The sequence below is a fragment of the Brassica napus genome, chromosome C5 (genome assembly GCF_020379485.1).
Source record: "Brassica napus cultivar Da-Ae chromosome C5, Da-Ae, whole genome shotgun sequence".
NCBI classification, from domain to species: domain Eukaryota; kingdom Viridiplantae; phylum Streptophyta; class Magnoliopsida; order Brassicales; family Brassicaceae; genus Brassica; species Brassica napus.
The window spans coordinates 21,585,306-21,729,484 of record NC_063448.1 but is presented as its reverse complement, the minus strand read 5'-3'; the positions used below and the strand labels follow the sequence as shown (position 1 = coordinate 21,729,484).

Here is a 144,179-nt window from a genome sequence, read left to right as displayed (position 1 = left end):
TTTTGAAAGAAGCAAAGCGGTCTCCACATTATTCAGGTTAGCACAAATAATAACAGGATATGTGGAATTCGGTCCCAAGAATGCATACCTCAGCCCAGCTGGGAGGGCTTTAAGTTCCACCTTTGGAGCATTCTCCTCACTCCAATCTGGTTGGGAGGATGACGGTTTGACGGTTTTATCGGTGCCTGAGTCTTCAAGGCTGACATAGGCGACATGCTTCTCAATCGGTGAGGCTGAATCCAAAATCTCAGAAAATCCAACCACTTCTTGGTTCATGAACCCGAACTCACTCTCCCTTTGGGTCAATGCGACTTGTAGAGGATCATCAGTGTGCAACTCTTCATCCATTTCCTCCACCAGTTCAGTCAATGTATCAACCCAGAAAGTCTGTCCATCAATAGTCGGATTTTTCAGCACCTTCTCCACATTGTATCTCATCGCCATGTCTCCTAGACGTAAGTCTATATGCCCATTCTGTACATCAATCATGGCTCCAGCAGTAGCTAAAAACGGTCTGCCCAAAATGAGAGGATCTTTAGGTTCCTCTTCCAGCTCCAGAACTACAAAATCGGTAAGCACATATCCCTTTCCAACACCAACAGGGATGTTTTCTAGTACACCGACTGGTCTTCGCACTGATCGGTCAGCAAGGACCAAGGAGATCCTTGTAGGTTTGTAGTTCGTCATGCCTAGCCTCTCAGAGACAGAGAAAGGCATTAGGCTCACTCCTGAACCCAGATCGCAGAGACTCCTCTCAAAGGTAAGTGATCCAATGCGGCATGGTAGAACAAATGCTCCGGGATCTTCACGCTTTTTAGGCATGACATTTTGTAGAACTGCGCTACATTCCTCATTGAGCATCAACACACCACGCTCTAGGCTCATCTTATCGGTAAGAATCTCCTTCATGTACCTTTTAAGAGAAGGTACCATCTTCACCGCTTCAACGAATGGCAATCTCACATGTAACTCCCCAACAAGGTTCTTTAGCTTCTCGTACTCACGTTCTTTGATCTTCTGCCTTGGTCTGGATGGGTATGGAGCCTTAGGAACATAAGCAGGAGGCGCCACATACACCTCTTCAGGTTCAGAGGAATTTGGCTTTGTTGACACGGGATCGGTCGATCCAGATGGACCGGATCGGTCGATCTCCTTCCCCTTGGATCGGTCGATCTGTTCCTGAGATCGGTCGATCTCTTTCTCATTCGATCCCTCAATCGTTTTTCCACTCCTAAGTGTTATAGCATTCACAAACTCCTTGGGATTCGTCTCTGACTTCCCTGGTAGAAATCCAGGTGCTGTTCTGCTGCTGGAGGCGGTTTGAGCAACTTGCTTTTCCAAAACTTTCAAATGGGTGTTCAAAGTTTCAAACTTCCCATTAAGCTCTCCATACATGTTATCCACCTTGGTGTTTATCTCTGCAGTGCTATTCTTCTGACCTTCTAGCACCATTTGCAGCATCTTCTTAATTTCGTTATCCTGAGAAGACTGTGACGAAGAGGCATTCCCTTGATTCTGGTAGTTGTTGTACTGCTGCCTTTGCTGAAATCCTGAGTTGCCCGAGTTGTTCCCCTGATATTGATTTCTGTTCTGATATCCTTGGTTGAACACACTCTGGTTCTGATTCTGGTTCTGCCTGTTTCCTGCCTGAGGGTAGGACTGATGTTGTGGATTCTCCACATTGTTGCTCCGGTAAGACAGATTATTTTGCTGATTTTGACTCCATCCAAGGTTCTGATTGTAGCCTCTGTTGTAGTTTCCTTGACCACCAATGTAGTTCACATCAGCTTGCATATCATCTGAATCATCACCAACAGTTTCTTGTGAGGAACGATAGCCTTGCTCCTCCACAAATTTCACAGATTTCTGATCTCTCTTGAGAAGCATCTCAATCTTGGCATTCAGCTCATCTATCTTCTTGGATTCATAACCAACACCCTTCTGGCTGGTGTCAAACCTTGACTTGCGGTTTGCTTTGCTGGATGACAGGTTGTTCAGCAAGGTGTAAGCTTCTTCAACAGTCTTGGTCATGAAATCACCATTACTTGCTGTGTCCATGGCATCTTGACTCTCTTCATGAACTCCATTATAGAAAATGTTCAGCAAGCTCACATCAGTGTAACCATGGTGAGGGCAGTCCTGTGTGTACTCCTTGAAACGCTCCCAAGCCTCATGAAAGCTTTCTGAATCAAGCTGCTGAAAGCTTCCAATTCTGCTTCTCAGATATGTGGACCTTGACTTGGTGAAGAAATGCTGTAGAAAAGCAGCTCTTGTCTCTTCCCATGTAGTAAGAGATCCTGGAGGGATGGACTTTAACCATCTGATAGCTTTATCAGCTAAGGAAAACGGGAACAACCTGCATTTCAAAGCGCCTTGAGGAACTCCATTATGTCTGCTGGTGTCACAGACTCGCTCAAAATGCTCCAAGTGATACATCGGGTCCTCAGACGGGTTTCCATGAAACGGATTTTTCTCCACCAAATTAATGAGACCAGTCTTGATCTCAAAGTCTCTTCTCTCAATGGGAGGTGGGCGAATCCCAGAACGATCGGCATAGAATGCATCTGGTGTATCATAATGTGCAAGCGTCATCCTAGGCATGCCATAGTCTCCAGCCTGTTGTCTTGCAGCTACACCAGCCTGCTGATTATCACCAGCATTGTTGCCTTCTCGTTCATCTACAGGAATTGGATTTTGCGGGTTGTCCTGAAACTGGTCTTCTTGGTGTTCAGCCATTTCAACCTCTTCAGCGGACTCAAGTCTTTTCTTTTTCACTTGTCTCTCTAGGCGGCCGAGCTCTAACTCCAAAGGTATTAAATTCGATGATCCTTTGCTTCTAGTATGAAATCCGCTCATTCACCTGAAAACACAAACAGAAAGAGAAAGACAGAAACATTAGACAAAATAAAAATGCTATAGTCTTAAACTGATCATTAACTCTAGGGTGACCAAATGGTCCCCGGCAACGGCGCCAAAAACTTGATGTGTCGAGTTTTAACCCGATTATCTAACTGCAAGTGCACAGTAAAGTACGCAGTAGTAATGCGGGATCGAATCCACAGGGACCGATGATCACACGTAGAGTTGCAGACAAGTTAATAGCTACAGCGAACAAAGATATAATTTTGATGGTTTTTATTTAATTTTCTTTAGTGTCACAAAACATAAACAAGCTGTAAAAAGATGATTTAAACGATTTGAAAACTATTTTAAAACAAACGTTGGGCATTGGGAATTCTCAGGGATTTCTTTTTAATCAAGATACAATTAATGGCAGACACAGGGATATATTAAGAACCGTCTAGAACTCAAACACGATATTAGAATTAACCTACTTCCGTAGCGCTAATTCTCTATGTTATAGAAATCTCCACACTAACTTCCGCTGAGTTTCAATTTCTAAACAAGCATTAAGAACAGGTTCAATATGTTCACAAAGCGCAATAACATCAACTTCCGAGGGTTAAGGACACTTTGCTCATCTAAAGTATTTTCGGAAGTTCAAACAATCACTTTCGGTGCATCAAACAATCTGAAATCATGAACTAAGTGATCAATTCAGTTCAAGCAGTAAGAAATCCATTAGATGAAGAACCAAAACGTAATCCCTTAGTCTACACACGTTTTATGAATCAAAACATCAAGAAATCCCCTATGAGAACCCCTAAACCCAACTAGATGACTACTCACACATAACTAAGCAAGTTGCAGACTACTATGATTTTGATGGTTTTTATTTAATTTTCTTTAGTGTCACAAAACATAAACAAGCTGTAAAAAGATGATTTAAACGATTTGAAAACTATTTTAAAACAAACGTTGGGCATTGGGAATTCTCAGGGATTTCTTTTTAATCAAGATACAATTAATGGCAGACACAGGGATATATTAAGAACCGTCTAGAACTCAAACACGATATTAGAATTAACCTACTTCCGTAGCGCTAATTCTCTATGTTATAGAAATCTCCACACTAACTTCCGCTGAATTTCAATTTCTAAACAAGCATTAAGAACAGGTTCAATATGTTCACAAAGCGCAATAACATCAACTTCCGAGGGTTAAGGACACTTTGCTCATCTAAAGTATTTTCGGAAGTTCAAACAATCACTTTCGGTGCATCAAACAATCTGAAATCATGAACTAAGTGATCAATTCAGTTCAAGCAGTAAGAAATCCATTAGATGAAGAACCAAAACGTAATCCCTTAGTCTACACACGTTTTATGAATCAAAACATCAAGAAATCCCCTATGAGAACCCCTAAACCCAACTAGATGACTACTCACACATAACTAAGCAAGAACAACACGATTTTGATGAAGAAAACATGATAAGATTGAATTAAAACAGAGGAAAAGTTCAGAAGATCTTCTCCAAATGGTTTTGAGATGAACTCCTTTACAAATCTTCACAAATCACACAAAACAAGATAAAAACTCTCAAATCTCTCTCAAGAACTTGTAAATCTCCTTCTTGGTCGTCCCTGGTCTTTTCTGAGTCTCAAAAGTCGAGTTCTTCTGTCTATTATTGAGGGGAGTGGGTAAAAAGGAGTGAAAAGCTCGTTTGTGCGTGTGGAGCCCGTAGAGCGTGGGATCGGTCGATCCACATGGACCGGATCGGTCGATCTAGTGCATGAAAGCGTGGGATCGGTCGATCCACATGTACCGGATCGGGCGATCTCACGTCCTGTGCGATCAATACTTCTCATTCGGTCCATTGTTCGGTCCATCTTGCTTCTGAATAAATCCCGAATGCGTTCTTTTCTTGCAAGCTATCTAGTAACCTGCATATTACACTTAAGAACACCAAAACGCATCAAATAGACCAAAACATTAATTAAAACCGACCATTTAATTTTTCCAAAATGAGTTTAAAACCGTTAAAAACACGGAATATCAATTGGTCGCTCGGGTCTTGAAGGGGAGATACTACAAATTAACCTCGCCGCTGAGAGTAAACTCGGCTAGCTGCCCATCTTATGTGTGGACTAGCATTTCTGCTGCAAGGAAGTTGTTATTGCTGGGAATCAGACAGAAGATACACTCAGGTTATGAAGTAAAGGTGTGGGAGGATCCGTGGATCCCAACGATCCCAGCGAGGCCGGCTGTCCATGTGGCACCAGTAATGCATCCTAACATGAGAGTAAGCGATCTCATTGATCAGATAGGGAAGGATTGGGATGTTGGATTATTGGAGAATTATGTAAATCCCGAGGACATACCGCTTATAAGGAGTTTGGCCATAAGTTCATCTCACCGGCGCGATACTTTTTGCTGGAGCTACACAAGGAATGGCCAATACTCGGTTAAATCTGGATATTGGGTGGCCCATAATCTATTGAAGACGGCGGAAGCACATGAGATATTGGAACCGAGTATTACCAAGCTTCAAGCTTTTGCTTGGAAGTTAAAAGCGCCTACGAAAATATGTCATCTTATTTGGCAGTTATTGACTGGGCATGTTGCAGTAACAAGGAATTTAGCAAGACGAAATATGCGATGTGATAACTATTGCCCAAGATGCGGAGATTTGGATGAATTAGTCACACATGCTATCTTTGAATGCCCGCCAGCGCTACAAGCTTGGACCTTATCGACAACCCCAACAAGCCCTGAGGTATTTCCACTACCAAGTGTCTACGCCAATATGGACTACCTATTCTGGAGAAAAAACTCTATTATTGAGCCGGAACAAGACAGAGATCCTTTTCCCTGGATAATTTGGTATATCTGGAAAGCTAGGAATGATAAACTATTCAAGGGGATAGATAGAGATCCTTTGGAGTTAGTCCGCTATGCAGAGAGTGAATGTCAGGCCTGGTTTACTGCGAACGATGTGGCACAACCTATGGTACAAGAGACTAATATAGAGAACCCACAAGTCATAAGCTTGGGTAATATTTGCTTGTTGGATGGATCTTGGACAACATCTGCCAACTTCAGTGGACTTGGATGGGTTTGGATGGACAATACGGGAAATACTCAGCTCATGGGGATGAAGAATATTCCTCGACGTGAATCAGCCTTGCATTCGGAAGTAGAAGCGCTACGGTGGGCAATGGAGAATATGCTACAGCACTCAACATGCCAGCGCTTTGGGACGGATTGTAAGGAGCTGATCACAATGTTAGATGATCCTCATGTGTGGCCTAGCTTTGCGACGGAATTGGAGAGGATAGAGACGCTACGGATATGCTTCCCGGAGTTTAGCATCAATCATGTTCCACGAGCGAGAAATCAATTTTCAGACTTTTTATCTAAGAATGCTAGATCCTTCCATAGGGAGTTACTTTTCATTGGTTGTTCTATTCCGGTCTGGTTACCCAGACCACCTCAAGCCTGAGTAATAGAATGGCCGTTCGATGTCAAAAAAAAAAAAAAAAAAGCTACGGAATTACCTAATATGATTTACATATATACGGGAATTAATGATTATGAATAATAAAGATTTGATAACATTTTTTGCATCCTTCTTCATTTTTGTTTAAATTTATATTATTAAAAAAACTTAAACAATCACATTAACCATATAATAAAAAAATTAGATTTTTTCTTATATGTTATATTTTGAATTTTTTAAAATGACTTTAAATTACAAAAATGAGGAAACCTTTATATGTTATATATTTTTTTTAAACGACTTTAAAATACAAAATGAGGACACCATATATGTTATATTTTTCTTATATGTTAGAATTTTCTTATATGTTATATTTTGAATTTTTTTTAAAAGACTTTAAATTACAAAAATGTAAGTTTTCCTTAAGTATACGACTAAAAACATTAAAATGACATGTATCAATTCGATGGTTGATTTGAAAGCTTTCAAAACCATATGGAAGATAAAAGTCAAAATAATTCAACTGTGAAAACAATACTGTTCACTTTGTTCAAGAATGTGTTAGCTGGAAAAAATAAGGTTTTTATGTCATATTTTGTTTAATGTCCTAGAGAACATTATATTAACCTAAAATATAAGAAGTGTGTATTCTTTCATTAAATAAAAGCTACAGAATTACCTAATATGATTTACATATATATGATAATTAATGATTATGAATAATAAATATTTGATAACAATTTTTGCATCCTTCTTCATTTTTGTTTAATTTTATATTATTAAAAAAATAAACAATCACATTAACCATATAATAAAAAATTAGATTTTTTCTTATATGTTATATTTTGAATTTTTTAAAATGATCTTAAATTACAAAAATGAGGAAACCTTATATGTTATTTGTTTTTAAAAACGACTTTAAAATACAAAAATGAGGACACCTTATATGTTAGATTTTTTCTTATATGTTATATTTTGAATTTTTTAAAACAACTTTAAATTACAAGAATGTAAGTTTTCCTTAAGTATACGACTAAAAACATTAAAATGACATGTATCATTTCGATGGTTGATTTGAAAGCTTTCAAAACCATATGTAAGTTAAAAGTCAAAATAATTCAACTGTGAAAACAATACTATTCACTTTTTCAAAATTGTGTTCGAGGAAAAAAAATAAGGTTTTTATGTCATAATTTGTTTAATGTCCACTAGAGAACATTATATTAACCTAAAATATAAGAAGTGTGTATTTGTTCCCTAAATAAAAGCTACGAAATTACCTAATATGATTTACATATATATGGCAATTAATGATTATGAATAATAAGGATTTGATAACAATTTTTGCATCCTTCTTCATTTTGTTTAATTTTATATTATTAAAAAAAATAAACAATAACATTAACCATATAATAAAAATTAGATTTTTTCTTATATGTAATATTTTGAATTTTTTAAAATGATTTTAAATTACAAAAATGAGGAAACCTTATATGTTATTTTTTTTTAAAAAACGACTTCAAAATACAAAAATGAGGACACCTTATATGTTAGATTTTTCTTATATGTTAGATTTTTTCTTAGATGTTATATTTTGAATTTTTTAAAACGACTTTAAATTACAAAAATGTAAGTTTTCCTTAAGTATACGACTAAAAACATTAAAATCACATGTATCAATTCGATGGTTGATTTGAAAGCTTTCAAAACCATATGGAAGATAAAATTCAAAATAATTCAAATGTGAAAACAATACTGTTCACTTTTTTCAAGAATGTGTTGGAAAAAATAAGGTTTTTATGTTATAATTTGTTTAATGTCCAATCCGATCAACCCATGATGTATTAATTATAGTTTTGTTCCATTATTTTTAATAAAAATTGATCCGATCCATCGGAAAAAAATTATATAATAACAACAAAAAATATTTTATATATATAAATAAAATGATCACATATATAAAAAAAACTATCGATAATATATATATAAATAAACTCACCCTGCGCAAAGCGCAGGTCTTATCCTAGTACAGATTAAGATTGTTCTTGAACATCCACCGTCTTTTATGCCGCTTTGTAATTATTTCATGATTTTATGATTTCTCTTATGGATTTCTCACTATTTTTAATTTTATTGATTATTAATATTGTTGCTTTGGCAGCTCATCAGGTGGTTTTTTAGATCATCAGACATATGGTGATCAGGGTGGAGCTCATAGGAGGTCCAAGGAGACATGCATGTTCCTCTGCGTCGTCCTACAAGAAAATAACTCTGTAATGGAATGCATACAGCTCATGATGGTATTGTGTCATCAGTTAAGTTTGTTTTGATATATATTGGTCTGCTGCAGGTCCCTTACATGCACCATCTCATGATTCTAGATCATCGGATTTTAGAGCTATCAGACTTGAAGTTAGGGGTGTGAGTTTTGGGGGAAAACTTTCTAAAGTGTTTAGAAAGATTCATATGCATTTGGATCTCACCGATTTCAAAGATGGTTCAACGATATAAAGCTGATGCGCGAGAGTTTGTTATACCCAATCATAGGTCTCTTCTCAGCAGCCAGCACGGATGTAGAAGCTACCAACATGCGAGAATACAACAAGCTGGTGGACATCCAAAAGGTAGTTATCTAACCTATCTTAGCGTATATTACAGGTATGTATGTTCGGCTTTGGAACATTCCTCATCATCTCTTCTTCATACGCCAATAATCTCAACTTAAAGACTATTTTCATTGGATTATGGAAATACACACGATTGTTAAGTAGCAAAAGTATATTAGACATAAATATGTGCAGATTTCATAACAGTGTAGCGTATGTCGGACTCATGGGACTCACCTATCTCAGCGTCATGTTCGTATTTAAATTTGTAATCCACATGTAAATGGTACATAGATACATCTCTTTCTCCCTCTCTTTGCAAGTTCAGGTTTGAAATTCAGAGTGAGAGAATATATATATATATATATAACCCTGCCTAAAGGGGTTAGAGTGAGTGGGAAAGATGTGAAGATGATACTCATGCTCATAACTGCTTACCTCAAAGAGTCTCTGCTTCAACTCAAGGCCATTTCCTCTGGCGATCCATCCACCTCCCTCAAGGTTAGTCTTCTTATGCACATCTCTTTATCTTTCTCGCTTTATTGAGCTTAACAAATAGGAGATTGTGGTATCAATGTTCATTCTTGGAAGTGGTGATTTTCGTCTTAGCCAGGTGTGGCTCTTCCCCACTCTCTTGACGTGCAGCATATTAATCTTTGGAATCTTCTAGAAGGGTGAGCTGGCGGAGTGTGGCTGATTATGGGACGACATGGTGAAAGGATATGCAAGCCAAATGGTTGAAAGGCTGACTGATCACGCATAACATTTTGATCGAAGGATTGTTAAAGGAGCCAAGGTTCTTCAAGACATGCTGGAGAATGGCTGTTTCCCTAATAAAATGACGTTTTTTGATAATGTTCAAAGGGTTTCATGACTTAAGGAAAGAAGAGAATAAGATTTAAGTGGTAACCAGTGCCGGCCCTGGACGGAAGCGGAAGAAGCTTGTGCTTCCGGCCGCCGTGAGATTATGTTAATTAGCGGCCACAAATTTAACAAAAGTTCTCTACAGCACTAATGGTTGCGATGCTCTTATGTGGACCAGAGGAAGTAGGTTCAATTCTTCCTCTTTAACTTTTTAAAAAATATTAGAATCAACTAATTTATAGGCCATTTTATTAATATTTGCTTCTGGTCTCATAAATACTGGGACAGGCTCTGGTGGTAACAATGGTGTTCTGAAAGGGAAAACGATAAAGAATCTTGGGAAATATTCTTAACGGTGAACTACAAAGAAATTGCAAAGCTATATTACTTTGAAGCATCCTCCAGGTTTCTTTCTTTAAAGTTAAAAACACTATCAAAATTATAAAATTAAATGTGTTTTCTAATTTATGAACACTTTGTTCATTTCAGATTCAGGAGAAATATTACCTCCTTAGTATATCATGTGTAACATAAAAGATTATATATTTCAATATGACAGTAAAAAATTTGATGTCAAGTTGAAGTCTTTATGACAATATTTCAATAATGCAGCAAAAAATTGATTTCAATAATACTGTTCAGTTATGTTCTCTTTTCAACTGAGCTTATAAGTCCAACTACAATCTATCCAGTACAATTAGTTGTTCACGAAAATACTTTCTTCACTACATTTTCCGCCCATTAAGGCCAAACAAACACTAAAACCTATTGTATGCATTTTACAAAGGGCAATTTAAAATTACAACAGAAAAATACAAAAAAAACAGCCAAAATTGTAAGTACAATCAATTTTTTTAAAACCCCATAAAATAAACCCCAACAATATTAACTAATCTGCCTATACAAAAAAATACACAACACCAACCACTGCAAAAAGTAGAACAGTTCATCGCCGCACTCCAATCAATAACCACAGCAAAAAAAAACATCAACAACTACGTCCACGCCCATGCGTTTGTGTGGGGGATCTGCCCCTAGTAAGAAGAAAAGAAGAGTTTGTTTCTTTTAATGATTGTGAAAGTCATGAACATCCTATGTGGTGCATTTGTGTCTACCATCGTCAATGTTCTTATATACAACAAAATGTTCGGAAATTATATTTAAGAACAAATTAATGCGCGAAAACGAGTAGAACCTGGATAAGAAAAAAAAAACAAATGATGTTACTTTTTTTTTTGATAGTAAATATTGAGTAAGCAACATCTATTTTATTAAAACTAAAAACACACATAAAATCACGAAACTTTTTGCCCAAAAGAAAATCATGAAAATAATTTTATATCGAATATATACAAAACTTTTGTTTTCAATGTCAACAATATCCTTCTTGTTTTTTGTTTGTTTGTTTTTTTTTTTTTTGGTATAGATCTTGTTGGTTCAATATGGTTGATCTTCAGATTTATATTTATGTGAAAACTAGGGACATTTCCCCGCGCAAGCGCGGAGCTGTGGACAGAGTTCTTGTTTCATCTCAATATTTGTTAGGGTTATTGTAGCTGTGGATTTTGCGTTTTGAGTTGATAATTGTTTTTCAAGTATTTTATTGTTATATGGTTAGAGTTGTGATGATGAACTGTGTATGTATTGTTCTCCAGTCATGAAAGACTAAACTGTGTTAGTAATGTGATTGATATAGTTCGTGGTGTTGCTTGTTGTGTCACTAAGACTTATTGTTTGTTTGTCTTTTTAATTTGTTAATTGTACTGTTGAGATTACATAAATTATATTAATGTTGTTGAGAGTACTTTTTGTTTCTGGATATTTTTTCTCCAGTTTAGCTGTGTAAGTTGTGTGTATTAAGTAATAATTTTTTTTATTCTTATTATGTTGGTTATATATTTTTTTTAATTTTAAACTTGTTGTTTTTACCGGACCTTTAAAACAAATACATGAAGACTTGTAAAAATAGCAATAAAATGAGTGACAATTAGTATTTAGGCTTTAATGAATTTTAAACGAATATATGTATTTCTCATAAGAAGACAATAGCATTGGTCTGTTAACATTGAGTATGTAAGCTATTTTCATAAGACAAAAAGAGTGAACAGGTGGAGATGTTGTTGCCGCCTTTGTGTTTGTTGAGATTGTCTCTTGTATCTCATGGTGTGGTTGTGTTTGTTTCTCTTTTATTTGATGGGTAATATGTAAACAAAAATTATTGTTAATTGTATTTATCAGAGTTTATAACTTAGTCTGCTTTTTTGTTTAGGTAATTTCACTGATCTTGGTTGTCTTCTTCGTAAGCATCTGCGAAAGTAAGTTTGTAAATTGTTAAATAGTTGGTCATGTAGTTTGTATTTGTTTAGCTGGTTCAATGTATGTGTCGTTGAGTTTTAGTTGAGTTGATTAGTTTGGTATATTTGTTTTGAAGTTTATTTGTAAGATTAGACAAAAAGAGAGGTGATCATTAACGATTCGTCTTTTTTAAGATTCTAGTTTTTGGTGTTTTGATGGTTTGGGTTATTGTGGTTTCTTTTAAGTTGTAAAATAAAGATTTGTGTAAAATTAGATTGATAAGTAATAGAGATAAATAGACGATCACAAATCTTGGGTAGGAAATATTTTTGATTATTGATGTTAGCACAATATAGACAATAATATAAAGGGAATTATGTGTTAATTATTTCTTACGGATCAATGAGGAGACGGATAACGACTCGAGTTGTTTCTTTGGTGAGGTCAAAGCCCTGGACAGAACAGATTTGCCCAACCATATCTGCAAGTTTAAATATCAGTTATGATATCGAAACATAATATAAACTCAGATGCAATATGATAATATACATGGGAGTTCTAGGTTTGTGTTCGCAATCACTTGGAGATTGTCGAACAGTTTAATCTTGACTGGAGATTGATCTCAGGGGCACCTGTGATGATTTCATCAATAATGGTTAGTGAGATGAAACGAATGAGGAATTAATGATCAGTTATCTTGTACATGCTTGAGCACCTAGCAACCTCAAAACGATCAACTTTCACAATGGAACATGCTTTCAAAGATGGCATGTAATGATTAGCACATCCGACGGGAGTAAAACTATGAATCACGAAATCTGCAAATTATATTATTCAACAAAGAATCAGGAAATCAATTAAAACAATTATGTTAAATAAGTGTGATAGATCGAAGATTAACTTACCTTTTCATCAAAGAAGAGAACCGTGATTCCCACAAACTTCTTGTCTTTCTTGAAGTTCAGGGAATCCCAGAAGCGGAGGAAACCAGAGGCTATGCTCTGACTACTATGACCAAGAAGGAGAGACTCGAAGGTTGAGTGACGGACGCCGGGACGCCAGTTTGAGGAACTGGAGAGGCAGAGAGAAACATTTTCTAGAAGATGGTTAAAGTTAAGAGGAATCAATGAGTTTTGTGGAGATGCAGATTGGGTTCATCAAAGATGAGAATCATATATATAGGGTTTACAGAGGGACTACAAATCAGGAACATGTATGATCAAGCTATTTAAGATGGGAACATGAAGAGTTCACCGGTGAAAAAATAGATTACGAACAGACACACAGCGAAACTCTGTAACTCAAACTTGTTTGAGACAATGATGAAAAGAATTCAAACTCATGTTAAACGACAACAGTTTACAATACGGGAAAACTATAATTATTGCAAACTTGAGATTTTTTTTATATAATGTGTTGAATCTCATTTAAAAATGAAACCCATAATATACTTGGAGGTCCGACCCTCAGACGAAGCCGAAGAAGCAAGGGCTTCCTACCTTCATAAATATATATTATGTTCGGCCATTAATGTACAAAGTATCATTTAACTTAGTGGTACAAATGTTAGTGTTTATATCTCAATAATCTGGATTCAAACCATGGGTTTGACACTTTTTCACACTTTTAAAAAGTGGAATCCACAAAACGCTAACGTGACGCACTGAGGAATGAGCAACAACTATTATAATATAGATTTTGTTTCCTTGAGACCCGGTGCATGTTTGAATGTTTCTAGGTACGCATGGATACATTAATCGGTATTAAATTAGTCAATAATTTATATATTAGTTTGCATATCTTCACACCGGATAACAGACTTTTTTTCCTTATTCTTCTTCTTACTTTCATGTTTTTATTTCCTAGTTTGCATTGTATTACTTTCTAATATCGTCCCTTTTGATCTCTGCTTGGTAGGAATGCGATGGTGGTTATGCATTTTGCGTCATTTATTCCTACGGCGAAGGATAACATTTTTGTGGAAGGTATTAATCGGCGTGAGAGTAGTAGTGAGGAGATAATAATATTGAATCGTATGTCACAAGATCGTATTTGATCAATAATAAGGATAGCAAATATTGCGGTGAAGTAAAAACGTTAATATACATTAGACATGGAATGTGCAACAACACTCTTAGTCTCACCTAAAATCATAAGTTATGTGAAAAGTTTGATGTTATATTTCGGTTCAGGTAATTTATATGGTATTCCGGTAACAGGCGATTTAGGCCCTGGTTCAAACGCTTCGGTTGCGGGTGCAGGAGTTTGCGGAAGCGAATGGTTGCGATTTCAAGCGTTATTAAATGTTTCGTATGACTGGCACAAATGTTTTTGTGATAAAGTGATAAATATAATTTTTGTATTTATTATAATAATATGACAAATTAAACTTTCTAATTTTTTGACTATCATTTTAAATCTTCAACCAGATATTTTATCACAAAAACACTTTTTTGAACGAAAATCACAAAAAACACTCAACCTGGTTTACTTGATCATCAAGTCAAAAAAGTGACTAAAACTGTTCATTTACGGATAAAACCTGATGATGATGATGTGTCAGTTTCTAATAAACACAAAAAAATAAATAAATAAATTATTAAAATAAATAAAATCAGAAAATTAAATAAAAATTAGAAAAATGATTTTTAGACAATTTATAAATATTATTGGTATTTTTTAGTTAATTTTTTTTAAAAAAAATACAAAAGAATTATTTATTTTCTGATTTTATTTCTTTCAATAATTGATTTTTTTATTTTTTTATTATTTTCTATTTATTAGAAACTAACACATCGTCAGTTTTTATCTGTAAATGAACAGTTTCAGTCATTTTTTGTCTTGATAAACAAGTAAGCAAACTGAGTGTTTTTGTGATAAAAACAAAGTTGATTTTGTGATAAAAACAAAGTTGATTTTGTGATAAAAAAAAAGTTGATTTTGGAACAACAAAGTTTTTAGTAACCTAGACATTGACCCAGCAGGGAAATGCTTCAGATAGCGGAAATAGAGTTAATACTATGGGTTGAGGTACAACTGAATATACCTCGGACAACACAACCGGTAGAAGCCAGGAATCTACCATCTATTCCAGGACGATGGTGCTTTACAGATGAATCGTGGAAAGAAAAGGAGCCTTACTGAGGACAAGGTTGTGTAGTACTCTAGAGGGTTTTGATGGATTGATGAGGGAATGAAATGTTAGGGAAACTCTTTCACCTCTTCGTTCGGAGGTGGAAGCACTAATATGGGCAATGGAATGTATGACGAATTTGCGTCAGTTTCAGGTTACGTTCACAACGGATTGTTTTCAGTTGGTGAAGATGGTTTCAGAATGGCCAGCGTTTCAGAAGACGTTAGGAATTTGAAGAAAAAATTCACCCATTCAGAGATCATTCATGTATTTCGGACAGAGAATACAAAGACGGACAATCTAGCATGTAGTGTCAGAAGACAACCGTCGTTCACATAGATCCAAAATTACCAGTTTGATTTACATAATCAGTATGAGTTTGTATACGTTAATGATAAAAAAAATGTTGGATAGAAGGTTTAAAGTGATAGTTAAAAAATTAAACGTGACTTTTGAAGGTTTTTATGCAATTTTCCTCAAAAAAAAACGATACTTTTGTTTTTAATCAACAAAAAAAAACGATTCGAATATGTAGATAGAGCTTTTACTTTCAAACAAGGATACCCTTTCGTACACGCATATGCTATTCACAACATTCCATGGAATCAAACAAAGACAAAATTTAATCAAATTCCCCCAATATATAGAGTTTCAAACATCAGCTTCGCTCCACCTTTTGACCCTTCCTTTTATATAACTTCAAAACCACTCGCAAACCCCAAGTACAGCAATTTATAACGAACAAAATCTATATCAAAAGCAAACGCAAACTGTTTCACAATTGTCTGGTATCAAGAAGCAGCCACTGCACCATTAGTACCACCTGAAACAAAAACAGGATTTGTGTTGTTGTTTCATCTACTTTCTTGGCTTCTTTAATAGATTATGTCAATGAAGAATGCTTACCTTCGGTTCCTTCCTCTTTCTCTTCGTCGATTGTCTTCCAAACAATGTCCTTAAGACCCATGGTCAGGTTCTTGTAAAACTAAAACAAGAAAAAGAAAAGCAAAAGGCATAAGATTATCAACTTCTTCAGAACCAAACCCACGACATTAAGATGCAACTCAAGCCTTGCATATGCATACCTTGTGGAACTCCAAGGTGTCACCCCCTGATTTTCGCATTTCAACCATATAAAGCGATGGAGCAACTTGAAAAACCTGAATTAGCTTGAGATTAGGGTCCAACACAGAGATACATCATACAAAAGGGTGATCAGTCACTGGTCACTAAGAAAGCTAACCTCAGTTGTGACTGCTAACTGGCCCTTGCGGCCTGACTTTTCTCCAAGAAGCTTCATCTGGATGAGTCAAGAAATGGTATAAGGGTGTAATCACGGGTATCTAACGAATAAATACAATTTTCACAGCATATAGATGAATATGTAACGGGAACCCAACCTTGTAGTTATTTTTCTTGACATCAAAGCCCATAGGTGCAGCTGCTGCCTCAATTTTGGTGACTATGTCATTAGCCGGACATTTGGAAGTAAACTGAGTTTTCCGTTTAACAAGCCCCTGAATCCAAATGATATATGCTTTATCACTAAACTAAGAATGACAACTTCCACAAAAAACAAAGGCTTTACTTATTACTTATTAGAAATCTGTACCGTTTGCTTTTCGAAAAGTGAACCAAGATTGAGACCCTGGGATGTTGAGATGAGCTCAAAAGCATTCATAGTTACTGGTGTTTTAGGTCCTTCTCCTCGCCTCTCCACAACTAGGTTCTTAGACTCCTAATATCCAACAAAAACAACAAGCTAAGCAATCATCCAAAGTTCATAAAAATGTAGTTAACTCAGATAAGCCTTACCCCTAGATGATCAAAAATAGCATCAACATCATCAAGGCTGACGTTTGCGTTTTCAAATTTGGGTGCTTTGTACCCTTTTTTGAACCACTCATTTTCAATGACTTCGGCAAGTGTAATCCTCTGTCCAATATACAGATAAAATCAGTGTAAAAACATCAGATATACTCAAACCAATAGAAGCTTTTGCCTCCTCTGACGGCATAGAACAAATGAAACCTTCTCAACAACAAAAAGAGAGAGAAAAATATACCGTTGCTGGATTGGGATCCAGAATCCTTTTGATTAGCTTCTTAGCACTTGCAGAGAACCAGGGAGGGCAGGTAAATTCGGCTTTGAATATCTGTAATCATAAAGACATAAGACTCTTATAGCTTTACCCTACTTGAAACCTTTTTTTACCATAGCATGCGAAATGAATATGCATCAGAGAAAGAAAAAAGCAAAGCAAAGCATAGCACCTTTTTATATAACGAAGTTAAGTTGGAATCTTCAAAAGGTAAATAGCCAGCCATTAAGACAAAGAGAATCACACCACAAGACCACAAATCAGCCTTTGCTCCATCATAACCTTTGTTGTTGATTACCTAGAGAGACAAAAAAATAGATGGCTAAAGAGACCAGGAAAGAATAAGACGTCAAGATTCAAGACACTTGAAAATGTCAATAGATATTACCTCGGGAGCAACATAATTGGGAGTTCCACATGTTGTATGAAGTAAACCATCCTCCTAAAGAAGAAGGGTCACAAAAATCAGCATTGATGATTATAGAAAACTTTATCCTTAAGAGACTATAGTAGCAGTATCATCAAAACAACATGATAGAAGCTCACCCGGACTTGCTGAGGTAGAGCACTTAATCCAAAATCAGACACTTTGAGAGTACCGTTTGCATCCAAGAGCAAATTCTCTGGCTGCAACCAGAAAAAAAAATGCAACATGGTTTATAAAAAATTGAAAGCATATAACTCTTGATACAAATTCAAGACCAGAAAAGAATAAGATTGGGTAACCTTAAGGTCTCTGTGATAAACTCCTCTGCTATGGCAATAGTCCACAGCATTAATAAGCTGCTGGAAGTACTTCCTGGCCTCATCTTCCTTCAACCTCCCACTGCTTGACTATTACACATGACAAATCAAGTCCACTTGTTAACTCGTGATATCATTTATAAACAAACATGTTCAATGGAAAGAGAGAAAGCTTACAATTTTATCGAAAAGCTCTCCACCAGTAACGAATTCCAAAACAAAGTAGATCTTAGTTTTGCTAGCCATCACCTGCAATAAAATAACACTATTAATTATATATACGAGATAGGCCAGGGAGGGACCACTTATTATGTTCCCTAACTTCAAACTAAGCTTTTTCGATTCTAAACATGTAAGCAACCGAGTAAAAGGGAAGAAGAGACAAGAGAGTTAGAGAGCAAAACCTCATACATACGGATGACATTCGGATGCTTGATGAGTTTCATTGTCGAAATCTCACGCTTGATCTGAACAGAAACAGACAAAAAACCGCCCAAGTCAAAACATGTTGGGTAAGGAAGAGAGGAGAGGGATTGGTCTAAACCTGAGCGATCATTTTGGTTTTCAAGACTTTCTCTTTATCAATGACTTTAATGGCGACACTCTCTCCGTTCTCAACATTCCTGGCGAACTTGACCTTAGCGAATGTTCCTTCCCCCAGAGTTTTCCCAAGCTCGTACTTACCCACTCGCGTCCCTGAAGACCCAGAAGTCGTTGTTGAACGCCAAGGTGTTGCTCGAGAAGCCATCATCTCTATCTCTTTCTATCTTCTAGATTCGTTCTTCTTCGATGTTTAAAGACCTTTTCAGGATCGCTTCTTCTTGCATGGCTGCCATACCTGAGATTTCGCAACGCTCATCTTTGTCTCCAGAAGAAGAATCCTAAGACTCCGTGAATCCCCCTAAAACGGAAATTCAACTCTCGTGGGGGCGGGCGGAGGAGAGAATATTCAAATCGGACGACGACCCATCAAAGACGACGAAGTTATCGAATTTGAAGTGAATTGAAAAGTTTCGCAAATTCTCGGCAGCGAGACCAAAAAAAATCCGAAGCCGATTTTGATGCGAAAAAGAGCGAGAGAGAGAGATAGAGAGAAAGGGGGAAGCTTTCTGATTCGATCGGAGGAGGAAGGGAATTTAAAGTTATATTTATAAGGATTTATATTCTTTTTCATTATTTAACGTAGTAATGTTAATGTCAGAATCAATTGTTTATTTTACTCTACAAAAAATAATTGTCTATTTAATTCTTGCTGGTCTGCTTAGACCATTTCCAATGTGTATTTTCTGTTTGTTTTCAATAGATTTTTTTTGTTTAATAATATGTTTATAAATGTTATCTTCTTTTAATATAGAAAGGATATTATTTTTTACTTTTTAATATAGAGAAAAATATACCAATATCTATTTAATAAGAAATATAAGTTAATGGGAGGATAATATCTTTTATAATAATACTTGAAGTCAAATATAGATATAAATTGAAAATTCTCCTTTTGCTACATTTGAAATAAATAATATGATCAATATTTTGTTATTAGGTTTAATCACATATTTAAACCTTGATCTTTCGTCATTTATTATTATTTTTGATTATAGTATTTTTTTTATTCTATCCGTTATGAGTATCATAATATGATTAACCCATGAATCCTTAAAGATTAAGATATACTACAGTTTTAAACTCTGAGATTCCAAACATATATATAAAACTTATAAAAAATTTAAAAAAATTATTTTCTATGTTTCATATTAAGTGTCGGGTTCTACCGGTGACCATTCTGAAAACAAGATAAACGAAAAGGAAATAAATGTAGAAGAATAAAATAGCAGGAATGAAATGGAATAATTGTTTTTTCTCAATTCTAATAAAAAAATAATTTTATTCTTTATTTCTCTACAAAAAAAAGAATAAAAAGGAATGAGAAAAAATTATTTCTTGGGAATGATAATTTTTTAAAGAACGTTGGGGAAATACATTATTCCTCGTTTTAACTCTTAAATTTTATTTCATTATAAATGTTGTTTTACGTTTCTAATGCACAAATTTAATAAAAAATTTAATTTTTACCCTTATTTTAATTTATTAATAAAACTAAACAAAAATTATATTAAATAAGAATAAAACAGAAAATTTGACAATTTCTTAATTCATGTGAAAAAACTTAAACAACATTTTTTATGAAACGCAAGGAAGATATTAAATCTGGAATAACTACTTTGAAAATGTCCACTTGAGCTTTTGATGTTGCGGAAAAGCCGTTAGAAGTATCAAGGAGCCACGAGCCCTAATTCAAGACTATTAATGAATCGCAAAAGGGCAGTATCAGATCAGAAGTTCTTAATTTTTTAACTGGAAAGATATATTTTATTAGATACAAATCATAGGTTGCATGCATCATTTGTACATGTTTAAAGTGCTTTGTCAAGATTTTTATAATTCAATGTGAAATTGTGAGCAGAAAATTCGCAACTAGATGTTGTCCAATTTAGATAGTACGACTGAGTTCATTATGTATACTACTATTATGACAATATAATTTTAATATGAGCTAAATAAAGACTGCAAATTAGAATTTTCAGTCGAAAATGAGTAATAAAGATTACTTTTCATCCACTCTATAAAATATTACTGAGTGTTCTAAAAGAATAGGAAATTCTTCTGTATATTATTAATGAATCATAAGGTTCCTTTATATAGGAATTACAAAATATAAGAAAAAAGAAAGTATCCAAAACTTAATACAACTGGAAATAGGAAAACTATTAAAACAGAGAAAAGGAAAAACTAGTAAGCCTTGGCCGACTAGGAACTTGGCCGCCTCTCATCCATGCGGTTGGGCCTTGGCTCGGCCGATGGGCTTTCTCTTCTGGTCTTGGTTATGGGTCATCTACTTAATGATTTATAACACTCCCCCTTGGATGCCATAACCATATGGGTTTGTAACATGCTTAATGTTGCCTCGTTAAAACTTTTCTAGGAAAACCAAAAACTCAATGTGGAAAAAATGGAAACCATAGATAGGAAAAAGAGTACAACGCATGAAACTCCCCATGATGAATGCATCACCGAAGACCCTTCAATTGGCGCATTCCTATCTGATATGTAAGCTTCTTGAACGTTGAGGTTGGCAGAGACTTGGTGAAAATATCGGCTGAATTATCACTGGACCGAACTTGAACCACTTGAACTTCTTTGGCCTTCTGTAGATCGTGGGTGAAGAAGAATTTGGGCAAGATATGCTTTGTCCTATCTCCTTTGATGTATCCATCGTTGAGCTGAGCTATGCAAGCTGCATTGTCCTCATAGATGGTTGTTGGCTCTTCCTTTCCCACGGCCAAACCACTCTCTACACGGACGTGGCCGGTCATGTTCCTCAACCACACAAGCTCACGGCTTGCTTCATACATTGCTATGATCTCGGCATGATTGGACGATGTGGCCACTAAGGATTTTTTTGTAGAACGCCAGCATATTGCTGCTCCACCATGTATAAAAACATATCCAGTCTGAGATCTAGCATTATGTGGATCAGATAAGTATCCTGCATCAGCATATCCAAACAAAATCTCTCTTGGTCGGTTGGTATAGAAAAAACCGAGATCTTTTGTTCCTTACACGTATTTGAACAGATGTTTTATTCCATTCCAGTGCCTCTGAGTTGGACAAGAGCTAAATCTAGATAATAGATTCACGGCAAAACAAATGTCTGGTCTAGTGTGGCTAGCCAAGTACATTAAAGCTCCAATGGCACTTAAGTAAGGCACTTCCGGTCCGAGCACTTCCTCTTCCGGTTTCTTTGGTCCGAACAGATCCTTCTCTAGGTCTAAGGACCTCATGACCATAGGACTCGACAACGGATGAGCCTGTTCCATATTAAACTTCTTGAGTATCTTTTCTGTATATGCCAACTGATGCACAAGGATTCCATTGTTTACATACTCAAGTTGCAGTCCCAAACAGAACTTAGTTTTTCCTAAGTCTTTCATTTCGAATTCTTTCTTTAGACATTCGACTGTTTGAGAAATCTCTCCAGAGGTTCCTATAATGTTCAGGTCGTCCACATAAACCGACATGATTACAAAGCCTTTGTTGTCGAATTTCTTGATAAAAATACATGGACTTATTGGATTGTTCTTATAACCCTCTTTCACTAGGTACTCTGATAATCTATTGTACCACATTCGACCTGATTGTTTCAAACCGTACAAGGCTTTATTCAGCTTAATACAATGTTGTTCTCGAGAACCTTTCTTATCTTTGATATAGATTTCATTATCCAGTGGTCCGTACAAGTATGCAGTCACTACATCCATTAGGTGTAAATCAAGCTTTTCTTTTATGGCCAGACTGATTAGAAATCATAATGTAGTTGCATCCACCACAGGGGAGTAAGTCTCCTCATAGTCTATTCCTGGTCTCTGTGAGAATCCTTGTGCAACAAGCCGTGCTTTATATCTCACTACTTCTCCTTTCTCATTTCTTTTCCTCACAAAAACTCATTTGTATCCCACTGGTTTGACATCACTCGGTGTCATGATTATAGGGCCAAAAATGCCTCTCTTTCTTAATGATTCTAACTGCACGTTTATAGCTTCTTTCCATTTGATCCAATCTGATCTTTGCATGCATTCATATATGGACGTGGGTTCTAGATCCTTATCTATTTCCATGATCTCAAGTGCTACCTTATATGCAAATATATCATCGACATCGATATCTTTTCTGTTCCATTGTGTTCCAGACATTATATAATTGATCGAGATCTCTTGGTTATCCAGACCTGGTATACCCTGAAATTCATCGTCCCGAACCTCATTATATGGTACCATTGGTCGAACCGGTTCATTCAGTATGGCCGGCCCACTCGGCTCGACCAGTTCGGTCGGCTCGGCCGGTCCATCAATGTCATGGACGGTTTCCTTAATGCTCTCGGGTCCGACACCTCTCTTGGACTTTCGAGGCTGTTTATCTTTGGAACCAATAGGTCTACCACGTTTTAAACGTTGTTTAGACTCTGTAGAAACTTGATCTTGTCCCTTCTGGACATCTATTCTTATAGGTGCATTACAAGCCGGTATGTATGACTTTGTCACTCTATTCGGGTCAGCAAATGAATCTGACAACTGATTAGCTAGCTTTTGTAGATGTATAATCTTTTGGACTTCCATATCACATTCTTTAGTCCGAGGATCTTGCCAAGATATTGATGGTCGAGACCATTCTATTTCTTTTATCAACCGGCTGTTCTCTCCCCCCTAAGGTCGGATATGTGGACTCATCAAAGTGTGAGTCTGCGTATCTGGCCTTAAACAAATCACCCGTGGTTGGCTCAAGATACTTTATAATGGTTGGGGAGTCATATCCAACGTATATTCTCATCCTTCTATGTGGTCCCATTTTAGTTCTCTGTGGTGGAGCAATTGGAACGTAAACGGCACATCCAAATGTTTTGATGTGGGACACGTCTGGCTCATGACCCGTGAGTAACTGGGATGGTGAATATCTATGCTCACTAGATGGCCTGATGCGAATCAGTTCTGCTACATGTAATACTGCATGTCCCCATGCTGATACCGGGAGTTTAGACCTCATGAGTAATGGTCGGGCAATCAGTTGTATGCATTTAATAAAAGATTAGGCCAAGTCGTTCTGTGTATGTACATGTGCCACGGAATGTTCCACACTTACCCCCATGGACATACAATACTCATTAAACGCTTGGGACGTAAATTCACAAGCATTGTCTAGACGTATAGTCTTTAAAGGAAAATCTGAAAAATGTGCTCTCAGTCTTATGATCTGAGCAAGCAGGCGTGTAAATGCCAAATTTCGTGTGGATAGTAGGCAAACATGCGACCATCTGGTCGATGCATCAATCAGGACCATGAAATACCGAAACGTCCCACTAGGTGGGTGTATTGTTCCACATATATTTCCCTGAATCCTTTCCAGAAAATTTATGATTTCCTTATTAACTTTGGCTGGTGATGGCCTAGTTATGAGTTTCCCTTGTGCACATGCTGCACATGTGAGATTATTTGGGACAACTCCTTTGAATGTGTGCCCTTGTGAATTCATTATCAGTTTTGGCATCATACTAGTACCGGGATGGCCAAGCCGGTTATGCCATAGAATGAAATTTTCGCAGGCATTAGCCTCGATCATACTGATCTTTGCATAGTATAAACCAGTAGCTATTGCGGGTACAGTCTTTAGGACCATCTTATTGCCTTGGGTGATCGAAAATATGTTAAGGAATTCTTTATTTCCTTCTTCCCATGTTTCAAGGTGGAAACCGTTTATCCTTATGTCCTTGAAACTCAATAAGCTTCTTTTAGAGCTGGGGGAATATAAAACATTTTTAATCTCTAGAAGAGTGCCTTTAGGCATCAATATATAAGCCTGGCCGTGACCCTCAATCAGGCCGGCCACACCCGCAATAGTATGTATGTTTGCACTTTGCATTATGAGATTGACGAAGTATCTTTTGTCTCTAAGAATTGTGTGACTTGAGCCACTATCCACCACAAGTATACTCATCTCATCATTCATTCTATATATAAGAAGATTTATAATCTCAGAGACTTTTATAAAACTTTAAAGCTTTCATATTATAAATTCAAACACCAAAAATAAAAACACCAAAGCAATCATAAAGTAATCAAATAAAAGTCGAATTAGTCTTTAAGACAATCTGATGTCTCATGATCCATTAGATCATCCTTTTCATGGTCGAAATCATCATCAGCATCATACCCATTGTCGTGAACCATATGAGCTTATGGGTTCTTGTTCTTAAGACTCTCCTGATAGAGTTCACATAGATGCTTAGGGGTTCTGCAATTTTTGGCCCAATGGTTACTCATCCCGCACCTGTGACAAACGGATTTGGTCGAGTAAGACAGCTTGGATATACCGCCTCGACCGCGGCCAAAAATGGCTCTTCCACGGCCATAGCTGGAACCACGACCACAGTTATTGTGGTTTCCATATCCACGGCCATATGTGTAATTGTCACGGCCACCACGTCCTTTGTACCCACCACGGCCTCTGCCGTGTGTTCTTCTCTCATTATAGACGTGGTTGCTTTCTTTGGGATCTTTCTTTTCAACTTTGTGGGCTTCTGGTAATGGTGCTGATCCTGGAGGTCTCATCTCACTGTTCTTCATCAGGAGTTCATTATTAGCCTCGGCCAGAAGTAGGCACGAGATCAGACCAGTATATGTGGCGAATCCTCTCTCTATACTGCTGCTGCAGCAACACATTCGTTGAATGGAACGTAGAGAAGGTCTTATCAAGTAACTCTTTCTCGGTTACTTCTTCACCACACAGTCTCATCATTGAAACTATTTTGAATAATACCAAATTGTATTCATCCACAGACTTATAGTTCATGAATCTGAGATTCTTCCACTCATATGGTGATCATATCTACGCTGTAAAGCGGTCCAAAGGCCTAGTGGATTTTCCATTGTCAGGTACTGATCCTTTAAACCTTCAATGAGGTGATGGCTTATAATACTAATCGCCATGTATCTATTTTTATCATTCTCATTGTTTCCCTCGATGATAGTATCACCGAGTCCCTTTGACCTCAGGTTGATCTTTGTATCTAGCGCCCACTGCAAATAGTTATCTCCAGAGAGATTAAGGGATGTGTAGTCTAGGTTTGAGATTTTCGACATCTGATCACATTATCATTTGAAATTAGGGTTTTATAATGTGATCCTTCGACCATAAGATAAACAAGAACCTCGGCCACAATCAAGCCTTATGCGGCCATAACTCAATCAAAAGAAACGTTCATATGAAAACTACTTGACCATGGTGCGAACAATCCTAATTCATGTTTCTATATGAGACAGAGAGATTAGGCCACACGGCCATATGCTTTTATTAATGCAATCAATTCGAGTTTGTATAATCTATATGCTGTTTGATAATCAAGACGAATGCAATTCATATTCGGATTTAGATGTCATGCAAACAACCTTAGAAAATTCGAATTAGGGTTTTGATTCAAAATAATAAGCAGCCGGTTTTAAGCAATATGAATTCAAGGTTTCAAAGCTTTTAGGATTTTAAATTCGAGATTAGATTATTCAATCAATCTATCAATCCTAAAACCTCAGATCATCAAACATTCAATCAAAATAAGAATAATTAAAACCGGATTCAATCTTTAGGTTTAGGGTTTCGATTCCTGAATTAGGGTTTCTCAAATTCAGATCAGGAACAATCAATAAAAACAATCAATATGTTCTAAGGAATCGATTTCTATAACTAGTTATGAGATTGTCAATTTTAGTTTATAGGTTTTAGGGTTTTGATCAAGGACATGGGATTCCATAATGATGGATTAGGGGTTTTAGGTTCTGATCATTATGTTCTCAGATTTAGTCTTTATACCTTTGTTTTGTAGGTCTGAACCGGACCTCCTAAGATCTGAGACTAGCTGAGACAGATGGACGCAAGACGGCTCCTGTCGGGTCGCATGCCGAGAGCGATCGCGAGTTGATGCTTGTCGCGGATGGTTGCGTCTGGTCGGGGATTTGAACTGAGCTGGGTACAAGCTGAGCTGAGGCTGAGGACGTTGAACACGAACAGGGAACGTCAAGAGGCTGAGCTTGATCGGAGTTGAGACGAGACGGAGGTCGTCTAGGATCGTGGCCGCCGGCTTAGGTTTTTAGGGTTTGGGAGTTTCGATTTTGTCTCAGGGTTTTTGGAGTCCATCGTGATGATAACGTATTGTAAAAGAATGGGGAATTCTTCTGTATATTATTAATGAATCATAAGGTTCCTTTATATAGGAATTACAAAGTATAAGAAAAATGAAAGTATCCAAAACCTAATACAACTGGAAATAGGAAAACTATTAAAACAGAGAAAAGGAAAAACTAGTAAGCCTTGGCCGACTAGAAACTTGGCCGCCACTCATCCATGCGGTTGGGCCTTGGCTCGACCGATGGGTTTTCTCTTCTGGTCTTGGTTATGGGTCATCCACTTAATGATTTATAACACTGAGGACTGCACCCATTGTATAGAGAGATTAGTCAATTTAGAAAATGCTAAAAGTATAGAGTTGCCATTTGCCAACATACTCTAAATTTTGTATTCCTAGTTTAATGTTTTTAAAAGAAAAATTATCTAAATATATTCATCAAACAAACCTTTTATTGTGAACCCAAATCGACTTAAGCGTGTTTTTAAGTTTATAATATTCATCAAAGAGACGAGGGACTGAGTTTTGTATTCATGAAGAAGGAATCAATTTGTTATAATAAGATAACAAAATCATTAGAGGAGACATGAATAATTAAATCTTGAGGATTAATTTGGGTGATAAAAAGTCATCGAGGAAAGAAATGTAGATCCATGAACCTGCCACTTTTTCTCGGAAGGAATTGACTTTGACATTTATAACCAATGCCGGCCCGATGAATTTGAAGGCTGGAAGCTCAACAGAAAATAAAGGCCGCTTATAAATATGTATGAAAAAGTTTTAATTGCATTTGAAGGATGTAGGGTTCGAAGACGTTAACTCTAAGACTCAACCAAACGGCTTAACCATTATGCTATAGACAAATACTATTCAAACGAAGGCCGATAAATTATGTGTTTATTGTCGGCCGGAAGCTCAAGCTTCCACCGCTTGGTATCAGGGCCGCTACTGTTTATAACCCATAATGATGCATCATCAGAGCCGGTGGAAAAAAAATATAAGCTGATTTGGAGAAGGTAATGTTCAAACCTAGGTTGGAAAGTCTATAAACAAGCGCACTGGACCACTAGACAAAAGGGAATATTAATATTTTGTGGCCAAAATGGCTTGATAAATTGTACGGCCGGAAGCAACCGCTTCTTCCGCGTGGTCCAAGGGCCGGCACTGTGCATCATACATAGTTACATACTTCAATCTTTCTTTATATATATATATATAAAACCATAGCTTCGTATTTGAAAACAATCGACTTTCTTATTAGAAGAAGGGTATATTCCCCGCCGGTCACTATTGAAAGTTTGACATCGGAAACAAAATAATTTGTACATGGAGGTTTACAAGTTAGAAAAACAACAATCATGTTCGAGTACTGGAGCCAATGAAAACTTTGCACATGGTTATGTTTTTTAATTAAACCGACTATTAGTGTATTTGTTAGTACTAATTAATGTAGACCCGCACGGTGCATAGGATTAAGTACACAACAAAACAGTATATAATATTAATTTTAAAAATAAAATTTGTTTAGACTAGTTATTATTCTAATACATACATAAGGTAGCATCATTTAAATCGCTGATTATTTTTTGACTAAAATTTTTAAATCACTGATTTCAAGGATCAATATTTCACTTACCATACGCTTTCTCAGGAAAAAGATCGTTGTACTTTAAAAACCTAACAAATATATTGTCTTGATTTTTGACAAAGACAAGTTTTACTATGTCTTGTGTACAAAGACAAGTTTTACTATGTCTTGTGTAAGTATCCAAAAGATTTGGTCTTAGATACCTCCATTCAAAAAACTTAAAGAAGAAGGTGTACACCATTTACAGTGATCAATAGAGTATGAATTCTTACAAAGTAGACATCCAAATCAACTGAACTGGATTCAATACAAAATTACAAATGACAAATTCTAGTAAGGCCTTTTAAACAAAAATATTGATTACATTAACCATAAAGACAACGTATACTAATTATCAATGGTCCTATATCATTAAAAAATTGAGAGAAAAAAAATCCAAGAAATCATATGGGCATAGTCACACAGTTGAGAGCAGATAAGTTTTCCCATTTCATATATTTGTTGCGCTAATCTTCTGATTATATTGTACAGTATTACTTTGTTATGCTAGAACACAAAATCATTTTTACCAAAAAAAACACAAAATCATCGATGGGGTAGATGTAAATCCACGAACTTCGCCATGTTTGGCTGGGGGGGGGGGTGATTGGTTTGTATATTTTGATGGATTTGAAAATCCAAACTAAATCTAGTGTTATTAGTTCTATGATTTTAAAATATGTATTGAAATCATGTGTTATTCGTTTAATGATTCATAAATTATAATTCAAATCAAGTGTTATTCAATCATACGGATTTACTAATATATTCACTACAAGAAAACACAGTTTTAACAAGGAAATTTAACGAGGAAAACTAATCCTCGTGAAATTACGTTGACTTAACGATGAAATTGCGAGGAAATAAAGTTTCCTCGTAACGGCCTTGTAAAATACCGAGTAAAGCGATTCCTCGTAAAATCGTCGTAAGTTGACGTGGTTATTCCGAGAAAAATGTGTTTCCTCGCAAATTCGTCGTAAGATTAGCATGATTTTTACGAGGAAATAACTTACGAGGAAAGAACGAGAAATCCACCAACTTAACACGTTTTTTTTGCAACTAACCTAATATTTCGTCGTAAATTCCTAGCAAAATTCAACTACCAGATTCGAAAATTTTCTATAAATATGGAGGTTTGAACATAATTTTAAGCACACCAACAAGAAAAAAAAACGTGAAAAAAATGTCGGGCTTGGGAAATATTTTCGAGTTGCGGAGGTGGATGTATATGCATAGAGATGCTAACGGGAGAGTGACGAAAGAATATCTTGCTGGGTTGGAGCGTTTTATGCATCAAGCAGATTCTACACCGCTCGCCCAAGAAAGCGGTAAAATATTCTGTCCTTGTAGGAAATGTAACAATTCAAAGTTGGCAAATCGTGAAAATGTTTGGAAGCATTTAGTAAATAGAGGTTTCACGCCAAATTATTATATCTGGTTTCAACATGGAGAAGGTTATAGTTATGATCAGAATGAAGCTAGTAGTAGTAATAGCAACTTTCAAGAAGAACCGGTTGATCATCAATTGCATAATGCACATAGTTACCATCAGGAGGATCAGCCGATGGTAGATTATGATAGGGTTCATGATATGGTAACTGATGCATTCGTAGCTCATGATGATGAAGATGAAGAACCTAACATAGATTCAAAAAAGTTTTATGAAATGTTAGATGCGGCAAATCAACCACTTTACAGTGGTTGTAGAGAAGGTCTCTCTAAATTGTCATTGGCTGCTAGAATGATGAATATTAAAACTGATCACAATCTACCTGAAAGTTGCATGAACGAATGGGCAGATTTATTTAAAGAGTATTTGCCGGAAGACAATGAGTCTGCTGATTCTTATTATGAGATTCAGAAACTGGTTTATAGTCTTGGGTTGCCTTCGGAGATGATAGATGTTTGCATCGACAACTGCATGATCTACTGGGGAGATGATGAGAAGTTGGAAGAATGTCGATTCTGCAAGAAACCACGATTCAAGCCGCAAGGAAGGGGACGTAATAGGGTACCGTACCAAAGGATGTGGTACCTACCAATTACAGATAGATTGAAAAGATTGTACCAATCGGAGCAGACTGCTGGAAAGATGAGGTGGCATGCCGAGCATACTCAGACGGATGGTGAGATGACTCATCCATCAGATGCAAGAGCCTGGAAACATTTTAACAAAGTACATCCGAATTTCGCTAGCAATAGCCGGAATGTGTACCTCAGATTATGCACAGATGGATTTAGTCCATTTGGAATGTCAGGGAGACAATATTCATTGTGGCCAGTCTTTCTTACGCCATACAACCTGCCACCGGAGATGTGCATGCAACAGGAGTTTTTATTCTTGACCATATTAATACCCGGTCCGAAGCATCCAAAAAGGTCACTTGATGTTTTCCTACAACCACTGATAAAAGAGTTGAAGGATTTGTGGTCAACAGGGGTGAGGACGTATGACTGCTCAACGAAGAAGAATTTTACGATGCGAGCTATGCTTTTGTGGACCATAAGTGACTTTCCTGCCTATGGGATGTTGTCTGGATGGACTACACATGGGAGATTAGCTTGTCCATATTGTAATGGAACGACAGATGCATTTCAACTGAAGAATGGTAGAAAGACAAGTTGGTTCGATTGTCACCGTCGATTTCTTCCAGTTGGCCATCCGTACCGAAGAAACAAGAATTTGTTTAGGCAAAAAAGGTTGTGAGAGACACTCCTCCTCCATATCTAACTGGAGAACAAATTGAAGCGCAAATCGACTATCACGGAGCTAACGAAACAGTTCGCTGGGGTGGTAATTGGCATGTCCCTCGTAATATGCCTGATTCTTACGGTGTTCATCACAACTGGCACAAGAAGAGTATATTTTGGGAGTTACCATATTGGAAGGATCTTCTTCTGCGCCACAACCTTGATGTGATGCATATAGAGAAGAATTTCTTTGAGAACATCATGAATACAATATTGAATGTCCCAGGGAAGACAAAAGACAACATAAAATCGAGGTTGGACTTGCCGGATATTTGCTCAAGAAGTGAGTTACATATAAAAAGCAATGGCCAAGTTCCCGTTCCAATTTTTAGATTGTCTTCAGAAAAAAAGTCGGTTTTGTTCAATTGGGTGGCATCAGAAGTGAAGTTCCCTGATGGGTATGTTTCAAATCTTTCAAGATGTGTTGAAAAGGGTCAAAAGTTCTCCGGGATGAAGAGTCATGATTGTCATGTCTTTATGCAACGACTTCTGCCATTTGCATTTGCGGAGCTACTTCCAACAAACGTACATGAAGCACTTGCAGGTAGTTTACAATAGGACAATAATATTAAATTGGTTTAGTTTACAATAATAGTATTTGACTAACAATGTGTTTAATTGTTTTTGGAATAGGCATTGGAGCATTTTTCAGGGATTTGAGCACACGCACTCTTAAAGAAGAAGTCGTAGAACAGCTTCAGGAGAACATTCCTATCTTATTGTGCAACTTGGAGAAGATATTTCCTCCAGGCTTTTTTGACGTGATGGAGCATCTAGCTATCCACCTCCCATATGAGGCATTGCTTCGTGGACCGGTACATTACGGATGGATGTATCAGTACGAGCGAGCCATGAAATATTTGAAGGGAAAAGCAAAGAACCTCGCCAAAGTTGAAGGTTCTATAATTGCTGGAAGTTTGACAGAAGAAGTTTCTCACTTCACATCGTACTACTTTGCGTCAAAAGTACGTACCCGAAGAAGAGCTCCAAGAAGATATGATGATGGTGGCGTTGCGCCCACATATGCAGTTGTTGGTGTTCCAGAAATCTTTAGCCAGATTGGACGACTTGGTGGGAAATCAAAACAGGTTTGGTGGTCGAGTGAAGAAGACGCTCATAGTGCACACACCTATATTCTACTCAATTGCGAGGATCCATTGATGCGTTATTTTGAAAGGTAACTTAAATTGAGTATACATTATATAATTGAGAGAGATTAATTCATGTAAAATGTGATTTTACAGCATGTTTGTTTCACAAGTCGAAGAAACATTTCCTGGTATATCCACAAGTGACGTAGACAAAAGAAAAGATCAACACTTTGTTAAGTGGTTGAAGAATCAGGTATTAATCAAATACTTTTAAAATTTTCATACATGAATGATTTGTATTTCAACGTTCTTTTTATTTTTAAATAGGTTGATTATGACGACGATGCAGATTATCCTAAGTGGTTACACGAAGTAATTCAATCTCCACTTGTAAAGGTCACCACATCACAGATGTATTTCACACGAGGCTATACTTTTCACACATATGAGTATGGTAAACAGCGGGCAACCAGTAACTATGGAATTTGTGTGAAAGGAGAAACAGATTTCTACGGAATCTTGACGGAGATTATTGAAGTCGAATTCCCAGGGATATTGAAGCTAAAATGCGTCCTCTTCAAGTGTGAATGGTTCGACCCCGTCGTCAATAGAGGTGTTCGGTTGAACAAATTCGGTGTAGTAGATGTCAACGGTGGCCGGAGGTACAACAAATTCGAGCCCTTCATCTTAGCTTCACAAGCAGACCAAGTTAGCTTCCTTCCATACCCTCGGATGAGAGAGTCGGGTATAAATTGGTTAGCCGTGATCAAAGTTACACCTCGAGGACGAATCATCATAGGAGAAGAACCACCATTGCAAGAAGAACAAATAAATGAAGTTCATGAACCTGAACAAGAAATTGATGACATCCTTCTCATTGATCCGCATAATCACGAGTATGAAGATCTTACCGAAGATCCCACGGAGGAAGCTGTTGAAGACGAGTTTCATGAAAATGATGATGTTTCAAGTGATGACGAGAATGTCGATGAATCCGATTAATGTATTTGATATTTGTATGAGTTTGATTTATTATATATAATTAAAGATAATGGGAGTTTATTTATAAATAAGATATCGACATTAATTATAAGTAAAGGAATTGTGTTTTTATAATTTTCGGTTTGGATTAGAATGAATTGCTTGAGGTTAAAGGATAGAAGTGTTTGATATATGAAGTAGAAGATAAAGAAGATGTGGTTTGGGGTTTGGGGTTTCGTTTTAGGGGTTTAGAGACAGTCGTCGTACTTTCCACGTTACCTCACGGGAATTTTACGACGATTTATAATACATTACCTCGCATATTCCACGGTAACAGTAAACGTCGTAATAGCCTCGTGAACTTACGTGGAATAAGAGACGCTTTATAATTAAAAAAGCGGACCTCGCTTATTCCACGTAAGATCAAAACGTCGTAATAGCCTCGTGAACTTACGTGGAATAAGAGACGCTTTATAATTAAAAAAGCGGACCTCGCTTATTCCACGTAAGATCAAAACGTCGTAAGAGCCTCGTGAACTTACGTGGAATGAGCGAGGTCCGCTTTTTTATTTTACTTTTCGTCGTTAATTCGTCGGTAAATATAAACCCTAAACTAAAATGAAACCCAAATCCCTAAACCCCAAATGTGCAAACCCTAAAACTCCCCATCCTACTTCATATAAACTAAAAAAAAATTATTTTCTATTTTATATAAACTTAAAAAAAAAAAAAAAAAAAGATATTGGAAACACATATGACGAGATACGTAAGTGTAGCCCACATAAATCTACATCATTTGTATTCAAATATCTTCTTCTCTTTTTTTTTGTTTTTAAACCTTTCATATTTGATTTGTAGAGTGTGTTTGATTTGTTGTGTGATATGTCAAATTCAAAATTTGTAAAATAGTTTTTCAACGTATTAAACCTTTCAAATTCAAAAAAATATATATATTGAAGTTAAAGGGTTAGAAATATATGAAGTATAAGATAAGAAATATAAGAAAGATAGGGTTTGAGGTTTGGAGATAAGAAAGATAGGGTTTGAGGTTTGGGGTTTAAGATTTTAGGGGTTAGCAAAAAAAGCCTCGCTATTTGCACGTAATGTCGATGATAAAAACAAAAATCGTCGCAAGAACGACGTAAAATAAAACACGGGCCTCTGTATTTCCTCGCAAAAAAAACACGGGCCTCTGTATTTCCTCGTTAATTTGCGTGGGCCTTGCGACGAAACGAAAGACGGGCCTCTGTCTTTCCTCGTCATTTTGCGACGAATCTTCGACGAAACCTAATCCTATATATAGGCGAAACCGCAGCCCTCTTCATTTCCTCTCTATTTCCTCTCTACAGCCTCTCTATTTCCTCTCGCCATGGTAAGTCTCTCATTCCTCTCTAAGTAGTTTAGGGAATTTAGATTAGGTGGTTAGTTTAGGGAATTTAGTTTAGGAAATTAGTTTAGAAAATTTAGGTTTCGTAATTTTATTAATTACGTAGTTAATACTGTTCATAATTTTTTTTTTACTCTTGATTTTAATTTAGAAATTTAAATTTTGCAGACTATTCGCAAGCACCAGCGTACTGCTCACTACTCGCAGATGTTCGGTCAACCGGGTAGTCGGTTAGACCCGCCTTCACTTCCCGGTTCTTCTTCAGCTCCCGGTTCTTCGGGTCAGCAGGAGACCGTCCCCGAGACTCAATCTTCTCAGAGAGTCTCGCCTTCTTCTACGGCATCGCCATCAGTTCCTCATGTGCCTCCTCCGATAGCTCCTCCTCCGATGCCAGCTCCTCATGTGCCTCCTCAGATGCCCGCCAATCAGGTTCATGCTGATTTGATGGTGCCACCGAGTTGTCCTTACTCTCAGTACACTGTTGAGGACATTCTCGGTTTGCCAGGCAGAGAAGGCTTACCGATCATAGACCCCGACCGACCTGACGGAACTCTCTGGTATGTATGTTACATTAATTTTTTAAAATTCATTTGTGACTTTAATAAATATTTAAAACTTTAAATTTGTTTTTTTTTCCAGGTTTGGGGTTGATAACTGCCTTGCAACAGAAGTAACCGAGACGATTAAAGGTTACTTCTCCATGCCACATCCCAACTGGAAATCCACTCCGATCTACATCAGAAGGACGTGGTTCAAGATTTACGCTGTAAGTTTTTACAATTTATTCCTGATTTATATTTTTTTAAATTTTATTTTTCTAAACTAATTATTAATATTTTTTTTTTTGCAGCAAAAATTTAATTGGTCCATGGGGGTCAATGAGAAGGTGCGGAAAGAGTTTATCGACAAGGCGAAGAAACGTTTGTTGGACACGGTCTCCAACTGGAAGGGTGACTGGATCGTGAAGGGCTATGAGCGGGGCAAACCCGCAACCATCACCACGGACGTGTGGGATGGCCTCATCCGTTATTGGAGGGATCCTGATGCCATGAGAGTCGCCCAGTCTTGCTCCGCCTCCCGTAACTCGGTAGATGAGCACGGCCACAGGGCGATGCAACATAGTACGGGCCAAAAGCCACACGCCCGCGTCCGTTTGGAAATGGTACGTAATTTAAATATTTAACTTTTTAATTTTTAATATATATATATATAATAAAAACTTTCTCAACTGTTTTTAGGCCAAGGAGTTGGGACGTTTACCGACTCTTATGGAACTTTTCGATCGGACCCACAAGAACAAGGCGGGCGAATTTGTAGATGAGAAGTCTGAGAAGATCTACAACGATGTGGCAGCTCGTATTGACGAGCGTGAGACCCAGCTGGCGCAGGAGTCCGCCGACGGATCACCCGTCGTCTTATCCACAATAGAAGTGGATAGAATTTACGAGGAGGTAAATTTTATATAAATTTTTTATTAATTCCATTTTACTTTAAAATTTAAATTTTAATATATATTTTATTGTTTTTTAAGGTCGCTCCTAGGAAAAAGGGACGTGTGTTGGGGATTGGTTCCGTCAACGATGTTCCGAGAGCGACTTCCTCTTATGGCCAGAGACGGGATGATGAAGTCTCTGAGCTGCGCGACGTGTTGGAGACGACACAACATCAGCTGTCGTCGACACAAAACGAGTTGGCCTCGACAAAAACGTCGTTCACAGCTCGTATGAGTGGTCTCGAGAACTTCTTGGACGTCATAGCGGCCACAAATCCGGAATGGGAGGCCATGTTCAGGACCATGAAACAACAAAACCCCATTCCAGGCGAGGCATCCGTGCAAGTCAACGAGGCAGATCTCTCGAGAAGGAGCGAGGAATTCTACGACGCGGCAATGCAGCATTAGTTTTTTTTTTTGTTATTGTATTTTAAAATTCAAAACTTATTTATATATTATATAATTTCATTTTGATTCGGCCAAAAAAAAATTTTCTATTCGATTTAATTTCAATTAAAATTTTATTAATAAATTAAATAAATATAATTTTTATTTTATTTTTATTTATAAATTCAGTAAATAGAAAACAAAGTAATTTCGTAGCTAATTCCCGATGTATTAACGAGGAAAATTAACGACAAAATCTCGAGGAACTATTAACGAGGATTTTACGTGGATTCGTTTTCGTATACTTTACGATTCTATTACGACGAATTACTTTCGTGTTATTTACGTTTTTATTACGACGAATATATTTAGAGGTTTTTGCGGATCTTTTACGACGAATCCTTTTCGAGTTACTTACGAGGAAACACAACGACCGCATTACGTGGAAACCCCACGTGGTCTTTACGACGAAACCTTAATTCTTCTTTACGAGGAAAATATAACCTCGCTAATGAACGAGGAAATGGCGACGAATCTTCTCTTACGACAAACATATAACGACGAAACGCCTTTCATCGCCATTTCCTCGTAACCCTTCTTTTACGAGGAAATAACGAGGATTTTGGCCGTCGCTATACTTGTATTTTCTTGTAGTGATTTGATTTCATAATATATTTGAGTGGATTTGCATGGATTTCTTTGTTAAAAATACAAATGCTCAAATCTGAGGGAAAACCTCCGGATTTGTAAATACTAATCCGAGAGAATTTGAAAATTTGTATATTTTACTTGGATTTATAAATACTGTATAGATTTCTAAATCAATCAAAATATATAAACCAATAACACATCCTAAGAATATTTAGAATTTAGTAGAGAAATTTGGATAAAATGAATAAATTAGTTAGGTGGAGGCAGTGGCAGATCCAAGATTGATTTTGTCTGGTGTCAAAAACAAATAAAGATATCTTTTCTGCGTATTGAACTCGGGTTGTGTGGGGTCAAGCACCTTATTTTACCAACTCAGCTACATGTTTTCTAACATTTTTCTATATAAAACAAATTTTTATCATGTTTTTGTGGTGTCAGGTGACCCACACCTCTTCAAGTGGGTCTGGTCCGCCCCTGGGTGGAGCTTGCTACGATTAACACTTTAACCTTTGTGAAAAAGTATAGTTTTGTGTTAGGAAAGAAAATGACTTTCTTATTAAGAAACGTAGATCCCCCGCCGGTAATTGATAAATTTGACCTTGAAAACCATATTATATCGACCCACGAGTCCGTGTTTTTTTTTTCTGTTAGAATGACCACAAAAAGCAAACTAAATTAACGGCGACTTTTTAATAGGTTAATCAGAAACGATCATGTTCCAAGGTTTGGAGCCAATGAAGACACATTGGTTGGACTGTAACCGTAGAAACTTTACTCTAGAATTTAGAATTTAGACCGTAAGATTTTTTGATTTAGCTATAAGTGATGTAGCTTTAATATATTTCATACAACCAAAAAGATGGGGTTTTAGAAAATAAAGCTTTTATAGCCATTTTATTTATTTTTTGGCTTTAGCTTTAAAAAACAAAATAAAGTATGATTGGTGATTTAAAGGATGTAGATTAATATTAAAGCTAAAGTCAGGTCTTACAGCCCAATCAATCACCCATATTATTCATTTTTTTTCTTAAATATTGTTGTAGGATTCGTATTTTTCTTATTTAAACTAAAAAAAATCAATTTCTAAAACTCTACTTTATTAATTCTCGAAAGTTATTTTCAACCCCATAAATCCAATAAATAAAACAAATTAAAAATATAGTTAAAATCATAAAATCAAAAACCTAAAAAGAGAATCCACTGATCCGATAAAAATCACTCAAGCTCATCATTCTCAAATGATGATTAATATGAAAGTCACTCAGTAAGATATGTGATAATATACACGTAAACCACTAATTTAGATATATAATTGTCATTATGGAAGTTTAGCTCTAACATGGACCAATAACATGTCTACTGCACCACACGAAACAGTTATTGTGCTGGTATTACATAAGTAGTCCATACATCCAATGCTCTCCTTATAGGGATATACAATATAACATAATATGCGTCAACAACATTAGTCCGTTTTTGTACCCCCGCAATCATCCACTATGCATCGATATGCGGACGTCTCTGCACCTTGCAATCATCACTCTTCCTCGATATGTAAACCTCTTTGCACCCCCACAACCACCATCCGACGTCTCTAGTCCCGCAATCACCACATAGTCCATACTTTTATAACCATATATATATATATATATATATCACTTAACATCAAACAATCCAACCAAGAGTGATATCCTTTAGACATCTAATTTCACTTTACAATGAATATACTAACTACATCGTAACACTCAGACAGACTTGATTCATACATATGAAACATGTTTTGAAACTAAACTATTCATATAAATAGTTCTACACTAGTACATGATATTACAAAATAGCCCTCACCTTATCAATGTGGAAAAATGGTGTCCACGAACTCCAACTGCTCAAACGAACTCAAAATCTGAAACCAAAGCAAAAAAAATAGAGTGATAACAGCCTTCGAACGGTTAAAGACGGATAACATATGGTCTGGTCAACGTCAATCGGCCTGGTCAATGGTCAACCCTGTTAACTCTGACCCAAACCGCTTAACCCTTAACCATATTGAAATTGAATTGGACAAACCGGTTTCCCTAACCGAAATTCGATTTCAGTTAGACCAAATTGGTTAACCTAAACAAGAATCAATTCCAATAACAAACCGGTTTAACCCTAACCAAACCAATTCAGTTATACCAGAAATCAATTCTAATAATCGATTGGTTTAACCTAACCAAACCACAATCAAGTCAAACCAACGGTTGTCTCGGCGGAGTTGTCGAGTCGCCGACTAGTAACCATTGGCGAGAGGGCAGCGACGACTTATCAGAAAATCTACAGCGACGACGTAAAACAACCTATGATGGTGGCGCGTGAGATACACACTTGAAGCGTGCAGTAGATGGCAACAGCGCGTGAAGTGTGCAGTGGATGGTGACGGCACTTGAGCTACACGTCCAGAACTGTGAAGGGGCACAATGGTGTGTGATTGCGCATCGTGGTGGCTCTCCGGCTTAGCTTCCTGCATCTTGATGAAATGAACGTGGTGGTGGCCTTCATTTCACGAAAAAAACACATAATACATCTTCTAGTTATGTTTTGCTTTTATCTAAAACGTTATTTTGCTTGTTATTTATTTTTTGTAAACCAGAATGACTTCGATCATCTAGACTTTGTACTTTTCAAAATTAAAAAATTGAAAAGAGAAAAATCAATCTGAAAGGTGTTTTCCGGCATTACCTTCGACGACTAATGGCGGCTGAGTGACGGATCCACTCTCAGTCGACGGTGGATACAGTTGATGATTCAGTTGCTGTAGAGTTTCAACATACTGTGTTTTTGTAAAAAAAAAATTAGGGAGTATTTACACTCTATATACACCAATAACATTATAATTTGCATGTTTTGAAATTTTCACGGTTGAGTTTTCATAATGGTATTGCTACCCTTATAATGACCTAAACGAGACCTATTAGCACATTTGGTTTTTCATACCAATTGTCTTTATAATTTCTCATTTTAAAATTATTTTATTCTCTCTCCAACAAAAAAAAACAGAACATCGTGTTATCGCCCCCAAGAAATGCCACATATTATGTCACCAATTCTTTAGTACAATATTAATCTAAAAAGAGTTGAAATTTTGAAATCCTGTTTTTTCTGTAAAGATGCTGCGTATTGTGTGTGCAAAGACGGGAACGAGCAAGTGTGGTCAGAGAGTAATCGTCGGAGACGTGGCTAGCAGAGCTGGTATGAAAGTTACTGAAGCTCAGAAAGCGCTTCAAGCTCTTGCTGCTGATACAAATGGGTTTCTTGAGGTATTCCCTTGGTTTGATTGCATGCTCACCGATAAAGTATTGATCTTGAGGTATTCCCTTGCAGGGTATTGTTTTGATCTCTGTAAGAGCAAGAAGACCAAAGACGATGTCTACCTCAAGCTCACCATCAAGGTCCAAACTTTAGCAACGATCTTCTTCTATTGAAGTTGTTCTTATTTGGGTGCATCTTAATGTAATAATTTTCAAATTTATAACCATTTTCTTTGTAGATCTCTGGATTTGGAACAGTCTTGTGGCTTATTTTGATAGATTGTCAGATATAGTGAGCAATAGTTTTTGTGTGTTTATCTGTAATTATGATGAATGTACCAACTCTTAAGTGGTAGTAACGTTTGTGCTATTGCAGGTGGTAAATAAGCTAGCATATGCAACAACAAACCGATCCATGTTCGTTAGGGGTTCTCTGTTTTTATTAGCAAGATTCAGTTTTTATGATATGTACATCTTTTCTAGGCTTTACTTCTACAGATTTTATTTTCGTGGAAACTTTGACTTTACTACATTTGGTGGGTTGGCAAAATACAGAAGATTCTTGCAGAGTTCATTGTATTAGCTTATTAAATGTCTCAGCTTTTTAGCTACTTTTCTTCCTCAATTTTTATATGTCCGGAAAAGTAAGGCTAGTGTTTGATGTGTACAAGATCCATGGTTGTGGGATTGAGATAAACTGACCATTGCTGATTCTGTTTATCTTCAGATTCCGGTACATGAATATAGTATTTGTTCAAGAGCTTGTCAATGGAGCATTATGAGGTTCTTGAGCAGATTGGGAAAGGTTTATTTGGCTCATGCTCTTCTTGTGAGGTATAAGCGTGAGAAGAAACTTTAAGAATTGTGATCACTTTAGTGGTACTGGACATAACTTTTAGTTAAATTCAATATTTTCATGTGATGTTAACGTTTGCAATTACTTCTTTGTTATGTTTTTCTCTCTTTAGAAACAAGACCTTCAGTGTCATTACTTTATGGATTTTTCACGCAATCCACTTTTGTATGTTTAAAGTTTTAATGATAAAATTTTGTGAGATAACAAGCTTTAATTTTCTTTAACATTTTTTAATGATGTAATTTTGTGAAATAACCGGTTAACAGATCATACTTGTCGTTTTTGTTATAGTTAGCCGGTTACGAAAACAAACAATATTATATTCAAGTTCAATATTGGTAAAACAAAAGTAACTTGCAATGAGTTGTCCTAAACCAACTAACAATAGACATAAAACCATACAAATAATATAGAATTTCTTAATAGAGAATCATATATTACCAACGCAATGTAATTATTCAGCTATATTTTCATTATATGCACTCACACTTTTATTATCCAGCTACCATACACTTTATATACATCAGTTAGTCACTAGTTCAGTTATACATAACTATACTTTAAGTAATATCCATTTATCAATTAACATAACCATCAACCAATCTAATAGCCGATAATTGTAAATCTAAATATCAGCTAACATGTAAAGTACGTAGATAAGTCGTTATAACCATGCTAATTTACGGAGGATCTAAAAAAGTCACATTACAACCATCTGTAATTTGCAAGATCGACAATATTCATGAGATATATTTCACCTTCTTCTTATGACAACAAAATTGTTAGTAAGCTAACATTGCTTAAAATAAAAACACGGAAGATAAATACATAAAAATATAATTGTTAGCCGGATAAACTCATTTAATACACCACCAACACTTAGCTAACTAAACTAATTTAATACTCACGTTGTTTGGTACGACGTGTTTTCATTCTGATCCTTCTAGACAAAGTGACATGACTTGAGGATGAACGTCGGCGTGGTGTCGCGGATTTCTGCGGGGATAGTGATATGACTCTCACAGAGGCTGACGATCACGAGAGAGTGAGAGTCTGCATTGAAAGTGTAAACCTGAGATGAGATGTGAGGTTATGAATCAATATAATTCCAATCTCTAACTTCACTCTTAACCCTAGTGTTTGACGAATAAGTGATCTTGGGGGTTCCGGTGATAGGATGAGACGCGTCGTTTGAGGTGATAGGATGAGACGCGTCGTTTGAGAAGGGGAAGAGTGATATGGAAAATCTCCAAATGTAAAAAAACCAAAAAAAATAAACTTCGAGAGAAAGAACGAGGGATCAACCAGTCGTGGTAGTCCAGTGACGCTTGAGAGAATAAATCCGATACGGGGAACCCTGATTCGAATCTTGCTGGCCATACGGATATGGGTTATTGCTTTCGGCTCATTTGAATGTCCAGGAGAGGGTCTATCCGTGGGTTGTACCTCCACCCGGGAATTAGGTCTGTGTCTTTAATAGATCCGGGTTTAACCTTTTTTTTTATCAAAAAAAAAAAGAATGAGGGATCTATTCTTGGATCGTGGATCTATCCGACTACGTATCTTCTAAATTGTTAAAACTTCCACTGCCTTCTAATAACCTCACTTTACAAAATTAGAAAACCAGGAAAATTATAGATTTAATAGTAAACCAAAAATAGCTTGTTTCCATAACCAATAATATCCCGGTTTAATATTGTCTACAAAATCAAACCATATCTATTCAAAATTCAATTTAATGTTTCTGTATTATTCATAAACATAAGGAGCCTTTTATATATAGGGAATTACACCGTCATAGAATAATGGAAAGACTAAAGAAAGGAAATACAAATATGGAAATAGTACAAATCATAATCTAATAAGGAAAAGACAAGATGCCGATTCTCTCTCTCTCCTAACGGTCGACTCTCTCTCTCTCTCTCTCTCTCTCTCTCTAGCATTGGGCCGGTTATGAACCGGGCCGGTTATGAACCGGGCCGGTTATGGACATCCACAATATGATTTATAACACTCCTCCTTGGATGCCATAACCATACAGGGATTGTAATACGCTTTAGATGTTGCCTCATTAAAACCTTACCAGGAAAACCCAGTGGGACAAAACCATGGTGAAGGAAAAAGAGTACAACATGTATTACTCCCCCTGTTCTGAACAACTCGCGGCTGGCCTCATGAACAGCCAAGATCTCCGAATGGTTTGAAGATGTGGCCGCGATCGTCTGCTTTATGGAACGCCATGATATGGCCGTTCCACCATGTGTGAAAACATAGCATGTCTGTGATCGAGCATTGTGTGGATCCGAAAGATAACCTGCATCAGCAAAATCAACTAAACTTTCTTTGTTTTGGTTAGTATAAAATAAACTCAAGTCTTTCGTTCCTTGCAGGTAACGAAGAACATGTTTAATCCCGTTCCAGTGCCTTTGGGTTGGACAAGAGCTTAATCTAGACAAATGATTCATGGCAAAACATATATCTGGTCGTGTGACTAGCCAGATACATCAAAACTCCTATGGCACCTAGATATGGCACTTCGGGACCAAGGACATCTTTATCGTCCATCTTAGGACGGAACGGATCAGTGTCCAGGCCGAGGGACCTCACGACCATGGGGCTAGATCATGGGTGAGACTCGTCCATGTTGAATCTCTTGAGCACTTTTTCTGTATATGTCATTTGATGCACAAGGATTTCATCTCTTATGTACTCAAGCTGTAATCTCAAACAAAACTTTGTTTTTTTTCAAGATCTTTCATCTCGAATTCTTTCTTAAGAAAGTCAACTGTTTGGGAAATCTCTCCAGAGGTTCCTAGGATATTTAAATCATCAACATACACTGCTATAATCACAAAGCCCTTGCCGAATTTCTTTATAAAGATACAAGGGCTGATCGGATCATTCTTGTATCCTTCTCTCTCTAGGTACTCACTTAACCTATTGTACCACATTCGACCTGATTGTTTCAATCCATAAAGTGACTTATTCAACTTTATACAGTGTTTTTCTCGAGTACTCGATTTGTTTTTCAACTCTATACCCTCTGGTACTTTCATATAAATCTCATTATCCAGTGGTCCATATAAGTATGCAGTTACAACATTCATTAACCGCAAGTCTAATTTCTCTCTTATAGCCAGACTTATCAGGAATCTAAAAGTAGTAGCATCCACCACAGGGGAGTATGTCTCCTCATAATTGATTCCTGGTCTCTGTGAGAATCCTTGTGCAACAAGCCGTGCTTTATATCTCACGATCTTGTCGTGTTCATTTCTTTTCCTCACAAAGACCCACTTATAGCCGACTGGTTTAACATCATATGGTGTCCGGACTATTGGTCCAAAGACATCTCTCTTCTTTAAAGAGTTTAACTCCACGTTTATAGCTTCTTTCCATTTGATCCAATTTGATCGTTAAGTGCACTCATAAATAGACGTGGGTTCATGATCCTCATTCAAATCCATAAGTTCAAGTGCTACCTTGTATGCAAATATATCATCAATGTCGACATTCTTTCTGTTCCATTGTATCCCAGACAAGACATAGTTTATTGAGATCTCATTATTATCACGACCTTCAGTACCTTGAATCTTGGTGTCCCAAGAATCAGTATTAGATACATCAGGGCCGGCCGCATCTAAGCATTCATGATCGGCCGCGATCGCTATTAAGGTTTTGGGATCGGCCGCGGTTAAATCCCAGGATTTAGGAACGGCCGCGGTCGTGTCTAGGGTTTCAACAACCTCGGTTTCATTCTCTGCACCTTTCTTAGTTTTCCGAGGGTTCTTATCTTTGGAACCTATTGGTCTACCACGTTTTAAACGTTGTCTAGACTCTGTAGCAACTTGATTGTGTCCCTCTTGAACATCAATTCTGATTGGTGCATTAGCAGCTGGTATATATGACTTAGTCACTCTTTTCGGGTCAGCAAAGGAATCTAGCAATTGATTAGCTAGCTTTTGTAAATAGATTATCTTTTTGAACTTCTAAATCACATTCTTGAGTTCGAGGATCTTGCCAAGATAAGGATGTTTGATTCCATGTTATTTCTTTTTTTACCAGCTTATTGCTATCTCCCCCTAATGTTGGATGTTCGGATTCATCAAAGTGACAATCCGCATACCTGGCCTTAAATAAGTCACCCGTAGTTGGCTTAAGGTATTTTATAATCGTGGGGGAATCATATCCAACATATATCCCCATCCTCCTTTGAGGTCTCATATTTGTTCTCTTTGGTGGAGCAATTGGTACATAGACGGCACAACCAAATGTCTTAAGATGGGATATGTCTGGCTCATGACCCGTAAGAAATTGTGATGGGAAATATTTATGTTCATTAGACGGTCTGATACGAATCAGTTCGGCCGCGTGCAAGACCGCGTGTCCCCAAGCTGTGGCCGAAAGCTTAGACCTCATAAGCAATGGTCTAGCTATTAGCTGAATTCGTTTTATGAATGATTCGGCCAAGCCGTTCTGTGTATGTACATGTGCCACGGAGTGTTCCACACTTACCCCCATGGACATACAGTAATCATTAAACGCTTGGGACGTGAACTCACCAGCATTGGTCTCTATCATTCCGACCTTAGCATAGTAAAAGGCCAGTAGAGAGCGCATGTATAGACTTTAGGAATTTCTTATAGCCTTGGCCGATCTCTATGATCTTAAGGAACTCTTTGTTTCCTTCGCCTTTAGTCTCAATATGAAAGTCATTCATTTGAATGTCTTTAAAGCTCAATAGGCTTCTCTTAGAGCTGGGTGAATACAATGCATCAGATATCTCTAGATGCGTACCCTTAGGCAACATGATATTAGCCTGGCCGTAGCCCTCTATGAGACTTTAGAGACTTTTATATCAAAAACTTTCATTCATTAATAAAATAAGTTCAAAGCAATCAAAACATAGAAAACATAAAGCAAAGAACACAAAAACATAGATGTCGAATTCAACTTCATTCTTTTAAATAATCTGAAGTTTCATAATCCATAAGATCGTCTCGTTCATGATTGAAATCATCTTCACCATCTTGATAAGTCATATGAGCTTCAGGATTCTTCCCTTTCAAACTCTCTTGGTAGAGGTCAACGAGATGTTTGGTGGTCCTACATGTCTTAGCCCAATGATTATCCATACCACATCTATGACACACGGATTTGTTCAAGTTTTGTGGCTTGAATGATGTACCACGGCCTCGGCCATGACCACGGCCTCCATAAGAGTTTCCTTCCACGGCCATATGAGTTGCCTCGGCCTCGACCAAACGAGTTTCAGCCTCGACCACCAAGTCCATGCCATTTTCCACGACCACGGTTGTGTTGGCTATCACTCTGGACATGGTTCGACTCTTTCTTAGCCTCTACGGTCGCATGTGCCTCAGGTAATGGGTTTGTTCCAGGAGGTCTCAATTCTTCTCATCAACAGTTCATTTGTTTTGCTCAGCGAGCAAGAGACAAGAGATCAGATTAGCATAAGTTGTGAAGCCCTTCTCACGGTACTGTTGTTGTAACAACACATTGCTTGTGTGAAAGGTGGAAAAGGTTTTCTCAAGCATATTCTTATCCGTTATATCCTCACCACACAGTTTCAATTTTGAAACTATCTTAAACAGGGCCGAGTTATACTCGTCCACGGACTAGAAATCCTGGATTCTGAGATTCCTCCAATCATACGTAGCCTTTGGTAATAACATCGTTCTCTGGTGATCATATCTCGTTTTCAACTCTGTTCAAAGGTCTAGAGGATTCTCAATAGTTAAATACTGATCTTTGAGACTCTCAATAAGATGATGGCGTATAATTAATATAGCTCCATATCTATCTTTCTCACTTGTATTGTTGCCCTCGATGATACATTCACCGAGTCCCTTGGATTTTAGGATGATCTTAGCATCAAGTGCCTATTGCAAGTAATTATCTCCAGAGAGACTTAGGGCAGCAAAATCCAAGTTGTTGATTTTCGACATCTGAAATCATATGTTTCATAATTTAGATTTAAAAGTGTTCAAGCGAATGAAATCCATATGCTCAAGCAATCCGGATTCTAGGTATGATGCAAATAGGTCATTCGTATATGATGCATACATGTTCAATCTTAGCATTCATGTTCTATATGCAACCAGTTCGTACTATTATGCATGCATGATGCAAACAAGCCGCACGGGTACAATCTTAGCAAACGGTTTCAATGCAATCAATACAATGGTTATTCGTTTTCAATCTTAGCAAACGGTTTTCTAAGAGTTCAATGTGTAATTGCAATCAAACAGTCGAGCAATGCAACAATTAGGGTTCATTCGAGAATGTATGAAAACTATCAATACTAGACGGATCATTATCAAGACGAGAATGCATAAATCATCTAACCTGGCAAGCGATTTCTATTTCAATTCAAGCATTCGGTTTTAATCAATCAAACAAGATAGTATTCGATTATAATTTCAAGACATTAGGATTTCGATCGAACAATCAATACGACTTCAATTTGAAAATCATTCAATCGGTTTTATCAATTCAAACAACCAAATTCAAGAATGAGATTATCAATCCTAGCAATCGATTTCTATGTGATTAAATTCAATACGGTTTTAATTAATCAAGGCTAGCATACTATATCCAAACATACAATCATTCAAACAATCAATTTCGATTCAAAGCATTAGATTAGGGTTTCGATTTTAATTCATTCAATCAATCAATTTGATTTCGAATTAGGGTTTATAAAATCGAATGTGTTTTAGTATTAGGGTTTTAAATAAAATTGATTTCATGCATTCATGCAATAAGCATGTATGCGGCTAGGATCATGGATATTAGGGTTTCAATTTTGATCTTAGATCATTAGGGTTTTGAGATTCAAAGCCATTAAGTTTTCGATTTTAATTGATCAAACAATCAATCTCGATTAGGGTTTATATAAAATCGATCATGTCTTTAGCTTTTAGGGTTTGGATCGATTTCTTGCATAACATGTAATATACATGTATGCGGCTAAGGTATCAAGAATTGGGGTATCGAACTTATGATTATGAGCTTCGATTTACTCATTGGGGTTTTGATCTATTACCTAATGGTTTCGATTAGGGTTTAAGATTTTATGGTTTCAATTCATATCAAGCAATCAACATTCGATTTATGGGTTCTCTTTAAGGTTTCAAATTACCTTAACCTCAAGTAGGGTTGAATGGACCTCCAATGAGAAGAAGAACCGCGAGCTGAACGTTGAGATTGATACGCGAACGAGCTGAGGTCGTCTAGAGCTGGAACGGATCGCGAGCTGTCCTTGCTGGTATCGGGAACGCGAGCTGAAGCTGAGAACGTCTGATCACGAACGGAAACAAGCTGTTGTCGCGAGCGGTATCGAGTCATCTATCGCGAGCTGGCTGAGATCGTGTCTTGGGATCGAGCTGAGACGGTCTGAGGTCGCGAGCTGGGATCGTGTCACGAACGGGAACAAGATGAGAATTAGGTTTAGGGTTCGTGACCGGGAGTTCTCAACGGTTAGGGTTTATCGTCGAGGGGATTATGGATTCGTCGGCTAGGGTTTGTTTAGCTTAGGGTTTAGAGCGTGATCGTGCTGATAACGTGTTGTGAAACTAGAGAATAGAATCTATGTTTCTGTATTATTCATAAACATAAGGAGCCCTTTATATATAGAGAATTACACCGTCATAGAATAATGGAAAGACTAAAGAAAGGAAATACAAATATGGAAATAGTACAAATCATAATCTAATAAGGAAAATGCAAGATGCTAATTCTCTCTTTCTCTCCTCACGGTCGACTCTCTCTCTCTCTAGCATTGGGCCGGTTATGGACATCCACAATATGATTTATAACATTTAATACTTTTATATTACTGTGTACGTGTTTCAAAACCAATTATATTTTGGTTTAGTGGTGTCAACAAAACCAAATCCAACTTTTCGAAATCCATTGGACTAATTTTGTATACCAAATTTGTACCACAAACATTTGATCCACTATACATATGATTATTCAAGCAGGAAATTATACATAACTGCTTGTCATCTAAGTGTTTTTTTAATAAATATAACAAAATCGATCAGATGTTTTGGTTCTTACATTTTGTGTTTCTCGGTTTTTCTTCATAATATTTACAAACATTTTTCAAGGAACACTATTTTTATATTTTATCTGAAATATATTTAAAACTAGAAGTATTTCCACGCTTCGCGCGAAATATTATTTCATTGTTGTTAAGTATAATATTTTTGATAATCTAATTATGTGATTTTCTTTATTTGTTAAGAGAATTATTTGGTGTTTTTGTTGTTTTATGTAATAGTAGGTGATAGGTTAATATATTATGTGTTTGTTTTTTCAATAATGTGTTGTTGTGTGCATAATATTAATTGTTAGTGGTGAAATGAGTCTCTGATGATATTGAATTTCAATAACTTGCTTTTATGAATTTGTTGATTCTAAGATTAACGGTTTCGACTTCAAAATTATATTTTTTTTTATATATTTTGGAACATTATTCTTTTAAGATGTTTTGTGCCATCTCCCCATATTTTGACCGCGAGCCGTCACCATTTATGCATTTTTATCTTTCCGGTGTGCGGCGCTTCTCACCATCACCAAAAATGACTCACCTTCGTTCTCTTGTTCTTCCTCGCATTCTTCTCCTGTGAGATTATCTGATATTTGTTGTAAATCGGGTTTATGAGGTCCCATTTGTGTGGTTGTTTCTCATGCGTTGTATGATGTTCCGGTAAATATTGGCACTCCTCTTCTTCCTTAGATTTTGGCTTATGTTAGGAGCTGCATCCCCTTGGATTGAGACAAAGTTTAGTCGTCTTTGATGTTGTCTTCCCCATCGTTGATTTGCCATCAATAGTCCATGCTCGTCTTGGTTTTCAAGATCTGATTTTTGGTGATCTGACATCTATGCTCTCTTTCATAGCTTGGGGATGGTTCCATGGTTTGCTGATTTTGTTTCGTCTCCCCTTCCTTTTATGTTCTTTCATCTCGTTGCAGCTTTCATCACTGCTCGCATCTCTGGTGGCTCTCCCTTTCGCTATGTTTGCCAATCCAGGTTTGGATATTGATTTCATGTGTGTATGTTGTGTTGGCTTAGATGGTTGTTTCTGGTGTTAAGCTTAGGCTTTGGTTTCTCGGTGCTTACCTTCCATTCTCACTCTCTCAGTTTGTTTGTTTTGTTCCCCTCCTTCCCTTGGTATAGAGGTTTGTGAAGTTAGTCTCTTAGAGTTTTGGTCCCTTATATTGTGGTTCTTTGTTTCGAGAGACACCTTGTATATGCTTGTTTATTCTATGAGATGGTTATTACCTCTTGGTTGGTGGTTGTGCTTTCGCTGATTTAGGCATGTGTCTTTCTGTTTCGTGTGACTTTAGCTTTCCGGTGATTATTCTTCCTCTGGCCTGCTTTCTTGGTTTGAAAGTTTGAAACTCATGTAATTACTCTCTTTAGTTTAATCCAAGAAAAACCGAATGAATATCTATAACTTTGTGTTAGTGTTTGATCGCGTTCTTTTGTGTTTGGGATTGCTTTGTCTCAAATTTTATCTTTCTAACATTCTCTAACCTCTGCTTGTTATGGTCAAGATACTCTATGGTAAAGGGAAGTAAATTAGTTTTCGTTCTTGATCTCCTTTCAGCTCCGGACTTTTATTGAATTAGCGTATTATGGCATTTTCAGTTTTTTTTTTTGTGATTGTGGAGGTTTTAGGTTTAGACTATGTGTCTGTTATAGTTTATTCTTCTTAGTTTGGTTATTTTATAATTTTTAATAGTAAAAAAATTATAATTTGTAAGTAAAATATTATAAAATAGTTAAAAATAATAAACGAATGAAAATTTATGTTATTTTTAGCTGTGAATAAATTAAATATTTAAAATATATTTATATTATTTTATGTATTTCTTTATTCTTCTTGCATTTTAGTGACCAATAAAATAGATTATTAAACGTTATGTGATGATGATTGATGCAAGAAGGATTCGATAATACACAATTAAAAAATGTTAGGATAAATTGCAGTAATCTAAAATAAAAAAAAACCTAAAATAAAAAAAAATGAGGACACATGTCATCAAACTCCTCTTCCACATATCAAAAAAAAAGAGAAAAAAATTTAATTTATATATATAGATGCTAAAATTGGTTAGTTAACATAAAAAGTATTTTCTTTCCACCAAATCTACACTAATAAATTCTTAGCGCAATTAAAACCACGTAACATATTAAAAACATTTCCAATTTTACAGCAATCATCATAACTAAAAGGATAGCCATCTCACTAAGAATAACTTCATTATGTTATCAAACCTTGCAAATCACGTCTCATTACACTAAGAAAAATATTGTAATACCAATTAGTAACAACATAAAATTCATTTGGTTAATATCAATGTTTTGATCATCTGACCCAGCTGACCGGACATTGACTCGGCACTATGGATGGGTCAATGGTTGGACCGGTTTAACCAAACTTTAAATTTAATTTAATATTAAATTAAGTAACAGTTTCATAAAAATTAATTGGCTTTTAGATTATAAAAATGATATAAAGTTTCATAAAAATAATTTATAGTTACACACACAGATATAAATATATATATTTACTTAATTTAAAATCCGGTTAAACCGGTCCGACCATTGACCCATCTACAATGCCAAGTCAATGTCCGGTCCAATTTTCAAAACATTGGTAACTATATATATGTGTGTATAATTATAAAATTATTGTTATGAAACTTTATATCATTGTTATAATCTAAAAAATATATAAAAACAAAATGAACACTTCAAAAAGAATATAAAAATATAAAAGAAAACTAATTTATTTAGATAGATATTAAAAATGATACAATTTTTTTTATGAAATGTTTTTAAATATTAGATTTCTTTTATTTTTAACGTGAATTCGAGAAAACTGGGTTTTAATATCGAAACGGGTCATCGATTTTTTTGTTGGTTTGACTGGACTTTGACCGGATTTGATGGTTTAACTCAAATATGATTTTAGTACAATTCAGAACCGGTTATAAGAGCGAATCACGGTCCGACCGGCCGGTCCAATTTTCAAAACTTAATATAAATTTCATAATACCATTTAAAAATTAATAATATCGTACATTATCTTTATGAAATAAATTGAAAATTTCTAATATAATTAGGTAATTATGAATTATTTATGTTTGTTTTTATTTAATTATAAATGCAATCACAAAATTTTGCAAATATATAAATTATTGATACTGTATAACTACATAACTGATCCAACACATAAAAAAAATATCAATTTTCACACGATTTAGTAACGAAATATATATGTTAAATAATACACTAAAATAGTATAAGTGGAACCATTAAAAAAATTATATATAATTCGTAAAAACAAACGTCCGCGCGTCCGCACGGATCAAATTGTACATTGAATCTTCATTCTTAAACTAGACGAACGAGCCCAACTTTATTGAGCTTCATATCTCCGGTAACTGCTTGCTATGTTAGAACTTTGCAGGCAGCGACGTTGCTTACACTTTTATATATATATATATCAGTTTAAAGTCATCACTACGATGATGTCAGCCTCAGACATTTTCTCTCGCTTCTCAGCCTGATTAAATGAGTGATAGGATTATCAAGTGAACGAATCTCCAAAATAGCATCAATCTAATTTTACATCACAAAAATAGCCCTCAAAAACTAAAATGACCAAAATAGCAATTTATTTTTTAAAAAATTTAAATTTTTTTATTTTTAAAATTTGAAATCTTATCCATAAACCCCACTCCCCAACTCTAAATCCTAAAACCTAAACACTAAGCCCTAAACCCTAAACTCTAAACCCTAAACCCTAAATCCTAAACCTTATCCCTTAACTCTAAACCCTAAACCCTAAACTCCACCTCTAAATTCTAAACCCTAAACCCTAAACTCTAAACCCTAAACCCTAAATCCGAAACCCTAAATCTTAAATCCTAAACACCACCCCTTTAACTCTAAACCCTAATGTCTAAATTAATTTACCATTGGAGTATAAATGTATATTTATCTCTTTTGATAAAACATTAAGTGCTATTTTGATCATTTTTATTTTTAGAAGCTATATCTGTGACAAAAACTTTTTTAGTGCTATCCTAGTAATTTTTTCTTATCAATATCATTTCATCACCAAACAGGATGGGCCTTTCCCACGTTTTTGCTAATGTTTCATATCTGAAAATTTTCAATTTATTATGTATTATTCATGCCAATTGATCAAAAAGAAAACTATTATAGACTAGTATTTAAATAAAATACCTAAGATTCCCTATAAATTAAATGAATCTTGGTGGGCTTTAGTTTTTGGGTCGTTACAATCGTAGTGTTCCATATAGTAGGCAAAAGTTAAAAATGTGGTCTTACAAATATGTGGTCTTACAAAACTGTGGTTTAACTCAAATGTGGTCGTTACAATCAGATCATACATCATTCTAACTTAACACCATACTTGAAACCAAATTAATATCCTTAAAAATGTGGTGATCTTTCTAATTGTGTTAACTATAGACTATAGTACCAACTGGTGCATGGCTTATGGAAATAGTGATCTAGACTAATGGACATGTATATTTGACGGATATTGGTAATTCATAGACTTATAAGTTACCGAAAATTTTACAAGTTCAAAAAAACAATTATGCTCCGAATGTATACTGGAGCCAACGAAAACTTTGGCCATGGTAATTATTCTCACTAAAAAGTTAAAAGAATATGTACTGTCTTGGATCAGTACTAATATGTATTAACAATTAACGTAGTACTCTTATAAAGCGTATAATACATCATTCTAACCTAACCGCATACGCTTGAGTTCAATTCTGATTTGACAAATTAAAGTAATTATTTTTGGGAGATGTAGTAGATTACCCACATATGAGACTCAAATTGGAGACTTACCCAAGATACACAATTGTGTTCAACATTGGATGAAAACACCCTTTCCCATCTGACACAATGTTCAACTCGTACCTGAGATGTCAGAGTCCTAAAGATATACTGACATATAGTGTAGATTCATGTTCCCTCTTCTAGACCTCCACCTACTTTACTTCCGGTCCATTCGTTTGCTCGATTTTGTAAATGCTAATTATATTTATTATCAATTAATAATGTTTAAGAAAATATAATATAAAAATATTTTAATACATAAAATAATAATATAATTTATTAGTTGATAGAATTGACAATAGAGATTACAATCTATTGCAAAATCTCAACATCTCTAAAATCAACAATTCATTCTAAATTTTAATATTATTGCTAAAATTAATTGTTATTAGTTAACGTATTTGTTCTGCACTTATGAAATGTGTTAACTGAGTATGTAATCAATAACGATACAAAAATATTTACCAAAACAATACATTCATTCAGGTTAAATATACACATAATCATAAAAGGATAATATATAACGAAAAATATGTTAGTAAACAAAAATAATAGCTACAGATGAAGTTAAGTGCATTTAAATACACATTCATAATTATTAATTTCATAACATGGTAACCTAATATTTTCATCCAATAATTAAAGTATGTGTAGAATGTTAAAAGAATAAATAACATACATAATAATAAATGTTTATTCTTTGGTGTAAAACCATATATTGGCTAACAAATCATGCATTCGGTAATAACTAAAGTACCAACTAACAAACCATATATCCAAAACAATATATCATCTAACAAGTCATGTATCCAAACCATGTAACATCTAACAAACTATGTAACATCTACATGTTTTGTTAACAAATTCTAAATATTTGTGTAATGTTAAAAGAATCAATAACATACATACTAGTAAATATTCATTCTTTAGTCCTAAGTTGTATATTAACTTAAAAATATTTCTCAAATAATAACAAGCATATCAACTAATAAATCATGTCTCTATCAATGTATCAGCTAACAAATTATGTATATAAATATTTCACAACTTATTAATTGTTACAATTTGTGGTACCTGTTTGTAACATCTAACAAATATGTATCTTCAATAATAAAAAAACTAAAGATTTTCTAAAATCTAAATAATATTAGATAATCGATATAATGACGACTAAAGTGCAAGTTATCCACATAAGAAAATAGCTTCAAAAACACTTCATGGCCCAACTTAAAAAAAAAACTTCACTCTTTAGCAGCTTACAAAACTTGGAAATGACCTTCTTCGGTTACTCCAACTTTAAATCCAATACAATTTTCACCTCCACCGTAAAGCACATTTCCTCTCCGGTTTGCACACACCTATCTAAAAGACCAAAATCAAGAAGCATCAAAGATCAAATCTTTAAAGAAAAAAAAATAAACCCAAAAAATAAATTCAAAGGACACAAAAAAACCTATTTTGAATTCTTTGTTAAAAAGTATTTCACATAATCAGATCAAAAATATAATAAAACAAAAATGGTGCAAGAAATATTTCAAACGTACCTGAGATGGGGTTTCCACCCATTTCGTTTGATATTTGACAATTAAATTATAAACAAAAGAATATAGGAGATGATTGGTAAGTGCTGTAACTTTATATTTTTTGCTGTAGAATTTAATCTGTAGATTTATTTGTTGTACCTTTCCTTGCTGTAGATTTCTAAGGGTCCGATTGGTAATGGCTGTAGCTTTAAAAATTTTGCAGTAGAAAAAAATCTGTAGATTTTTTGCTGTGGCTTTAAATTTTATTGCTGTAGAATTTTATGGAAAGCACTAAAAAATTGCTTTGGATATTTGGCTCTGCAGAGCACTTATACAGCTGTAGGTTATTTGAAGAGATTTGGTTTCAAAAAAAAAATTAAAGCTTGATTTCTCTTAATTTGGTGCTGTAGAAATAAATAGGGCTGTGGACAGCACCTACAGCAACTACCAATCACCCCCTAAAGCACTAATTTTTTGCTTTGGAAATAAAGTTCTCTACAGCCATATTTTGATTTTGCAGAGATTTTTTTGCTGTGAGTTTTTTAAGGAAAGCAAAGCTCGATTGGTTGACATATATAGCTGTAGACTAAATTTTAGCTGTCCAGAGTATTTACAGCCCCAACCAATCATCTCCATAAGCTGAAAAAAAAGAGATGGCGAGAGGAGAGGAGATGAATAGATAAAAAGATTGGAGAAAAGAGGAGAAATAGAAGAAGATAGGAGAGAATGATAAAATATATGTTAATTAATTGAAAATAAAAATTTTATCGGACAGAGGTTAAAGACGCGTGTTCTGACATGTAGTTTTACACTTGCAGGGGGTGTAGGAGTAGGAGCAAACACGGAATGAAAATTAGTTACAGAAATTAAAGACATTCTCCTAATTACGGGACGCGTGGATATACACACAAATAATCTCTTCTTTTTTAACCATTGAGTTAACTGGACTTAAATTTGTAATGATTTCAGACATATATATATATATATATGATTCTGCTTGCGTTTATATAATAAGAAAATTAGGAACATTATTTATAAAATTGGTGAAATAAATTTAGTTTGGTAAAATCATAAACTTTTATATGAAAAATAACTTAAAAAAATAGTTGTATATATGCTATGTATGGTCTGGTCATATTAAGTGAAATAGACAGTCTTTTATCGTTTTTGTTTTTATGGTGCTAAAAACAAATATTTTAGTCGATATAAGAATTAAAGGTCAGTGATGCTTAAGTAAACAATGAGAATACTTATAGAAAAATTTCATATGATAATTTTTTTTTTCTCCTAAAAGAGGCCACAAAGAAGAAATGAGCAAAAGAAATCTAACTCTATTAAAAGGACAATATGGAGCCTTCTTACGTATGCCACATAGGATTGGAAATTCGACCAGTAGTATTCAAGCAATGAGACATGTCATCCGTTCATTACACGATTTGGGCTTCGTCTTTCTTATTTTGCATTTCGTTTTGGGTTTCTTATTTTGCATTCTTTTATTTTCCGATTAGGGCTTCTTCCCCTATCTCTGTCGACACAATTCTCTCTTCTATCGTCGATGAACATGCCGTTCTTCGCTCACCTTTCGTCTTCCAGATCTTCCCTTTCTCTTCTCACCGGAACCGTTTCAACGCATACTTTCACCTTGATTGCTCTCATTCAATGGATTCTTTTCATCTTCCTCTCCATTTGTCTTCCTCGATTAAAATTGATATTCCTCTCTCATACAAAAGTCCCGATGGAGCCTAAAGGAAACTCATCAATCTCCGGCGATCTCAAGACAAACAAGAAGACCGTTGCCTCCTCCGCGACTCCAAGGCCAAGCCGGAAGTCTACTGGTTCCTCCGCCATCGTGATGAAACCTAACGGGAAGTCTCTTGTTTCGTCTGCTCTCTCCTCCGCGCGTGGCGATCACGGGAAGTCTCCTGTTTCGTCTGCTCCCTCCTCCGCGTGTGGCGATCAAGTGATGCTCTTTAGAGATGTTTCACTCGGCCCACACGAAGCCGACTTGAGGTTTCGACTGATTCATTTCTGGGAGGCTCGAAATCCAAACTCGAAAACGCTCATTGGACAGGAGATGCTCCTCATAGATGAAGAGGTTCGTTTGCGATTCATTTACTACTGGTCCCCTTTGCTCTAATATTGTTAGATTTCTATTCATCGAGTATCTCAAATGATCTATAGGGGACTGTTATTCATGGTTTTGTACCAGCGGGTCGGGTTGGGACATATGAGCTGGCTTCTGGTTCTGTTTATAAGCTAAGCAATTTTTTCGGCTCCAGAAACAAAGCTCAGTATCGGGTTACGGATCATAGCGCCACCATCACATTCGCTTGGAATTCTAAGTTATCGGTTATTGATAACCCTCCGGTTGCATTTCACGAAGATAGGTTCAGGTTCTACAGTTACGAGGAGTTTCAGGCCAACTGTGACCGCAAAATTGATCTTTACGGTAAGCATTGTTGATCTTTATACTTAAATCATTGGGTTTTTTCACCCAAATAACATTGTTCCTTTGAATTGTTCTATCTCAAACTATGTTGGCCACATGAAGCTGATGAATGGGCATGCCATCACTCAATGTATGGTCCTCGACGAAGTTGACATAGCAGAGAAGCGACATCTATGTGTTCATGTTCAGACACATGGGTGAGTTTGTTCAAATATTAGACGCGTTTTTGTGTGTTATGTCTAACACATGATTTATCCTTGTGCAGCGGGCAAGTGATGAAACTCTATCTATGGGACCATGCCGCATCTGTCTTCTGCGAGAAATTTAAGTCGTATGGAGGCACTCCAAGCGTTCTTTTGGTCACAACAGTAAACCCTAAACATCTTGGAGGTAAGCATTTCACTAAACTACCGGATTAAGTCACTAAAACTATATTGTCTCTCATCATTCGTCGTAATTGTTTGTGTACTCATATAGAACGTAGGTGTGGTAATTCAAACTGAATTTTATTGAGACATCTTTACTGTTATTTGAGACCGTGGTATAACTCGTGCGCGATTTGAATCCTATTGTGGCATTGTTCACGTGTTGTATGGTAGTAATTAATTAATGTGTTGTGAACATGAACCCTTGCTCACACTTCGATGTCATCATCTCGAGTGTTTATGGATGCCGATGTCCAGCCTAGCAGGGATTATCTTGGCTGGTATGCATTTTGGTATTCAGTTAGATTTTTCATTGAACTACTATTTTTGTATCTCATGCGAACTCAGCACTGACATTTTTTGGTTTCCCCGTTTTCTCAGGTTGAGTTCCAACTCAGATATTGCTAACAAAATTAATGCAGAGGTTTAAAAATCATAGTTAAAACTTTTATTACAAATACTAAAATATACATTATTGATATATATATATATATATATATATATATATAAAAGAAATTCACCTAATACTAAATAGCACAATGACAAGACCAATAAAATCCACTTACAAAAGATACTACAACAAAACAACATCAAATAACAAAATTACACAAAACAACGAATACAAATACCCGCACGAGCGCGGACACACTACTAGTTGTTTTATAAAACTAAACAAAGAATTTAAAGGGGCAATTATCTCAATACCCTTAATTGGAAACAATATTAAGAAAATGCATATGATTTGATGTATGTGTAAATTGATATAACATTTTAGCCTTAAGTTTCCAAAATTACTATTTCCCATTCATTGATCTTTCCTCTTACATTCTTCTTACACTTTATTTTCTCCTCTTACACTCTCTTTCCGTTTACCTCCTTCACTTTCCTTCCACACTCTTTTTCCTCTACATTATTGAATCCTCTTTAAAAACTCATTGTTTTTATTTCTTTTGCAATCATCAATCTTTATTTTAAATTTTTAAACGCCACCGACTCAGTTTTACCCCAAATCTATGTTGATCTCCTTCTCATCTTTACTTTGTTATGGTCATCATTTCTCAGATTTTGAATATTTTCTTTTACTCATTTTTTGCTATGAAACTATGTGTCATCTGACAATATATATATATATCGGATAAAAACATGTGTATCAAATAACAAACCATTTAACAAACACCATATCAATTCACAAACCATGTATCAACTCATTTGTCAGCTAACAAACCAAGTATCAAACCATGTACAAACTAACAACCTATTTATCAAACAATTTATCGGCTACACAAACCATATATCAATTAGCGACAAGTTTGTAACATCATTCCAACCATTTATCAATTATTTGGTATCAAACAATGTATCATCTAACCAAATTAGGTAGAAGGTAACAACTCATTTATCTGATAACAGATCGTTTATCAAATAAAGTTTCAGAAAGCAAATACATGTAACACGTAACAAATCATTTATCAGATAACAAACCATTTATCAAACAACGTATTAATTAACAAACCATGTATCAACCCATTTGTCAGCCACCAAACAATGTACAACCTGTGAAACCATTTATCAACTATACAAACCGTATATCAATTAATAACAAAGTCTTTTGCATCAGCTAACAAAATATGTATCAAATCATCTATCAGATAACAATGATTTATAAAAAAATGTACCAGATAACAAATCTTAGATTAATAATCTTAGAACCAAAGTGAGAAATAAAATAAAACTTATAACATAAAATATTACACATAGAAAATAATATATTTATGAGAGAAATGCAAAGTAAACATTTTTATCTAAGAAGAAGAAGAATCAAAGATAAAGATGAACTCAACCAACCTTTTCAATTGGACGTCAGCGTCGCCGAGTCAAAATAAATTTATGAGAGAAATGCAAAATCAATCTCGTTTTCTTCTTCGTCATATTTAGATTTTGCACATCTTTGTTTATTATTTTTTCTTCTCTTTTGATTTTTTTTATTTTCTTCAACGAGTGATATTTTATTTGGAGATATAGGTTCATGAGTATGACCACAAACTATGACATAGACTGACACACAAGCTTACACACAAACCGACACAGCTATGAGAGGCTTGCATGGATAGAGGGTTAAAATCAGAAAGGATTTGTTGAGTTTAGAAGGAATGGCACTTAGCTAATTATTGTGAGATATCAAACAAAATCACACATTGGAAGTTTAGACTAGGAGTGTCCAATATATAAAGAGATGTTCAACTCTAATTAGTACGAGACCTTTTGGGAAAGAATCCAAAAGTAAATTCATGCGGACCAGCTTCTTAGACTCAAATTGGATAATATATTACTAATCAAACAATAGAGAGTTGGACATAAGCTTTCACAATCCCAACAATTGGTATCAGAGCGGAATGACGAGAAATCTGCAAGAAGTCCAAAATACCGTTCGAGATATGAATGGTACCCTTCAAAATATGAATAGTACCCTTAGAGATATGAACGGGAAGTATGTGGCAGAGATCAAGTCAGAAGATTCTAGAAATTCAGTTGTGGGACACAAGATGAATGTGGTCTTTAGTTTGAGGGGGAAGAATGTGAGGTATCAAACAAAGTCCCACATTGTAAATTTAGACAAGAATTGTGTAATATATAAAGAGATGTCCAATTCTAATTAATATGAGATCTTTTTGGAAAGAATCCAAAAGTAAATCCATGCGGACCAGCTTCTTATGTCCAAAGTGGACAGTATCATACTATTCGGACAATAGAAAGTTGAACATAGTTTTCACAATCCCCAGTGCCGGTCCTGAGATATTTCGGGTCCAATACGAAACCAAAAATGTGGGCCCAAAATGACAATAAAAATTTTAGTTACGAAATTAAAAGTAAATTTACAATATTTTCAAGATTGAAAAAGTTTATCAATCCTAGAAATTATCTATTTACTCTTTTTATATTATAGACTAATGAAAAAAATATTCAAGGTTTTATTATGTTGCAATTTGATTAGGATCCATTCTTACATTTGTTACAAAAAAACAGTATAAATTGTAAGCTTTCAAGTGTATAAAATTATAGGCCCCATACCAATGTTTCTTGAGTATCTGCTCAAGACCGGGCCTGACAATCCCAACAATTATAACATCAAATTGGGGTATAGAGACCAATTTTTCGAATATAAATAGATTAAATAGAAAATTAATAAACTAAAAACAATGGACATCAAAGAACTCGCAGAGTATGCCATAAAAAACATAGATCGTAAGAAGAAAAATAAACATTCGGAGTCGTGAAAGTCCCAATCTACTTTTTAGCAAAAAAATACATTAGGAGTCGTGAAGGACAAGCGAAAATTGGAATGAAGTGGATCAAATGTGTCGTCAAGTCATGGACAATGCTTGAGATACGCTCGTAAAAACCAAGCTCCATCTTAGAGCAGTTCCATATTGATAAATTCTAATAGAGTATCTAAAGATCAAAAAGGTAAAAAGTACAAATAAAATAGGAGAAAGAACTAATTCAAATATATTTTCTCTGATTTTTAAGAACCTATTTTTCCATATGTCATCATATTAATGGTTGATTGATTTTAAAGTGATTTTATCAAATAAAAGTATTTATTTTAAAAATTTTGAGAAGTTTAAAAGAGTTCTACCAATAAGGTTGCTCTAACTTATGTTCCTTACAAGGAAAATGTATAGATCGTTAAAGGTTTTGTCTATGAACAAATCATTTGCTGATCAGGCTCTTGAATAAACACCATAAAGACCTTGATTTTTTTTATACAGAAATTTTCAAACTAAAAGACAATATAGTGTGACTTTTTATTTGAACAACGACAATATAGTGTGACTAAATTATTTATTTGGGATCATTTTTTCAAATTAACAATACAATGACAACGACGTTGAACAAAGTCCCTTCCACATGATGATTATACAATTATAATGAATCGGGTCAACCCGACTGGGCTTCACAATGCTGATCCGGGTTTGATCAACCCGTTAAGGGAAAAAAACTCCGATCATCCGACAACAACGGAAGCATACACACAGATATACATAATAACATATGAAAAGCAGCTCCTGATACGATGACCTTTATTCAGTTCTTGAAAACCGGAAAATAGCTCCGATTCTCCGTCACCGGAAAACTGGTCGGACCCGCACATAATGAAGCAGAAGCCAAACCAGAGGAGGAGGAGGAAGAAGGATTAGGAGAAGTGAACGGTGAGATTTTGGAAGTCAAAGAAGAAGAAAATATGGAATGATCGGTCCCAACTTCTCTCTCTTCCTCCTTGATCGTGTCGAGTACTTTGGCCGTTCTTCGCCGCATCACCGTGACAAACTGCGGTGGCGCAACCTCCGTTATGAATCTTGCTAGTCGTGAGGTCGCCATAATGGTTGTAGAAAGTTTAGTGATTTGGAAAATGGAAGAGATATGTGATGAGTGAATAGATGGACCGAGTTAGAGAGGGGGTTTTATAGTACAAGGACCAATGTCTCGCTTTGTGTTTATTGACTTTGTAAGATAAAATTGTTTTTAGTGAATTTTTTTAAACAATTATTTCCTATGGTGGATATTCGCCGGAGACTAGATAACTTTATATTGATGTCAAAAATGAAAAAGACTAGATAGTTTTATATTTTCTTTTCCTAATTGTTTTTGAGTTGTTACAAGAATAAACTTTCCTCAATACACGTATTAAGGAGCATATAATATAAAGAAGTATACGTGCTTCTCGATTACAGGTTATGAACTGATGACTTTGTTTTAGAGTAAAACGTCATGGTGATAAGAAAATTCGTCGCTATTTTTTCTAGAATGAACTAGTTAGAGCAAGTAAGCTACTATTATTAATGGCTGCACATTTTTAAATGCATATAGAAATGAATAACTCGTGTTAGCCGTTTCCACAAGTACGTAGAAAAACAAACATTATTCGCCAACTACGTTTTAAAAGATTTTCCAAATAACTAGACATTTGGGGGAGGTGCGATATTGGATATTTGGATCTTATTAGATCCCTCGTGTATAGTTGCCACTGTTAAGTTCGGAATTTCAAACAGATTTACTGCAGCTGATAAGCCTGAAAATAACGTTAAGTGATCAGATACTTTAATTTATTTAGATATGTACTAAATATTTTAAAATTGATTTTTTCTTAAAAGTATTTTAGAAGAGTTTGTAAATTACAAAATATTCGCTGTTGGTTCAAGTGTGCTCATCCAAATTGTTCTGATTAACTTTGGTTGACGATGAAAGCCCTCAACCCTCATTTGTATTTAAAGTGGCTACTTGGGATTCAGTATATCAGTCACATGCGTTCTCTGTTCTTGTCCACACGAGACTCGCGATCAGTTATCTTTCAATTGCTATTTTTGGTTAATCAATCTTAGATACGTATGCTCAGAGATTTGCCAGTCCGGGTTTCACAAGCACCAAAAAAATTTCAAAGAGCGATCCGATGACATATTTTTCTTTTCGGCTACTCATTTCGACGTACTGGCAATATAGAAATTGGCAGAAAATAAATATTCTGATACAGTGAGAATGTATAACCCAACATTTTTGAAAACTTTGTTAAATCCTGATACGGTGAGAATCTAGAGCGGGACATTCAAGAGTCATAGTGCGTGAAGTCAAACCAATTTGGTGGCCAGATTTGGAATTTCACTGTCTTGACAAACTTCATTATCATTATTTTTATTTTCGTATATACTTAGGACCACCTTACCCCATAAGGAAAGTTGTAACTACGTCAAACTTGTTATGCACATTATTAGCATATTTATCCATACAAAAGCTCATATATAAATATACGGATCCATATGCTTCGAGTACAAAATCAAATTAAATCTTGGAGATGTATTCTGTAGACTATAGGGAAATGTAATAAGATATGGTGGATCATTTATATATCACATGCAACACCCTGAAGATCGGAGGACCACGTCATATCTATCTGATATATACTTGAGCTTAATTTTATTTTGGCTTTCAATGTTTCAGCCTAATAATATACGTACTTTGAGGCCTTGTCTCTATACGGCAATGAAGGCCAAGAACCGTCATTGTGATTGACGCACCTCTCTCATGTTTGCCTTCAGAGATACGGCACAATCCACCGCCAAAAGAAAAGAGAGAGTTTTAAAGCTTTTTGCCATCATTTTTTTCCCTAAGAGACAAAGATGTTGCAGAAACCACCAAACTACTTTTTATTTTCTAAATTTGGAGGGTCCCTTGACCACAAAGTATAAATCCGAAAATGAAACAGCATTAAAAGCGTAAAAAGAGCAAACCTTGTAATCTAGCAATCAGCCTCTTGTCAATCAGCCTCTTGTTCAGTTTCACGTGGTTTCTTCATAATTAAGCCGTAAGCATGACGAACATAACAATGAATTGCAGCACTTTTCTTTCTATACTGAGTACCTTATTTTTGGTATGTATATATGTACTAATGTACACATCTCTGATGAAAACCTGAACAGGCTATTAACAAAAGATATATATAGTACGACACTCCAATGATATTTATCTTTTTATTATTAGTTAGACATAGAGTTAAAAAGTATAACATTGAATTTAACGGTATAGACACTCAAAGCAAAAAATTCTGATGGAACATGTAAAGGAGGATGCTCTTTACTATACACTCAGAGCTCGAATCACTAATCTTAACCATGATTTGTATGACTAAGTTCGATGACAAAGGTTTTTCAATATTTTTCCGAACTACTAGTGAAGATGAAGTATATATATCCCTGCAAATTAGCATGCTTTCTCGAGGAAAATATTTATACATGATAAATATAATTTATCTTAATTTATTTTCAGTGTAGAGTCTTTAGATATTTTAAAATATTAGGAAGCGGGTACGTTTTGGAAACGAAAGCGGGTACGTGGAAGCAGAAGTGTAAGGAAACGCAGAAGCGAGATGTTTTAAAATATTAGGAAGCGGGCATATGTTGGAAGCGTATTTCCATATATAAATATATCTATATAAGATTTAAAAAAAAAATTAGGACTAAAAATTATATGATTTAAATTTGAAATAAATCATTTATTCATTTATAATAATTTTGAAATGATTTTATATTAAAACTGTAAAAATACACATAAATTAAGTTTACAAAAAAAATTATATATTAACTATTTTTAATAGTTCATAAATAATTGACACAATATATTTCAATTTGTTCTATATCTTTAATAAAAAATCTCAATGCATAAAGATAATTTATAATATTTGTATATTTCTAACTCTATATTCATTACTATTAAAAAACTAATGTTAGTGTATAGAGTGCAAATACTCTTTATATTTTATTGATATACATTGCATTTTTTAAAACGGAAGCGTGATTCCAAAAACGGAATCGTAAGCTTCCAACGTATTTTTAAATAAAATATTTTAGAAGCGTTTTGGAAGCAAGATTCCGCAAGCTTCCACAAGGTTCCGATTCTGATTCTGAAGCGGAAAGCGGACGTCCGATGAAGCTTCCATGCAACTAGCTATATAGTAGAGTTCATCTATTTTGGAAGAAAACAAAAGTACTTTTGTCTTTATATTTAAGGATAAAAATAACATTTATCTATTATTAGAAGAACTCTATTTTTCTCCTAAAATTAGAAGAACTCTATTATAAAGATATACATTGGAGTATCTTTTATAATATATTTTCTTTATTTTAGGAAAAAGTATAAGGATAAAAAATAGAAATGGATTGGAACAATATTAGTTATAATACTTCACAATACTAATAAAACTAGCTTAAGACCCGCGCAATTGCGCGGGATGAATGTATATATAAAAATAATTTTATCTATTATTATTTATTTGTATTCATTTACGTATTAGGTATATAATTAAATTAGAGTAAAGACATAAATCAAAACAATACATCTTTTTTATTTACGATATTTTTTTGGTAAATAAATCACAAACTTATTTTATTTATTTTATATTGTATATAACTAAATTTCAATGACATGGACATAGATATATAGTATATTTTAATATAAATATTTATTATTGAGAATTCATACTCATATGATAAATACAAAATTTCTAATGTGCGATTTTTTGAATGCAAATTTCAAAATTATTTAATACTTTTTAATACATATTTAGAAATTATCATATTTAAGTATTTTTCTATGTTATATAGTTTAATTTTAAACTATATTAATATATAATATGAATGTCTAGTAAATGAGACTTCATATTTATACGATATATGATCATTTGTATCTTGTTATTACCAAAAAAAGTTAAACTATTGATCACAAAATTTTAGTGTGAGACATTTAATATTTTTAGTAATTTATAGTCATTTTAAAAATTCAAAATATAACATATAAAAAAAAAAAATTTATTATTATATGATTAATGAGGTTGTTTAATATCTTTTAATAATATAAAATGAACAAAAAGTGCTAAGATACAAAAATCATTATCAAATATTTATTATTCATAATCATTGATTGTCATATATACGTTAATCATATTAGGCAATTCCATAGATTTTATTTAAGGAAAGCGAGAATATTCGTTTGTACACTATTTATCAATTTAATAGTTAGTTTAATAAAAAGTATAATATAATTTAAGATGAACCAACCTATTTTCTAAAAATTCTGAATTTTATTCTCATGGTGATACGTGGCTACACACAATGTTGTAATGTTTCTCAATTAATATATAAAGGATGTTAGCGTGGAGTTAAGGACCACTATCGTAGCTGTATATGCTTGAGCTTAGTTTTATTTTGGTTTACAAAATTTTATCTTTATCAGTATATATGTACATATACACGTATTTGTGACCTTATCTCAATACCGAAGAGAATGCCCCAAGCCGTCAATGTTATAGACGGACCATTCTCACATTTGCCGTCAGAGACACGGCAGAGTCCACACGCAAACGAAAACATACAGTTTAAAAGCTTTTTGCCATCAATTTTTGCCGCAATCGACATAAAGATTTTGCAGAAAACCCCAAAGTTCTTTTTCTTCCCTATATTTGGAGGGTCCCTTGCTCACAAGATAAGATTCATAAAATGAAAGAGCATTAAAAGCGCAAAAAGAGCAAACCTTGTATTCTAGCCATCGGCCTCTTGTTTAACTTTACGTGGTTTCTTTGATAATTATGTATACCGTAAGCAGTTGCAAAAAAAAAATGTATACCGTAAGCATGACCGAATACGATCACTATTTGGCTTTTGGGTTTGGAAGAAGGAAGAAGGAAGAAGGAAGACGTAGCTGAGTTTTGAAAATTCTTTGATGTATGTCCAAAACATGCATTAAATTCATAAAGTTTTGTTGGAGTTCCCTCCTTAAGCCCAAAACAAATCAAGCCCTCCTTAGTCCAAGAAGAAGAAATATCTAGAAGGAGAAGAAGAGTGTGGATTGAGAAGTGTGTAGAAGTATGTTGAAGTGTTTAAGAAAAGAAGATGGAGAAGTCTCTAGAATTAGCTTGTAGTTACCCTCCATTAGTATAAATAAGAGTGTAGAGTCCCTTTGTAACATCATCCAAGAATCAAGAAAACAAAGAGAGAAAACATTTGTAAGAGAGAGTTCTCAAAACAAAATCTTTGTAAACCCTTTCCAAAATTATAAAGAGTCTTCTTCTTAAATCTTTTAGTTGTCTAATCCCATCTTCATCTCATCGATATTGGGTAATTTTCCCAACAAGTGGTATCAGAGCAAGGTTACCGTTATCTTTGAAGAAGTGAAGATGGAGGCCACCGTTACCTTTGAAGGTGACATGTTCAAGCTCACGACGGACAACTTCTCTTATTGGAAACCGATGATGGAAGATCACCTTTATTGTAAGGATTTGCATGAGCCCATCATCATGAAGGATAGGCCGGAAGGAAAGGATGATAAAGCATGGGAGATTCTTAATAGAAAGGCGGTTGCCGTAATACGTAAGTATGTCGACCGATCTCTCTTTGAACATGTCTCTACCTACACAAATGCTTTTGAATTATGGACAAAACTTGAATCTATGATTCAAAAGAAAACACCTCGAAACAAAGCTCTTCTTGTTCGACGGTTGGTAAAGTTGGAGTACAAGGATGGCCAAAGCATGATGGAGCACTTGAACAATTTCAAGGGGATCGTAAATCAGCGTAACAAAGTTGATATGAAGGTTGAAGACGAAATGCAATCCCTTTTACTCCTTAGTTCACTACCGGAGAGTTGGGACACACTAGTTGTCACTCTAAGCAATTCAGCACCGGAGGGAAAGCTTACCATGGATACCGTCACTGATAGACTTCTAAACGAAGAAGTTCGCAGGAAGGAGCGAGGTTCGAGCTCTTATTCAGAAGCTAACATTGTTGATAGACGAGGTAGAGAAGAGACTTGTGGTCAAAACCGAAGCAGAGGACGAGACCAATCTCGAGGAAGATCTAAGTCACGTCCGAGAGTTACTTGCTATTACTGTGGCAAACCGGGTCACATGAAGTCGGAATGTCGGTTTTTCAAGAAAGACAAACAAGCCGGTAATATCAAACCAGACCGGTTCAATCCTACAAAGAAGCATGAAGACAAGACTACCACCATTGTGGAAGACCAGAGCGAAGAATTATATCTCGTTGGAGAATGTAATCTTAGCTCTGATGATAGCTCATGGATCGTTGATTCTGGTGCTTCTTTTCACGTCACCCCTCATGGAAGCTTTTTCACAACCTATCAAAGTGGTGACTTTGGTAATGTTCAAATGGGAAATCAAGGAAGAAGCAAGATCGTTGGAAAGGGGGATGTTATTCTTACATCAAACACCGGATGTTATTCTTACATCAAACACCGGATGTAAGATAGTTCTCAAAGATGTGAGACATGTTCCCGACATGCGACTCAATCTCATATCAACCGGAAAGCTCGATGATGCCGGCTTGGACAGTCACTTTGGCAGTGCCAAATGGAAGCTAATCAAAGGGAGTTTGATCATGGCTCGAGGAAGAAAAGAAGGCTCATTATACGTGACTCAAGCCAAGCTTTGCAAGGAAGAAGTAAATGTCGCAAGTGATGACATGGATATATGGCACCAAAGACTCGGGCATATGAGTGAGAAAGGTTTAAATATACTATCTCGGAAGAAACTTCTTCCTGATATGAAAGGTATTTCCCTCTCACCATGTCATGATTGCTTAGCCGGAAAACAACATAGGGTCGCTTTCCGAAGATCATCTACGCCCATGAGAAGAAAGCATATTCTTGATCTTGTGCATACTGACGTATGCTCCATGTCCGAGAAATCCAATGGAGGGGCATCATATTTCGTCACCTTTATTGATGACCATTCAAGGAAGGTATGGGTATACCTTTTGAAGTCAAAAGATCAAGTTCTTGATGCTTTCAAGGAATTTGTAGCCCAAGCAGAGCGAAGTACGGGTCAAAAACTCAAGTGCGTTCGATCTGATAATGGTGGAGAGTATCGAGGTCCCTTTGAAGCGTTTTGCAAAGCTCATGGAATTAGAATGGAGAAGACACCACCAAAGACGCCACAACTGAACGGGCTAGCTGAAAGAATGAATCGAACGATCACAGAAAGAGTTCGGTGCATGCTCTCTCACGCTAAACTACCCAAGCCATTTTGGGGAGAAGCCATAAAGACTGCAGTGGACGTCATAAATCTTACACCATCAGTTCCTTTGGAAGGCGATGTCCCGGAGGAAGTTTGGTCGGGTAAGAAGGTCTCTTACAACCATTTGAAGGTGTTTGGTTGCAGAGCATTTGTCCATATACCTAAGGATGAACGAGCCAAGCTAGACTCCAAGACTAAAGAGTGCATCTATCTTGGGTCACCAAGAGATGATTTCGGCTATCGGCTTTGGGATCCGGTTAACAGAAAAATTATTCGGAGTAGAGATGTTGTTTTCTTCGAAGATCAAACAATCGAAGACATCAACAAATCAAAGAAACCAAATCTAAGGGTTGTAAGGAATGAAAATTCTCATAAGCCTCAAGATCATGAACAAGTGATTGGAGATGATGGCGAAGGGGATCCCATCTTGGATCCGAATGGTGATGAAGGTGAAGAAGAAGTTCAAGTGGAGCCAGAGGAAGAACATGAGCCAAGAAGGTCTGGAAGAGAGACAAGACCATCTGTAAGATATTATCGAGATGAGTACGTTAATCTTACAGATGAGGGGGAGCCTCAAAGCTATGAGGAGGCCATAGGAGACACTCATAGAGATGAGTGGGTTGAAGCTATGCATGATGAAATGCAATCCTTGCATGATAATCACACTTATGAGCTGATGAAGCTACCAAAAGGAAAGAGAGTCTTGAAGAACAAGTGGGTGTACAGATTGAAGTATGAAGAGAAAAGCTCAAATCCAAGATACAAAGCTCGATTGGTTGTGAAAGGATTCAACCAAAAGAAAGGCATGGATTTTGAAGAAATATTCTCTCCAGTGGTGAAGATGTCCTCTATCCGAGTGGTTCTTGGTCTAGCAGCAGTTCTAGACTTGGAGATTGAACAACTCGATGTCAAGACGGCCTTTCTACATGGTGAACTCGAGGAGGAGATCTATATGGAGCAACCTGAAGGATTCAAGGTTCCAGGAAAAGAAGACTTGGTGTGCCGATTAAAGAAGAGTCTTTACGGTCTCAAGCAAGCCCCAAGACAATGGTATAAGAAGTTTGACTCCTTCATGGTGGATCACAACTTTAAGAAAACCAAGAACGATCATTGCGTTTTTATAAAGAGGTACGAAAGCGGCGACTTTCTCATATTATCACTCTATGTTGACGATATGTTGATTGTGGGCCAAGATCGCAACAAAATAGCCGCATTGAAGAAAGACTTAGGAGAGTCCTTTGCGATGAAAGATCTGGGGCAAGCGAGACAGATTCTTGGAATGAAGATCACTCGGGATAGACCAAAGAAGCTTTTGTGGTTATCCCAAGAACGATATGTTGAAAGGGTGTTGGAGAGATTCAACATGAATAAGGCAAAGCCAGTGAACACTCCACTTGGCGGACATTTCAAGTTAAGTTCGGAGCAAAGTCCAACAAGTGAGAAAGAGAAAGAAGAAATGAAGACTACCCCATATGCATCAGCAGTAGGCAGTTTCATGTATGCTATGGTGTGCACCAGACCGGACATTGCCTATGCAGTAGGAGTTGTGAGTCGCTTTCTAGCAAACCCAGGAAAGGAGCATTGGAAAGCAGTTAAGTGGATTCTACGCTATCTAAGAGGCACAACGAAAAAGTGTCTATGTTTTGGCAATGGAAAATTAGAGTTAAGCGGTTATACTGATGCAGATTGGGCTGGTGATAAAGACTCAAGAAAGTCAATATCAGGATATGTGACTACCTTTGCAGGGGGAGCTGTTTCCTGGCAATCGAAGCTACAAAAGTGTGTTGCCTTATCCACCACAGAAGCAGAGTATATCGCAGCAACGGAAGCGTGCAAGGAGATGTTGTGGATGAAGAACTTCTTACTTGAGTTGGGAGTAAATCAAGATAAGTATGTTGTGCTATGTGACAATCAAAGCACCATTCACCTAGCAAAGAATCCAAGCTTTCACTCTCGGTCGAAGCATATCGACATTCGGCATCATTGGATTCGAGAAGTTCTTGAAGAGAAGCTTCTACATCTCAACAAGGTACACACCGATGAAAACTGGTCAGACTTTATGACCAAGGTATTACCGATCAAGAAGTTTGAAGATTGCTGCAAAGGCACGGGTATGGCAATTGTTTCGGGCTAAATCGGGAAGGGGAGATTTGTTGGAGTTCCCTCCTTAAGCCCAAAACAAATCAAGCATTAGTCCAAGAAGAAGAAATATCTAGAAGGAGAAGAAGAGTGTGGATTGAGAAGTGTGTAGAAGTGTGTTGAAGTGTTTATACGAAAAGAAGATGGAGAAGTCTCTAGAATTAGCTTGTAGTTACCCTCCACTAGTATAAATAAGAGTGTAGAGTCCATTTGTAACATCATCCAAGAATCAAGAAAACAAAGAGAGAAAACATTTGTAAGAGAGAGTTCTCAAAACAAAATCTTTGTAAACCCTTTCCAAAATTATAAAGAGTCTTCTTCTTAAATCTTTTAGTTGTCTAATCCTATCTTCATCTCATCGATATTGGGTAATTTTCCCAACAAGTTTCTACTGATGTCTACACTCTTGTCCTTAGCTTCGGACGTCGATTATATTTTGTTGAAAGCAAATGCATTCTTTATCCACTCATCTCAAGTGAATAGCAGGTTGTAAATAGATCTGACGGACTTTTATACTAAATTCAAGGGAGTAATTAAAACTTAAAAATTTGAGTATATCATGTGATATGATAGAGCATCTACTCAAAGTCTCTTATGTCATAAAAATTTGGATGACGAATTGACGAGTGATCGATCGAACCGTACTTACATAAGTTTCTTTTACATACATGTGTATTGTGTTTATAAAGAGTTTGTCACTAAAAATAGTTTCACTTTGTTCACGTTAAGAAAAAAAATTACCAATCTTTAAAGAACTAAGAAGTAAAGTATTCGTGAATTGTATAGAAGATTTATACAAGTTTGTAATGATTTATCGGCTCCCTTGTCTTCAGTTTTGACGTCATTTACAAAGTAAAACTATTTTTTTTTTGCTGTCAACAAACGGCTATTCTATTACTCAAACATGAGGTGGTCTAGGTAACCAGACCGGAATAGAACAACCAATAAAACAAAGAGATCTATGAAAAGATCGAGCATTTCTATTTTTATAAAACAAAGTAAAACTATTAAAACGTCAATTAGGTGTAGTAAAACTATATTTTTGTTTTTATACCATGTGGAATATTTCATTTTACTATTATGCTATTAACACTTGATATCTTGTGCATTTACATGATTTTAGACATCATTCCAGCTTTTAAATTGATCATTTAGACACATTTAGAGTTTGTTTAGGATGCATTGCATTGCATTTGTATGTTTTGCAGGTTTGGAGAAGTGCTGGTCAGGTTTTGGAGCTTAAAAGGTCAAAAACGTTCAGGATGTTGAAGAATGGCGTGGTAGCAGGCAGGAGTCGCGACCAGATGCAGGCTGCCAAGAGAAGGTGTCACCGCAGGCGACCTTCGCGGGGAGAGGCTAACCGCGGCCGTGTGTCGACGAATCAGACAGGCATTTCGCAGGCCCTCGCCGCGGGAAGAGACTGGGCGCGGCGTGATGTCGACGAAACAACCAGGACGTTTCGCAGGCCTACGTCACGGGAGGATACAGGTCGCGACCATGTGTCGTCAAATCAACCAGGGCATTTCACGGGCTGTGATCGCAGGATGTGCCGGTCGCGGCCGATGATCGCGTTTCGCGGGCTGTGATCGCAAGCCATAGCTGGTCGAGGCATGTGTTCGAAATTTAGCATTTTACTAATTTACTCCTATGTCATTAAGCTACTATAAATACATTGTAAACCTAATCTTAGATTTTATCTTGTTTTCTATCTAATCAAAAACCAACTTTAGGTGAAAGATTTAATCTTGATCAATTTCTCTTGTGTTTACTTGATTACTTTGATCATTAATCATGTTTAGACTTAGATCAACCAATGATCTAGTGTTTATCATGATAATGAGTGAGTAGTCATCTTTGGATTCATGGGTTAGGATGATTAGGATGATTAAGTGATGATCTAGAATGTTTAGAGTAGATTAATATCTTTCCTTGCTTGATTGAGTGATCTTAATGCTAAGCTAGAGTTGGCCATTCTGGTTTAGAACTCTAGACATTTCATTGCCCGGAAGGTATTCGATGAAATGTCTGAGCCAACTCAACATGCTCTTAGCTTACCCTACCAAAGGGATTTGATGTTAGGGGAGTTAGGAAAGTTGAATGATCCATTCTTAATGATTGCTTGATTGACACAAACCAAAGGAATTTGATGTTTGATCATGAGAGTAAATGAGCTTTTATCTTGGAAGAAAACTTGCTTAGAATTAATATCTAGAGTTATGGGAATGTGTTGATTGAAACCTTGCTATTTTAAATTAAATCTTAGTCATCTGAAATCAAAATCCTATGCCCATGATTCCTCATTTATCTATTTGATTGAAAGTTGCTTGTTAGTTGTTCTTGAAACTTGTTAGTTTGATTGAATCACATCATCTTATTGATTGCATTTAGCTTAATTGAAAACCTGAATTCTCTTTGATTCAAAATTCTTAGAAATGGATTGACATCTCAATTACTATAATGATTTGATTATTGGACCTTTGAAAAGTTCATTTCAAATTTGGCGCCGTTGCCAATTCTATGTTGATTTTGACATTGAGATTTGGTTCTTGCTTGAGACTAAATCTTATTTTCTTATATCTAGTTACTGATTTTCTTTCCTAGCCTTTTGTATCTCAGGTGCATGAACTTGCGGAGCAGAGGTCCAACAGACCTAGTTCCCAGAGTTGAAGACATTAGAGCACTTGAAAGGGAGATTGCAAGGAGGAGAAGAGAAGAAGAGCAACAGGCTCACCTAGACAGATTGGGGTTTATGATGGATCAACATCAGAATCAGCCTCAAGATGGAGAGGGCATTGGCCAAGGAGCTGGCAACCTTAGGCCACAACACCCACAGCGCCAAGCAAGAGCTATTGGCACACATGATGAGCCCAATATCCATGGGCATAGAGCTGGCATCAGAGCACCAGCTGTGGAAAACAACAACTTTGAGATCAAGTCAAACTTGATAAACATGATCCAGAGCAACAAGTATCATGGTCTTGCCTTGGAGGATCCACTAGACCACTTGGATAACTTTGATAAGCTGTGTGGAACTACAAAAATCAATGGTGTCTCTGAAGATGCATTCAAGCTAAGGTTGTTTCCATTCTCTTTGGGAGACAAAGCTCACACATGGGAGAAGAGCCTTTCAAGAGATCCAATCACCACATGGGATGAGTGCAAGAAAGCCTTCCTCACCAAGTTCTTCTCTACTTCAAGAACTGCTAAGCTAAGGAATGAAATCTATGGATTTCATCAAAGGAATCTTGAAGGCTTTGGAGAAGCATGAGAAAGGTTCAACAGCTACATCTCTCAATGTCCTCATCATGGTTTCAATATGGAGAGTTTGCTTAGTACTTTCTACAGAGGTGCTTTTCCCAAGTTTAGAAGCCATCTTGACACTGCTAGCAATGGTTTCTTCTTGGGGAGAAGTGAAGCAGATGCTTTGGAGCTTGTAGAGAATATGGCTAAGAGTGATTCTGTTTACAGTGATGAGCACGATAGAAGCAACAGAGACAGTGGAGGTGATGATACAAACACCAAGAGAAAGTTAAAGGCTTTACAAGACAAGATGGATATGCTTCTCTTAGATAGAGCTAAACAAGAGAAGGTGAACTTTGTTGGTGAGCAGAAACAAGAAGGGGTTGCTGTGTTAAATGAAGTTGATGGTCTAGAAGGTCAAGAAGAGTTGTGCTTTATGAATACTAATCGAACATGGTACAAGAAGTAACCTAACTTTCAGTACAACAACTACCAACAAAAGCCCTTCTACAACAACAACCAACAAAGTAGTTATCAAGCTAGACAAAACTACTCTCAAGGCTTCCCCTCCAAAGGAAATCAGTCTACACAAGGCCAAGCCGGATCTTCTACCTCTACTTCACAAGAGAGTAGCACTGATACAATGCTGAAACAAATCTTGGAGTCTCAAACTAGAAGTGAGAAGCACATTGGATATGAGCTGAAGAACCTTCACACCAAAGTTGATGGAAGCTACAATGATCTCAACAACAAGTTCTCAAACCTTGCTTCCAACTTCAAAGCTTTGGAGAACCAGTTTGCTTCAATGAGTAGTAACTCCAAACGTCCTATGGGATCACTTCCCGGAACTTCTGAGAAAAACCCCAAGGAGACAATGAAATCCATCACCCTAAGGAGTGGTAAACAATTGCCACCTAAAACTCTCATTAGGGATAATGAGAAGCAAGATTGGGAGGTGGTCATCAATGTGGATGATGATGTGGTTATTGTGGATGAGAAAACCAATGAAGAGATCTTGGAGAAGATAGTTGAAGCTAAAAGGAAAAGAAAGTTTGGAGAAGAGAAGAAGGTTGTGAACAAAAATGAAGCTGCTACTTCATCAAAAGGAGCTCCATTCATTCCTCCTCCATATGAAGCAAAACTTCCCTTCCCTGGTAGATTCAAGAGACAGCTTTTGGAGCAATACAAAGCCTTGTTTGAGAAGCAAATGAGTGAGGTTCAGATCACCATGCCCATTATTGATGCCTTCATGCTAGTGCATCAATACAGCAAGTTCCTAAAAGGTGATGTAACCAAGAAGAAGAAAGAGATGGAAGAGATGGTAGTTCTCACCCATGAATGCAGTGCCATTATACAGCGGTTAACCATCCCCAAGAAGCTTGAAGATCCAGGAAGCTTCACTCTACCTTGCGCCATTGGGCAATTGGCTTTTGAGAAGTGTATATGTGATTTGGGAGCAAGTGTGAGCCTTATGCCTCTCTCCATTGCTAAAAGGCCTGGGTTTACACAATACAAGAAGTGTAGACTCTCTCTTGTGCTAGCTGATCGCTCAGTGAAGATTCCCATTGGTATCCTAGAAGATCTCTCTGTTATGGTTGGAAATTGTGAGATTCCTACAGATTTTGTGGTGTTGGAGATGGATGAAGAACCAACAGATCCTTTGATATTGGAGAGACCTTTCTTGGCTACAGCAGGAGCTGTTGTGAATGTTAAGGAAGGGAAGATTGATCTTCATCTAGGCAAAGAGAACATCCTGCATTTTGATATCAAGGAGGTGATGAAGAAGCCCACTACCCAAAGCCAATCATTCTACATTGAGGAGATGGAAGCTTTAGCTGAAGAGTATTTGGAGGAATTAACCATTGAGGACTCTCTTCAACATGCCCTAACAGTTGATAGAGAGACTCAATTAATTGAAGATGAGGAGAGTGCAAGGTATGTGAGGATGCTAGACTGCCACAAAGAAAAAAGTTGAGAAGACAACTTCATAGAGCTTCCACAAGAAATTAATCATGCTGCCTCAGTTGATCAACAAGAGAACCTCCAAGAAGATGATTGGAGTGAACTAAAAGTACCAAAAGTGGAGCTTAAACATCTTCCCCTTGGTGTAAGGTATGCATTTCTTGGACCTAATGAGACATATCCTGTCATTGTGAGTAGTGAACTGAATGAAAACGAATTGTCTAAACTTTTGAATGAACTTAAAAAGTATAGAAAGGCAATAGGCTACTCACTAGATGATATTAAAGGGATATCACCTTCTTTATGCATGCATAAGATACATCTAGAGGATGAATCTATGACTTCTATAGAACATCAAAGAAGGTTGAACCCCAACTTGAAAGATGTTGTTAAGAAAGAGATTCTAAAACTCCTAGATGCAGGTGTAATCTATCTTATTTCAGATAGCAAATGGGTGTCTCCCGTGCATGTTGTCCCAAAGAAGGGTGGAATAACTGTGGTTAAAAATGATAAGAATGAACTAATTCCAACAAGAACAATAACGGGACATAGGATGTGCATAGATTATAGAAAACTTAACTCAGCATCTAGAAAGGATCATTTTCCATTGCCATTCATTGATCAAATGCTAGAGAGACTTGCAAATCATCCCTATTATTGTTTTCTTGATGGGTATTCAGGGTTCTTCCAAATCCCCATACATCCAAATGATCAAGAGAAAATGACTTTCACATGCCCTTATGGTACCTTTGCTTATCGAAGGATGCCATTTGGGCTATGTAATGCTCCAGCCACCTTCCAAAGGTGCATGATGTCTATTTTCTCTGATCTTATAGAGGATGTTGTGGAGGTGTTCATGGATGACTTCTCTGTCTACGGATCTTCGTTTTCTACTTGTTTGTCCAATCTGTGCAGGGTCCTAAAGAGATGTGAAGACACCAACCTTGAGCTAAACTGGGAAAAGTGTCACTTCATGGTTAAAAAAGGGATTGTGCTTGGACACACAAGATTTCAGAGAAGGTGATTGAGGTGGACAAGGCCAAGATTGAAGTGATGGTTGGGTTAGCTCCACCAAAGACAGTGAAAGACATTATAAGCTTCCTTGGTCATGCTGGATTCTATAAAAGATTCATCAAAGACTTCTCCATGATAGCTAGACCAATGACTAAGCTTCTATGCAAGGAAGCTGCATTCAACTTTGATTGGGAGTGTCTAGAAGCATTCAAAAAGTTGAAGGACAAGCTGATTAGTGCCCCCATTGTGCAGCCACCGGATTGGGATCTCCCCTTTGAGATCATGTGTGATGCTAGTGATTATGCTGTGGGAGCTGTCCTTGGTCAGAAGAAAGACAAGAAGACTCATGTGATCAACTATGCAAGTAGAACTCTTGATGAAGCCCAAATGAAGTATGCTACAACTGAGAAGGAGCTGTTAGCCATTGTCTATGCATTTGAGAAGTTTATAAGCTATTTGGTTGGGTCAAAAGTCATAGTCTACACTGATCATGCTGCATTGAGACACCTTTTGGCCAAGAAGGATGCTAAGCCAAGACTGTTGAGGTGGATCTTGCTGCTACAAGAGTTTGATCTTGAGATCAAAGACAAGCCAGGAGTTGAGAATGGTGTAGCTGACCACTTGTCTAGACTGAAGATTGAGTGTGGGATCCCCATTGATGAAGGGCTTCCAGAAGAACAAATCATGGCTATTAGAGTAGTAGTAGTAGCAGTTTGTGAAACTGGAAAGAATCTTGAAGAAGTGAAGGCAACTTAAGAGAAAGGTCCTTGGTATGCTGATTTGGTGAACTACCTAGCTTGTGGAAGAGAGCCATTGGGTCTTGAGGGATATGCCAAGAAGAAGTTCTACAAAGATGTGAAGAGATACAATTGGGATGAGCTTTACCTCTACATACTTTGAAGAGATCAACTTTATAGAAGAGTAGTAGCTAAAGAAGAAGTTGATGGGATCCTTACACACTGTCATGGTTCACCCTATGGAGGTCATTTTGATACTTTCAAGACTGTTTCAAGGGTGTTACAAGTTGGGTTTTGGTGGCCTCACATGTTCAAAGACACTCAAGACTTTGTCTCTAAATGTGATTCATGCCAAAGGAGAGGGACCATCACCAAAAGGAATGAGATGCCTCAAAACCCAATTCTAGAAGTGGAGGTGTTTGATGTCTGGGGTATTGATTTTATGGGACCATTCCCATCTTCTTTTGGAAACAAGTACATCCTTGTAGCTGTTGACTATGTCTCCAAGTGGGTGGAAGCTGTAGCAAGTCACACCAATGATTCTAGAGTGGTGATCAAGATGTTCAAAAGTACCATCTTTCTAAGGTTTGGAGTTCCAAGAGTTGTGATCAGTGATGGAGGCTCTCACTTCATCAACAAGCTGTTTGAAAGTCTTCTCAAGAAGAATGGTGTGAAGCATAAGGTGGCAACACCTTACCATCCTCAAACAAGTGGTCAAGTTGAGATCTCCAACAGAGAAATCAAGTATATTTTAGAGAAAAGTGTGGGAACTACAAGAAATGATTGGTCTATCAAGCTAGATGATGCACTTTGGACTTATAGGACGGCTTACAAGACTCCTTTGGGAACCACACCTTTCAACCTTGTGTACGGAAAGGCTTGTCATCTACCAGTTGAGCTTGAGTACAAGGCATTATGGGCTGCTAAGTGTCTGAATTTTGACATCAAGAGTGCCAAGGAGAAGAGACTTCTCCAAGTAAATGAGCTTGATGATATTAGACTCGATGCTTTTGAGAACTCAAGGATCTACAAAGAGAAAACCAAGGCTTTTCATGACAAGAAGATCTTGAAGAGAGAGTTCAGTGCTAGAGATCAAGTGCTTCTCTACAACTCTAGACTAAGTTGTTTCCCGGGAAACTCAAGTCAAGATGGTCCGGTCCTTTCAAGATCAAGGAAGTAAGGTCATATAGGGCAATTGTGTTATGGAACAAAGATGGTGGAGACTTTACAATCAATGGACAAAGAGTTAAGCTTTACATGGGAACCACAACAGAGGAGAAAGGAATCTCGGTTTCAGTCTCCGATCCTATCCCCGCCTAGCCAAAAAGAAAGTAAGTCAAGCTAGAGACTTAAAACAAGCTCACTTGGGAGGAAGTCCCATGACTATCCTTGTACATATTTTCTTTGAGTTATTTTGTTCTTGTTAATATTTCTATGTTTCTAGATCACAGGTTTGCATTTTAGGTTCATCACATACACTTGAATCGAGTTTGAAAACTCGCTGGTGTTGATTGCAGCCAAACGCCGCGACCAAGAGAGCCTGCGACGAAGACTCGTCGAAACGGACCAGGGAGTTTTGCGGCCTGGCGTCGCGGCTCAGGTGTGCCCGCAACGAAACCTCGACGAAATCATTCCGTCGATTTTGCAGCCCACGATCGCGACATCTGAAGCCCACGATCAAAACCATTAGGTCGTGCCCCTCTTTCGCGGTGATACGAAGCCTGCGGCCAAGGTACGTAAACCGGGTTTTGTCATTTAAATCGAACCGAATTCGATTTAAATCATCTCTAAACCGGATTCAACTCTTCTTTCTTTGTTTTTAACGTGAAATTGAGTCCCTTTTCCTTAGTTCTTGCTGAAACACTCTAAGTTCATCACCATCTCTTTCATAACTCTCAAGAACTCAATTCTCTCAATCCTTCATCAAATTTCGTGATTCTTGCTGCTGATTGTCGGGTTTCTAGTCGTGATTAAGATTCCATAACTCGTTTCTTCTACCATTCACTACATATTCAAAGGTATTAACTTCAATTTCTAGGGTTTGAGAAAATTTTCGAAATTTCTTAGAACTCAAATTCTTTGATGATTGTTGATTCCTAATGATAGTAGAAGTCTTCTGAGTTGTTTATTGATAGAAATCATGATCAATTTTGGTCTAAAATTGTGTGAATTGAAAATTTGTGAAGTGAAGTTCTTGAGAATTAGGGATTTTCGAAATTGTTAATAAAATTGGAAACTGATGCTTGAGATGGTGATTTAGAGTGTACTTGAACATGTTATCAATAGACTTTCATGATTGAATAACTTTCATTTCATAAATTTTTTTGAAATCATGCTAAGTCCTTAAGTTGATTCAAGATAAGCTATGATGATTATTTGCTTGTGAATTCTTGAAGCTTGATGTGTTCTGTGATTACTTATAAATTAAATGACATGTAGCAAGTCTGTTTTAGCGTTGATCATCTCTTGAATAAACTTAAAAAGCTTCTCAATTCTCTTGTGAAAATTTGACGAATGTTGCTTAATGGTTGATGTTTGGTGTTGTTATGAAGAATACAATCATTGATATAATTCTTCTCTTGTTTTGTTATTCCTTTGGGTTTGAATTCACACTCTTTTTGAGTGTCTCTTTTGTAGGAATACATAATGGGAAAGAAAAAGGATAATGCAGCAAAACTATCTACTGCTCCAAATAAGGGACCACAAGTGCAAAAGGTGGGAGTTCAAGTTCTTCTCGAGCTAAAGGTCACAAGAATAAGGAGATGGTGAGGGAGGATCCAATTGAGGAAGAAGAATCTCATGAGTCTGAAATTGAGGAAGAAAGTGATGATAAGCCTGCACCAAAGAAAAGAACAAGAGCTCCAAAGCCACCAAAAAAGAAGAGACCACCACCTTCAGAGATAACTAGGCTCTTTAAAGCTATGGAACTTTTGCCAACCACCTATTATGATCCTCTGATACTGCAGCGTTTGGGTCTCTATGATGATGTGACGATCCTACTAGGAAGAATGGGGCTAGAAAGGCTGTTTACCTTGCAAAAACTGGGGTATGCGACAGCCACATATCAGTTCCTATCGTCCCTTGAGGCTACACACCGTTCGAGAGAAGATCTAGAAGATGGTTATGGGTTCATCACGTTCAAGATTGGGAGACAGGCTTACCGGATGTCTTTCAAGCAGATTAGCGAAGTCATGGGATTCCCGGATAGGCGCGATCCAAGGATAGAAGGTGCAAAGGACGACCCTGAACTCTTGTGGTATATGATTGGAGCAGGAGTATATAAGACCAAGTTGATTAAGGGGGCATATATTCGAAATCCTTCTATCTGCTATGTCCAAAGGATCCTAGCAAGCACTTTCTATGCTTGGAAAGATCCGGGAAGAATAGTTGAGGATGAGCTGCACTTTCTCACATGGGGTCTAAAGGATGTGATAGGAGAAACGTTTGACGATGGAAGTGAGGTTCGTTTTGGAATAAGGACACAACCGGGGATTGTGGGCATTTTTGTGAAGCGTCTACTTCATTATCAAGACTGGGCTTGGACAAAGAAGGATAAAGAACCAAGACTGAGTATAGGAGGTCTCATCACACCACTCTTAGAAGCAATGAAGGTCCCTTTACCCGAAGCTGACAAGGGATATGCGTTAATGGACGAGCCATTTCTCCCAAACATTGGCTTCCTTGATGGGCAAGTGGGAAATTCATGGGTTTATCGCTTCAAAGTGGTGAAGCAGGAGGGGAAGTATGTGAGGACTTTTCTTCCCAACCAAAGTCTCACATCTATATCGGAAAGGAACAACATCAAATTCAGACTTCCCCAAGAAGCTTTCTACAATTCCGAGATTCATGAGATTCCTAAGAAGATCAGTAGGAGCAAGAAGAAGCAAGCGATTGATGATTCTCAGCCGGAAGAGCAAGCTGAGCAAGGGTCTTCAAGCTCCATCTATGGGAGTTCTCGATACTACTTCCCACCCTACTCTGGAGCTCTACCCGACGGTCCCCTTCGTGAAGCTCACCAGCAGATTAGGACACTGCAGCGAGGGAACAAGTTTCAGGATAGAACGATTGCCAAGTTGGTGAAATCAGTGAACTACCTAGCAAAGAAGTTGAAGAACTTGACTATGAGACCGCGACGATCTCGAGCCTCTACTCCGGTCACCACAGATGATCCTATGGAAGATGATGGAACCGGGGTTGAAGAAGAACCGGTTCACACTCATAGGCATTCCTACCATGGAGATGCTAGTGCTACCGAGGTTTACTATGAGGAACAACGAGCTTCCCTCCGTGAGCCTCGTCAGCGCAAACCAAGGAGGCAGCGACATCCAGTCACACAACTTCCTCCTAATGACTTCGGCAACGAAACACCATACGTGCCCACTTCTGACACGGACGATCCGCTCGGTATCACCGAGCCTTGAGGTACTTCGCAAGCCGCCTTTGTCCATATTTATTCCTTCCTTTATTTCTTCCTTTGATTTATTTTCGGTATCTCTCTCCTTCTAAGTCACACACGAGACTGTGTGATTCAAGTTTGGGGGAGGTATTAAGTTTCTAATGTTTAGTTGATTGAGTTTTGAGTCATGCATTGTTAATAGATATTGCATTAGAAAATCAAAAAAAAAAAAAAAAAAAAAAAAAAAAAAAAACTTGAAAAATCACAAAAACAAGCACGTAGATTTATCTTTTGTCTCATTTTCATCATTAGGATCGAGTCTAGATCATGTAGGATTGCATCATGCATAGGGAACAAGGATTAAACCTACCTTGCAAAGAACTCATGCTTAGAACTCAATTTGATATCCTTTGTAATCATGGCAAGTAGCTTGAGCACCCTTTGAAAGACTTGTAGACTTCGAGCCTTCAAAACTCCTCTTGAAACTCATTGATTGTAGAAACTTACTCATCTTTGAAGCCAACTCCAATATTAATTGAACTAAATGAACTTAATGCTTCTTGCTTATGGTCTATTGAGTACTAAGTCATGGCTTCATACACACTTGAGTTTGTCTCTCCATTTTTATCAATTCTACCTATCTTTTGACAACTCAAGTGGTAGTCCACTCCCTAAACCCTTCCTTCCTTTCAAGCCATCATTAATTGTTGAGTGAGGTCTTTTTGGAAAGCTTTACATGTGCGTAATGTTGAGAGTAATTGGAACGACAATGTTTGGTCTCCATTATGGGATGGGATGGGTTTGATTTGAGAAGTTTGATCTTGGGAGTGTGAACATAGTTTTAAAATGAGTGAAAAGAAAGAGTGGGGAGGAGTGTATATATAATAATAATAATTAAAAAAAAAATATGTCACTAGGGACAAGTAAAAAAGAAAAGAAGTGAGCTCAAGACAGTATAGAGATTGAAAACCCCATAAAGAGAAAAAGAAAAGAATCAAAGTGAGGGGTACTGTTAGCTTTCCTATTTCAAATAGATATAAAAAGAATAATTGTTTGTGTTTTAGAGTTTTCTATAACACTGCAACATACCCGAGTCCATAGAACCTTATCTCATTGCATGGATCCAATGCATCAAACTCGAGTTAATATATGTCCTTAAACTTGGGATCTATATGATTCATTTAGTTTGTTTACAAGAGACGGTTTCAGTTACTGTCATTTTATACAAGTGTAAATGTGTGCCCACTACAAGAAAACAGCGATATTCTGACGGACATTCCGACGGAAAATGAAATCCTCGGAATATACCGAGGAATTTCCGAAGAAATTCCGAGGAAACACAAAATTGGGTTTCCTCGGAATTTCCTCGGAATATACCGACGGAATTCCGAGGAAACTACAGTCCGTCGGAATATTCCGAGGAAATTCCGAGGAAAACTGTGTTCCTCGGAAAAAACCGATAAATTCCGAGGAAATATTATAGCCGTTGGAGAGCCGTTGGGGGATTTTACAAAATTCCGAGGAAATTCCGACGAACTAGTTTTGTCCGTCGGAATTCCGTCGGAATTTCCTCGGTATGTCGGCAGGATTTAAACTATAAATACAAGCACTCCTCTTCCTCTTCATTCACTTCATATCTTCATCCTCCCTCTTACTCTATTTACACACGAATTTGATTCATAAAAAATATGTCTTCTTCAAATTATTTTCGTTCTTGGATCGATCGACCTCATTTGGATCCGAACACGAGATTGCTTACGGAAGAATACCAACGAGGTATAACTAAATTCATGGGGTTAGTTCACCGACAACCGGAAGCAAAAACAGGTATGTTAAGATGTCCTTGCTCTAATTGTAAAAATAGAAAGGTTATTAAAGAGTGGGATGTTTGGACTCATCTATATTTGAGTGGGTTTACACGAAGTTACAAAATTTGGTATCATCATGGGGAAACTGATTATGAACATGGTAGTACTAGTGAACCTCAGCCAGCGGTTAGATTAGAAGAACCAATTAGAACGGATGTAGATTATGGTGTAGGTACTGAGCAGATGGTAAATGATCATTTTAGAGGGGAAGATTTACCCAATGCAGAAGCTAGGAGATTTTATGATATGTTGGATGCTGGAAAGCAACCATTGTACGAAGGTTGCAGAGATGGTCATTCAGCTTTATCATCTGCTACAAGATTGATGGGCATTAAAACAGATTATAATTTGGCTGAAGACTGTGTGGATGCGATTGCTGATTTTGTAAAAGGTATTCTACCCGAGGATAATGTAGCTCCTGGTTCATACTACGAGGTTCAGAAACTCATAGCTGGTCTTGGTTTATCGTATCAGGTAATAGATGTATGCAGCGACAACTGCATGATTTATTGGAGGGTGGATGAACAGCGGGTTACATGCAAATTTTGTGGAAAGCCTCGTTATAAAGATACAAGTGGAAGAGTTCCAGTGCCATATAAAAGGATGTGGTATTTACCTTTGACGGAAAGGTTGCAGAGGTTGTATCTGTCTGAACGCACAGCGCAACCAATGAGATGGCATGCGGAGCACTCAACAGATGGTGAGATCAGACATCCTTCAGATGCAAAAGCGTGGAAGCATTTCCAATCAAAGTATCCCGACTTTGCGTATGAGAGAAGAAATGTCTACCTTGGATTATGTACTGATTGTTTCAGTCCGTTTGGCAAGAGTGGAAGACAGTATTCTCTATGGCCCGTCATTCTTACACCATACAACTTCCCCCCAAACTTGTGCTTGCGACGAGAGTTTTTGTTTCTCTCGATTCTCGTTCCCGGACCAGAGCATCCTAAGAGATCACTTGATGTGTTTCTTCAGCCACTAATATATGAGTTGCAACAACTATGGGCTCAAGGTGCTGAAACATACGATGTTTCGTGTAAAGAAAACTTTCAAATGCGGGCAGTACTAATGTGGACAATAAGTGATTTTCCAGCATATGGTATGTTGTCTGGATGGACAACGCATGGAATGCTATCATGTCCATATTGTCAAGATAACACTGATGCTTTCCAACTAAAGCACGGAAGGAAAACGTGTTGGTTTGACTGTCACAGGAGATTCCTACCACCTGATCATCCATATCGTAGGAGTAGGAATTTGTTTACGAAGAACAAGAGGGTGTTTGACAGTCCACCTCCGGAAATTTGTGGGAAAGATTTGAAGATACAACTAAGAGATTTTGGTGCAGAAAGGACGCCAGAAGTCGGTGGACATGAGCGTTTTCCGGTAGATGCTGTTGGAGAACTACATAACTGGCACAAAAAAAAGTATTTTCTGGGATCTACCATACTGGGAGGATCATCTGCTAAGGCATAATTTAGATGTCATGCATATTGAGAAGAACTTTTTTGACAATCTCATGAACACGATCCTTAATGTTCAAGGTAAAACAAAGGATAATTTGAAGTCAAGACTGGATTTAGTCGATATATGTGCTCGTTCAGAACTTCATGTTGATGAGAATGGTAGGGCTCCTTTTCCCATATACCGACTTGATGCAGCGGGAAAAGATGCGTTCTTTGATTGGATTTCAAACGATGTGGAATTTCCAGACGGTTACGCATCAAATTTGCGTAACTGTATCGACAGAAAGGAAGGAAAGTTTACTGGCTTGAAAAGCCACGATTGCCATGTAATGATGCAGCGCCTCCTTCCGTTCGCCTTCAAGGAAATATTACCACGAAATGTTCATGAATCAATTGCAGGGATAAGTGGTTTCTTCCGCGATTTATGCACGAGATCAGTGACTCTTGAAGGTATTGAAAATTTGAAGACTAACATAGCCGTGATTCAGTGCAACCTTGAGAAGATATTTCCTCCCTCATTTTTTGATGTTATGGAGCATCTTGTTATTCACCTGGCAAGAGAATTGGAACTTGGTGGTCCTGTGCAGTATAGATGGATGTATCTGTATGAGCGGTCCATCCTAGTAAACGATCGATGCGTTTTTGTTCTATAACGCATCGATCGATGCATTTTTAAAAAAAAACATACAAGATTTTCCGAGGAAATTCCGAGGAACAATTCAGATTGTCGATAGATCGATGGGTTACTCTCATCGATCGATCACAATCTTACGGCCCGGTCCATCCTAGTAATCGATCGATGCGTTTTTGTTCTATAACGTATCGATCGATGCATTTTTAAAAAAACATACAAGATTTTCCGAGGAAATTCCGAGGAACAATTCAGATTGTCGATAGATCGATGGGATACTCTCATCGATCGATCACAATCTTACGGCCCGGGCCATCTTAGTAATCGATCGATTTGTTTTTGTTCAAAAACGCATCGATCGATGCGTTTTTTTTAAAAAAATTACGTTTTGAAACCCCAAACACTAGTTCGTCGGAATTTCCTCGGAATATTCCGAGGAAATTTCGAGGAAGAAGAGGGTTTCCTCGGAGTTCCCTCGGAATAATCCGAGGAAATTCCGAGGAAATAGGGTTTTTAAACCGAAAACAACGTTTTGCCGTTTGAATAACACCTATATAACCCTTATTAAGTGTCTTACGTTCATTATGAAGTCAAAAATTTGTTCCTTACCGTATAATTAACACTTTTCCGATTGTATGAACGAAATCTCGCAACATAAGAGAAACACTTATACCTTTTAATGAACGGTAAAGGGAATACTTTCAATTAGTTTTGAAATTTGTTATTTCATGGTTTATGCTCATGTATACAAAGAATCCTCAATGGTATGCATTACAATTGTATAAGAAATGAAATACGGCAAAAAAAATTGATGTTTTGAAACCCCAAACACTAGTTCCTCGGTATTTCCTCGGAATATTCCGAGGAAATTCCGACGGATATTTTACTATCTGTCGGAATTTCCTCGGAATATTTTCATTTTACCGGGCAAATATTTCGCGAAAATTGAAATTAGAATTCCGACGGAATTCCGACGGATAATGTCCGTCGGACCCTAGGTTTTATAACCACGAGCCCCTTCTTCTTCCCCATTTCTCTCTTCTTCCTCTGCGCGACTCCTCTCTTTCTCTCCGGCGATTTCCCCCTGAAATCCGACGATATCTCCGGCGATCTCCCTCTTCTCTTACACAAATCATGTAAGGACCCTATCCCACTCTCTTAGGTTCTATTTGTTAGGTTTTTGTGTAGTTTTGATAGATTTTTGTTAGGGTGATTGGTTAGGATTGTGATTTGGTTGTATAATAGGTTTAGAATTGTGATTTGGTTGAATAATTTGTTTTGTTGAATTGATTTAGAATTTTTTTATAATTTTTTTAGTTTTTGTATTTATAAAATCGATTTTTGTATATAAAATCGATTTTTGTATTTTACAAAATGATTTTTCTATATAAATTCGATTTTTTGGATTTTACAAAAACAAATTTCTATATAAATTCGATTTTTTGGATTTTACAAAACATTTTAAAATATCTATAAAACTTTTTTTGTGATTAAATACTATTATTTGGGATTTAAAAATATTTTTCATATATATATTATTAAAACTATTTTTTTGTAATTATTAAACAAATTTTATTTATTAAAACTATTTTTTGTTTATTAGAACTATTTTTATATATATATTAAAAAAATTTAATATATATAAATCTTTTTCTGTGATTAAATTATTTGGGATTTTTTTTAATAAAAAAATTAATTTATATATTTCTGTATTTATTAAATATATTTTTTTAATTTACAGGTCTCATGATGATCAGACCCGGCCTCGACAGCGTCGTGGTCGTGGTGGTACGGGGAGCCAGTCTCGAGATTCCAGCCATTTTCAGGATTCCCCTTCGCCCCACAGCTCCAACCATACATCTCCCTCTGCTGCACCCGCTCATGCTCCTCTCGCTCCCGCTGCTGCATCCGCTCCTGTTCCTCCGGGTCCTCCGGGAGTGATGAGGGTTGCGGAGTTGGTTCAACAGCCCGGTCGTGACCATCTTCCGTATCTCACTCCGTATCCACATGGACGGGGTCAAACATGGTAATTAAACATTTTTTTTTCTTTAAATTTGGATTCATTATTAACCGTTTGTTCTTTTAATAAGGTTCAACCGATCCGGGAACGGGATCAGCGCATGGATCAACCGTATGATGTACTCGGCCCTCGACAGTGGACATCCGACTTTCACTCACTTCCCAACCGACAAGCAGGTTCTGTGGTTTCGTCAGTTTGCGGTAAGTATTCTAATTTTTTACTTATATTTTTAATCTTTAATATAAATTTTCTACTAATTGTGTTTTTTTTTCAGCAAGAGTTCAACTGGAATTCCGATGAGACGCTCTTTATCTATCACCACTTCGTCCATAAAGTAATGGACAACTATGGGAAGCAGATCCACGAGTGGAAGAAGAAGTGGGAAATCAATAAGGTTCGATTTAATTTATTAAACAATTTTTTAATTTATTAAACTATTTTTTAATTTATTAAACTTTTTCTTTTTTTTTTAATTAAAAGGTCCCAAAGTCGATGAACGACACGGTCTGGAAGGAGTTGTGTGCGCATTGGGATAAGGAGGAGACGAAAGAAACTTCTTCCACCAACTCCACCAACCGCAGGAGCGACCGTAAAGGGAAGGGCATCTACAAGCATAACTTGGGTGCTCAATCTATTGCCACTCTCGGAGATCGCATGGTAAGTTCAACCGCTTTTTCTTCAATTATTTGAGTTTCAGAATTTAAATTTATTGTGCATTTCTTCTAATTTCTAATGTTTCTTTAATTTTATGTTTTTTTTCAAGGCGGAAGAAAATGATGGCGAGCCGGTCGATGATCTCGCCCTAATGAGGAGGGCGTATACCAACAAGAAGACCGGCCAGATTGATGACGGTCTTGTGAGGGACGTGGTCGACCTGGTCCAAACTCAGGTGGTAGACGAAGTGTCTCAGCTTCAAACCGAGGATGACGCTTCGACGGCTTCGACCAACTTGTCCCGGTTTCGAATCAACGAAATCGTTGAATCCGTAAGTTCTTTTTTTTTTAAAGTTCAATTCATTTATTTCTTGGTTTAAATTTCTAAATTTGGTTTTTTTCTATTCAGTCGGTTCCAAAGAAGAAGGGACGTTTGTTCGGTTTGGGTCGTCGCACCCGGTCGGTTCCTCCTTCTTCTGCACCACCGCCCTTTGTTGATCCAGAAGTACTTACGGCTCAGTTGAAGGACAAAGATGATCGAATATCTTTGTTGGAGACCCAGATGGCGGCTCAACAGGCGGGCTATGAGGCACAGAGGAGGCTGAACCAGCAAATGATGGAGATGATGCAGAGGATGTACCCGAACGAGGTGTTCCCGGACGTGCCAGACCCGTAGTTTTTTTTTTCCCCAATCTCGGAATGTTTTATTTTTATTTGTGAAACTTTGAATATTAATTAATATGATTTCAATTTTACTTTTAATTTCATATTTTCGAATTTAAATTTCAGAAATTTTATTTTTTCAAAAAAATTAATATTTTTTACATTCCGAGGAAATTAATTATATTTTTCACTAGATCGATCGATGCGTTTTTGAACAAAAACGCATCGATCGATCCGTTTTTTTAAAAAAATATAGCGAGGGACATTTCCCTCGGAATTTTCCGAGGGACAACTCCCTCGGAAAATTCCGAGGAACGGATCCCTCGGAATATACCGAGGGAACAGTTCCTCGGAATAAACCGAGGAAAAAGTCCATCGGTATACTCCTATCGATCGATGTATATATGTCCAAACACGCATCGATCGATGAACTTCCGAGGAATTATCCCGACGAAGTTCTACCTCGGTATATTCCGAGGACTTTTCCGACAAACAAGGGATCCTCGGAATTTCCTCGGAAATTTATTTCCTCGGAATTCCGTCGGAAAATTCCGAGGGATTTCAGAGGAAAAAAGAAATTCCGAGGAATTATTTCCGACGACGTGTTTCGTCGGAATTTCGTCGGAATAACGATATTCCGACGAAATTCCGACGATTTTTTCCCTCAGAATCCTTGATGTTTTCTTGTAGTGGCCGGTATATTTAAATTGTGAGCTGATGTTTCCTGGGAAGTTTGTGCTACAGAGAGAAGATGAGTTTTCGTCACTGGTGGAAAGAGTGCAGATTGCAGCCAAGGCCCTATACCACAAGTTGTTCCTAAAAATAAATCGAATAAGCAGTTAACTGAAACTCCTTTAGAAGCTTATGTGTCTTCTACTCTATATGAAGTTGAAGAGGAGAGAGTTGGTGTACCTGTTAAGCGTCGGCTATATGAGGTACCATCGTTCTTTGCAGTGTTGTATGATTTTCATTTAAATGATAACATGTTTAACCTTTAGAGTCCTTATATCTAGCTTATGTTTCTGACCAAGGAACCATAATACTGTTGGTGGACTTGGTGAGGAGACATTGTTTCCTGTATACTGGAATGGAGATAATTGGCATGTGCTGAGAGTCCAGAAACTGTTACCGATCACTTGGAACTTCCATATTATAACAAGGTTCGATATCTTTTACTAGAGTATGTATCGATTTAAACTATTAAGATTTTCTTCTACCTGATGCTTCTTACTGTTTGAGTTTTTGGTTTTAAGTTTCATATATAAGATGAAGCTATGTCTTTTTTTTTGGCTCCCTTCTCTCTCTTTTTTTTTGTTGTTGAGAAATTTTTAAAGTCTTACACATACATACTGCTGACAAGTAGACAACAGACCTGAGTTTTGTTTGGATTTTTTTTTCATCCAGGTCTGGCGCAGAAGAAGGGATAAACCCTCTGGGTTTTTTGCATCTCATGCGGATTTGAAGGTTCCAGGAATATGTGTGAGTTATCATTTATATGTTTCTATCGTAAGTTGTTAATGTAGATACTTCAGTCTCTCTTTACCGGGGAGGATGATACTTGGAAATCTTGGCTTTAACGCGGTTATGCCAGCTCTCCTAAACCTACGCCAGTTCTCAAAAATATTCTGGAATTAAGTCTCACATTTCTTTTCTATCTAAGTTCTATGATTTGAATCATATTTCTTGTGCTTCTATTCAGGAGAACTAGGCCAAGAACTGAAGAGATCGTAAGAGCTCAAATCAAGGGTTTGCAGAGGCGCCAAATTGTAAATTTAGATGTTATCTTTTTTCCTTCTTTTTTTTTGTAACAAATGAGATGTTATCTTTTCTTTTGTTTTAGTATATCATTTTGGTCAATGATTTTTAAATCCATGTACAGAAATTCAACTTACTTTGAACGCCTTCCCCTCATTAGTACGACTTTTACAATGTTTGATTATTATCACACGCAAAAAACTAAACCTTTAGGCTTATACATATGTTCTTCATATTGTTGGTCCTAATGCTAAAATCAGTAAAAAAACTTTTATATGATTATGATCAAAACATGACGGTTGCTATTCACTTTCTCTGAATTGGGAGTAAACACCTGATGGATGGTACATTTTTAATTTTCCAAAAAGGAATTAGTTAGCTATGTATTTCCAAATAACGTATGATATAACCTTACCTCAATACCAGTCATATTAGAGTCAACAATACGTCTTTCTTATCCTCAGGATAAACATGGTTTTTTAAAAAAATCTCACAACTTTTAAAGAAAATGCTCATGCATAGCTTGATATTGATATATTGCTCGCATGGTCGCTTAATATTTTTTTATTTTTTTATTCATTTGTTAATCAGATAAATGTACTAGCACTATATTTTAGTTCATTACATGTTCTCCGATTAGAGAAATATTTCCTCTTTTGGTTTTATGGCTATCCCTCTCTCAAATCTTTACATATTTATGCAAACAATATCTTTATAGACTTTGAAACATCTCACACACATAATCCAAATAAATTATCCCCGAAAAAAAAATCTTAAAACTCAGTGACCTGATTCTATACTAATAAAAATTAAAAGCAATTAGCATTTAAGTTATTCACATAGAATTATAAATAACCAATTAGATATTTTTAGTCAGCACTGTAATTGCATTTTAAAACATTAGATCTTCCATATCTTTCAAAACAAAATGAAAATCAACATAAAAATAAACTAAAAACAATTAAATTTTGATATTTATACTAAATTTTGGAAAATAAACATCAAAGTTTAACTAACATAAAAATATATCTTCAATGTAAAACTTTCAAAATTTTATTATGTCACAATAAAGTTAAAATCAATTTCTCAAAAAAGGTAAGTTAAAATCAGTATAAAATAACTAACAAAAAGTTCCTACAAGAAAAAATTAATATCAAGGCTAATTATTTGAAAAATTAATATATATTATTTTAATTAAATATTAAGATATAATAAACTGCCATTAAATATAAAAGATTTAAGAATTGTTTTAACAAAATCAATTAAAAGAGAAGATGATGTCTTAGAAAGACATAAATCTTCTAAGAATTCATATTTGTCAAAATATAAATTAGTAGTATAAAATACTAACATGATAAAAGTGACCTAAAAGTTAGATTGATGTCTATGCTACCTCTTTACAAATTTAACATCGCCAATATTTTAAGTTAAGTTTTAGAAATAATAAAATTTTCCTATCATTTAAAAATGGATATAAATATCTAAAGAATCAAAATTTTAAACTATTTAAAAGGTACTAAATTGATATTTAGAATGATATTATGTAAATCAACATAAAAATTAAACTACCATGAAGAAACAAAATAAATCTTAAAATAGTTAAAATTCTTAAAAATAATATTTGTCAATATGAAATAAAAATCAACATATATATATATATGAAAAACTATAAGATGAAAAATTATGAATTTAATAAGTTATTTATAGCTTTTGATTATGCTTAGTAAAGAGTAAGTCACATTACAAAGATTTTTTTTTAATTGTTACCTCCAGTATATCAATATACTGTTAGAATTGTCCATCATTTATTTATAATGATCTACAAAATAAGTTTGTGTAAAAACCAATTTAGGTTAGAGAATCACCTATTGATCCATTTAGAGAAGTCTTTACAAATTTATCAAATTTCCATGCTTTTCTCTATTCCAACTCCATCTTAAGCTGTTTAATAATTAACTTAAGAACAATGAAAATATGTTTCCACTCTGACATACAAACAATATTGCAAAGTTATAATTTTTCTACACAATACAAATGACTAATATATGTAATGCAATCTACCCAAAGTACTCTTACGTAGTATCTAAACATGGAATCATTAATATTGAATTTCCTAAAAGTTTCACATTTTTATATTAAATAAATAATTACAAAATAATTACCAAGCAAATTATAGCTTCAAAATTTTAAAGATTTATTGAATCATTTTCATTAGTCATCAAATTTACATATTTAAATATTCAAAATGATTACACATTTATGAAAAAAATTATATATATATATATATATATATATATATATATGAAATAAGGCTAATTACCTATTCTTCAAATAATAATTAAAAATGCAATCACATGATGTACAAAAACAATATGATATACATAAAATAATAGAAAATATTAATATTTTTCATAAATAGAGTATTTGAATTTTTAATAAATCTTTTAACATGATCGCTAAAATCTTAATAGAAACTTAAACTATGTTTACATATAAAATAAAAATTAATAATATTCCTACCAAAAAAATTATTATTTTTTCCAAAACCATTTCACTCTAATTTATCCAAAATAAAATAAAATGATTTAATATAAACACCAAAATAGACTCGGTCTATTTTAAACTTTGAAGTTTGAGATATAAATTTTATAGAAAAATAAACCGCGCTACGCGCGGTAAAATCTCAAGTTAATATAAAATTGCTGAAAAACTAAATGTGAGAGATCCATCACTAAAGATGCTCTAATTGCATAATCCGGTCGATCCAGATGGAGAAGTTCAGGGAGACAAAAAGTCAAGGGAATTGTTATCGAAAGAGTTTGGAGTTAAACCGAGACGGTTTACGTTATGGAACTGCACTATTTTATTTCTAGTTAAAATGAGGGGTTTTGTGTGTGTTTCTAAAAGATTCGGGCCTGGCTTGCTATTGTACAATAGTTTAGGGTCTTCAAAACAAAACAAAACCCTAATCTCCATAAACCCTTTCTCGCTCTCTCAGATCCTCACATCTTCAATGTCGTCGTTTGAGCGTTTCGACGACATGTGCGACAATAGACTAAAGCCCAAGATTCTCAGAAACCTTCTGTCCGACTATGTCCCCAACGAGAAGCAGCCTCTCGTCGACTTCCAATCACTCTCCAAGGTTGTATCCACTATCTCCACCCACAAGCTCTTATCTGAGGACCAGAAGCTTCAAGCTAAGTCGAAATCAGCCGTTGATGAATGGGTTGAGAGGTTTCTGGCTCTGGTTTCTTCAGACATGGTACAAACTCTGTCTTAAACAGTAATTGAAAGATAAAGTTAGAGACTTTCGTGTTTAAAACAAATTTTGATATTGGTTTGTTTGTTGCTATAGCCAGATAAATCATGGGTGGGTATCGTTTTGATGGGAGTGACTTGCCAAGAATGCAGCTCGGACCGTTTCTTTAGTTCTTACTCTGTTTGGTTCAACAGTTTACTCTCACATATCAAGGTATGCTTATGGCTTGCTCTATGGTGAGGTTTTGTTCAATCTTCTAATGGTTATTTGTATTTGTGTTGAGCAGAATCCTGAAAGTTCTAGAATTATTCGAGTGGCTTCGTGTACTTCAATATCTGATCTCCTTACAAGGTCTGTAAGAAATGTTTTTTGTTTTGTTTTGTTTTGTTTTGTTTGATAGTTGATTAGAAACCTGTAGTTATTTACACTGGTAAGGTTATGTATGTAATGGTATCAGGCTGTCTAGATTTGCGAATACGAAGAAAGAAGCTGTTTCACACGCTGCAAAAGTAATCCTGCCAATCATTAAACTAATGGAAGAAGATTCTTCAGAAGCACTATGGGTAAGTGCCATGTTCAAGGACTTGAATTTCTCTTTCTAGCAACATTGATTACTAGAATCCTCAGTTTGAATTTTTTTGGATGTGCAGGAAGGCATTGTCAATCTGCTGAGTACAATTGTTATCTTGTTTCCTGCTGCCTTCCACAGTAGTTATGACACGGTCAGCTCTATTCGCTTCTCAGTTGGTGATTTGGTATTGTCTTGCTGTTTTATTGAGTTTATTCCTTGCAGGTTGAAGAAGCTATTGCCTCTAAAATATTTTCTGCGAAAACCAGTTCTAGTTTATTAAAGGTATTCATCGTTTTATACAATCTCTCATTCATTATTTTCCATTAATAGAGCAGTGAAAGTATTAACAAGGCCAAATGTCCAAAATAGCCCATTTCTAAGTTTATATCACAAAAATAGCACTCAGAAACTAAAATGACCAAAATAGCATCTTTCTAAGTTTATATCTTATCCCCAAAACCTCATTTCTCAATTCTAAACCCTAAACCCTAAACTCTAAACCCTAAACCCTAAACTCTAAACTCTAAACCCTAAACTCTAAACCCTAAACCCTAAATTCTAAACCCTAAACTCTAAACCCTAAACCCTAAATCCTAAACCCCACCCTTTAACTCTAAACCCTAAGTTTGTGACTTTTGATAAAACATTAAGTGCTATTTTTGTGACTTTTGACTTTGATTGCTAGTTTGGGAACAAAAACTTGATTTAGTGCTATTTTTGTCTTTTTCTCTATTAACAATGCCCACTTCTTTCTTTCTATCTATCTCAACCATAGAAACTTGCGCACTTTCTAGCATTGCTCCCCAAAGCTAATAAAGGAGATACTGCTAGCTGGTCCTTGATGATGCAGAAGCTGTTGATATCTATAAACGTTCATTTAAATAACTTTTTTCAAGGTCTAGAAGAAGGTAATTTATTAATTTCTTTGTTTTTGTTTTGTTTGTTTGTGTGAGGCTATAGTGTTCTTGATAGAATTTTGTGACATGTACTGCAGAAACAACAGGGAAAAAAGCAATGCAACGATTGGCTCCTCCTGGAAGAGACGCTCCTTTGCCCTTGGGAGGTCAAAACGGGATTTTGGATGATGCAGCGTGGAACTCTGAACAGTTGATTGTATCCAGAGTTTCTGCACTTATGTACTGCTGCTCAGTGATGCTAACTAGCTCCTACAAATGCAAGGTAGTGCGGTTTCTTCTTTTTTTTATCTGTTGGATCATTTAAGATGCCTCTTGATTTTGGATTTCTGCTTAGCAGGACTCCTTACTGCTCGTTTGATGTGTGCTACTATGTAACTCAATCATGCCTATTTACTTCTGAAAGATTCTGATATTCTTTCTTTCAACCTTCAGCTTAACATTCCAGTTGCCTCGTTAGTATCCCTCGTTGAGCGAGTGCTGGGGGTGAACGGCTCTCTACCAAAAGCCATGTCACCTTTCATGACAGGGATCCAACAAGAGTTGGTTTGTGCAGAGCTTCCCACTTTGCATTCTTCGGCTCTGGAACTCTTGCGTACTACCATTAAAAGTATCCGCAGGTAAACCGCTCTCTTTGACATTCTCTCTAGTAGCTGAAGCTATTATTTCAATCTAATCTGGTATGTTACATCTTTTGGCCAAAACTTGTATATATACAATGTTCTGTGCCGTAGGAACTAAACTACATCATCTGTGATGATTCATTTTGCAGCCAACTTTTACCATATGCTGCATCTGTGGTGAGACTTGTTAGCAGTTACTTCAAGAAATGTTTATTGCCAGAACTGAGGATAAAGCTATACACAATCACCAAAACCTTGCTCAAATCCATGGGTCTAGGTAAAAGTCACAAGATCTTCCCTTTGTTTCATTCTCAGGTTGAGGTGATGAAAATAAAGATCATTTCTGCTATAACATACTTCTCTGACCAGGAATGGCAATGCAACTGGCAAACGAAGTTGTCTCTAATGCCTCTGTGGATCTAGACCCGAAAACTGTACAAGGATCTGATGTGGTTTCCAGCACAAACCCGAGAGCTGTTCTCAAGGCTGGCAGTAAAAAGAGAAAGCAGTCAACTAATACAGGAGTGGAGGCAGAGAATGCTGCTTTTGAAGTGGGAGTCCCTCACAATCACTCATTGAAGATAGCAGCTCTGGAGGCCCTAGAAACTCTTCTCACAACTGTAAGCGTCTTTTAACTTATTACTGTTGAATACTTATTAGTAGTTAAGACTCTTGTGGCGTAGTTATTGAATCCAACTCATAATCACCATGTTTCTTCTTTTCTTTCGGGTTTCAGGGTGGTGCATTGAGATCGGATAGCTGGAGAGAACGTGTCGATAAGCTTCTAATGATGACAGCGGGAAATGCTTGTGAAGGAAGATGGGCCAATGCTGAAACCTACCATCATCTACCAAATAAGTCGACCGCAGATCTAGTTGAGTTTCAGGTTGCAGCACTCCGAGCCTTTTTGGCATCCCTCGTTTCTCCATCAAGAGCACGCCCTGCATACTTCGCTGAAGGGTTTGAGCTTTTCCAAACAGGTAAACTAAATGTTGTTGGCATGAGTTACACTACACAACTAAGTTTAAGACACTGTAAATATTTGATGCTGGACTTTGAACAGGTAAGTCTGAGGGAGAGATGAAAGTTGCTGGATTCTGTGCTCACGCTCTCATGTCCCTTGAAGTTGTTATACATCCTAGGGCCCTTCCACTCGACGGTCTCCCATCACTTGGCGACCAGTTCCCGGAAAGCAATTCTCTGGCCAGCCTAAAACACAACACACCTAATCTGAATAATGGTGATAATCTATTCAAGGAATGGACGGCAAACGTGGATGTTCCCTCTAACAACGAGATTCTGAGGAATGTTGACTCTATTTCACCTCTCCAAGAGGCTAAAAGATTGAAACGTGGGAACGATTTAGCCACTGTGGATTCTCTGAGTGGCCAAGATCATACAGATATTGTTGGATCAGAGAATGTTCAACAAGCTGATGTGCGTAAGAAGGTTCCTGAATCACCTAAGGAATCTCTAGGACATGTGTCAGAAAGAGATGATATGGTTCCGGAAGAAGTTTATCGACAAGTAGTGAGCGAGACTCGAGAGGGAGAGGGTTTAGCGGTTAAGGATAGTATCATGGAGGAAGCAGTAGTTGTTAAGAAACGAGAGTCCTTGGATGAATCTGATGATGATTCTATTCCAAGTCTTAAGGCAGATGATTATCTCTCTTCTGATTCTGATATTGAATCTTAATGCCAGACAGAAGAGTTCACAAATCAGTCTCTTTTTTTTTTTTTTCTCTTAAAGTTGAAAGTTTTGATCATGATTTTCTTTACTTTTGAAGATACTTTCGTTGAATAGTTCCCAACTATATAATTCAAAATTTTCAAGTGTTTAGTTTATTTATTTTTATCGCTTTGCAAATTTTGCTTGCGAAGGAAGATGGTGCAGTGCTGAAACCTAACTAAACCCAACAAGCTCACCTGTAATGTATCCCCATCTTTACAGAACCTTTCAACATTTCTTTTAATCACTTCTCTGGAGTCATAATCTTCTGTTCTTCTCCCCTTGCTTTGAGTAACAATCACCTCACTGGTTCATTTGAAATAACCTTGAGAGTTCTTTTTATAAGCTCTAGACTTTAGACCTTGGGACTAAGTGACTAACCATTTTTGGAGCAGAGATGATTCCTACTTTCAAAAGTTAGTTGATCTCCATACTCTCGGCCTCTCTTTCGTAAGAATAAGCAACCCAGTTGACTTAACTCTCTTCTCTCATCTCAAATCTTTTGAAGGGAATCCAGGGTTCTGTTGCCCTTCTTCTTGAAGAAAGTTGCTTCACCATAAACACACCATCTACACAAGTGCCCGAGGAAAACGAAAGATAATGGTTGTTCATTGAGAATCGAGGGAACAGGGCCCAAAGTTATCAATCAAACACCTTTAAGATAAGTTTGTTTATGTAGCATTTTATGTTGTTGACACATATATATATATATCTTAAACAGTTGTGATAATTTTCATTAAAACAATTTTATATTCTTCCTACGGATATATATATCTAGTATAGTAACTTCAACTTGTATTTGAGATTAGATGGAATACAACTTCATGAAAAATAACGCAAAAGCAATAGTAAATCAAAATATAGACTAAGAACCAGACTGCATAAACACAGAGAGACTTCTTTCAAGTCTTGTTGAAGGCAACAATGTCGCAACTCTGGACGTACTCATTGATTGGTTCGACCGTGAGCTGCTCTTCAATCATGGTGTCAACAGACACAAGGTCGTCAACTATGGTGCACATGATCTGCAACTTCTTGATTCCATAACCAACCGGGACAAGCTTTGATGCTCCCCAAAATAGTCCTTCCATCAGAATGGATCTCACAGCTTCCTCTAGCTTCTTCATGTCAGTCTCATCATCCCAAGGCTTGATATCAATCAAAACTGATGACTTCCCAGCTGATAAAGACAAACATAAATCGATTAGAATCCAAGACATACCATCTTAAGTAAATCACAAGTATAAAGACAAAACCAAACTTACATTCCTTCTTCTTTGTAGATGCCTTGACAGAAACTGATCTCTCTTCAGTTGTCTTCTTTTCCTCTTCCGTCTCCTCTCCAAAAAGGTCAACATCATCGTCACCCTCTTCATTACTATCAAAATCCTACAATTAAGCACATATCTATTAGTCTCCCTGATATATAAAATATATTAAAAAAAAAAAGACATTATAAGAAAAGTAAATAGAAACAATATAGAGTACCTTCGAATCAGCTGCAGGGAGAGTAGCAACGGCCCCGTCTGTGATTGGGGATGATCCAAAAACACTGACCCCACTTCTTTCATCAGAGACACCACTATAAATAGAGAGACAAGTTATATAAGGAAATAAAATTATTAGAAGAATCCAAACAAGAACATCTGATAAACAATACAAGACAATGATAAGAGCTTACGAGGTCCTCGAGAGGGCAACAATGTGGTTGTACAAGCGAGATGAGTTCACATACTGTGAAGATGGGGGATTTGAAACATAGACAAAGGAAACTAGTTGTTACTTTTATTGTTCTTAAGAGGTTAAGAGATTTATGATCTATTCTTATTATAATATGCAAGACAACTTACCCTGTAAGGTAATTGCGAGTGAGAAGATAATCGTCAAGCTTCTTTAAGCTCGGGGATAGCCGCCATTATTTCTGAAGCGCAAATCTTTTCACTGATATATAAAAGCAGAACAAAACATATCAACTACTAAAACCCTAACTATGCATAAGAAACAACGAATTACTAGGACATAAGTGAAGGAAAGGAAGAAGACACCTTGATCTAGGGTTCCTAATCAATAAGAGCGATTTATCAAACGAAATAAACTGAGGAAGAACAACAACAAACCTGGGATACAAGGTGTAATATCGATCGAGGTAAAGAATGTTGTGTATTATTTCTCTTTCACCTCTAGAGAAAGGTATTTATACATTTCTAATACATGCAAAAAGGAAATCTTAGGAAGGAAATTCTTGTACAACAAAATAATTACAAATAGGAAAATATCTTATTAAGACGTTATGTATAAAGGATAGGGGTGGGCGCTCGGGTACCCATTCGGGTTCGGGTTCGGGTCGGATATTTCGGATTTTCGGGTATTTTGGTACAGAGGTGTAGAACCCGTTCGGGTATTTCTGTACTTCGGGTCGGGTTCGGGTATTTTTAGTTCGCATTCGGTTATTTCTATATTTCGGGTCGGGTTCGGGTATTTCTATACTTTGGGTCGGGTTCGGGTATTTTTAGTTCGGATTCGGTTATTTCGGATCAGGTTCGGATATTTAGATTTTGAAAAAAAAAGTTAATTTTTTTCATTTCTCAAATTTCTTGTATTTAAAAATATAATTTTCGCTTAACTATTTTTTTATTTTTAATAGATTGATTGGTTAATAGATTTAGACATAACATTTTGAAACTAAAAAGACATTAATTTGGTTATTGTTTATAAATTTTGGATGTAACTTTTTGTAATGCTTGAAAAAAAAAAATTGACATGCATTTTAATTGAGTAAGAAATCATTTTCTCCGTAATTGTATGTATATCATATAAACTTAAAGTATGTGTAGTATCAATATAAATATTTTACATAAAATGAGAGATGTAAACTAGAAATATAAGGTTAATTATACATATGTTCGGTTATCTTCGGATATCTATTCGAGTTCGGATATCCAATCTCTCCTAATTCAATACCCGTTTGGATATTTTGCTACTTCGGTTCGGATTTCGGTTCGGGTTTTTCGGATCGGGTTCAAGTGCGGCTTTGGATATCGGGTAAAATGCCCACCCCTATATAGGGATGTCAAATGGGCGGGTTGTCGATGGACGGCCGTGTCCAATTGGGCTCATGGACAAAACCGGGCAAGACCATTTGGACATTGGGCAGTCCAAATAGCTAAAATATCTAGGTTTAGGAAATTAGGAAAAAAAATTACAATTTTAATTTGTCTTATCAAAATCATAAAATCGAGTTTTCGCCAAAACCGAAAAATCGTATTTTCCCGTAAAAATTGTATTTTCCCCATCAAAACCATAAAATCGTGTTTTTCAGCTAAAACTGTAAAATCGCAATTTTCCGTTAAAATTACATTTTCTCGGTCAAAACCGCAAAATCACGTTTTCCGAAAACCGAAAGTCATATTTTTCATCAAAATCACAAAAATCTCAAAATCAAATTTTCTCGTAAAAATTCAAATTCCAAAATAATAAAGTTTAAGCCTATGATATATATGAAATTTAGTATATTTCCATCTTTTACAATAAAAAATAGGTTAATTATACTAAATAGGTGTTTGGACCATACGGGCAGTCCAACTGATTATGGTCCTTTTCGGATATGGTGTTATTTGAATTGGACATAATCTTATTTGGGTGTTGACCAAAACTGTCAAGCAATAAAAGGCACGTCCATATAAACATGCTCAAATGTGCCCAACCTGCTCATTTGATATCTCTAGTTATGTAAAGAATGTTGTGTGGTCTTTCCGGGATTATTTTTTTAATTAGTGGGGATTTTTCCTTTTGTTACAACAAGAACTTGGTTATTAAAGAGATTCGTTATGATGTTTTTGTTTGTTCTTATTGCTGTCAAAAAAAATATTGTAAACTCAAACTATTTGTTGTTGTTTGTTTGGACTTTGAATGTGTGTGACTTGTCACTCTAAAGGACTCTCGTTATATGCGTTGTGTTACTTTGAATTCTTGACTGATAGATAACACAAGAACTGAAACTATTACATTACTTTGCGTGTAGAGTAAACTAGGCTTTCATGTGCTTTTGTGGATACATAAGAAACCAAAATATAACCAATTTTATCACTCTTACAGATAAAAAGGTACCATGACAAACTATAAAAACCCTTCAGAGGTTTCTTTTTATCTTCAAGCTATTCCTCAGATCACTACTACGTCTTTCTAGAGATGCTCTGGTGAGGCTGTGTACACAGTACCGTCTGTTCCATTTTTCCATTTTAATGAATTACTAAACCAAATTTATATTACTCCCCTGGCGTGGATATTGTATCTAGTTTAGTAAACTCAACTCATTTGACATTTGTTGGAAAGTAGAAACTACAAGCAAATAACAAAAATTGTCTTCTTCATTAAATATCAAAATTAAACAGAAGATACGGCAAACCATAGCAAAATCAAAAACATGAGTCCACAAGAAACTTGGAAACAATAATCAGATTGCACGAGCGCTTCCTTGAAGCAAAGCAATCCTCCTACATTAACATTCAACAGTGAGTTAATTACACAGCTTATTAAACAAATCGTAGCTTTTAAAGAATTAAGGAAAGGATTCAAGAAACTCACAGATTTTGTTGAAAGCAACAATGTCACAGCTCTGGACAAACTCATTGATTGGTTCGACGGTGAGCTGCTCTTCAATCATGGTGTCAACGGACACAAGGTCGTCAACAATGGTGCACATGATCTGCAGCTTCTTGATACCATAACCAACCGGGACAAGCTTGGACGCACCCCAGAATAATCCTTCCATCTGGATGGATCTCACAGCTTCCTCTAGCTTCTTCATGTCAGTCTCATCATCCCACGGCTTGATATCAATCAAAACCGATGACTTTCCAGCTAATGAAGAGAAAAAAAAAAACAGAAACCAATTAGAATCCAAGACATACCATCTTATGTAACCAAACCACAAGTGTAATGACAAAACAAAAACTTACATTCCTTCTTCTTTGTTGATGCTTTCACAGAAGCGGCTCTCTCCTCAGCAGCCTTCTTTTCCTCCTCGGTCTCCTCTCCGAAAAGGTCAACATCATCATCATCCTCTTCATCAGCAGCATCCTACAATGAGGCTCACTGATTTACAATCACAAAGAGACATTATGAGACAGAGAACAGAAACAGTCTCAAGTACCTTAGAATCAGCTGCAGGGGGAGTAGCAACAGCCTCTTCCACAACTGGGGCTGATCCCTCAACAATGACACCGCTTCCTTCAGCAGACACACCACTATACATAAAGACACAAACATTAAGACAAGTCCAGACTGGAAATCTAAAACACAAGTGGGAACAACGATGGAACTTACGAGATCCTCAAGAGGGCATCGATGTGGTTGTACCAACGAGAAGCGTTCACATACTGTGAGGTTGGTGGCTTATCAAGAGCAGTAAAGACAGTGATATCATCCTTGGAAGCCTGGTACCTGTTAACACAAAGGAAACGAATTGTTACTCTTATAGTTCGCAAAAAGGTGGAGACTTTACGATCTAAACGTATCATTAGATATGTTCACAACATACCCAGTGATGTAACTGCGAGTGAGAAGATGCTCGTCGAGCTTCTTCAATCCAGCGTCAGAGTTAAGGTTGGGGAAGGCAGCCATTATTCTCTAAAGCTCGAACCTTTTTCACTGGATACAAAGCAGATCACAACAGATCAACTGCTTAAAACCCACAAAGATTCAGCAATTAAAAAAAAACGTAACTTTATATTGATACAATAATATGATTCCCGATTCACTAAGACATCAACTGGTATAAGGAAAGAGACCGAACAACGCTCGTTGATCTAGTGTTATGTTTGATAGATATTTTTACAAAGACATGTATACTTTCGGATCGAAAGAGATGAACAAACCTGAATTACAAGGGGGACTTGAGGATGAGCGACGGAGGCGAAAAGGAGTAGCTGTGCTAATGGAGTTTATGTATTTAGTCCCTAGGGTTCTTTTTCTGTAGTGGGCCTGTTTTGATACATGGCCTTTTAAAGTATTCGTTTTCTCGATTCTGTCCACTCTCTTTTGTCAGGGTTACTCTTCATCAGCTAGTACAACCAAGTGCTGGACATACAAATCAATGTGGGCAAATAACAAATTTGGATACTATAAAATGTAAACATCTTTATAAATAAAGTTGACATATCTGTCTTCTCACACTTCCACATCAGCATCAGAGCATGGGGCAAAAACAGCCACGTGTCACTAATCTTTTAACTAAGCTTCTTGACCATTTGTTGTGCCTCTTTGGATCTCATGATTCAAACTCCGATCAAAGCCAGTGTAACGTTTCAGTTTTCGTCTCTGCTCCACATTAATCAAACCATTAATCTCCATCACCTCGCTTATCTCCTTCCGAACGGTCTCTCACTTTGATTTCCTTAAAGCCCTAACTAGAAATCCGACAATAGATCCACTCTACAATCCTCCTTCCATCGAAACCCTTTCCTGTGTTTGTGCTCAATTCCAAGATGGGAGGCGAATGGTATTCTTTGAAGCTTATTCAGATGATGAAGCTTACGCTACGGCTCTTCAGGAAGTTGAAGAAAGTGAAATGGCAGATAGTATGTCTTCATGATGTATCCCTTTCTTTTTTACCTGGGTATTGAGTAAATATTATCTACTGATTTTGTAGAATTGATTTCCCTGTCATTTTTGTGTTGATTTTTAGGCTATGCTCATGGTGATTACTTCTAACTGATTGAGTTCTCTATGGTTTTTCTTTTTTTTGTATGGAAATAAGCGAAGACATATATTAGCCTGCGATTTGAGAAACCAGCAAAAGGTGCGGCTTCTCCACTGTACTTGATCTGCTTTCAATATTGTAATAGGGTATGTGCAGGACAAGAGAATCTAATTTGGCTATTAATCTATCTTGCATGTTCAGTTAATTTATTAACTCCATTTTTTTTTTTTTTTTTTTTTGGATTTTAGAAACTGTAGTCCTTTTTTGCAGTTTGATTTTTATTTTATTTTCTCTGTGGAGTTTGATTCCTATGATGAGTTTTTGGTAGTCAATGGGATATCCAAGCTCATTCGTTCTACATATGTAGTAAAACGCATCACTTTATTCCGTTTGATTTCTCCATAATTATATTTTTTTTTTTGTTTTTGGTGTTTATTAACGGTATTTTTGTTGTTGAATTGACTAGATTTTAGTTGTTCTTACGAGGTTCTGACTGCATCCAAGAAAAAAACTCAAGTTTTCAGATAAACTAACATGTTTCTTTGTTAGTATTTTGCTATGACTTATTTTCCATCACATGATCTTAGTCGTTTTTTGTTTACGGTGAGCTGATTGATTCATGACTATCCTACTTTGGTTCACATGATCTTAGTCGTACACAGGTCGCGCACAATATACATCGTTTACATGACATCTAGCTTACATCTTCAGGTTTAGTTAACAGGCTTCCCTGAAGTACTAAGTCTGTGTGTGGTTAAGGAAAATGTTCATTCTCTGTGTTGTTGACTACTTCCTGCTATTCTGAGATATCTAATTTTAGGAACTGTGGCTCCAATTTAATATATACAACTTTATTTATCTTTGGTACAGAGCAGAGGAAGAAGCTTGGTAAAGGAAAACACTTTCTCTTAACCCTTAGTTTTCTCTGTATCAAACTTTAAAAACATTTTATTATGTGATGAATGTCATGATAAAAATCTATAACTTTGTGTAGTGGTATTAATTTTTATTCAATTTTCTCTACATTTTTTGCTATTTTCATCTGTGGAAAGGTGGAAGCTATAAGGTTGCAAAATGACATTTAATTTTTAACATCCGACTGTGACAGAATCGCATGCATAAGTGTATTCGACAACCTTGCGGAGCTCCGATGAGGAATTAGCAATGTTTTAAAAACCGGACCGGATACCGACTCGGCGTACTCACTGGTTCACTGGTCTGACCGGTTCAACCGGTCGAGCCGGGTTTTTTATTTATTATATATATATATAATCATCTAATGAATAATATCTATAAATAGTATCAAAAATAGAAATAGAACAACTGAATCTTGAATACATAATGAACTAAATGAATACATGACAAATTAAATTTAAAAAAATCTGTTGAAGAATGATAAAATATCTCAAACTTATTCAGTGGTATCATTTCATCTTAATGCCTCCACCTCCGCTCTCTTTCCGACAAAAGTCACAAATCAAATTTCTCTTTCCATTCTGCTCAGTGCGTTCTGTTACATGTCTCCAAGCTATGTCATCTTTTTGATGTACTGAACGTTGAACAAAAGAATAATACATTAATATTGTTATATCAAATCTTGCGGTTAAAGAGAATCAGTGAATCAAACGATATTTACTTTTTCTTACAATTGTGCAGTCCCAAAATCTTATAACCATGGAAAATTCAGATGATGAGAGGATGGTGTACGAGAGACAAAGAGAAGATGTTTGGGGTTTTTTTGGAGAAATTATTAAAAAAAGGACGGCTATTAAGTATTATCAAGGATTAGGCTAATATAAAACCCTAATTAAAATTTAAAATGTACTAGAACCGGATTTTAGTGTCGACCCGGGTTACTGGTTTCGCCGGTTCTGAACCGATTTTTCTGGTTTTTATCTAATCCGGGTTTTGAACCGAACCGAACCGGACTCGGCTTACTTAACGAGTCACGGTCGAACCGGTCCGACCGGCCGGTCCGGTCCGGTTTTCAAAACCTTGGGAATTAGTAATGTCAGGTGTGGAACCAAAGGTCGCTGTAGCCACCAATATCAACCCTAAATTAGTTGGAGGTAACCATTTCTAACACTCATCTGTTATTTTAGACCTTTTTTTTTCAAAATGCTACCCCAGGAACACATTTCTTTTTTGACCATGAGAGTGTTGCCAGCCAAAGTTATCTCACAATGTAAGGAGTTATAGCCTTTGTTACTGTGAAAATAATTTCCATGTCTTCATGTTATAAATCATGTACAGAGTTAGTCACCACAAGGTTGGTCTCGGTATGGTGGTGTTAAGAAGATCGAAACGTTAACACTGTCTGAGCTAAATGCTTATATCATATCGCCCCACAGGTGACCACTTTCACGTAACCCATATGTTAGTGCGTTTCTTGACCAACAATTACTTTCACTTGCGTTGGTGCCATATCCAAAGGTTTGAAACCAACTTCTCTGCTCTTGCACTGATGACTGAATATATTAAAAATATTAATTGGATCGAACGGTCCTCTTTTGTTTTGATGCAGCGTTCCTGAGATAAAGTGCAAACGAGGAAAGAAAGCTTTCTTATTACATGGTATCTCACCAGAATCAATCAATTTGTTTCTACCGTGAGTATCTCCAAATACAGAATGTAATGTCTTTTTAAAAAAAATTCAAACACAAAAATAGTAATCAGATCGATATAGCTTCACATCGAAGAAATTCAGGACATAGATCAAAATGTTGTCTCAGTTCAGACGCATGCATTTTGTTTCTTTAATAAGGCATTGCAACGAGGACAGCAAGATGATCGTTGTGTATGAGTATGGAAAAGGGAACGCTTAAGGACCATCTGAACGCTGGAGACAAAAGCTTGAGATATGCGCTAAAGGGCTTCACTATCTCCATACAGGTTCCGCAAGAGCCACTATACACTTTGTGTGAAGCCTGCTTCAGGTAAATGTTTAGGACCAACTCTTCTTCTGTAGAACATGTTGAAGGAGCTTTACTCTTTACACAATGTAATCATCTCTCTACAGGCCATTGAAGCTCTCGACCCGAACCACAAACTGGGTACTGGAACCACAAGAATCAAACTCAATCTGAATAGAAAGAAACTTCATATCATCAAACTGTTCCGTGAGTTTAACCAAAGGAAAAATTTACAGAGCAAATTTGATGTAATAAAAGCTCAAAGAGCAACTCTGAGACAACAAGAGTGAATACCTTTTGGATAGATAGAGAAAATTTCTTTCTTTCTTTCTTTTTTTGTTGTTGCATTTATTTAGAATATTTTGTTCTTTTAATTCTCAGCAAAATTTTCAGTAAACAAATAACCTACTTTCGCTAATGCCATCTAATAATAATACAAAACAAATTCAATCCTTTGTATTGCTCAACGTGTAAACTAAAGAATTTAACCTAATTTGAGTGTTTTGAAAAACTGAGATACAAGTTTATTCTGTAACAACTTCTTTGGTTGGGGTTGTGTGGGGACCATATTATCTCATTTGTCGTGCTCTTGGCTGGAGGTCGGGATAATGCTTCTTTCTGGGAACACACACTACTTACGTCCAAGCGTTGCTGGAGGAAAAAAAAACCCCTCATTGTCTATCATATTCAGCCGGAGGACATATATCTAAAGAATATGGCCAGACTCAAACCCCCCAGAAGTTGCGACCTCCAAAACATAAATCATCTATGCATGAGAAATTTGTTGATTACATTGCTAATAGATCCAAATAAAATATGTCATTGTTTCCTTTGCTTTTTAAAGACAAACCGGATTTTACATTTCTTCTATCGTGAATAAAAAAAATCTTTAATTTATTTATTCCTTTACTTTTAAAATAAATTATTATTTTCTTCTGTACTGACTCCTAAAATTAAAGAAATAAATAAAATCTTTAATACATACGTAAACCAAAAAACTGCATCTAACCCATAAGTAAAAAAATTTATCATATTCACTCAGCAAGAATCAGAAACGCATTGACATGACATCATAAAATCTACTAACATGTACTCATAAAATCAATAATTAGTTCACAACCCTCAAATTTAAATTGACAAGAATTAATAATTCAGACTCAATTGGACTAACAACTAACATATGAAAATGAAACTAATGGAATTTAAAAGAGAAAACAACGTCCGAAATACGCGACGGAATACCCCTAGTGTATTGATATTATATATAACGAAGGAGATAAGAGGCTAGGGGTTTCTTGAACAAATTTGTGGCTCCAAGAAAAAAAGGTTCTACTTGTGGGGAAGATGGATTCAATATTGGGTCAGGTCAACATATAGTCTGAGATACTACTCTCTAAATATGTGGCCTATGCGTCTCTGACATATGTTATGACATAAGTTGTGTTTTTTATTCCTTCAAAATATCATTGATAAGTTGAGGAATGCTATTCTAATTTTCAAAACAGAAAACACACAACTTATGTCATAACATATAGATAAGCTTTGAATTTTGGTATCTTAATGATTTTAACTTCGGTTTACTTGCTCAACAGTGTGGCGTTTCACTATTCAACTAGGTGTTTTGTCCGCATGTGCCGGCATAATTTTCTTATCAATACTTATAAGTTTATGTCTTATTAATCTAAAACCAGCATAATAAGTTATTATTTATGTTTTCAGGTGGTTAAATCAAACATCAAAATATTTATATATGTCAAATATTTTTTATCAAAATATATGCTTATTATTGCGTTAAATTTTTTAAACACTCATATCTAAAAATAGTTTAGAAAATATCTTTATATAAGTGTTTTTTGCTGACTAATATTTAATTATAATTTATTTTGTATCTTAATTTTTAACTTTTATAATAAAAATATTGTTTCAGATAGTAACACAATATATAAGAATATCTTATTTTTTTAATTTTTGATAATTTTATTTTATTACTCAGAATCTATTATTTAATATTTAATATAACATATAAATTTTTTATGATTGAAATAAAATTTGTTTTATTTATATATAAAATTCATCAAGGGTATTATATTGTTTTAATTAAAAAAATTAGCGAATCAGTTAGAAAATAATAATAAATCAATAACCTAGCTAAAAATCTAAAACCTAATAAAAATATGACAAATAAAAAAAACTAACTAAATTTTTAATATATAACATATAAATTTAATATTATTAAAATAAAATTCTTTTTTAACATATATAAGATTCATTAAGGGTATTTTTTAAAATTAATAAATTAGTGACTTCGCTAAAAATAAATAATAAATCAATGATTTAGCTAAAACCTAATAAAAATATGACAAATAAACAAATTAATTAAAATCTTGGAGAACATGACAAATCAACAAAATCACTTCATAAATAATAAGATAGACACTACAAGAAAACATATTTTTTACGAGGGCGGTATTCGTTGTAAATTCGTCGTAATAGGGGCTTTACGACGAATTAACATCGATACGCGTTTCGTTGTTAAACGCTCGTCGTAACGGAGGTTTCGTCGTAAAGTCCTAGTTACGTTTACGAGGAAGTCAATTCCTCGTAAAGCGGAAGGAAACTATTCGTCGTAATGCCCTCGTAAATGACGATGTAAATACCTCGTAATAGTTCGTTGTAAAAGCCACGTAAGGCTTCCACGTAAAGTCGATGTAAATTTTACGAAGACTTTACAACGACTTCATGTAAATTCCTCGTAAACGTTACGAGGACTTAACGTGGAATTTTACAACGAATTTACATCTCCATATTTAAAATATTAATTAATTATAATAATTATATAAATTTTATAAAACAATAATTTTAAAATTTAAAATATTTGAAATAAAATTAAATATGAAACCAAATAATTTTTTTAAAAAAACTATAAATTCATTAATTAAATAGAATTTATATTTTTTATACAAAACAAAAGAAATTAAAAAAGGAAACTAAAGGCCAACATCATGGTCATCGAAGTAGTTGGCTGAGGGGTTCGGGTCTGTAGACGTTCCTGCTTCGGGATCCGGCTGGCTCATCCCGAGAGCTGCTCGTCTCTCCGCCAAAGCTCTCTGCAAAGTTGGATTTCCCACCGCCATCACATCCAGCAAACCCTCGAGAGAGTCCAAACGCTGCTGCTGGGTATCCATGCGAGCCTGCATCCGGTCGTTGTCCTGGTCCCGTCTCGAATAGTATGACGAAGTCGCCCTTGCAACTTCGTTAACGGAACCTATTCCAACCGTCCTTCCCTTCTTTCTAGGAGCCACCTATATGTATATATATAAAACCGTATTTAGAGTTAATAATAAAATAAAGAAAAAAAATTAAAATTATTAAATTTTACCTCCTCGAAGATCCGGTCGACCTCTACGGTTGACAACTTGACGGGTAATCCATCTGCAGACTGTTGGGTAAGTTGCGTCTCTTGCTCTTCAACCCGAGACGCCACAGCGTTGAAGAGTTTCTCGGATGCAGGATCCACAAAAACCCCATCTGGTGAGGCGTGAGTCATCTTGAATAAGTCCGAGAGAGATGGCAAAACTCCCGTCTTCTCCAACTAATAAACAACAATAATAAATAAATTAAATATAATTAATAAATACAAGTTTAAAATAATGAAAATTATAAATTTAAATAAAACTTACAGCTTCGAGACGAATTCCGGCATGGGGTTTTTGGCCGGATCTATGAACCATGGGCAAATGGCCATCTTTATCCCTCGTTCTTCGGGAAGCGGAGCAGGAGTTGGCTTTGCGGATGGAGCTGGGTTCGTTCCAATAGGTGATGAGGCCATCCCATGCTTCCTTTGTGACCCCGCTCGGCTTCCCCTCATAGCCGTAAATCTCCCACTTGTCCTTCCAATCGGAGACGGTGTTGCAAAGACGAGTTTTCGCCTTTGCAATAAATTCGCTCTTCACCCTCTCGGTGATTCCTACGGACCAGTTCCACCTTTGCTGAAAAAACAAACATTTTAAAAGATTAGAAAAAAAAAAAATAATTATTTAATTAACAATATAAATATTAATAATATGTAAATATAATTACCGCAAAACATTTAAACCACGTCGTCTTGACGTGATCGGGAGTCATGGTCCAGTTGGGATAAGGGCCGTCATAATATCCCTTCATCGTCTCTGAAACGCTCCGGCTAACACGGTTGTTAGCCCCAAACCTGCAAATATAACAAATTTGTTAAAAAAATTGATCAAAGATTTTAAATTTAAAATTAATAATTTTATGTACTTACCAATAAGTACCCGGGGGTCTATCGGGGTCCAGAACGTGTAAACCCTCTCGTCCGGGCTGGGCAAGCAAATCCTCGACGGTGTATCTTGCGAATGGTGCATGAGCTGGCACCCGCAAATCGGGATGAACTGCAGCCGGTGGGGCAGGCTGATCCGGGGCGACAGGTGGAGCTCGTGGGGGAGGCATCTGAGATGGAAGAGGAGGAGGGGTCGAAGGAACTCTCCGAGATGTGTGAGAGTCTGGAACTGTCCCGGAAGAAGACGATGGACCGCTAGAGGAAGATCCATCGCCAAACAAATCCGCATACGTAGGTGCAGGAGCTGCTGGTCTCGGTCTAGGAGCCATCTAGAAAATTTAAAAAAATTAAATTAATATATATCCTAAACGAATTGTTTAAAATAATTTTCTAAACTAATCATCTAAACTAATTCCGTTAACTAATCACCTAAACTAATTCCCTAAACTAATCACCTAAACTAACAACCTAAACTATAAAAAAAAAAAAAGATAGAGAGAGAAAGTTACCTTAGAGGGGGAGAGGAGTTAGGGAGGAAGATACGAGCAGTGCTCGTCTGAAAGACTTCTCCCATATATATAAAAACGGTTTCCTCGTAACTTCCTCGTAACATTACGACGAAGTTACCAGGCCCGTGTTTTTTAATTTACGACGAAGTTACCAGGCCCGTGTTTTTCGATTTACGACGAAATTACGTCGAAACATTGGTTTACGACGAATTTACAAGGCCCACGTTTACGACGAAGTTACCAGGCCCGCGTTTTTCCATTTACGACGAAATTACGTCGAAAAATCGGTTTACGACGATTTTACAACGCTTAACCCTAAACACCGAGAATGAAATCCCTAAACCCCAAAGTCACATATCATCTAACATCATATCTCTTCTTCTCTACTACTTTGTGCTCTTTCTCCAACTTAAACTCTAAAACCCTAAAACTCCAAATAATTTTTTTAAAATTAACACAAATACATATTATATAAAACAACATTTGTTACACATACATTAGGATGGTAAAAAAACAATATTTCTTTAAACATACGTTACAATAGAGAAATACAACATCAGAGACATATATTACATCACTCTAAATCGTTTTCGTTCTCATCAATATTACATCACTCTAAATCGTTTTCGTTCTCATCACTATCATTACAATCATCATCGTCGCTTCTCTCGAACTCGTCTTCACGTGCTTCATCTGTCGCATCTTCGGGAATATCTTCATATTGAAAGTTTTGCGGGTCGATCAAAAGGATTTCATCAGTTGGTTGTTCTGGTACCTCAACTTCATTGATAGCGTCTTCTTCTTGCAAGGGCGGTTCTTCTCCAGCGACAATGCGTCCACGAGGTGTAATTTTGATAGCAGCTAACCAGTTTATCCCGGAAGTTCGAAGCCGAGGATAAGGAAGGAAGCTTACTTGCTCGGCTTGTGAAGCTAAAATGAAAGGCTCAAATTTGTTGTATCTTCTCCCAAAATTGACATCCACAACACCAAATTTGTTATACCGAATCCCTCGGTTCACAACAGGATCGAACCATTCACATTTGAAGAGGACGCATTTTAGCTTCAATAACCCCGGAAATTCCACTTCAATAATCTCCTGCAAGATCCCGTAAAAGTCCGTTTCACCTTTCACACATATTCCGTAGTTACTCGTTGCCCGATGTCTCCCATACTCGTATGTGTGAAAGGTAAATCCTCGTGTGAAATACATAGGTGATGTGGTGACCTTTGCAACTGGACCTTGAACCAATTCGTGAAACCATACGGGATAATAAGGATCGTCGTAATCAACCTGCAAAAAGCAGTTATTCTTAATTAATATTGAAGTATCAAAACACTTACTTAATTAATCAATGTATGAGATATATTACGTACCTGTGATTTTAACCACTTGACAAAGTGCTTATCTTTACGTGTGTCCACATCAGTTGCAGATATTCCTGGTATTGCTTCTTCAACTTGAGATACAAACATGCTGCAAATTAAACAAATAATCAAGTCATACATAATTAACTGCAATTCATATAATTAACATTCACAAAAATATTTACCTTTCAAAGTAACGGGTCATTGCATCCTCGCAGTTGAGCAGAATATAAGTGTGGGCACTATGTTTATCCTCTTCACATGACCACCATACTTCTTTCGTTTTACCACCAAACCTTGCAATTTCGCAGAAAATGTCAGGAACACCATCAATTGGATATGATGTCGGTACTCCACCATCATCATATCTTCTAGGAACTCTTTTCCTCGTACGAACAGTTGGAGCAAAGTAGTATGATGTGAAGTTAGATGTTTCGGCTGTCAAACTTCCCGCAACTATTGAACCTTCCACCTTTGCAAGATTTCTTGCTTTCCCCTTCAAATGTTTCATCTGTCGCTCATACGGATACATCCATCCGTTGTGAACAGGTCCACGAAGCAATGCTTCATATGGTAGGTGGACAACTAGATGCTCCATGACGTCAAAAAATGAAGGAGGAAATATCTTCTCCAGGTTGCACAATATGATCGGAATGTTATGATGAAGTTGTTCGATGACTTCTTCCTTGAACGTACGTGTGCTGAGATCTCTGAAAAAAGCGCCGATGGCTGTATATTGCAAAAGTAATCAAATTAATAACATTTCATAACATATGTATATATATTAACGTTTTATAATTACCTGCAAGTGCTTCATGGACATTTGCTGGAAGGAGCTCGGCAAAAGCAAATGGAAGAAGTCGTTGCATAAACACATGACAATCATGACTCTTCATTCCGGAGAACTTTTGACCTCGTTCAACACATTTTGACAGATTTGAAACATAACCATCAGGAAACTTAACTTCTGATGCAACCCAGTCAAACAAGGTTGTTTTGGCTTCTGATGACAACCGGAAGATGGGAACAGGAACGTTTCCATTGCTCTTGATATGTAACTCACTTCTTGAGCAAATATCAGGTAAGTCCATCCTTGACTTTTTGTTATCTTTTGTCTTCCCAGGGACGTTAAGTAATGTATTCATGATGTTCTCAAAAAAGTTCTTCTCAATATGCATGACATCCAGATTGTGGCGTAAGAGAAGATCCTTCCAATAGGGTAGCTCCCAAAATATACTCTTCTTATGCCAATTGTGAGACACACCATATCCATCAGGCATATTTCCAGGAACATGCCAATTTCCTCCAACTTTAACTGTTTCCTGAGCTCCGTAATAATCAATGTCTGCTTCGATCTGCTGGCCGGTGAGATATGGAGGAGGACCGTCTCTGACAATTTTTTTGTGCCGAAACAATGTCTTATTTCTTCTGTACGGATGGGCAAGTGGAAGAAAGCGACGATGACAGTCAAACCAACAACTCTTCCTACCATTCTTCAGTTGAAAAGCATCCGTCGATCCAAGACAATATGGACAAGATAATCTTCCATGTGTTGTCCAGCCAGACAACATCCCATAAGCAGGGAAATCACTTATCGTCCACAGCAGAACTGCTCGCATCGTAAAATTGTTTTTCAAGGAACAATCGTACGTCCACACCCCTTCTGACCACAATTGCTTTAGCTCTTCTATCAACGGTTGAAGAAAAACATCAAGAGACCGTTTTGGATGCTTCGGCCCAGGGATTAATATGGTCAAAAATAGAAATTCTTGTTCCATGCACATATCCGGCGGTAAATTGTACGGCGTAAGAATGACTGGCCACAAAGAATATTGTCTACCAGACATTCCAAATGGAGAAAATCCATCGGTGCATAACCCAAGATAGACATTCCGAATATTTGTAGCAAAATCTGCGTGTACCTTGTTGAAATGTTTCCACGCTCTTGCGTCTGATGGATGTGCAACCTCACCATCTCTCTGGACATGTTCCGCATGCCACCTCATCGATGCAGCAGTCCTCTCAGATTGATATAATCTTTTCAATCTGTCTGTAATTGGTAGGTACCACATCCTTTGGTACGGTACCCTATTCCTCCCACGGCCTTGCGGTTTGAATCGTGGTTTTTTGCAGAATCGACACTCTTCTAACTTGTCATCTTCTTTCCAGTAGATCATGCAGTTGTCGATGCAAACATCAATCATCTCCGAAGGCAACCCAAGACTATAAACCAATTTCTGAATCTCATAATAAGATTCAGCAGACACGTTGTCTTCTGGCAAATACTCTTTAAACAACTCCGCCCATGCATCCATGCAATTCTCAGGTAAATTATGATCCGTTTTAATATTCATCATCCTAGCTGCTAGAGACAATTTAGAGAGACCTTCTCTACAACCAGTGTAGATTGGTTGATTTGCAGCATCTAGCATTTCATAAAACCTTTTTGCATCCAAATTAGGTTCTTCTACATTTCCAGTTCCATCAGCTATTGTTGTAGTTGTTTCTAAAAATGCATCACTAATCATATCTTGAACCCTATCATGATCTACCATCTGCTCATGATCTTGATGATAATTATATTCATTATGCAAATGATTCGGTTCTTCACTATGATGACCATCCTCAAAATTATTATTACTACTACTAGCTTCATTTCCCCCATAACCCTCTCCATGTTGATACCAAATGTAGTACTGTGGTGTAAATCCTCTGTTTACTAAATGCTTCCATACAGTTTCACTACGTGCAAATTTTGAATTCTTGCATTTCCGACAGGGGCAGAACATCTTACCGCTTTCCTGTGTGATCGGTGTACAGCCCGCCTGGTGCATGAATGTCTCTAGCCCGCTCAGAAATGCGTTTGTCACCCTCCCGTCGGAATCTTTGTGCAAATACATCCAACTCCGTAACTCGTAAATACTACCGCCACCGGCCATTTTTTCTTAGATTTTTTTTTCAAATCTTTTTTTTTCTGATTTTTTTTCGGATTTTTTTTCTCCCGTTTGTGTGTTGTGAGGAAGAGAGTTGTGGGAAATGACATATATATAGAGAAATTTTCGAGTTGGGTAGTTGAAAAATAACAACGATTTTACAAGGAATATTTTACATGGATTTTACATGGTTTTAACATATTATTTACAACGAATTTACGACGAAATTAGGTAAGTTAAAGCACATTGAATACACGTTTTCACCTAAATATAACGGTAACATGATTCGTTGTAATGTCGATGTAAAGTTTACTTTTCGACGTACTTGCGTCGTAATATTACATGGCGTTTACGACGAAATTTGGTTTCGTTGGTTTCGTCGTAATTGCGTTGTTAAGCCACCAGTTACTATTTCTAAGACGACGATAAGGAACCTGTGTCGTTCGTCTGTCTGCCAATTCAGTGGAATGACAAGGAGAAAGTGGACGGAAGTGCAGCTGGTTTGTACTTGAGAGGAACCTTTGACGATGGTCGGAGGTTCCTTTCAAGTATAAACCAACTGCACTTCCGTCCACTTCTCCTTGTCGCTCCACTGAATTGGCAGACAGACGAATGACTCATGTTCCTTATCGTCATCTTCGAAATAGTAATTGGTGGCTGAATGAGGAACAGAGTCTAAACGCCATCAGGTTCGAGAGGAAGAGAGTTGTGTGTTGTGAAGAAGAGAGTTGTGGGAAATGACATATATATATAGAGAAATATAACAATGATTTTACAAGAAAAGTTTTACATGGATTTTACATGGACCATTTACAACGACTTTACAACGAATTTAGGTAAGTTAAAGCACATTGAATACACGTTTTCACCTTTATATAACGGTAACATGATTCGTTGTAATGTCGATGTAACGTTTACAACTATTTCGCATTCCACGTACTTTCGTCGTAAACTTACATTGACTTTACGACGAAATCCTTTCGTCGTAAATTACCATGGAGTTTACGACGAAATAATGTCTCGTCGTAATTGCGTTGTAAAGCCCATGTAAAGTTACGAGGAAATAATTTCGTCGTAAACCGCCGTTGTTACTGCTACGTTTTCTTGTAGTGAGACTTCTACTTGTGAGGGTATTATAGGAGTATCTTTAGACGCAGACCCGGGATGGATCCGAATATCCGGAAAATTTAGGGTATCCTGATCCGGATCCGGATTTCGGATATCTATCTAGATATTATATGTGGGTATTCAAATCCGGATACGTAAAAATTATAAAATATTTTTTAAAAGACTAAAATTCTAAAAGTAATACATAATTAAGAACAAAACTTAGGTTCACCCCTTAGAGTGAACCTTTAAATTCACCGCACCTTCTATGATCAATCAAAGTGTCACTTAGATAATTAAATAAAAAGTATAAAATTTATTTAAAAGTAGCTAAAAGGAATAACGTCAATTTTAACGACGCTGACGCCACCAGCTAAACTGTAAACCCTAAATCTTAAATTCTTAACCCTAAACCTTAAATCATAAACCCAAACTCTATACCCTAAACCCAATCCGTATACTTTAAACCCAAATCCTATACCCTAAACCCAGACTGTAAACCATAAATCCAAACCCTATACCCTAAATCCAAATCCTAAGCCCTAAACCCAAACCGTATACCCCAAACCCAAATCCTAGATTTGAAACCCAAACCGTAAACTCTAAACCCAAACCGTAAACCCTAAACCCAAACCCTAAACCTAGACGCTATAGGGTTTGGGTTTAGGGTTTACGGTTTGGGTTTGAGGTCTAGGATTTAGGTTTACGGTATATGGTTTGGGTTTAGGGTTTATGGTTAGGGTTTAGGGTCTAGGTTTTGGGTTTAGGATATACGGTTTCGGTTTAGAGTCTAGGTTTTGGGTTTAGGATATACGGTTTCGGTTTAGAGTCTAGGATTTGGGTTTAGGGTATTGAGTTTAGGTTTAGGGTCTACAGTTTAGGTTTAAAATTTGAGATTTAGGGTTTAAAGTTTAGCTGGCGGCGTCAGTATCGTTAAAATTTGCGTTATTCTTTTTTTTTTAAATAATTTTAATATTTTTAATTTAATTATTTACGTGCACTTTGATTGGTCATAGAATGAGAGGTGAATTTAAAGGTTCGTCCTAGGGAGTGAACCTAAGTTTTGTTCATAAATTAAATATTTATACAAAATTTATAAATATATGTGTATAATATTATAAATATTAATATATCAAATATAAATATTAACGAAATTAAAAAAATATATATATTTTAAAAATACCAGTCTGGATCCGGATGCCCAGACCTAAATTAAGATATATGGATCTGGATTCGGTTTTGACGAATCCAATATTTTACTATATGGCCCTGGATATTCTATTTTCGGAGCGGATCCGGAGCATATATCCGATAGGATCCCCGGATAATAAGTCACATGCCTACTTAAACAACCATAATGTTCATTATATATGGATACATATATGTATATGGACTAATGGACACACAGTAAAACACACACATTGTCTCGTTTATTTATTGTCAACGGTTAAGAATCCTTATGGTCATGGATGGTACGTTCCAAGTTATTGAAAATAATCATTTAAATAAAATCTTGAGCTATTAGCTGTTGAGCATGAAGCTGACAAAGGGACAAGTACGAGTGTAAATGGAGATAACAAAGTTGTACCTGAATCTTGAGTAATTCCGATTGGTCTTTTGCTCTCTTTGCATTAGAATAACAAAACAAATTCAAATACGGCCAAGTAAACTGTTATTGAGGTTTTAGAACCATTTAGGCATTATTTATTTCATATTCTTAACTTGGAAAAACAAACCAATTAAGTTTATATAATATACATTCGAAAATACGTTAACATATGGAGATACATTAGAGTAAAACATGTATTTTGGCAACAAAACGGTGAAATTCGATGTGAAGTTCTGAATGTGCATCAATAAATGGCTTTGGACAACGACACGTGCATCACAATCTCGAGCCCGTCGTTAGCTCTGTTAACCACACCGAAACCCAAATATCACCTTCTTTTTGCATAGGTTTTCTTATAACCCATTTTTATAATGAAAGTCCCACAAATATTTATACAATTATAGTTTATCCACATCATTAAAGACATGTGACTATATATATAAGAACGTAACATTTCCCTAAATAGGAATGTATTTCAATTAGTTAATGCAGAGCAGGTTTGTAACTTCCTACTTGTGTGAGATGCTTTAACTTAAGCACATACACAAAATGAAAATGAAAATGAAATGATAAATGAATTTATATTAAAGAACAACATTTATCCGATTAATTAGAGCCACCAATAGTAGTGAACGAAGAAACTTTAGTGTATAAATTCACTAGATATATCATATATGCATCAATGTACCTCACGTAGCCAAAATTCAAAGACGAATTGAAGTAGTCTTTCTCCTATGCATTTAAAACTGAAAGCGCTAGTGTGTATATGAACTGGTATGTTTGAGCACCGTGTATTATCGGTAACTTTTCATATTGATTGTTAGGAGCTGACAAAGACATATAATGTTATCGACCTGCGTTTTCACATCTTCATATGAGCGCAGGCGACTTAATTAAAAGACTTTTTCTTGGGTTCACCCCCTAGGGTGAACCTTTAGGTTCACCAACCAATAGAAAGTTGTCATTTTAGATCTAGTATCTTTTAATTAAGGAAACAAAATAACTTGTCAAATTATATTATGCTTTTAAAATAAAAAATAAAAAATTAAATAAATAAAAATAACAATAGTTCTAAAAAAATATTATTTAAAAAAAATATTTATTTTTAAGATTTAGAATTTAGTGTTTAAGATTTATAATTTAGAATTTATCCAAATGTTTAGTGTTTTTCCAAGGGTTTAGGGTTTACCTAAGGGTTTAGGGTTTACCCAAGGGTTTAGGGTTTACCCAAGGGTTTAAGGTTTTCCCAAGGGTTTAGGGTTTAGGATTAGAGTTTAGGGTTTAGTGTTTTGTTGACAACATGTTTAGTGTTTTTCCAAGGGTTTAGGGGTTTACCCAAGGATTTAGGGTTTACCCAAAGATTTAGGGTTTAGGATTTGAGTTTAGGGTTTAGTATTAGAGCTTAGGGTTTAGTGTTTTGTTGACAACATTTTTTTTTTTGAATTCGTTTTTTATATATTATTTTTATTTATTTTTAAATTTTATTTTGAAAAAATAATATAATTTGCAAGTTATTTGGTTTCCTTAATTAAAAGATACTAGATTTAAAATGACAATTTTTTATTGGTTGGTGAACCTAAAGGTTCACCCTAGGGGTGAACCCAAGAATAACTCTAATTAAAAACTGTTTATTAGCTTTTTATTATTTATGTTTATCCCATGGTTAAGTGAATCGAACTGAAATTATATGTTAATTAGAACATGTTGATTTTGGCTTGCACACAAAACTCAAAAACATGTGATGGACATAATTAACAATCTTCGTTCCAAGTGGATAAATATTCACAAGTGTTAACTACATGCAACAAATATATATAGTGTAATTAACTACCCTTTTTAGACTTTTTATGAACGGTTTACTTGTTAGGCTTAACAGATTATGAGATGCATTTACATTTCCTTATTTTTCTTTCATCTGCAGATACACAAACAAAGAGAATATACCCATATGCTTATTCCTAGCTATTGTCTAATAAGATTTTATAACGACCCTATACCATTTCAGTATACATAGTTCTTCTTTTTGAAACACCAGTATACATAGTTCATATTCCGATTGTATGTGTAAACAATGAGTGACAGATTTGTAAAAAAGAGAAACAAAGAAGGGTAAAAAGGAGAAACACAGCAAAAGAAAAGTACTAAATACTCTGAACGGTGCACTTGTCTTCCCTTGTCCGAATACTACTGTGGATATTTTTTCTCTAACAGGTAATAATACTTTCTCTCTCTTTAGGCCTCCCTCCAATTCCCATTTCTCGCTATTTTTCTTTCACTTTCTTGGCTGATTTTCCTGGAAAAAAACATCTTAAACCTTTACCTCAAACACCCCTGAAACAAATATTTGATGTTATATATTATATGACCCTTTTTGAATTGATAATGTTCAGATCTGTGGATCTTCTCAACACTCAAACGCTTAAAATGATGAGATCTTAGCCTGAGAATATTATCAAAGAGAGAGAGAGAGAATAAGCTCGTGACAAAAAAATCCGAAGAGTTCATTTTTTCATCCTCGCCGCCATTGCTGTTCTACAGTGAGCTTCGACAGTTGACACCTGTTATCCAAGTGAGTTTCTTTTGTTGGTGATTTTTGAGGCAAACTCGTTTTTTTTTGGGGCTTACTGGCATTTATTTAAAATTAAATCTATGCTTTATTTAATGTTAATATGTTTGTGATTGTTTTGCAACTTTCATTATTAGGGCAAAGCTTGTAGCTTCAAGAACAAAAATAATTGGTCTTTGTTCTTCTTCTTCTTCGGCTAAAACAAATATCTTCTTGTTCTTCTGTGTATTTATTATTCTGCTAAGACTATTGACCAAAGCTCAGTCTCCCTGTAGGTATAGGTTCTTTTTTGTTTTGTTTTTTTTTAAAACAACAATAATAAATCTAGGGTTTCTGAAAAGGCTCTTGAGCTATAAGAAGCTATATGCTATGAACATGGATATTAACAGATAGACTTTCAGATCTACATGTATTAAATTAAATTTGCTGAATTTTTTTATCTATAAAAAATATATATATTCTCAGTATTTTCAGTAGCAGTGACTTTAATTATCTTCTTCCTCTCATCTTTTTTTACAGATTCAGCAAAGTCATCACTGCAACATACTCAGGCTTTTTTGGTCTATCATCATAGCTCTGCAACTGTTTCGCTTCAGACACAAAAGAAAGAGAGAGAGAGAGAGAGAGAGCTTAATTAGGGCTTTAGCTGGAGTCCATTTGTCTCTCACCGCCGACTATATCTTCTTCTCCGGTGGATCCTTTGAGCTTTGAGCTAAACCTTCAAAGCATGAGAGTAGCCTTTCAATGGAGGTCGACGACGACATTGATGCACAACAACAAACAAGCAGAAAGCTACAGAGAATCTCCTCAGACAACGACAAAAACGGGATGAGAGACTGGAACAATCCATCTTCAAGAATCATTAGGGTTTCTCGAGCATCCGGTGGCAAAGACCGACACAGCAAAGTCTTGACCTCAAAAGGGCTTAGAGACCGGAGGATACGTCTCTCCGTCGCAACAGCAATCCAGTTCTACGATCTCCAAGACCGTCTTGGCTTCGACCAGCCCAGCAAAGCCGTTGAATGGCTAATCAACGCGGCTGCCGACTCCATCTCCGAGTTGCCTCCGATCAACACAAGTTTCGACCAGGCGCTCTCGCTGTCTAAATCGGCTTGTAGCAGTGGCACATCTGAGAGCTCGCTGTTGTCTTTGTCGAGGACAGAGAGTCGTGGTAAAGCGAGAGAGAGAGCTAGAGAGAGAACAGCGACGGACAAAGACAAAGACTTGCAAAATGCTCAAAGCTCTTTCACTCAGCTTCTCACCGGCGGTTTTGACGAACCGAACCGGAATTGGATCGGTGGTTCTTCTTCTGATTGTTTCACCCCGGTTCAGCTCATACCGAGCCCATCCTCCTCCTCCTCTCTACACCACTACAACAACAGTAATCATCGACAAGAGACATCATTGAACCATCATCAGAATCATTTCTCGTTTGTTCCGGATTACAACTTTGGAATCTCTTCTTCTGATTCTCCCGGAGCAGCCGCCGTTAATGGAGGTTGCTACACTAGTAGGGGGACCCTTCAGTCCAATTCACACTCTCTCTTTCTCAACAACAACAACGTTAATCAAAGAGCTACACCTCCTCCTCTTGACCACCATAATCACCAGCTTCCAGCAACTTTTGACGGCCGGTTATATCTCTATTACGGCGAAGGAAACCGGAGCTCCGACGATAAAGGAAAGGATGGGAGATAGTAAAGAAAAGTTTCATTAGTTCCATCTTGGTTAGTACTTCTATCTATTTTAGATAATTATTGATTTAATTAGTAAAAGTACCATGTTGTTTGCCTTGTCATACATTTCGGTTTCTTGATTTCGTAGAAGAAAGATGGTTTATTGGGGCGGGGGTGGCATTGAGTCTTATCTTTAATTTTTTTTTTAAAAAGGTTTCATATTTTCGTAACCTTTTTTGTGTCTCGAAGTAATGACTTTTTAAGATTGTTATTTGATGGCATGTGGATGAATTTGAAAAGAGGGCTTCATCCTCTGTGTTGTCTCCTCATGTGTTCTATGTTGGGTTCCCTTCTTCCTCAGCATCACTTTTGTTCCACCTTGTTGTACTTTCTTTGCTTCACCACGTATTGTCACAACTAATTTAATCAAATTGAATCCTATTTTACTGATTGTTGCTTTTTATGTATTTATTTCATTCATACCATGCACATTTGTTTCATTCATACCATGCACAAATCATTATTTTGAACTCATGGTCTTGGTTGAGTTGATAAGATATGTGTTTAGGAATCTTATACAGAAAAATATTTTAGGTTGGGAAAATGTAAGTGAGTTGAACTGTTTTTGGATAAAAAGTAGTTAGTTGACATTTAATATTTGGTATGGAAGAATCAAATTTCTTTTGATAGAGACTTTGTTAGTGAAAGAATCAAAGAAGCTTTTGTCCTTTATAAATATTTAATTCCAGACAAAAGATGGGAAGTTTGTGCCTGGTAAATTGCTAACTGTGAAAATTGTTTTAATTTTTTTTCTTTTTTAACTCTGGCCTCCTGAAATGGCACCACATGCTGTGTGTCGGAATCTAACCCATCTCTTCAGTGCTGTCCCATGATCTCTCCCCTTTTACTTCGGAGCCATCACTCACGTTTTAGATCTCTTTTATAGTACATTGATACATTGCATAAAACACATTTTAACTTTGAATTATTGAGTTTCCTTCTCTTAAGCTGAATTCTGAATTGATTTTTAGCCTTAGCCAACATGAACATATTAGCAAACTAATAGAGCTCAGTTTATTAATCTCTTCTTAAATTTGCTTACTTTTTGGTTTGAGATTGTGAGCACTGAACTAAAGAAGCTGCTTTATATACACAAATAAAATAAGACTTTCATCAGCATAGTACAGATTACAGGCTCATCAAGGTTGGATTTTCATTAGCAATAAGGAATTGTCATGCTAAGCAAACGAGTTCCATAGACTATTTTGTGTGAAGGCTGAATATAATGTTTACACTCCAATGCTTATACATTACTTGCAGACTTCAGTTGTTTAAGATTCATAATGTGTTTTTAACATCTTGATTGGTAATTATATATACCTTCATCAAGATATAAAGCTGATCTGTGAAATGTTTCTTGAAATTAAAAATGCAGCGGAAGAAATTGACGAAAGACAGATGTATGTGCAGGCCGAACCTTATCTTTTGATCTTCCATCGCAATCATAACCCTGAGTGGATGTGTAACCTGTTCAGACTGCGAGGAATGTGTTGTTGTTTGATGAGAAAATGTGTTAATGTAACGAAAATGTTTGTTTTGTTATCTCAAATATATTCATCTTTCTGTGTTTTCATTTATTTGTCATGTAATTTGCATAAAACTGGGACCAAGGTCCAAGGTCCAAGGTTTGTCTAGTCATCCTCATTCTGTTGACTACATAGTAAGGAGCTTCTAGGTTACATTTTTCAGTTTAGAGATGATTGATACGGTTCATGCAAACCACAAAGTCAAACGAGTGCATAGATCAAAACAGAGATATGAGAAGCAAAAAAAAAAACATCGAGGCATCGTAATAAAGCTGAAAATAATTTATTACAAACTCGTATGTAACATAATTCCTTCCCATCCTAACATGTCCTTTCAACGCCTTTAAACACAGACCAAAAAACACATGTTCTTGCTCATTCACATTCTTCTTCTACAAGCGGTATATGTACAATTTGCGTACTTCAGTTTCTTAATCCTCCTGCATCCCTTATAGAAGAATCATTCGATTGGAAACTCCTTTGCATCAAAAGCCAGAGAGTTGTTGCAATTTAGTACATTTGTGATCTTTTTGTTTCTTCTCTTTTCTTTCCTTCATTCTCCAATATACGTGGACTTGCTTGCTCTCCCTATCTGTAAAAACGTCATTGATAAACAACGTTAACACCATCCCCATGTCCATTAACATGATCACCGAAATGAAAACAATTCAAAGAACATATAGACAAAATATAACCCCTCAAGACTGATTCTTGTATCATCTCAGTGGTGATCAAATTTGTTTGAATTGAGATCATTTCTAGTTCTAACGAGCAAGGCAGAGAAGCATAACAAAACATAAGATGTCACAATGTGTTATACCTGAAACCGTCGTAGTGCCCAAATCAAAACGAGTTCATCTCCAGACAATAAGTCCTCCTCTTGATCAACATCCTCGCAGCGGTCCCAAACGGTTCCTCAAATGCATCAGCCAACCAAGAAGCATCACAAACTTCCTTCTTCGACTCGCTCGGCCTAATAGCCACCAACGTCGCACCTGTCAGAACAGTGCCATCAGGTAAATCCAACTGCGGCGCATACCACAGCCTCATGTTCAACGCCGGCACAAGCGTCCGCTTCGAAGCTGAAGAAGCGGACAAAGGAGTCACCCTAAGCTCCTCAAGCTGTTCTCGGTTCATAGACAGGACACCCTGCCCATCAGCGTCAGACAGAACAAGACGATCCAACGTCTTGTGCTCGGTTATGATCGGTTGAAGAAGATAATGCCGAGCCGAGGCGGCGATTAATGAGCTGATCGTCCAGACAACACGGAGCTTAAGTCCTCCGTTAGTGTAGAACGACTCAGGTATGTTACCATTGTCGTCATCAAGAAGAGGACTCTCGAGATCTGAACTCGACCGAGTCACGGAAGACGCGCCGAGTATCATGCAGTTATCAAGCGTGGATCCGAAGTCAGCTCTCCACTTCAGCAAGATACCGTCTTCGATCCCCAGCTCCCCCGTCGGCAGTTCGATCCTCAGAAACCGAATCTCGGCGAAGTTTTTCAGAACCTGCGTCGGCGAGTGGTGCGTGACGCCGCTCTGATCAGTCTCGTCCTCGAGAGACGATAACGATCGTCTCGGCCCTAGGAACTGTCCCAGCGCTTGAAACGGCTTGAAGATCGGAGCAAAGACGAGGCGGAACAAGGCGGAGAAGGAGCCACCGGCGGAGGCGTCGGAGATCGATGCGGTGTTTAGCGAGAAGCGACGATCGTCGTCGTCGGAGATGACGCAGTCGACGCGGACGAGGACGTTCTCGACGAAAGGGACGAGGGAGTGGAATCTGCGGGAGACGATGCAGCAGCGGCCGAGATCTTTGACGTCGGCGACTTTATCGAAGATGAGGAGGAGGAGAGAGTCGGGGAGATGGTCGAAGTGGTCGATGTCGTCTAAGGGCTGAGGCTCCGGGTGGATCCGAGAGACGGGTTCGGAGCGAAGAAGGTAAGACATGGCTTTGTGTGTGTGAATTTAGGAGAGATCTGAGGAGGAGGAGAAGACGGGAGGAGACTCCATGGGAGGATTAGATTTTGGAGAAGGGAAAGAGGTATTCTCGTGATTGTTTTGTCTTGTAGTGAGAGATAAGAGATGATATACATCTCACTTTGGTCCGCAAAGGACTGAATGTTGCATGATGATTTGATCTAAGATTAATTGTGGATTAAGATAGGTAATTAGTAAACGCTCTTAATAAATCAAATAGTTTCTCGACTCTGTAGCTGTTTTGCCAATAAATCATAAATCATAAATCATAAATCAAAAACATACAATATTTTTTGGGTAGGTATTCCATAATTCTGTTCTGTACATTAATAATTTTGAAAGAAGAAGTAGAAGGAAAAAATCTCTTTTTTAAGGGTTTATTTATCAAATAACCAAAATTAATGAAAAATTAGATTTTGGAAAAGAGAGTAGAGAGAGATAGGAAGAGAAAGTAGGAGAGAGAGGAGAGTTTTAGTTAGTTACTGTATTTATGTTTTTTTTGTTGTATAAAGGGTGCAATTTCTCTTTTTTAAAGCTTCGGGAATTTGCATTCGTATTAATTTGGAAATGGTATTTGTTGGGAAATGAAATTGATTCTATTTTACATAGTTTTATAATGTTCAATTATTTATTGGAGTTAAACGAGATAAGGGTAGTGTACTGCTGTTTTCCGGCCATGAGTGGAGTGGTACCACACGGCCTTCCTAAATATTAATGCATTACTCCACTTAAAGAGATAAATACCTGGAAAAAGTATACATATACATTAATTATATATATATATATATATATGATTAAACGTATATCTGAAATGTGTATTTTAGATTTTAGTTAGGGCAAATCTCCAAAATAGCATTTTTCTAAGTTTATATCACAAAAATAGCACTCCAAAACTAAAATGACCAAAATAGCACATTTCTAAGTTTATCCTTTGAAAATTTTAATTTTTTCATTTTTCAAAATTTGAAATCTTATCCCCAAAACCTCATTTCTCAACTCTAAACCCTAAACCTTAAACTCTAAACCTAAACCCTAAACCCTAAACCCTAAACTCTAAACTCTAAACCCTAAACTCTAAACCCTAAACCCTAAACCCTAAACCCTAAATCCTAAACCCCACCCTTTAACTCTAAACCATAAGTTTGTGACTTTTGATAAAACATTAAGTGCTATTTTTGTGACTTTTGACTTTGAGTGCTAGTTTGGGAACAAAAACTTGATTTAGTGCTATTTTTGTCTTTTTCTCTTTTAGTTATATATCAGTTATAATTTGTAAACCAAATCTGTGCCATTAAAGTTACATAAAAAAACTGTGCCATTTTTATTTTTCTATGAATATCATAGATATAGTGGGTCCCATTGGTAACAATCACATGGACATTATGTACAAATAGGAAAAAAATGGACATGAATAAAATTATAAGAACGGAGTTGAGTTGTTCAAACAAGGAAGGAAGATGAATTATTATTCCTTATCATATTCAGGGAAAAAATATGTTTTAGACTGGGAGGTTGTGGTCAAATGATAAGAGAAAGAGCTTGGGATGTCACCATATTTCAGCTTCGATCCACGTGCTACGCGAAACTAAGTTACATTTTTCTGGTCATCTTCCACGGATATGAGTTACTGCATTTCAGTTCATTTGAATATCCATGAGAAGATCTATCCGTGGGCTGCACCTCCTACCCGGAAGTTAGGTATGTAATCATTTCGTTTACAAAAAACAAAAACAAAAACAAAAACAAATATGTTTTATATTTCTGTACAACAAAAATAACGAAGAAGAATGGAAAAGAAAAATTATTCATTATTAATAATAAATATTTTTTAGAAATATTAAAGAATACATAATTTTTCTTCGTTCCTTAGTCATCATTCCTAGTATTGTTTTAGTTAATGTCATAACTATGTATACTATAAGACTTCAACCCAGAAAAAACTATCATGGTAGTCGTCCCAATGGACGTTTCTTGTAGTGCATAAATATATAAGTTTATACGTAAGTATGTGCATATCCACAGTCATATTTTGCGATCTTCACCAAGTTGACCAGTTGGTGCAAGTTGCAATTATATCAGTTTTATAATCATTCTTGTTTGATGTATATTAAATTAGTAACTAAACTAGATTAGGTATATTCGTAGACTTATAGTGGATAAGACTTGAGAAAGCGCATGAGACAGATAACTAGTCGATAATAAGCAAATACACAAGATTCACACTGTACGTAATATTTCTTAATTTTATTTTAAAAACAAATAATGTTAGATGAGGCAAATACATTCTTTATAAAATTTTGACTGATTAATAATTATAGAAATAATTAACAAAACAATAGATTTATGATTATAATTTAAAATTTTTAATATATAGAAAAACTTTACAATATACATTTAAAAAAAATGGAAAGAGTATTGCGTATGTATGAAAATTAAGGGATACATCTTAAATTTTTCATTTTTTTGATCAAGGATACATCTATACTATTAGAGGTTGATTGTTTTCAGTTTTTAGATTAGTTTTTGGTTTTTGTTTTCTCAAAAACCATTTTTCTTCCAATCAAGTTTTAGCTTTTAGTTTTTGTTTTTGTAAAAACCATTTTATTTGTCAATCAAGATTTTCAACAAATAGATTCCCTAAAATTTAGGGAAACTAGTTTTTCAAAAGTTTAACCAATTTATGAAGAAAAACTAAAAACCAACTTTTGTTAGTTTTTATGAAAAAAAAACGAATTTTGATTTTTTTTTTAAAGAAACTACTACATTTTAATTAGTTTAATAAATAATATTTTCATAAAGATGAAATTATCATACAATTTTTGTACTTTAGATATCATTTGAATAGTAATGTGAAATAATTTATTTGTGTTTCATATCTCTAAAATAAATTTATATATTTTATAAATAATATTAATTAATTTTTAAAATTAGTTATTAATTTCTATAAATAAAATAATTGAATGTTTTTAATAATTATTAGTCACATTAAAAATAACTAAAAATTAGAAAAAATAATATGTATAATTTATTCATACAATATATTGTATTAATCCTGAAAAATAAAAATAGCCATTCATCTTTAAGAAAATATAAATAATTTAAAAATGTATAATTATTTTCAAAATTTTGAGTATTTTTATTTTTTTATAATTTATAATATTTATATAGGAAAACTTTTGCTATTCAAGTTTAAAAAAAAATAAAATAATTTATATAAGAAAAATTTCTTAGAAGTTTCAAACTTTTAAATAATTTTATTTTTGTGTAATTTTATATTTTTTTATTTATATTTTCTATAATATAATTTTTAATATAATAATTAAAATATGTTGTTGTATTTTATTTTAAATAATAATATCAATATTTTGATATATTTTAATTGTAAATCTAAATTTTTATTGCTATTTATTGTATTATTTTAAAGTAATGTATTAATTAAGTTTTGAAAAATAAAAAAAAATACAGCATAACCAAAAACCAAAATCAAAATCTAGAAACTAAAAACCAAAAACCAAAAGCTGAAAATCAAAATCCAAAATCTAAAAACCAAAAACTAAAATCTAAAAACCAAAAACTAAAACTAGAAACTATTGAAACAATCATCACCTAAAGCATAATCTTTGTCCTTGCTTTTCTAATATAATTACAATGCCATGTCATTTTTTTTTTTAATATTTATTTAGCCAAAATCTCCTAATATATTCAACCAATCAAAACCAAGATTTTTTAAAACCATATTGCACTATCATTTACGTACGTATTTTAGATTTATCAACGTGTATTTGTTGAAACCAAAGAAAAATATAAGTGCTATAATTAACAGTTTAGTTTCATCAAAATAGGCCAAAAAAAAAAAGTACTATAATTATATTTTGATCAAAAACAGGTTCATCAACATGTAGGAAAATTATTTTCTTGCATTTTTGCTACACTCAATAATTAAAATATTAAATTATATGAACTCACTTGCAATTAATTCCCTGTCATTAATGAGGCCCTCATTAATAGAATTATAAACATATCTGATTAGTGCATTATATTTTTTTGGTGAAGTCCTCGGATTGACCACCAGACGTAGCAAATCCATTTTCACGTCTTTCCATTGTTATTTATCTCCATCATAAACTATATTGAAAAGAAAAACATTTTGCTATTTTAACATATACTTCTATACCGATATCGTTTGCTATTTTAAATAGCAACTCTAGCACATCTAGCTAAGAACATGATTATTGGGGGTTTTTTACAAGAATATAAGAATTTGTCTCTTAACTTTTAACTAAAAAAAGTTAAAAACCGGCTCTTAAAACTCTTATTTAAGAACCAGTTCTTAGTTTTTTTAGTTAAAAGTTAAGAGACGAGTTCTTATATTCCGGTAAGAACCCTACCCTAAAAACCCTCCAATGATCATGCTCTAAGACCATGAATATCGCTGGTGCTTAAGGGGGGTCTTTAATGAAATAAGCTCATTTAATTAAATGTAAAGTAAAAGAAAAGGAAATAATCAATCCTTGATTAGGCATTTTGGGAACCGAATTTAAAGAGTGTTTTCTTCCACGTGTCAGACTGAAACATCCTCTGTTTTTTTTCTCTCTCATTTTGTTTGTCGTTTTCTCTTCTGTTCTCGTTTTCTCCGCAAGCGATCGACGACTCTGTCGATGCTGTCGACCTCTCCTCCGTCTTCTATCCTCTTCACTGTCAGATCAACGATGACAACCCACCACGATCGACGAGTCTCTCGGTTCTCACGGCGTCGCCTCTGTCTTCTCTCATCTTCGCCGTCAGAGAAACGGTGGAAACCCACCACGATCGACGACTCTCGGAGACTTGACGGTGACTCCTCCGTCTTCTGTAGTCTTCGGTGTCAGAGGAACGATGGAGAGGGTGACGACTCTCTCGGTCTACTCACGGCGTCGCCTCTGTCTTCTCTCATCTTCGCCTCTGTCTTCTCTCATCTTCGCCGTCAGAGGAACGGTGGAAACCCACCACGATCGACGACTCTCGGAGACTTGACGACGACTACTCCGTCTTCTGTCGTCTTCGGTGTGAGAGGAACGATGGAGAGGGCGACGACTTTGTCGGTCTACTCCGTCGCTCTTTCAGATGGCTCTCACGATCTATTCAACTTCCAGATCAACTACCGAAGTAATTAACTTTCTCACCTCATCCTTCTTTGTATTAATCTCTATTAGGGTTTTGATTGATCATATGACTAAAGTTCAAAGGTGAATCCCTTTTTTATTTTCTTATCAGGTAGTGTGAGGAAGATTTCTCTATCGGCTATTCTGGAGAGGAAGAAGTCTCCCAACAGACTCTATCGGTTTTGATTGATCATATGTCTAAAGTTCAAAGGTGATTTAATTAGGTGTTATGAATATGAAGACACTTGTTTTTGATTATATGGTTCTTTGTTACACTGTGTGCTTTGCTAATTTGGTTTACATTGATGAATCATGCGAGGAGGAAAAGATCATAATGCACAAATTAGTGAGAACTTGAGGAGTGAAACACAGGAGGCGTATCAAAACCGGTAGCTCTCAAGTCATCTCAACGCCACTCTTCAAGCTCTTGGAGGCGTATCACCCCCTCTCGGTTAGGTTAGTGTGCAAACTTGATCTCATTACTTATGTTAATAAATGCTTAGAGTTAGGTGATGGTTAGAGTTAGGTTAGGGTAGTGAATATGCTTGTTATATTGTGGTTGTGGTGGTGATGAATGCTTCTGATAACTCTCAAATCTGATTAATGCGTGTTAGGAGAGTCTGCTTGGTAATAAATTTGTTAGAGTTAAGGCAATCAAATCTAATAAATTTGTTAGAGTAAAGGCAATTAAAAGCCAACCGGTAGCTCTTTTCATTTATAAAATCCGGTAGCTTTCTCTCTTTCTTTTCATCTTCAAACACGATCTCCCATTCTATTCTTCCTCAAACACATCTTTTCTTCTTCCTCTCTGCTCTCACATAATACTAAATGGATTCAACGAATCCCTATAGTCAGACAACAAATTTTGTTGACCTGTTGAACAGTCAACAAGATCCCGTCCTTCCTGAACCCTTTAATTATGGGAGTTTTTCATCACAAGTCCCTCTGTTCAGTACTCAATGTACTGAAACCTCAAGCTTCTGTGAAGACTCAGCTAAATGACGCAAAGAAAGAAAGAAATGGACTCCCACAGATGATCTGGTGCTAATTAGCGCATGGCTAAACACCAACAAGGACCCTGTCGTCAGCAATGAGCAGAAAGCCAGTACTTTCTGGAAACGCATAGCAGCTTACTATGCAGCTAGTCCAAAGGTGGTGAAAGGTGAAAAGCGAGAAGCCCTTCACTGTAAGCAAAGGTGGCAGAAGCTGAACGATCTTGTTTGCAAGTTCTATGGCTCCTATAATGCTGCAACATGACAGAAAACTAGTGGCCAGAGTGAAAATGATGTAGTCAAACTGGCACATGAAATCTTCTACAATGACCATAAGAAGAAGTTTAACCTTTACCACGCTTGGGAGGAACTGCGGCATGACCAAAAGTGGTGTGAGCTTGCAACAAGTAAGAGGGATGGAACCGCTAGGAAAAGAAAGTGTGAGGATGGAGCACAATCAGCCAGCTCCCAAGCAACTGTCGATCTTGATGATGAAGCAACAAAACGTCCTCCTGGTGTGAAGGCAGCGAAAGCAGCATCTGGTAAGAGAAATGTGGTAGATCAGCAGGCTGCCTCTCAGTTTCAGACCATGTGGTCTATTAGAGAGAAAGACTTGGCTGTGAAAGAGAGACTCTCGAAGATGGGTTTGCTAGAGAGGCTCATTGGCAAAAATGAACCACTATCTGAATTTGAAGAAGCGCTTAAGCAGAAGCTAATAACAGAGATGTTGGGTTAATGTTCTGTTTGATGTCTACAAACTAGTGTCTTTGGTTAAATTTTCGGTTTGATGTTCTGTGTAATGGTCTGTTTCATGTTCTGTTTAACATCTATCTGTAAAATATTGTATGCTTCAATGTTAAATGTGAAATGCTCTTTTTTATTTATCCGCTTGCCACATCCTTGTTTCCTTATATATTTGAGATCACTGATGCATTTTCATGAACTATGTTGAACATTGGGCTGACTCACTGATGCATTTACATGTATATGATTGTAGGACCATTTGAAGCATAGAGACAGAGGCAAGAGAAGTCACGAGAAGCACGAGATGTCATGTTCGGTTTGGCAAGAGAAGTCACGACAGGTTATGTTTGTATGTATGTGTCACGAGATTGTTTTTGGACGTGCATGAGAGGCGATGGTTTTGTTTGTATGCATGTTTTGGTCACGAGATGTTCTACTTGTCTGCATGTTTTGGGCACGAGATTATCCAAGGTTTTGGACGTGCATGTCACATGTCACGAGATAATGCATGATTTCAGTCACGAGATTATTTATGTGTTTGTATGTTTTGGACAAAACAACTCCTCTTACTCTATATAAAGTTATTCATGATACAAGATTTCAAAACCACTTCTCTCGATCAAAATTTAAAAGCACACAAGATTTAAAAGCCACTCCTCTCAATCAAGATTTCACTCTCCCATTTTTCCTTATTTGCTCAACTTCTTCACTTCTTTACTACGCTCACATTATTCAACATTTTGATCCTTCTTCCGCAAAACACTTTTTTACATTTTCATCACATATATGGTTTCATCTTCTAATAACAATTTTGAGGGAGTAGATGATGAAAGTTTTGATCAATATTTTGATCAATATTTTGATCAACATTTTGAACAAACATTCGAGAATTTGGCGGAAAATTATGGTGATCAACAAGAAGAAAGGAAAAGAAGGAAAAAACGAATTCATATCGAAAGAAATCGTGAAGAAGGCGTTTGGGAAAAAAGTATGAACTTTATGCAACAGGAGGTTACCAAATGAAGAAAAATCAAACATAAAAACTTACCAAAACGCTCAGATATGTTATGAAAGGGCGACATGAGAAAAGACTCCGTCAGAAGACTTCCTGGAAGTCGTCTGGAAGACTTCTTGGTAGTCGTCTGGAAGTCTTCTAGCCCAGAAGTCTTACAGATCTGAAAAGCCTGCATATCCAAATTCAGAACTGAAAAACCCGCATATCCAAAAAACGTTCAAATGGCTTAAAAACAGAGAAAATGAGTGGAAGATTAGATAGATCTACATTTATAGAACACACAAAAATACATATATAAAATTAATAGATCTACCTTTAAATAGATGGAAAATGAGAACCATGTGATTAAAAACCTGCAAAACAAGATACGTTAGTGAGAAAGACATGAGGCAAAAACAATAAATTGATATAAAGTTTGAAGTTTATAAGTTCAAAGAGATTAGAGAGAGGTTGTAGAGTTTTAGAATGAAGAACATTACATTTTTGTTGCAGCCATTTGAGAGGAGCAGAGAGAATGTGTAAATTTTTCTTTATATAGGTAGACAAAAAATCCAATTAGGTTAAATATTTTCGATTCAGAAGACTTTCAAGTAAGTCTTAAGTCGTCCAGAAGACTTCAATATTTTTAGCGGGAAACTAAAATATTTTTAGCGGAAAACTAAAATAGAATACTTCCTAGACGACTTCTAGACCCTAAACATAACCTCTAAACTAAATTAACTAACTAAACACTTCATAAAATCAAATTAAACTTAAAAAGTGTTTACTATACACATAAATAAACACATATAAGTAAAATTTTAATTTTTCAAAAAAATATTTAAGATTTCCAAAATCTAACCCTAAGAATACATATAATACTACAACATATGCCAAACCCTAAAACCAAAGAATATCATGATTAACTACTTTCACTCATCTATATTGAAAACCATTCAATTTTATTATATCTTAATTTACATCACTTAAAACTATTTATAATTACATGATTTTAATTTTTTTCTTGTCAAAATATTTTTTAAACAATTTATAAACAATTTTAAGATCAAGAACACCAGACGACTTCCAGTATCTCAGAAGACTCAGACGACTTACCGGGGCTATATTCGTAAAAATGAGTTATGTTTTTTTTTTTTCGTCACAAGGGGCTGGGTGTATTTTCACAAAGCTTTTAGGTTAGTTTTGAATTTGATTCAAGTTTGGTATATGTTGTATTTCAAATCAAGTTTTGAATCATATTTGGCAAATTTCCCATATTTTAAATTTGTTTTTATAAATTCAAAATTTTCACATAAAATTTAAATAAAATTTTAAAATAAGAATTATAATATTTTAAAACTAGAATTAGACAACATGAATACTACAAAGAAACTTAATAAAAATATTTTAAAAAGATGCATGAAGACATAATTATTACACAAATTTAAATATTACAACAACACTAATACTTAGTAAATTTTCTTAAGAACTTCCAAAATCTCTAAAATATTGTCAAATAAATTTTGTGTAACCAAAAAATGGAGCATTACAAAAATAATTTTATGAAATAATGTAGTATTTTGCTTGTAGTTTAATATTTAATTTTCTATTTATATTTATAATTTTATATTTTAGTATAAGATTTTATTAATTAATATTACTGTAATATTTTTATATATGTCCTAGTTATCTATAATTTTTTTATGGATTTATATTAAGTATGACAAATATAAGGACCATAGTGTAAAACACAATTAATTTTGAAGTTAAATTTGAAGTTTTATTTTTGGAGAGTAACACCTTAAAATTTCAAATATAAAGTTTTGCAAACCAGAAAATAGAGTCTTTTTGGAAATATTCTAATGTTATCCTTGTATCAATTCTTTTAACTAGTATTTTGAAACCCAACCCAGACAATTTACGGGTCACTAGGTTATTGGGTCAACCGCGGGTGAACCGTTGATTAATAAATTAAATAATTTTGTTATATAACAATACTGTAGCTATTGAAAATATATGAAATGTTTTATGTCTTAAAAAACATTTGAAAAATATTTAACTTTAGTTTGTTTTTTTTCGTCCACGAACAAAATATCAAAAGAAAATTAAACTTTTTAACAATTTTGTAACAAGTTATGAATTATGACATATAATAAAAACATATCAATGCTTAATAGTATTTAAACTAGGATAAGACATGCGCTTTCTGCTTGGTAAATTTATTTGTATATATTATCGATAATTTTTTTTATATATTTGATTATTTTATTTATACATATACAATATTTTTTTATCGTTATTATATAATTTCTTTCCGATAGACTGGATCAATTTTTTTAAAAAATTGTGGAACTAAACTATAATTAATATATCATGGGTTGATCGGATTGGACATTAAAAAAATTATGACACACAAACCTTATTTTTTCCAACTTTTTTCCACGGAACACATTTTTGAAAAAAGTAAATAGTACTGTTTCCACTGTTAAATTATTTTGACTTTTATATTTATATGGTTTTGAAAGATGTCAGATCAACCATCAAATTGATATATACTATTTTAATGTTTTTAGTCGTATGCTTAAGGAAAACTTACATTTTTTGTAATTTAAAGTCGTTTTAAAAAATTTAAAATATACCTTTTAAGAAAAAATCTAACATATAAGAAAAATATAACTTATAAGGTTTCCTTATTTTTGTAATTTAAAGTCGTTTATTTTTTTTTTAAATATAACATATAAAGTTTCCTCATTTTTGTAATTTAAAGTCATTTTAAAAAATTCAAAATATAACATATAAGAAAAATTCTAATTTTTATCATATGGTTAATGTGATTGTTTATTTTTTTAATAATATAAAATTAAACAAAAATGAAGAATAATGCAAAAATTGTTATCAAATCTTTATTATTCATAGTCATTAATTACCGTATATTAGGTAATTCCATAGCTTTTATTTAAAGAAAAAATACACTTTTCTTATATTTTGGGTTAATATAATGTTCCCTAATAATTGGATTTGGACCAATATTTTTTCAATTGATTCTTAAGCTGTCACGTAAGCTAAATTGACATCATTATTAAGTGACGTAAGCATGATTTCTTTTTAATTAGTACAAAGTTAAAGTTACAACTTTTTAAATGATACTCAATTAATATATATGAGATGTTTAATGTGAATACTAAAATTAAACTTTAAATTCAAAATATACCAAAAGTAAAATATAAAATTGTAATCAATTACGGGTAACAAAATAACCTAACGTCAAATCACATCAACTAGTTTTGGAATAAATTCATAATCCACATGATCATATGATCTTTTTATTTTTGATTTTTTTTTAAATTACTTTTTAATTAGAATACCGAACAAATGGTAATGTAACTGAAAAATCCAAGATAAAATAATTAAAAGTTAGGTATTGATTCAACCAATGGTTCATCGTTAGTCGGATTTCGGGTTTCAACGGTTTTTTGTTGGTTTTACCGGGTTTTTGAATAATTGATTTTTACTAAAACTCAAACCGGATTACATACCGAGTAACCGGATTGACCACGGGTCCTGGTCGGATTTCGAAACACTGCTTTTAACTGATAAGTAATAACGTTGCCGTTTATGAACTTATGTCTCTTAGCAAACAAACTTATATCGTCTGACTTTTTAAGATGACTAACGTATGTTTTAAGATAAGTAATAACGTTGCCGTTTATGTGCTATATACAGTACAATATTTATAAATCATGCGTGAGATATTTTTTAAAAGTATCTATAAACTCTACTTGTAAACTCTTCTTAACATATGAAGCTGTCTTTATCTAAGTGATTTGATTAATTGTTCAGTAATGATTCTACAAAACATATGAGGCTTGAATCTTAAAATGATTTATTAACAATTACACAGATAAATGAGGAAAATTTTATTTTTAAAAATTCGTCATAGTATAAGTAGAATTCACAAACATGATTTTCCATAAACCAGTTTAAAATGATCTAAATAGAACGTTAGACGTAAATTATTTTAAAACATGTAAAATTATATTTTATAGGGGTTTCAGTATAATAATTTTTATAAATTATAATAAAACAATAAATCAGTGTTAAAAAATTATTTTTAATATTAATATTTTTAGTTTGTTGGAAAACATTAAAGTAAATTTATTTAATTTTACCAAGTAAAACCTAGATTCTACAAATAAGTTCCCTTTTTACGTTTTGTAATTTTACGTTTAGAGGAGTTTTGCCGCCAAAACATAAATAAATTGGCAACCACTCGTAGAGATAGAATTAGGACCATCTGCTCTGAGACTACGTACATTGGTGTGAATAATTCAACGCTCTAATTTTCACTTTTTACACTCCACATCATTTTCTATCTTTTCCACCTAACAATTCAACACCCACTCATTTTTTATACTCTACAATAGTTTTGTTTAATAAAATTCAACACCATATCCTATATTTTTTATATTGTTAAAATTTCCCAATTAGTTTAATTTAAAATCATACAAAATATTTTTTTTAATTACATTTTTATAAATAACAAAAATAAAACAATGAATAGTCACTAAATATTTTTTAAAATCATATTATTAAAAAGTTATACAGAAACTTAAAATACATTACAACGCAATAATAAACACACAAATCAACTAATAAAAGACACATAACTTAACTAATACAATAGATACAACTTTACATTTCGGATCGTTAAAAAGATAATTTGTAGAATTTTGGGTATTAGAAGGGTTATTGGTAGGATCCACTTCGGTAAAGAAGATAATTAAGAATATAATCAAGATCGAGTTTAATGATAGAATGACAGAAAATTATAGTAGAAATAAAAGTTTTTTTTTGGTATCCAAATTAAATGAACCAAGTCTCTATTTATAAAGAAGAAAAATTACGAATTTCAATATATAATTTTTTTTTATAAATTAGTTTAGTTATAAATAATTGTTGTTGAATAATTGAGATAAGAAAAAAAATCTAAAATCTAAACAATCAAATAACAAAGTGATACATGTAAAAAGTGGAGCCCGTTTTTTGTTAATTCAACGGTTGAATTGTGTCAACCCGTTGAATCCAAATAAGTAACCTCACTATTTTGATTCATTTTTTTCAACGGTTGAAAATCCCAATTCAACACCCTCAGTGTACCTAACCTGATATAATTAAGAAAACTGAATCATTTAAAGCTTTGTCTTTCTTTCGTTTTTTTTGTAACATTTAAAGCTTTGTCTAATGCCTGTTCTTCTTTCTTCTTTAGTTTTCGCTGATCACATATGGATTGTCAATTTCTCCTTTATTCGGAGCCTTGAAGAAAATAATGTTTTGAAAGCTATTTGGAACTTCTAAAGAGGAAACGATATAACTACATACCAACCACAACTAGTGGAACTATTGAATACTTCCATATAGCAGGAGATGTAGATGTTTACATTTCTGAGTCACCTCCCATGACATTTTTAACTTTGAATATTTATCATAAAAGACTCGAACGTTGAAACTAACGATGCCTTTCTAGCATTATCTTGTGGTCCTTTAATTATAGAAATGTTTTTAAGAATCTTATCCGAATCCAATTTCACCACTACTCATTGGCTCTTAGATTTTGGAGTCATTTTTATGTCTTCAGCAATGTTTCAAACTTGTTTATCATTGTTAGTAATAAAATAATGCATATGCATAATAATTATAACAGACGCATTAATGTCGGGGATTAGAACCCCAAAAAGAAAAAAAAACTACTACTTTCTTTCTGACAAAACATTTTTGTTTTGTTTCCAAGAGCTTAATTTACGAATTCGTTACCGTTTGATTATCACAAATTTAATGGGCTTTTTAATGATCCAGTATAACGCGTTAAAAGTGAACAATTCCTCAGTGACACCAATATTCATCATTCCAAACTTTGTAGCAAGTTCTAACAGGAACCAATACCCCTTAAAATTCATTAATTAATTTCATATATTCTACACTATCCATTGTAAAGGAGTCATCTAATTAATTTGCATCATATACAGAACTTTGATAATGTTCAAAATTGCATTCTAACCAAATAATCTGAACGATAGTCTCTATTTATATTCTGCGACCTGGATGCTTTTAAATTTAATATTTTCTACAATTTAAATTAATTGGGCAGCCAGCATTCTCCAAATTTTATCACTAATTTAACTTCAATGCAATAAACAAGATAAATAAATATAATTCTCCCTATAAATATAGACACATGTAACATAGTTTAACCGATATTACAAATGTTTCATAGAGAATAAGCTATTATAGTTACATGTAGTTTGTATCAGTAACTATTATGCTTTCATGTCTTATATTATTAGTTTATACCGACGACTGCCAAAAACGTCATCCGATCACGAAGTATTAACCAAAAACAAAGAACTCTTAACAACAAAATAAAACAAGAGTTCTTACTAACTTTATATGCTATGGGCAATTCAGATCATGTAGACGAAACTCGTGACTGTAATCTCATCTGTTTATTGAACTTTTGTATGAATTCTTCGACTCTCTTGTTCAACTCCTCGTTCGACATCTTTGAGAACTCTTCAGATTCTTCTTCAACGTTCTCCCATTTCTCTGGAACAACCATCCATTTCGAGCTAACCGATTCGCTTCGACGATAGTTTTTACTTTTGGCTGTCTTCACCCGTGCTTTATCTGATTTAGTTCGTTCGTAAGATCTACGGTACACATGGTTTCTTGTGTGGCAAGCTTCAACTGTTTGCTCACTAAACGGTTTGTATTTCTTGATAGCCACAACGTCTCTCGGCTTCTCCTCACTCACCTCCCGTACTATTTTCTCAGGAGGCGAAGAAACACTGACTATCTCTTTTACCACCGGTTCTTCTTCCTTATACTCCACGACATCTTTAGGGATCTTGATTTTTTCTCTGCCGCCAGAGTTTTTATCATGTCTAGCGTTTTCTCCGTATGTGAAGTCAGGAACTGGAGAATAGTTATGATCTGCACGGCTTCTCATCGCTGCCGCCGCCATGGTATATTCACCGTAGAAGTCGGGCTTCTCCTTACAAGTGAAAGCGCCATAATCAGCGGCGATGATGAAGATGAGAGTGTTGGAGATGAAGAACAAAACCTTTGTGTCTTTGAAGATAGACGATGGAGATACTTCGAAAACGTAAAAGATCAAGACGTAAGTGAAGATCGATAGGAGGATCGAGAGCAACGAAGAAGA

The 144,179-nt window shown here is 35.7% G+C and overlaps 8 protein-coding genes, 4 long non-coding RNA genes, 2 other non-coding genes and 1 pseudogene across 16 annotated transcripts in view; 5 read left to right on the top strand and 10 right to left on the bottom strand.

Annotated features, from left to right (window-relative positions):
• The first annotated feature begins 2,119 nt into the window (after positions 1-2,119).
• On the top strand, positions 2,120-2,226 carry LOC125588093. Its single transcript, XR_007324490.1, has one exon. It is a non-coding gene; the product is annotated as a small nucleolar RNA R71 (small nucleolar RNA).
• Positions 2,227-15,767: 13,541 nt separating this feature from the next.
• On the bottom strand, positions 15,768-19,199 carry LOC106372069 (CBL-interacting serine/threonine-protein kinase 23-like). Its single transcript, XM_013812197.3, has 15 exons — positions 18,629-19,199; positions 18,489-18,551; positions 18,262-18,333; positions 18,067-18,174; positions 17,887-17,967; positions 17,729-17,782; positions 17,513-17,638; positions 17,305-17,394; positions 17,055-17,174; positions 16,852-16,977; positions 16,640-16,756; positions 16,483-16,539; positions 16,325-16,399; positions 16,146-16,224; positions 15,768-16,062 (listed from the first exon to the last, which is right to left on the bottom strand). The coding sequence occupies exons 1-15, from the start codon at positions 18,833-18,835 to the stop codon at positions 16,031-16,033; spliced, it is 1,407 nt and encodes a 468-aa protein (XP_013667651.1). The 5' UTR covers positions 18,836-19,199; the 3' UTR covers positions 15,768-16,030.
• A 5,667-nt stretch (positions 19,200-24,866) lies between these two features.
• Positions 24,867-25,352, bottom strand: LOC111211991. Its single transcript, XM_022713350.1, has one exon. It carries the CDS (start codon positions 25,350-25,352, stop codon positions 24,867-24,869), a length of 486 nt encoding a protein of 161 aa, XP_022569071.1.
• A 12,147-nt stretch (positions 25,353-37,499) lies between these two features.
• Positions 37,500-42,631, top strand: LOC125587736. Its single transcript, XR_007324055.1, has 3 exons — positions 37,500-40,475; positions 40,540-40,607; positions 41,194-42,631. It is a non-coding gene; the product is annotated as an uncharacterized LOC125587736 (long non-coding RNA).
• Positions 42,632-62,464: 19,833 nt separating this feature from the next.
• On the bottom strand, positions 62,465-63,095 carry BNACNNG17760D. Its single transcript, XM_013810530.3, has one exon. It carries the CDS (start codon positions 63,016-63,018, stop codon positions 62,725-62,727), a length of 294 nt encoding a protein of 97 aa, XP_013665984.1. The 5' UTR covers positions 63,019-63,095; the 3' UTR covers positions 62,465-62,724.
• Positions 63,096-75,560: 12,465 nt separating this feature from the next.
• LOC125588086 lies at positions 75,561-75,667 on the bottom strand. Its single transcript, XR_007324482.1, has one exon. It is a non-coding gene; the product is annotated as a small nucleolar RNA R71 (small nucleolar RNA).
• Positions 75,668-95,739: 20,072 nt separating this feature from the next.
• On the top strand, positions 95,740-99,971 carry LOC106372072 (proline-, glutamic acid- and leucine-rich protein 1). The gene is made up of 13 exons (XM_013812201.3): positions 95,740-96,022; positions 96,116-96,232; positions 96,306-96,370; positions 96,477-96,582; positions 96,670-96,741; positions 96,813-96,872; positions 97,366-97,498; positions 97,585-97,769; positions 97,940-98,124; positions 98,277-98,404; positions 98,497-98,747; positions 98,864-99,107; positions 99,191-99,971. Exons 1-13 carry the CDS (start codon positions 95,774-95,776, stop codon positions 99,820-99,822), a joined length of 2,427 nt encoding a protein of 808 aa, XP_013667655.1. The 5' UTR covers positions 95,740-95,773; the 3' UTR covers positions 99,823-99,971.
• A 2-nt stretch (positions 99,972-99,973) lies between these two features.
• LOC106369857 lies at positions 99,974-102,182 on the bottom strand (annotated as a pseudogene).
• A 2,022-nt stretch (positions 102,183-104,204) lies between these two features.
• LOC106372073 (elongation factor 1-delta 1-like) lies at positions 104,205-105,914 on the bottom strand. 2 transcript variants are annotated; one of them, XM_013812202.3, is made up of 7 exons: positions 105,732-105,914; positions 105,395-105,504; positions 105,181-105,297; positions 105,008-105,101; positions 104,814-104,934; positions 104,440-104,715; positions 104,205-104,348 (listed from the first exon to the last, which is right to left on the bottom strand). In XM_013812202.3, coding segments are annotated over exons 2-7 (693 nt in total). In that variant the 5' UTR covers positions 105,478-105,504; positions 105,732-105,914; the 3' UTR covers positions 104,205-104,346. The 2 variants fall into 2 exon arrangements, with proteins under 2 accessions (XP_013667656.1, XP_022559461.1); XM_022703740.2 differs by having other exon boundaries at positions 105,395-105,534; positions 105,732-105,801.
• A 236-nt stretch (positions 105,915-106,150) lies between these two features.
• Positions 106,151-110,610, top strand: LOC125587735. The gene is made up of 3 exons (XR_007324054.1): positions 106,151-108,624; positions 108,809-108,988; positions 109,080-110,610. It is a non-coding gene; the product is annotated as an uncharacterized LOC125587735 (long non-coding RNA).
• A 2,620-nt stretch (positions 110,611-113,230) lies between these two features.
• LOC111206602 lies at positions 113,231-113,918 on the bottom strand. The gene is made up of 2 exons (XR_007324053.1): positions 113,750-113,918; positions 113,231-113,674 (listed from the first exon to the last, which is right to left on the bottom strand). It is a non-coding gene; the product is annotated as an uncharacterized LOC111206602 (long non-coding RNA).
• Positions 113,919-123,304: 9,386 nt separating this feature from the next.
• LOC106372076 (transcription factor TCP24) lies at positions 123,305-127,282 on the top strand. Of its 2 annotated transcripts, none has more exons than XM_013812204.3 (4): positions 123,305-123,498; positions 123,678-123,856; positions 124,373-125,580; positions 126,965-127,282. In XM_013812204.3, exon 3 carries the CDS (start codon positions 124,598-124,600, stop codon positions 125,549-125,551), a length of 954 nt encoding a protein of 317 aa, XP_013667658.1. In that variant the 5' UTR covers positions 123,305-123,498; positions 123,678-123,856; positions 124,373-124,597; the 3' UTR covers positions 125,552-125,580; positions 126,965-127,282. The 2 variants fall into 2 exon arrangements, with proteins under 2 accessions (XP_013667658.1, XP_022558608.1); XM_022702887.2 differs by having other exon boundaries at positions 123,678-124,128.
• Positions 127,283-127,382: 100 nt separating this feature from the next.
• On the bottom strand, positions 127,383-129,231 carry LOC106372074 (F-box protein At1g30200). The gene is made up of 2 exons (XM_013812203.3): positions 127,936-129,231; positions 127,383-127,707 (listed from the first exon to the last, which is right to left on the bottom strand). The coding sequence occupies exon 1, from the start codon at positions 129,060-129,062 to the stop codon at positions 127,959-127,961; it is 1,104 nt and encodes a 367-aa protein (XP_013667657.1). The 5' UTR covers positions 129,063-129,231; the 3' UTR covers positions 127,383-127,707; positions 127,936-127,958.
• Positions 129,232-135,004: 5,773 nt separating this feature from the next.
• LOC125587860 lies at positions 135,005-137,135 on the bottom strand. The gene is made up of 2 exons (XR_007324259.1): positions 137,018-137,135; positions 135,005-135,764 (listed from the first exon to the last, which is right to left on the bottom strand). It is a non-coding gene; the product is annotated as an uncharacterized LOC125587860 (long non-coding RNA).
• Positions 137,136-143,155: 6,020 nt separating this feature from the next.
• Positions 143,156-144,179, bottom strand: part of LOC106370531 — a 1,338-nt gene continuing 314 nt past the window's right edge. Inside the window, exon 1 of the mRNA XM_013810532.3 lies at positions 143,156-144,179. This exon is cut by the window's right edge and continues 314 nt beyond it. Within this exon, the coding sequence (XP_013665986.1) occupies positions 143,427-144,179 (753 nt within the window). The 3' untranslated portion in view covers positions 143,156-143,426.

What these genes read in the sequence shown, in the direction of transcription:
- LOC106372069 (XM_013812197.3), bottom strand. Translation starts at nt 18,835, where the DNA reads ATGATGGCTTCTCGAGCAACACCTTGGCGTTCAACAACGACTTCTGGG. An exon ending in AAACCAAAATGATCGCTCAG is followed by an intron (nt 18,552 to 18,628) that starts GTTTAGACCAAT and finishes GTTTCTGTTCAG; the next exon opens with ATCAAGCGTGAGATTTCGAC. An exon ending in AGTTAGCAGTCACAACTGAG is followed by an intron (nt 16,400 to 16,482) that starts GTTAGCTTTCTT and finishes AAGCTAATTCAG; the next exon opens with GTTTTTCAAGTTGCTCCATC.
- LOC106372073 (XM_013812202.3), bottom strand. Translation starts at nt 105,477, where the DNA reads ATGGCTGCCTTCCCCAACCTTAACTCTGACGCTGGATTGAAGAAGCTC. An exon ending in ACTCGCAGTTACATCACTGG is followed by an intron (nt 105,298 to 105,394) that starts GTATGTTGTGAA and finishes TTGTGTTAACAG; the next exon opens with GTACCAGGCTTCCAAGGATG. An exon ending in ATCAACAAAGAAGAAGGAAT is followed by an intron (nt 104,716 to 104,813) that starts GTAAGTTTTTGT and finishes TCTCTTCATTAG; the next exon opens with CTGGAAAGTCATCGGTTTTG.
- LOC111211991 (XM_022713350.1), bottom strand. Translation starts at nt 25,352, where the DNA reads ATGTGTTGCTGCAGCAGCAGTATAGAGAGAGGATTCGCCACATATACT.
- BNACNNG17760D (XM_013810530.3), bottom strand. Translation starts at nt 63,018, where the DNA reads ATGGCGACCTCACGACTAGCAAGATTCATAACGGAGGTTGCGCCACCG.
- LOC106372074 (XM_013812203.3), bottom strand. Translation starts at nt 129,062, where the DNA reads ATGTCTTACCTTCTTCGCTCCGAACCCGTCTCTCGGATCCACCCGGAG.
- LOC106372072 (XM_013812201.3), top strand. Translation starts at nt 95,774, where the DNA reads ATGTCGTCGTTTGAGCGTTTCGACGACATGTGCGACAATAGACTAAAG. An exon ending in GTTTACTCTCACATATCAAG is followed by an intron (nt 96,233 to 96,305) that starts GTATGCTTATGG and finishes TGTGTTGAGCAG; the next exon opens with AATCCTGAAAGTTCTAGAAT. An exon ending in TAGAAACTCTTCTCACAACT is followed by an intron (nt 98,748 to 98,863) that starts GTAAGCGTCTTT and finishes TTCGGGTTTCAG; the next exon opens with GGTGGTGCATTGAGATCGGA.
- LOC106372076 (XM_013812204.3), top strand. Translation starts at nt 124,598, where the DNA reads ATGGAGGTCGACGACGACATTGATGCACAACAACAAACAAGCAGAAAG.